Source organism: Coturnix japonica, unplaced genomic scaffold (assembly GCF_054131305.1).
Source record: "Coturnix japonica strain WE unplaced genomic scaffold, WE-NBRP24 Scf147, whole genome shotgun sequence".
Lineage (NCBI taxonomy): Eukaryota > Metazoa > Chordata > Aves > Galliformes > Phasianidae > Coturnix > Coturnix japonica.
This window is the reverse complement of record NW_028189050.1, coordinates 1-112,834: the sequence shown is the minus strand read 5'-3', so window position 1 is coordinate 112,834 and position 112,834 is coordinate 1. Positions and strand designations below refer to the sequence as shown.

The following is a 112,834-nucleotide window of genomic DNA, read 5'->3' as shown; positions in this document are numbered from 1 at the left end:
CCTAAAGGGATCAAGCTGACTTTGCATCTTCAGGGCAGAGCAGCAGAGCTTTGAATTCTGAGCCATAAGCTGCCCATGGGCCACATCCCCAGCTCTGTGGATGTCATTAATAGCTTCTCTGTAGAAATCAAGGGTAGCAGATGGACAGTCTGCAGTAGCGATCACAAACAATAGGATGCACCCAGGGCACACTCCAGGAGTAAACGTCTCTCACGCTGACTTACACCTCAACCCATTTCTTCTCCTTATGAGAGACAGCCTTCACCCCAGTGCAGCATTCCCCTGCCCTTCATTGCCATCACTCAGAGAACAGGCACAGTACCAAAAGTAGTTGCTTAGAACACTCAACTATGGCGAAGCCAGGGTTAACAGGACGAAACTTTGCAGAAGTTGAATATCAGTGAATTATATGGAAGAGTTTCCCCCGTGGAGAAGTAGAAGTTAACATTAAATATACATTGCCCTGAGCACTAGAAGCCATTCTGTACATAACAGCCTCACAGAGGCTGGAGACAGAGATAACCCGACAGGCATTTGTTTTCTTACTCATTCCTATGGATCTACCCCTGAAGCCCTTATTTTTTTCTGGAAAAGCACCTTGTGGGAATCTGGGCAGGTGAGGAACGGTGTGCAAATGATTCAATGTTTTGCCCAGTGTTTCTTTACTCCATGAAGCTAAGATCAGCGTGGGACATGAAATGATACCTGTTGGCCCTACGATGGGCGTGGAAAACAGAGCACCTGTCACTATTTCTTTCACCATTGGGACTACCAGCCAAATTTAACAGGGAAACAAGCTGTGTTGTGTAGTCCCTCGAGCTCTTCTGCTCTACGTGAGACACATTCTGTAGTAAAGAGAAGAATTTAAACCCACCTAATCCCACCAGCAGCATAAAGCAGTGCTCATTCTTAAACATGGGTTGTGTCTTTAAGAGGTACAGATCCATCTCTGCCTCTGACTTGAGGTCTTCCTCAGGGAATGGCTCATAAGAAATGAGATATATTAAAAGGAAGTGAAATCAGAGCCTCCCATTATCAAAGGGATAAAATATCAATTTTTTGTCAAGATAAAAAGCATCGTAGATTGGCTCAGATGGGAAAAATTAAATTCTTGGTCTTCAGTTGATTTGATATTTATCACTCCACCGCTCTAGAAATATTCTGACAGGGAATGTTTCTTAAAATATTATCCTGCATTTCTCCTCAGTTAGCAAGCTGGGAGAGTATGAACTTGTGTGTCTTGTTACACCTAAAAAACTCATAGGAAAAGAGAAAAAGGAAAGAAAACAAAGTCTAGAAAATACACCTTCTAACACTTCATTTCACCAAGAGCTTCTCAATAAAGGACCTCAATTGGGGAATCACTGCTGTCCAAGTCTACCTACCCCATATTGTAGAATATCCCAAAAGCAATTCTCTCTTCCCATATAAAGAGACTAATAAGCAAGAACTGTCTCCCAGTTCATAACAATTAATCTTATCTTGACAGCAAGAGCTCAGATGAACTCAGAGAATTGAGTAAGAAATTGAAAGTAGGGGAATAACGTAGAAGGTCTTTCAGGGAGTCCTGCTGCCCACCCTCCAATGGTGAGGACTGATGTATCCTTCAGCCTGGACAAGCTTACTTCTAGATATACAGTGTTGTCTTGATAAAGAATTAAGTGGAATGAGCCAGTGTTTGTGTCTAAAACATGATTAATGGAACTTGATCACGCACGTAAAAAAAAAAAAGTGTTTAGGAGAACTGTCAATTCAATGTTAGTGGCTGCTCCTAATCTGTATTCCCCTGGCTAAAGAGCGACTTGGAAACACTGCAGTGTTTTAACAGCTTGTGTTCAAACCCTCAAATCAAAGGCTCCTCAGTAGCTGTTTAGATCATGGACAGAACATCAGTTTTCCAAGAGAACACGGATGAACCTTGGAGCTCACAGGCAAGCTCAGAACTAAGCAATACTTACATATCATCAAGATGATCAGGCAACTGAGATCCTATGGCATAATCAGAATCTCAGCATACTTGGCAGAAAGATAGATAAAGCAAGATTCGCCATTGCAATTAAGTAGATAGCATGAGGAAATTCCAACCAGTGTGTGTATGCCAAGACACTGTGCAGCCACCATGAGATCAGGAAGATCTTCCATTCAGTGAAGAGATTTCTGATGAATCACACCTTTCTACATCAATCACTATTGGGAGTGGAACATCAAGCCAGGAAGACTACTGGGCAGAGGAAAACTGTCTCCTCTTAGGTCTACTAGTAGGAAGGTTGGACAAATGAAATATATATATATATATATATATATATATAATTTTTTGCCCCAGAAGTTGCTACAAAGCATGGAATAAAGGTATACCTGAATAAAGGAGTCAGGTTGTGAAACAGTCTTATCAGCTCCAGAAGGAAAACTAACAGAAGTGAACACAATGTCCAGCACCCAATTGCTTTTCCTTAATAACACGCTATGTATCATTAAAGTGGGAGTTTTCACACAAGAGATCAGTTTGTTCTTTAATTCCTATCTTCATAAGTGATATTCTGTTTTGAATACAATCTCCAGAAGGTTCTTTTTGGTCAAATAATTTAACAGCATGAATGATGGCTGCTGATCAGTTTGAATTTCTGATGCCTACTACAAACAATGCAGACTTACACTATATGTTTGTGAAGCTGATACTGCCTGATATGTTTCTCCAATTCTGGTGCCTCCTTGTATATTCAACCCAACATTTTCCTAGCAGAACTCTTCCAATTTATGTTGCCAAGGAATCCTTCCACTGCAGCTCAGCCATTCTTCACAGTCTGAACAAATCCTTACTTGAAATGAAGCACTTGCAATGAAACAGTTCTATTTCAGAGCATTCGCTGCCACTTCATCTTCCGCTCTGTAAACTATCGGAATGCTTTTAAAGGAAACACTTATTTAAATAAAAGAAAATCCCTGTAAATCACAGTCGTGACAAGCTAACAGCAAGCACTGCAAAGATGATTTATCTTCCTGCTACATCTAACAAAGCTTCGCACATCAACACATTGTTTGTAAAGACTTCTAACTCACGATTTCTAACTACAAGAATATACTAGTAACAAAAACCTTCTTATATCAGTAATCTCTCCCTGTCATCTAATATCCCATCAACCTCAAAATCTGAGAGTCTCCTTCAATTATTTCTGTTTACTGTCTTATCCAGCATGCCTTCTTCATGGATGAAGAAACCAACTATTTAGTCTCACTGCCTGCTTGTAATCCAAATTCATTTCAGAGCTTGCATGCATTAGCTGCATGCTTTAATTTGATTTATTTTATTTGACTTCTATTAAATTACATTTGAGACAGGTTAGCAGATGGCCTCATGGGGAGCATCTCGCCAGCATCACCCCCTGTGCAAACAGCAATTATTGTATCTTAGCTGAGCCCAATTTCAAGTTATATCTTGACAAGCTAACAAATAAGGTCACAGTATCTGCATTGCAAGTAATATCCCAACTGGTGGGAAAGACACTTGACAAGCTTGAAGGTGGGCCCAGAGAGCGTTCTGATTGCAAGGGGAAGATGTAAAGGAAATTAAGCAGCAAGTCACCACTTAAGAGCAGGGATGCTGTTTCAAGTCTATCCACATTCTGCATTGCTTGCAGGCCCGCCACCTATGTTAGTACAGAGACTCCACGTCACTACGTGGATTGCTCATTCACAGTCTGTTAGTGCTAAACACGGGAGATGATGGATAGTGAGGGCACCACAGCCACCGAGGCCCCCTCTTTCTTCATATTTCTCACTCTTCTTTTGCCCCTGGCCAGTCGCTCTTTGTGAAAAACAATTCCTGCACGTTGCATTACCCTCCACGGTGACCCTCGAGCTGTTGTTTTTTTTTTTGCCCTTTCAAAACACTTGACAAAGCTGTCACAGAAGGAGTTCGGCATCTGGAAGCTGTGACAGACACGATATGACCTGATTCATAAAACATAACTAAACAGCTTGGGCTGCCAGAGGCCAGGATTTACAGGACTGCGTTTCAAGAACGGCCTTCAACGCCTGCTCTACCAAACACACTCCTACTCTGCCGCAATACAAATTCCCCAGCTCCGATGGGGTGACCTGCAACACTACAAAATGACAGAGCAGCTGAGACACTAATCTTGTTACAGTCTACCCTGTCTCCTGCTGGTCAAGAAGGGGAAGGGATGACCTTGGTGTTGGCTGCACATTTTACACCAGGCTACAAGGGAAGGGAATGCTATAAAAATAAAAGACATCATTTTTTTTTTTTCAGAAATGACTCCAGCACAGCAAGTACAAAGGAAACAAATCAAGGCACTGATAGTTTCTGTTATATTATCCCTACAGCCTCACTTTTACAATAAAAGCCTCTCTGCATTTTTATTTCCTGAAGGTGCAACCTGACCGACAGTGTATTTAAGGACTTTCTGCCATCCTATCCATCAACCCTTTTTCCTTCATTTTCCCTTCAATCACTAGTTATAGTCTGTTAGGTGATTGCCATGGTACCAAAAGGCAAACATCATTAACAATTACACTTTCTTATACCATCAAAACAGTTTGTCAAACAGTACAGTTCTTCAGTTCACATAAACTCCCTTAATACAGTCTGTATTCTTCAGTTATAAACACTGTGCCACAGAACCAGCACTGATTGAACCACCTCCCTCACACACTTCCTCACAAGAAGTACATAGTATTACATAAATGGGTTGACATTCATTGGTCAGGTGGAATGTACACCTCTCCTCAGGACAATCTTACTAATCTACAGAGTACAAACTCCTGTCTTCTTACATACAAGCAGAAAGTACATATGAGTGGACAGACAACACAGTCTTTCACTTTGTCCGTGTCTGGCCATTTCCCTCACAGGAGGAAGGAAACATGGATCGGGACTCGGCACTCACCCTGCAGCTGTTCTGTGTCTCACTCACACCACACTCACTCTGACATATAGATCAAAAACCATGGTTTATTCATACTACACAATGCTGACAACGTTTTCTAGCTGGAATCTTAATAACACTCATACTCTGGTCGACCAGTTGCAAACGTTAATGTTTTTCCCAGAGTCGGCTTGATACACGGTACCAAACACTTAAAGCAGATGATAATATTGAACATACAACCTATAAGCCCCGTGATTACAACTTGGAGAACCCAGGCTACCATTTGACAGGCTATCCACTATATCCCATACCTGTAGGAGAGACCAACCTAGGCCCCTCCTATTGTCAACTACCTGGGAGAGAGTATTTGTTCTTGTTTCCATTCATATGACATACAGTTCCCTTTCATAGGAACTCACCCAAGGAGTCTTCCTACCCCAGCTGGCAACCAAAGCCATGAGCTCACCTCCCTGGGAGCAGCACGTATGGCTGTAAACTGTGTAGGATGTCTCCTCAAGACATATGGGCTCCACTTACCATACACATACCTGGTCCACCTATGGGTGGTCCTTGTCTGTCCCTGCAGTGATCAGGTGAGGAAGGGAGTCCTTCAGAGAAATCTCAGGGTGCGCCAAAAGTGTCTCCCTCTCAGCTGGTCCTGCAGCGAACAGAGCTGGTCCCACCTGGGCCGCCAAATTGACTGCAGGAATTGAACTCTATAACCTCTATAACTGATACAGTCTCCCATGACATACTTATACCAGAGTTGAGGAAGTATGGGATAGGTGAGTGGACAGTGAAGTGGGTCGAGAATTGGCTGACTGGCAGAGTGCAGAGGGTTGTCGTTGGCGGTGCAGTGTCTGGCTGCAGGGCTGTAACTAGCGGCGTCCCCCAGGGGTCTGTGCTGGGTCCGGTCTTGTTCAACATCTTCATCAATGACCACCCTCAGCAAGTTTGCTGATGACACGAAGTTGGGAGGATTGGCTGACACGCCTGAAGGCTGTGCTGCCATTCAGCGAGACCTGGACAGGCTGGAGAGCTGGGCAGTAAGAAACCGGATGAGGTTTAACAAAAGCAAGTGTAGAGTCTTGCACCTGGGTAGAAATAATTGCATGCACCAGTACAGGCTGGGGGAAGAGCTGCTGGAGAGGAGCTCTGCTGAGATGGACCTGGGCGTCCTGGTGGACGACAGATTGACCATGAGCCAGCAGTGTGCCCTTGTAGCCAAAAAAGCCAATGGCATACTGGGGTGCATTAAAAAGAGCGTGTCCAGCAGGTCGAAGGAGGTGATCCTCCCCCTCTACTCTGCCCTGGTGAGGCCTCATCTGGAATATTGTGTCCAGTTCTGGGCTCCCCAGTACAAAAAAGACAGGGATCTCTTGGAAAGAGTCCAGCGGAGGGCCACAAAGATGGTGAAGGGCCTGGAGCATCTCCCCAATGAGGAGAGACTGAGGGAACTGGGTCTGTTTAGCCTTGAGAAAAGAAGGCTGAGAGGGGACCTGATCCAGGTCTATAAATATTTGAGGTGTGAGGGGCAAAGTGGTGAGGCCAGACTCTTGTCAGCAGTGTGTGGAGGAGTGACAAGGGGAAACAGACAGAAACTGGACCATAGGAAGTTCTGCACTAATGTGTGCAATAACTTCTTTATGGTGAGAGTGACAGAGCACTGGAACAGGCTGCCCAGGGTGGTTGTGGAATCTCCTTCTCTGGAGATATTCAAGACCTGCCTGGATGCCGAGCTGTGCGACGTGGTGTAGGGAACCTGCTTTGGCAGGGGGGTTGGACTCAATGGTCTCTGGAGGTCCCTTCCAACCCCTACAATTCTGTGATTCTGTGAATATCATGGGGTGGTTTGGATGAGGAAAGACGACCCCTTTGAATGACCTTTTGTCAGGGCATGTCCTGGGATTCCTAGGATCCTCAAAATGCAGCACTGCTTCTGTCACTGAAAAATGGGGCCCTGTGTGGGACGGAGGGAGGGTGCATGAGTCCCTGGCCCACCTGACTGAGTATTTCCATGGTCTTAGCAAAGACATACGTACAACTTGAGAATGACAGTTAGCTGCGTTCATGGTGGCATGGCCACTGTTGATGGCCTTGAACTGTCTGAACATAACTGAAGAGGCTCAGGCTGATGCAAATCAGCTATTGAATGACAGTGTTGAAAAACTGGAAAGACAGGTGGCAGTTTTGATGGGGAAAAAACCTAATTCAATCATTCTCCTATGGAAGATCAGGAACATCTTTCTGGAAGACCATGGGGAACCTGTACAAGGGAATCTGTATAAAATGGACTCTGTAAATGAAGGCACTAAAAGGTCAGATTTTGAGGTTCCATTTGGACTAGATCTATTTGAGATCTGACTGACTGTAACCAAAAAATGAAAAAAAAAAAATGCAGGATAGGCTGGTGGGAGTGCCCTGACCAGTGTCCAACCCCCCAAACCCTGCTGCCCATAATACAGCAGCTGAACTGATGGATATAGTACAGTGATTTAGACAGAAACCAAGAGAGCATGCCAGCATAGCTGCTCTGGTTATGGGACATGGAGGCAGAAAGCGCTGTGGTGAATGGACTGGAAATTTCAAAACTGACATCCATTACTACTCACCCTGCCCTCAGGCAAAGACTGTATGTTCTGTCCAACATAATGAGGATAGCCATTTGATCAGTGAATGATTTATGGCTGTGTGTCATATAACATGGCCAAATAAGAATGACATACCATTAAATATCAGCCTGTGGTCCTCTATGGAGGACTAACAAAATTATATTAGAGAATTAGGCATGAAAGAGGCAATCTATGAAGATGATTTTGAGAGCCCAGTCAATAAATTTTTCATCAGGAACGAGGGATCTCATCCTACAGCCATCACCTTTACATCAGTATGGGTCTATGTTATCCATACTGAACCCCCAGTGGCCCTCAGGTGCTGTAATACAACAGGCTGCCCAATTGATGGGGAGACAAGAGTGCCTGCAGCCAGATGCAGTCTCTGAATGGTGGTGGAAAGGTCAGAGAACCATCTGCTGCCATGACTTAGGCGTCCAGCCCCTAAGGTAATCCAGTCTGGACCCATTAGGGTCTTGAGACAACCAATGTTTAAAGACCAGATTAGAGCAGGAGTTCAGTTTAAAAAGATCGATGAACAGCATAATCAGGAAAAAATATCTGTTAAACAGGCCCAAGCACTGAGTATTTATAGTCCAACCTTTTCAGCCAAACTAGATATGAATGTAACTCAAGAAGGGTCTGGATGGGGGCTCTGGCAGAGCCAGAGTTCTTTGTGAACCCCTATGAGGTTTTGGTCACAGGTTTGGCATGGAGCAGAATAAAGATACATCACAGTTGAAAAGCATTTATTGGCTACCTATTCTACACTACAGGTGGTAGAACCAGTAACTCAGATTTCAGAGGTTATCATTAAACAACAAGGCCAGTCCAGGGGTGGGTAAAAGATCTAACACACATCTCTATGATGGGGGTGGCCCAATCACAAGCAGTGGTGCGCTCAGTTGTTCTGCTTGCCTGCTCCTCACGGAGTTTGGAGAAATCTATGCCTGTTGCGTGTTCGAGTGCATGCGCAATGCCATGTGGAGGGCTTATCGCAATAAAGATTGGCGGATTTGCTGCGTAGACCGGTCAGAACTCAGATCTGCGTTGTGCTTCCTGTGGCACCAAACGCCCAACAGTGGCAGTTCCGTGTATTGGCCAGCAGGTGGCAGCAGAGACCACGGAAAGAACGTCTGCGGGACAGACCCTGGGGATCCGTTCTCTTTTGATTATAGGGGAAGAACACAAAGATGGAAGAGGAGGGAAGGGGGAAAAAAAAAAAGAAAAAAAGAAAAAACCAAACCACAGCAAACAAATAAAAACTTCTCCAAACGTAGCAAACGTGAATGTCTGTCAATAAATAAATGAGTAATTGAATTGATTTCTGTTTCCACTCTCCCCCGCCCCCCTCAACTTCCGAGATGAAGAAACACCTGGTATCAATTGGACAGATGCACACAGTGAAGCCAGGGATGGTCTGAAACGCAAAGCAGCTGAGCAGCTTTTAGAAGAAAACAGAGTAGTAACAACTTCTGTACCTACATTCACCACTCTGAGATCCTGTCTGGGTCACCCAAGGCTTGTAAATAACCACTGGGTCGGTTCTGATGTCGAGTGATTTGTTGTCAGTTCTCTCATGGTTCTCCGGTCAGTTCTCCGGTGCCAGGATCTGCCACAGGGCATTCTGACCACGGGCATCATGTTTCTATGCTGCCGCCTGCATTTAACAGGCAATGGGACTGCCCAGCATGTGCAAGGCAGCACCTCTTTCACACCACCAGAATGTTTAAGGCTGTTGGGATTGTTGTTAGCGTCCCATTAACACTGAGGCTAGAGATACCCTTAGGATTGACATTACTATTAGCATTACTTTAATGGTGCCCTATCTGGGTCATTTCCAGGGGATGTCAGGAGTAAGGCACAGTGTCAGGAGAAAAAGAACAGACTCTGTTACTTTATAAAAGTGATAATAGAGAGAGTTCATTGGAAAAAATACAACTCTTAAATAATACAAAGCATGCTTCTGATTGGATGCAGGCATCATCTGGGCTCTGATTAATATTACTTTTAAGGTAAAGATTATTGTTACCTTAATGATTGTTTTTTGGATTATGATCAGGGTTAAGGTTCCTTTTGCTACAAACTTCTAGCATCATTTTTGTTGTTACATTTGGAGTTAGGGACGATTTTAGAATCAGGGTAAGGGTTAGGATTAGAGTTACATTGCTGGTTAATGCTGTTATCTTTACAGCTCCTGTGAGGGTTGGGGTCTGGGTCAGGTGTTTAAAAAATGAAATGAGAAAAGAATAAAAAAAATATATTGAAAGCTTCAGATTTCCTTAATCTTTGTGGGAATCATATAATGTGCAACTCAGATCTACCTCTTTGTGCAGTGAGTGCCTGTAAATTTGCTAGAGCCTAATATAATATGGCCTTGTGCTTTCCGCTAACTCACCTTCATTTCATTTTCATTACATTTGCTTGGTAGTCAGATTTTGGTGTGTGGATATTTTAAAACAATCTAACTGACATTAGCAAAAAATTAAAAATAAATTAAAAAATGCACGACAGCATCGTATCAATTTTTATAGATAAGATACAGAAGAGCTGTTTCCCTTAGTTTTCTGTGCCTCTTTACTTTCTTACCCTCTCCCCTTGTGTGAGAAACTCTCAAAGTCAAAGATTTCTAGTTAGGCAAAGATGGCAGCGATAGCAGCAGTGCTTATTCATTATTGCAATACTGCGCGCACATCCCCTGTTGGCAAGGGAGAAATTGCACACCAGTCAGTGAAATCAATTCTGTTCTATGCCCTAAACCCAATGCAGGTGATGCTCTCATGGCTCTCATTGGTTGAGCATCTCAGGCTCACAGACTCCTCCAGACTGTTGCTAGGTTTCATTTCCATATAAGGTCAATTACCAACCTCTTGTTTTTAGGTCTGCCTTGTACTTTTCTGCAGAGAGAGAAGGGCAATGTTTCCAAAAGTCAGAACATTCATTCTGTCCTGTGCTGGGCTCTACCCACCCTGTGTATTTATCTTGTGCTTGTCTCAATTCTCCCCATGTCAGAATGCCCCCAGTCTGAACTTAACTCTGTTCAGCAACTTTCTTGGTGGAAAAACTACTTATACAGCTGTTTTACAAGAGGGTTATACATTCAGTTAGGGCCTACACTATGTACTGAAAATACTGGAAACTTCCACTGCAAAAACACAATCTACCTCTCCCATCTGTGCAGCCTTGCAGACCCAGAGCATGCCAGGTTATTTCTGCTTTCATAGCATTTGCATGCTGTAGGGTGAGCACAAGGTTCTGCTGCTTGATTCTTCTGCAAGAGCTGCCTACCGGCAAATGGTTGCAGGGATGGAGGATGTGACAGAAAGCATTTGTCTCCACAAGAGCAGAGTTACATTCAGTGCAGAGTGTGAGAGTCAGGTTGGTGTGGAAAAGCACTGACACGCTGGGGATGATGCAGTGCTCACATGTCTAACACTCACAGACATTACTGTCAGAAGGATGGTGCTGTGTTGTGCTTCTACCTTTGGCAGCCCCTGGAGAAATGCTGTGGCACACAGAACACCTTTGTATTGCACTGACTGCTGCCATGCAGCATGGATTTCACACCAAATCCAGAGGAGCACGACTGCATCTAACTGCCCTGAGAAAAACTACTGTAGCTGAAGAGATGAGGAGGCAGCTGCTCATCTGCAGAACAAGCAGCACTGCCAGACACTGGGCCAGGTGAGCACCTCCTGCTGCAGCGTGATGATGACAGGGCTGGAGATGATCTGCAAAGCCAGCTTAAAAGTGGGAGACATGAGTCAACATGGCAGGAGGACAGAGGTGTTAGGGAGCAGCCAAGGCATCAAAGAGTATCAAAAGGCTTTGAAAGGTATCACAAAGTGACAGCCAGGAAGACTGGGATTATCATGAGCAGCAACCTGGATGCTAGAGATTATTTGCTCCCATACAAAATGGTAGAGATCTTGCTGCAGACATCCCAAAGCCAGGCAAAATGGGAACCCAGAGCTCTGCCTGCACGAACCCCACAGCCAGAGTGTTGCAAGCTGAGCTGCCTTGCTGTTTGTTGCATTCATCGCAATCACTGTGAATGAATACTCAGAATGCAGTCAAGGCGATAACTGAGCATGAGTGACTTTATTCAATAAAAGACAGGAGGGCTTGAGAGGTCAGGGGTGAAGATGGGACCCCTCTTGTCAAGATGAGAGTGGCTCAGAGCTGGTGCTGCTGCCTGGTGCCTGGGACTGGCAGCCTGACTCTAAGTCCCCATCTAAGATGCTCAGCTTCACCTCACTGATGCTGACCTGCTCCTGCATGGTGGTGCTGCTGCTGGGACACTCGGGCTGTGCTTGGGATGGGCAGCACTGCAAAGGCGCTGGGTCACAATCCAGGCAGGTGACTGCTGTGTCTGGCAGGCTCAGGTCAGGAGCTTCAGCAGAGCCAGGAGATATGAGAGCATGAACGTGGATGAGCCCCTTGTGTCCATCACTGTTACCATGTGGAAGGCTGTCATCCGAATTGCAGCAATTCGTGCTTAATAAGAACTCTCCATTGATGGAAACACACTGCACATCACTACTTGGTTTGGATCTTTGGGGTTGACAAGGGCTCGAATCACCTAGGAAGGCATAGAAACACAAGGGTTAGTGTCAAACGTTTGCAAGTTGAATCATGAAAGATTGTTGATATTTGGTAATAGAGTGGCGGCAGGAAGAAGCAAATAGGCTTCAAGCAACAGAGCCACTGTCTTGAAAGTGATCCTCGTGCAGATCCAGCTCGTGTGTTGTTTCACTGTAATCTGCTTCTTTGGGTCTACCTAGTGGGCAGCAACACTCGAGTTGTTACTGATATCATTGAAAAGAACTGGAGACAATTGTTCTATTCCTAAGAGCTTCAAGGTGCCTAGAAGCACAAATAGAAACCAGCAGTATTTCATCACTTTACCAAAAGGAAGGTCAAACACCTGAGCTGTGAAGAGCAGTTACAGAACCTATGCATAAGATCACACCAGACATACTTTGTTCTAACAACAGTTATGGCACATAGTCCATTTCCTTCAATATTCCCAAAATGAAATGATGTGGAGCATTACAGGGAAAGAAACACTGCACACAGACACTATGACCCTGATTATACTCAAGCAGCAGACTTAAAACAAGTCAGAGTTTTAGATTCCAGGATATTTCAGGACCTATCGTGTGAAATTCAGTTACACAACAGTGCCTAGGTGCCTGCGTTTCAAGCAACTTTCAGATCACAGCCATGTAAAATAAAAACAAATTCAGTGCAGAAATAGCAATCCTGTACTATAATACTCATGAGATTATCCATTTTTTATAGCACTCTGACTAAGTTCTAAAACTTGCTCATCCCAGTTCACTTCAACAATTTCCACCAATTCAAGCAATGCAGTTCTGAGATCCTGTGTATGTCAGGCAGATAGAATTGAACAGTGCAGAAATAATCTCTGACAGCTTTAAGAGCTCCGTTCTGCTTACAAACTCTCAGTCCAAAACTATTCACAGTTTTAAGGCAATGAACACCTGAAGCAGTTGGATCATCTGCCATTTGCCGCATTCTGCTTCTTGGCATCATGATTAGCACAAAGGGTTTTCTGCTGTCCTGCAGAGATGGACAAAGTCCTGCTTACAAATGGACCAAGTTTCAGTGTACAGCAGAGTTTGTACCAGACTAAAAAGCCACGTCATTCAATTCATGTGCTCAGGTTGTTATGCACTCCGAAAGGAAACAGAACTGACTGTTGAATTCTGAAGTCAATCTGTGGGGTCCTACATTACCTCCTGATTCTGGAAGAGGAAATTCTAATAGCAAATGCAGAACTTTGACCTTTGTAGACATGAGAAGAGCTGGCATTTAGGAACATTCATTTCAGGGAAATCAAATGATGTGTCTATATTTTTACTACAGATAGTATAGGGAGCAGCCAGTTGAAGAACCAGATACAAAAAATCCAGCCCATTGGCAGGAAAATACTTCTCCTTAAATTCTGTATGCTATCATGGTACAGACTTAGGCTACAGTGCCACATAGGCCAACCAAGCGTAGAACCAATTCCACTAAATACTGGTAGACAAAGCAGCAAAAACAGGGACAATATTCAGCAGACTGTGCTGTGGCCTTTCTACCCACAGCTCAGCATGTTCTGCCATCCGAAAAGCAAGGCCTCTTGTCAAGCTCTGCTATTTCCCTTCTCAGTGTATTCTAGCACCACTGATACCCACTGGTATCCTCCTGTAGAGTGCCATCATATTGTCATCATCCAAAGGAAAAACCCACACAGCAGAGCATACAGCACTACACCCATGCTCCAAATATCCACCTGAGAAACAAAAAGACAAGCTTACAAACCTGAAGCACCTCAAATGGCTTCCTGACAGACTGGATTGTCTGCCCTTGCCAAAGCCCACATATAGCCCATGAAAAGCTGGCTCTTTCCCTCAGGAAAAAAAAACCTTATCGTCCCAGAGAAAGCATATAACCCTCATTCAATTGCCCTTCCACTCAGCTTAGAGCACTACTAAAACCAGCATCTTCACCTTAGCTCATCACACTGCTGCAGTTCCTTTTACAAGGATTTCACTGGCAAAAATGAAATCAAAGCCGTCACAAGGGATTTAGCACAGTTACGTGTTACTGGCTACGAGAGCTGTCAGCACAGTCACCTGTCAGGCTTTGCTGCTGTTCTCTTTATGCAGAGGCACAACAAGGTTCAGACACCTCACAGTGCAATTCTCACTTTGACTGTAAAGAAAAAGGAGGCTTGAAAAGCAGTGTGTGGAAAACAAAGAAATAAGAATTAGAACAACAGTGGGGCCATGGCACTTGTAGGAATTGCTCCGCCTTTAACAGCGATTCAAGAAGGATGAGGGCATCCCAAACCAGACCAGATTGGACAGATTAACCACTGCAAGTAGTGGGTTCCAAAATTCCAGACATGAAATCAAAGCTGGAAAAACTCTTCACATTTTCATCTCTCAATTTTTAGTACATTGTGCATTACAACGGAAACAATTCTTCACATACAACTTGGAAGCTAAAGACAAGTCTGACAAAACAGACTGCACAGAAATGATGGATAATTAACAGAGCAAATTGCTCTTTCAAAAACTTAGTAATAGAAAGAGATCTCTGAAGTTGCTGTTCTGTAGAGCACCAAAGCAGTCGCTTGAGGCAGTTCAGGATTAGCCTGAGACAAACCAGCCAGCTGTGTGAACTGAGACCAATTGCACTTCTTCTATTTTACTTTCATTCTATGTGACCTCACTAAGCAAATATTGTCTAAGACCATGAGTATCACATAAATGTGCAGATCTCAAGCTGCTCACTTATCTAGTACCCTTGGCATGATGCTTTATTTTCCTCAGCTATTCATCTAGATTGTGCCTGTTGATTGTGCAACAACAGCCTGTTGGTCTCGATTACCTGTAAGAGGCTTTAAATTTGGCCAGGAAAAATCATTTGAGGATAAGTAATTATCTGGGACTCAGTAAGGCAGTCTTCCCATGCTTTCATAACAGCCGAGATACACACACACACAAACTCATGGAACCCCACTGCTTTGCACAATCCTGTGCACACTCACATGTGTCATGCACTGATTTCCCAGCCAGTCCTCATGGGGTCTATTACTTAGGACAGGAGTGCAGGGGAGCAGCCAGAAGCTGTTTGCATTCCCTGCTGTCTGCTGGGCAGCTTTGCTGGAGATGCTTGGGTTACTTTGTTTTTCCTTGGGAGGTGGGAAGGAGCTTTGGGTTGGAGGCACATCCCGTGCCAGAGCATCCCAATGGCACGTGTGGGGCACTGATCTGCAGCAGATGAAGGGGAGGAGGTCCCAGCACAGCTCTGCACCATGCTCTGCCACACTGGGCAGCTTGTTCCTGGCTCAGCAGCGCCATCAGACAAGGAGCAGGGAAGGAAATCAAGGATGGGGGGTACCATCAAACGCAGTTAGTGCATGCCTGTGCAAGACAAACAGACCCAGAGCTTGCGGGTTGTTCCTGCTTTTGTAGCATTTGTGTGCTGTAGCTGAGCAAAAGGTTCTGCTGCTTGAATCTTCTGCAAGAGCCGCCTACCGGTAAATGTCTGCGGGGATGGAGGATGAGACAGAAAGCATTTGTCTCCATGACAGCGTAGTTACACTTGGTCTAGAGAGTGAGAGAGGCAGGCAGCACTGCCTGATGTTGGTCAGGGCGAGATCCTCCTGCCGCATCACGATGATGGCAGGGCTGGAGATGATCTGCAGGGACAGCTCACAGGTGAGAGCCAGGAATGGACACTGCGGGAGGACAGAGGTGTTAGGGAGCAGCCACGGCAACAAAGAGCATCAAAAGGCCCTGAAAAGCATCACAGAGCCACAGCCAGGAAGCTTGGGGTTTTCATGAGCAGCATCCAGGATGCTAGAGACTATTTGCTGCCATACACAACGGCAGCAGAGCTCTCGCTGCAGGCATCCCAAAGTCAGGCAAAATGGGAACACACCCAGAGCTCGGCCGCACAAACCCCACAGCCAGAGTGTTGTAAGCTGAGCTGCCTTGCAGTTTCTTGCACTCATCCCAATCTCTGCGAATGAAAACTCGGAATTCAGTCAAGGCGTTGATTGAGCACGAGCGTGCCTTTATTCAATAGGAGAAAGGAGGGGGTGTGAGGTCTGGAGGAAAGATGGGACTCATCCTCTCTTGTAATCATGAGAGCTGCTCAGAGCCTGTGCTGTTGCCCGGAGCCTGGGACTCGTGTCCTGGTTCTATGCCCCCCTGCGAGATGCTCAGCTTCTCCTCGGTGATGCTGACCTGAGCCTGCATGGTGGTGCTGCTGTGGGGGCACTCGGGCTGTGCTTGGGCTGGGCTGCACTGCAGAGACATTGAGTCCAGGCTGGTGCCTGAGGTGTCTGGTGGGCTCAGGTCAGCAGCTTCAGTAGGGATGGGATGAATGAAGGCTTCAACCTGGAATTTATCTCCAATCTACTTTTAATACCTTCATTCGATCAAAATCTACTGTCAATACCTTCAAAGGAAAATGATGCTTTGGGAAACAGAACTTGCAGGCTGAGAGATAAAGCCAAGGTCTTTAGATAAAAATGAGAAAAGATTTTGCTTGTCATTTCGTAACTGTGATGAAATTCGTAATTTTTGTTTGAGCTACATTTTGATAGAATAATGTGGTCGTAATGTGCTTGACTACAAGCATGATTTCCACATAAAGCTGACTCTTAGCAGGAACTCTGTTTCCTTTAGAAGCAGTGAACCCTGGTAGCGAACAGCTTTTCTTACTTCTAAAGACCCTGTCAACCCAGCACAGGACATGCAGTTTGCTAGCATTAAAGAACAAGTTTGTATTTTCCTTGTAAGCAATGTCGGAAGAGAAAGACAACACACATTTCAGAACCATTTTGGCCCCAGTAAAAGTGATGCCACGGAAGAGCTCCATCAAAACTTATGCAAAAACATAAGTTCAAGTGGGCAAGGCCTTATGAAAATCTTCCACACAACTCAATGGAGATTGGGGTGGGTGGGTTTATGAATAAGAATCCTTAAGAATTTTCTTCTAAGAGACTTAAGAACTGTCAATATATATATATAAAGAATATAAACACTAATTCTGTTACTACAAATAAATATATCCAAAGGGTTAGGAGACCAACCCGATCATATCACAAGCTCTTTGATGACTGTAAACGCAGTCATCAATACGCAGAAAAAGATTTAAATAGATTAATATGAATGAGTACAAATGTACAGAAAGAACAACTAGGAATAAAGGTGGAGAAATGAAGGCACAAAGTGAGACGAGTCTGGCAAAAATATCACACAGAAAAGGATGCAATTCTTTCAATTTATTAGTAGCAAAAAGCTGCATAATAAGTCCTAGTTTGCTCCTCATCAGAGAAGCAAATCCTATTGATAAGGTTGTGAGGAGAGATTTTGCATCAGTTTTCATAAAAAGGTCAACTGTGATGAATTAAGGTTGTTAAGAACTAACAAAGAAGTAAAAAAAAAAAAAAAGGCCTAGAATACAAAAGTAATAGGGTAGAGAAGATACATAGCTTAGATCTCTCCGAATGAGCTGAATCTGCTATATTCCTACTGCATTTCTAAGGGACTGACTCAATCAATCTCAAAGCTGTTAACGATTATGTTTTTAGAACTTAGGAAAGCCTGGTGATGAACCAGATAACTGATACAATGTACAGACTTCTTTTGAAGAGAGGAAAAAAAAAAGGGGGGGAGATGATGAAAAATGATAGACCTGTCAGCTTAACTCCAGGTCCTCAGAAGAAAGAAACAGTTTAGAACAACTTAGAAGAGATAGGTATCATTCAACACACCTTTGTCAGGAACAAATTACTATTAATGATTCTAATTTACCCCTGTGAGAAGGTGTCAGAGCAACACAGAGTGGACGAGATGCCAAGAGAGTTTCCAAAACTTTACTAAATTCTCAGGCCAGATAAGCAACATGGTTTAGATGAGCTATAGAAGGATGAACATCTGTAGGTTGCTCCAAAAATAATGCCTCCTATTTATTTCCACGGACATCACAGTAGATACAAAGAGCACAATAACACTGCTTGATAGAGTAAATTCTCAGCTACTAAACACTATTTCTCAACTCAGATGCTAGCATTAGCTATGCATTTTCACCAGCAGTGAACAAGAGCCTGCAGGTCGCACTTAAAAAATCTGCATGGCCATCTGGAACACAGCTTGTCTTTCACATCACTGTCACCAGTGCTGAAATGTACCATTCACTGCCTCACTGTACTCACATCCACTGATTGGTCACTGTACATGTCCAGCAAACGTCAATGGATGCCATTTTTTCTGCACAGAGAAATTCAGTTCCATTCCTTTGCTTCATGTGCACTTCCATGACAGACGCTATTTTGCCTCTGCTGCCACTTATCACACAGCAACAAAACAGAAGGGGATCCTGGTGGGAAGGTTCAAACTCTACTGCCATACCACCAACATCTGCCTCTGACATCCTCAACCAACATAATAAAATAGGAGGCTTTACTTTCAGAGCAGCTCTTATAAAAATTGCTTAGAAAAAGTACTCTGAAAGTAGCTCTCAGTCTCGCTGTCAAAATGCATAGCTGTTCTAAATGATCTTCTGCAGGACCTGGTCACAGAATTGGTACAATCCAATATTTTTATTAAAGATTTAGATGAAATAGAAAGTATGTTAATTTGATTTGTGGATGAAACCAATGTAAGACAAGTTTGCATTGGAATTCAAAATCATTTTGACAAACTGGAAAAGCAGCCTGAAGTAAACAACTGCAATTCAATAGGGTCAACTACAAGCTACTACAGTCAGGCAGGAATAATCAATGCTACAGACACATGAACGAGGAGCAATGACAAGGTAGCATTTCTACTGGAAAACGACAACATTCTGCACTGCTGAAGACTGCAAGCTGCATGTGAGCCAGCCACTCATGTACCAAAGTGCAGATACAATTCTGGCTGGGTATTAAAAAAAACCTGTACGCTGGCAGGACACACAAATTAATCTGTTCTCTCTGCACTGTTAATCTCTCTGTTAGAATTCTGTTTCCAGACTCAGGAAGCAATTCACAGGGAGACTTGGCACAACTGAAAAAGGTCCAGAGGACATCACTGAAAAGCAAATAAGCTTCTTCCTATGGCTAGTCTAGGTAAGACAAAGAATATATATGGCAAGGACTTCCTATGGCAAGATAGGACTTAAGACAGACAGACAGTTCTAAACATGAGAGTTGTATGAGCTGGAACAGATTACTTACAGAGTCTGGTAATCCCAATATTAGAGATCTCTACAGAAAACTTAGACTAACCTATCAGAAATGATGCAGCTAAGTTGAAGAAAAAAGATGGCTGGTGGAGGTCACCGCCAGCCATTAGCTTCATTAATTTTATGCAACCACAACTAATATGTAGGAACAATAATTCCAACATTAACTGGCAGAGAAAAGGCAAAGGAGTAACAGGACATTTAGAGGACACTTCTGCTAGAACAGCACAGGACAACTTTGATTGGGAATGAGATGTGTTGGTAAGATACCCAAGACTGGAAAATCAATCGCTATTGGACACAGCAGTATTTAAAACCAAATCACTGTAAGGTCAGAAAACAAAAAGATGAGAAAGTATAATCCTGTATCAATATGCACCAATGGAATCAGGCAGTATAAAATGAAAGCTTGAATAAAACTTGCCTATGGTACTGTTAAACCTAGGAGGATTACAGGTCACTCCTTGCAACCTCACTCCTCCTCACAGAAACTCCAGAGAAGATCAAAATGAACAGAATTAGAATGAGCTTTCATTGATGAGCCGTTAGGAACAAATAGATTACTGAAAGCTGTGTACATTTTATCAGCAGCAACCAGGTTTGGCAGGGCTGTTATCGCTGGGTCTTAGTTTATAGAGGTATAGATGAAGGGGAGAGGCCATCTGGGCAGAGCTGCCAAGTGAATCATAACAGATCAGGAGCACAGGGCTTCCCTTCAGAAGGCTGAGCTGGGAACATCGTATTGGGAATTCTTTCTCTTACCAATTTCATCTGATCTCTTCTCTCTAAATCCCTTTTCTATTCCAGGCTTTGTTTCTCTGGGGCCACTTATAACACTCCTTTGTTGTGACTGAAGGAAGGAAACAAAAGAAGCAGGAAAGTATTTTGCTGTATTAAAAGCACAAAGATGGAATGTTTTGTTGACTGAATGTGCACTCTGCATTCTTAACTGTTCTGATCCAAAGCACAGTAAAGTCTTCAGTTGCCTTGGGTCACATTCACAGTACAAGTCAATATTTCATCAGTCTGGTATGGATTACAGAGGACTGAATTATCTCAGCATAAATTCTGGATTGCATTTTATATAGTCCATGGACCTGATATCTCCTTTCACTTTCCTACCTGCATTTTAGCAAAGGCTGCAGGTAGGTGTCATTCAGTAGGGTTTCAATAGACACGTTTCCAGGTCTCATACTGATAGGAAGGTTAGACTCTACAATACAAAGAACAGATTACAGCCATAAACTATGCCTTCTCTTCCACCCTCATCTCCACTCCCCAGTATGATACCTTATTTAACTTATAATTGCAGTACGATTTTTCTTTTGGGGTTGGGATTCTTATCAACTCCACCATTAAGCAAGTGGAATAAACTATATCAGGGCAAACTACAGGCAGGTAAAAATAACGTCTGCAATCCCTTTTCTAGAAATGAATTAGCTCTGGTGCTATAAAATCTCTAACAAGTTGGATTAAAAGACAGACTCCTCTTACATCTTTATTCCCAACAGAAATAGCACTGCTACTGCTGGGAGATTTATTCATGTCACAACCAAAGCACTTCACATTCCCAAGAAGACCAAGTCCTTTGGCTTATACCTCTTGTGACATCCTCAATACATTACCCTTTCCATCCACAGACCAGGGTATATTAGAGATTAATACAGCTCAGCAACTCAAAACACACAGATTGTCAGTCTCAGTAATCAGCCTGAAGAATTTAGAGGACAGTTGTTATTTACTGAAAGTGATAAGAGACCCAGCAGAACACTTAACTCTAAATAAACAATGTGGAAACTTCACTACCCAGAAAGTCCTAAGTGGCAAATACACAGCTCAGATGTTCCTGAATATGGTTTGATTGCATCCATGCTGTGAGGCAGCAAAAGCAAAGGGAGGGAAAGCTTAAGTCAGAAGGCCCTTCTCACATGGATCTGCTCTCGGTGTTTAGCACTGGTTTGTTAGTTCATTAAGAGTGTGTTAGAAATCAGTCTCTCCATGCTTCTCACCAGCTCCATCGTGCAACAGCGTGGCATTTATTACAATGCACTACTCAGTAATGGGGCCTTCTGGCATGTGAGCAGCAAGGGGTCATACTGAGCCTGAAGGGAGCTGGCAGGGGCTTTGTGCAGCACAGAAGTAACTGCAGAGACAGTTCTTTGCTTCTCTCATAAGTTTCCCTGTAGAGAAGTGTCCCATTAGAACAGTAAGAAGACGGCAACCAAACCCCATCTCCTTAGAAACATGCAATGATTTACCTATTCTACCCTACCACAATGAAGTGCTTTAGCACTTTACCTATCTTAAGCTTGTATTGGTTTCTGCTCACCCTAACGCTGGAAATAAACCCATTCTCCAACAAGCTGTTGCTGCTCACACAAGGACTTGTGATGGAGCTCTAAAAATAGCCAAGTGGCACAACAGAGAGAGCTCCTGCATTCACGCCAACACCAGGATCCAGAGCCCAGGGAGCTGAAAGGGCTGATAATAGCCTCCATCGCTGGGCACTAAGTGGTTAGGCTTTGCCAGCTGCTGAATTCCTGCCAGCCATATGTCTGATATCCTATAATAACCAGCCAGATGTTGGGCTAAGGTAAAGCCTGACAGAGTTCAGAAGGAAAACGGTGTGCCTGCCTCTCATGATCAGCCCTTGCTGATCTTTGAACTCGGCTGTTATCTTGAAGGAAAGCCTCTTCTGAACTTCGGCATGAATCTAATTAATGAGTTAATTCCCTGCTAATCTATTCTCCTCTTTGTGTCCGTTTCATGATTAATTTAGTTCCAGTGAATTTCCTTTACTGACTGCAGAGTAGAAACACACTTCCTACCCTATTAATCTCCACTTCTGACCCATCAGTAGGGGACTAAACAAGGGTAAATGGCTCCATGCTTTTATTTTCTGAGCCAAGTGATTTCTAGCAACGTAAGGGGGAAGGAAGTAGGGAAATTCTGCAGGCACATCATGCCACTACTGTAAGAAAAGGTGGAATAAAGGCTGTCGATTAATTGAAAATTCTGCCCAGTTACATCAACCACACATCTAACAGAGAGGAAAGAACAGCAAGGCTACACACTGCATAGGAATGTCATTCGGATGTAAAGGATCAGATAAATAGCCAAGCCCAAACACCAAGAAGATAAAATCTGTTGAGGGAAACATAGCAGGGATCTGGGTTTTGTTATTCCTGAAGTTCCAAGGCTCCCTCATATATTTCCAAAGATATTTTACTGGTGTGGAAGAGAAGATCTTAACTGGAGAATGCACAGACTTCTCTGTCTACCTCTGCCTCCAGCACTCTTGGGAAATAGAAGGAAATTTGGCCTGTTTACCTGTCTGCTGAGGTAACAGTTACTCTTTCAGCATCTAAGTCTTAGAATGAAGTCCTCTTTGCTGAAAAACGAACATAATCTGCTGTTTAAACTAATAAAAGAACAACAAACCAAAATCAACCTGCATTACTGTTAGCAGTGTACAGACATGACAGAAAGCAGCAGTAAGGCTGACATTTTCTTAGTTAAGCTAAACGACTAATAACTACCTGGAATAACACGGGGAGTGAGCACAAGGCTGCAGCTTTATACCTCTGGATCCCATTCAGGGCCAGGCTGTTTATTTCCTTTAATGCTTTACATCTGTTAGCATTAAACCACACTATCAGCTCTGATGGATTTACATGTATCTTGCTGTTGCATGCCTCTCTTGAGAGGCTGAGGGATGGGAAAGGTTACCTTCCCGCCATTGCGTTCCTACCCCCATAGCTCTCATGCAGCCTTCAGGGAAGCATTAAAAAAAGAAAAAGAAAAGTAAAGAGAAGCAAAACCCAAAGAGCTTCCTTCTCCCATGAATTAAACAAAATGTTCTGAGGCTGTATAACATCCATAGGAGAAGAAACGCTGCCGGTGATCAGCATCGCAAACCTTCCTTCTGATGGCACAACGTGTCAAGGACATTTTTAATGAGGGATCAAGGACACTGCTTCTTGAGAGTCATCTTGTTTAAGCTGTGCTAACTGTGGCTTTCTTAGCATGCAAACCCAGCACCTCACAAGAGAGGCAGGAAAGCACCACAAGGCAAAGAAGTATCCTGCTTGCAAGGCTGTTCCTGTCATACCTGCAGGGGAAATAATCTCAGATGTTGCAGAGAGCATCTTTCTATTGATCCTTCCCCAACAGCCGTTAACTTAGAGCCACTCAGTAAGGAGATGGAAATGCCAGAAATGAGGAAAAATACACCAAAATAAGCAGAGACCTGTAGTGAGCCTATCCATTATCCACTTTCTGATAAACCCCAGTCCATATGACAGAAACTACACTTCTGAGAAGCCTAAGGAATCAGTGGATGCTGCATTACAGAAGAGTCTTTCAGATATCTGACACTGCTGGGAATAAACTCCTGATGGACCACGACCAAAAGAAGGACATGAGCTAGCAAAGAGAACAAAGATCAGAAGTTATGCAGGGATGCTGAGTACACTGCTCCCAGTTTCTCTCTATCTCCAGGTGCTGGGTCATGCATGACTAGATTTCCCAAGCAGTACCTGGTGTATGGCCAGCAGCAGCAGTATTAGAGGCTTAGCTTTCAGGCCTTGCTCTCCAGGGACTTTCTCCACTTGGAGCAGAGGCTTTGATCCTGAGTAGTACATTTGCACAAAAAGAACCTGGGTATGATTTTAAAGAGAGAGAGAGAGAAAAGTGAACACAAGCTTTGCTTCTGCATCTTATGTCTCCAATCTGCTCCTTGAAAATGGCAAAGACATCTCAGACATATTGTCAAAGGACCCAACTAATTTTTCAGCCTAATCCATTCTTTGTATCTCCATGAAAAAATAATATATATATATATGTATATACAGAAAATTCTTGAAATTAAGGCAGTTTTTCACTTCCATGAAAGCAGGGAGGGATCTTAGGTCCCAGCTTCTTATGGGGACCCTCTATCTTATTCACTGCTCCTGTGCTGCCCACAAGCTGCCAGCATGACATCCTCATCCACTCAACTCTCTCTTTTCCATTTCATCCTTTCTGGACTAATTAGGTGAGAACCGTCTTCAAGTCAGACATAATGCTGAAATCTAAAAGATCTAAATATAAAAAGTGACATCATTTCTTACGGGCATGCATTCCCACCTGAGAGACTCTGGTTTCCTTCACAACCCCTCTTTGTGGCCAGCAATCTTCCAAGATTATTACTTAAAGATAAAATGGTTTCTCCAACACATTCATCAAATCAGGTGATGATAAGGCTGATTAATCCAGGAACCTCCATCCTTCCTGAAAACAATAAACTGCAAGGCCTACAGACAACAGGATGGAAAATATTACAAAACTTATTTTAAGAAATGCTCTGCTTTCTCTATCGAAGCCATCCTGAATTCCTGTCTTCCTACATGTTAAAGGATAACACATAGAATCACAGAACAACCCAATTTGGAAGGGACCCATAGAGATTACTGAGTCCATACTGGACCACCCAAAAATCAGATTGTATGTCTGAGTAGATAAATAAGGACGGTTCCAGAGAAGGTGATTAAAGTCATTAGAGCAATAGGAAGGCTAAAAAATATGAGTGTCTTTCGTGACCAGATGCACAAGAGAGACAATCATTGTTTACAAAATAACTGGCAATTTGGGCACTCCCAATTATTCTCTCTTACAGCAGAGGACAAAAATGCATTTGCAAAGGTGAAAGCGCAGCTGAAGAGAGGAAACATTTTCTGAGCAACACACAGCTGATCTATGAAACTCAACTGATAGACTCAAAAAGCATTAACCACTCGTACAGAAAATAAGAACATTGGAACATTTCATTAGAAAGGATTATTGTTATTATAATTACTTGGAAAGGCTATAATTTCTCACATTTCCAAGTATAAATAAATAACTGTCTGAAGATAGAAAGGCATTCCCCCATATGGTGGGAATAGTTTGTAATTGTCCACGATGGCAATTTCTTGCATCTCTCTGAAATCTCTAATGCTGGGCACTGTCAGGAAGGACTCCTGACTGGCTGAACATCGTACAATGGATCCTGTCTCATGATTCACATCTTCACAGATGAAAATACAGGTTGTGTGTTACAATGAAAAATAAGTATTAATGGGATGGAAAGCCTGACAAGACAAATCCAGGTAGCAATACCCAAATTCTTGGCTGCCCCCTGCAGTTCAAAGGAGATCAAACACTGTTTTGTTGTTTGATACTGGGAGTTTGCTTGCTATTTGAATACCTTGGACTTTTATCTTTTAATGAGATGCTGATGCTTTATGGAAGATACTGTAGAATGGCATCTTCAGAAACAATTCTGAAGTACACAGTGTAATGTAAAAACTTGTTGAGCAGCCCAGACAGAACAAACAGATTACACAGGAATAGACAGAATAGACAGGAATAGATGCTTTCTATTCCTCCCTTTATTCCTTATTTCTAATGATACTGCCCTGATAGCTCTTCTTGAATTTAGTTTCTTCCATTGCTTACTCTCCCTCCAAGCTCCAATTCCTCTAACTCTTTTTTGAAAGAGGGATTTAAGGTAGTAACTAATTGTTAATGCTTAATAGGAAGCCATTATAGTTTAACAGGTAATAAGATACCATAAATAACACTGCTGGTAATGCACTTTTAAATGGTTAAGGATGTACTTGAAAGCGTAACCACACAAAGCCTGCTTCTGTTACTTTAAAAATGAAACTCATCCTTCCAGAAATTAGCTTCACATCCATCCGAAAAACACAAGTTTTACCAAGAAGAAATGGATGCAGGATTGAGAGACATATTCAGCAAGGGACTCCGACTGCATCAGGGGAGAAACATGGAAAGAACACGCTCTAATAGCTGGAAACAGCTGTTTTTTCTTCTATCCTCTTACAGTGTACAGACCCTGCTTCTCCTTCCTGCTCTGGTGGTGGCCAGTGCTTGGCATGTTGTCTTTGCTCAGCCTGAACTACTGTTATCTACAGACTGGCCGTGGCCAAAATGGCACAGGTCTTCATCTTGTGAGTGAACTCCCCCAGTATTCATGGGAATTGGATTTGAGATTTTAGGCTTTATTTTTGTGTGTGTGTGTTCTTCAGATGTTAAGTATTCACAGAACCATACTCAGGTTGAAAGGGACCTCAAGGATCATCAAGTTCCAACCCTCTGTGAAGATCCGTATGAAGTATTAACATCACATGATCTTATCATCACATCTTTGCAGGCCCAGCTCCAGCCAAATTCTCACAAATTCTTCCTGCTAATATCTCATTTAGCTTATACATCTTAATAAACCCCCACTGTTTCTGAGACGATATAATGAATCGCCACAGGCTACAGCAGCTGGCTTACATGTTTATGCCTCTATGCATATATGTCCATGTACATGTGTGTGCTGGGTCTAAAAACACCAACCTGCACGTATTTACCTCAGTCTCACACAATACTCCTGCCATGTCTGTCTCTCTAATATCTCATATGGCAGCAAGCAGCAGGGGCTGCGCATGAGTCACAGCCACAATACACTGCACAGCCAGAGCCTCTGACAGAATATACAATAGAGCTGAGATGTCAGTGGAGGTGGCTTTGGAGTACTTTAAAAATGCTGTTCAAGTGCCAACTTTCACCTCCAAATACGACACTTTGTTCGCCCACCCACTTTCGTTCCAAGTTAAATGTTCCTTTTACTGCAACTCGACAGCTTTAATTATGAATTTATGTCTTTTTCTATCCCTATAACTGTTCAGTCTCTCATTTGTCTTGCTAAGATTTTTGATATGCTCCTAGATAGCAGCTGTATACTGTCACCACAGTACAAGTGGCCTGGTCAGACTCTCATTTGCAGGCTGGGCATCAGACCAAAACCTGCAATAAGCTGTTTGCCTCGAAAGCACAAATCTCATGTGTTCCCTCTGCAGAGAAAGAACAGAGAGATGGGGACACAGTGTGCTGATGAGCATCACTGTATCAGAACCACAATGCTTTCCTTTGCTCTTATTGCCTGAGAAACTTAAATACATATAAAATTCTGACCTGAGGAAAACGTGGATCCCACTGATGGTTTCACTGAGGATGCAGCTCCTTCTATCATATTTTGCCCACGACAGAAGACATCCATTTTAAACACTAATGTTTTAAACAGTAGCAGCACACGTAACCCTGCCGCCATCAATGCTGTGCAGGACTGATGTGTGGTAAAGCCTTCACCACCTAGCTCTGCAATAATGTTATATGGAGTGTCCTAACACTGCCTCTTAAACACCTGATCCATGGTCAACCCAAAATTGTCGCATCTGGCTGCATTCAAAATGACTGTAAGTCTAAACATATCAATCCTCTCATTATCCTTTGTGACTTCTAGGAAAGACTCTATCCCGTTCCAGTGTCAGCACTATCCTGGTCTATAAAGATCACCTCAGACGGAAGTGCATATCCCTCATAATCCAGTCTTTTGGGAGATATTTCATAACTTCATAAATTAATGTTGATTGCTTTAGAAGTAAATTTTTATCCCAGCATGTGAAGGGACCCAATGACTTCCACATTTCAAGTACGATTTTAAGGGAAAAGGACTGTACCACAGAAATACAGATGCTCCTAATCAATACGAAAATGTCTAATACCAGGCAGTAGCAATGTGCCTCACAGAAAGGGCAATGCAGAGCCCATTTGTTCTGCTGGATATATACAAGTTCATTATCGGTGCTCCAGTCAGATCTGTACGTGTACAGTAATTTGAATAACCTTCGATATGATAGCATGCAGTCCTTCTGTGATTCCTTTTTCTGCCATTTGCTCTTTTCATCTCATCCCTTCCTACTGCTGTTTAAATTGCTATTATTAGCTATTAAATGATAAATGAATTACCTCTGAAGTAAGCATGAATAATTGTTCCCAGCCTGAGATAGGCTTGGACTGGTATTTGGTAACAGTCAACAAGATCTGTGTGGCTCCCAAGGTTATTTCATAATAATAATAAAAATCAATAGGAAGAAAACAGGGACAGCTCCAGAAAGTGTTAATGAAAAGTTGCTGAATTACAGTGGCTCACCTGTGCACAGCTACATAAAAGCCTTCTGAATACCAAATACATTAATTATAGACTGCATTGCTCGGCTGAACCTCCACAGAATTCATTGGGCTTGTATTCTCACACTAACAAAGGAGAGACGCTGAAGAGTGCTGGATGAGAAGGATGAAGGGAGGGAGGGATGGAAGAAAGTTCATGTTCTTATTTACAAAACACAATTATCAATATATATGTACTGAGAGTAAAATCTGAATCCAGTAATAGATCTAAATCCAAAGTTGGAGGTGTTTCCTCTCATGAGCAGGCACATCAAGGTTTTACGTCAGACCCTGGACAGAAAGAAGATACTCCCCTTTTGCAGCATCTGTATGAAAGAGCACTGTAGAGTATATATGTATTTAAGCAATACCTCCTGGTAGTCATAAAGTGATTCTGACTCCTTACAGTAATGTGAGTCTACCCCAGAACTCTGCAGCTGCTCTCATAGCTGACACACTCCTTTACTGTTAAAAGTTAGGCGGTGCCCTTGAAGAGTTATATGAAATACATTAGCAGCTCCTTTTGCTCCATGTTCTACACCACTAACATGACACAGTATGGCAAACACGAAACTTGGATTTACCTAATAAGCTATCACCATCACCATGCCCTTTTTGCTCAGGCATCCAAACACAGGAATATCACATTCATAGATGTTCACAAAGCAGTAGAAACTTCAAATTCCTCTAACAGCTACATAACCTGTGACCAAGCTAAAAAATGGAATCAATAAATAACCTCTCCTTCTGAAAGCTGCCCCAAGATATTTAATGTCTACAGATGATCAAGGTTAAAAATGTTCCAAATCTTTACTTAAAGAAAAATGAACGTTCAATCAAACAGAAATCTGAATCAAAACTACCAGATGATTCCTGCTGATGTTTTCCAGGGAATTAGATTCACAAAATGATGAAAGAGCCCTTTCATCTCCATGCATGTGTCAGAGGACTCCCCAGAGTCCAACCGTACAGACTGCCCCAGTGGATCAGGTACTCAGCCTGTTGGAACCATGAGGAGATGGGGCATTTGGGAGGGTGAAGCACTGTCTTGCACTCAAACACTTCAGCCAAAATTAGTTCCAGTTCATATAATTTAAACGAACAAACAAAAAACTGTAACAACAAATGAAACCCACATTCACCTGTAAGCAGAGGAAGACACAAACCAGGAAGCAAGGGAGCCATTTGCCATCACTGCACAGAACTATCATGTCGTAATTCTGCTGTTTAAATATGTGTTAAAGATGCATGAATTGAAACCAACATGCCTCGTTCCTTCTTTGTTCTTTTGCTCTTTGAACTTCCCACCTTTGGGTCTGCTTCACTCTATTTTGATCTGAATGGCATTTTGGCCACATAGCTTAAAAGATGAGCAGAATTGCTTGCACAGCCATAATCAGGCGAGGATGCATTACAGAGAAGAGATGGGAAATCCAACAGTTCAATACTATCTAGGATTGTGATGGTGCATCAATGAAGTATAGGAGAAGAGCAAGCACAGTTCCAAATGATCTACAAATCCTTCTTGTATATTATTGGATTTGCCATCCACTCACTGACCATTTTAACTGCTCACTGTATGGAAGATGAATAGATTGCACCTGGACAAAGGGCCATGGTAGTGATTAAACATTCTGCTTCTGATTAATATCACAGTAAGGTATATTTACCATCTGGGGAGGAGAGAAATTTATCTCTGTTCAAGAAACATAAGAAATGATAAAGAAACACAAGAGATGAATAATATCTGAGTCAGCAGAAAACACTTAATGACTTTGCAAGGGTCTGCCTCAGTATGTAAGAAACACCTCCCAAACAAAGGGCTACAACTGCTGCAGTGTTTGCAAAACACTCAAAGGCACAAATGCAAAAAGAGAATGAACAGAAGTGCCATCCGTTCAAAACATGAGGAAAAAGGGGAAAACACCCTTAACAAGGTAATGCTTTCTGAAACCTGCTCTTAGTGAGCAGTCACTTCTCATCCTCTTTGTGGTCATGAAAAATGTGAAGTTACCTGGGCAGCACTGACTTAAAACCCAATTGTTTCATAGCAAATGAGGCATGAAACTTATTATCAAAAAACATGATGTCTGAAGTACATGCTGTCATTTTGTTTTCCCAGAAGACAGCTTCCGAATGCCTGAACTGACTGCAAGACATGGCTGGAAATACAAGAATTAGTGGCTCTTCTTGAGCAAAAGCAGAGTTGTGAGGCCAACATCTACAGCACTGTATCTTTGTGAGATAAGAGAGTAAAATGCCTCTACAATCAACTGATACATTACCTTGTTTTTCAGAAGATGGCTGCAAAATGCAGTTAACCCTCCACATATTTGACATTTGACTTGGCAGAATGGTCCTTAAAACTGGCCTGCTGGTAGAGGAATAGCCTTTTGATGCAGAAAAACACCTATAAAAAGTTTCTGAAAAGAAAACCCCACAAACTACTAAGTTCTTTAGTAGGTCTTGTGCAATATGAGGGTGACGGCACCTAAACAAGTGTGAGAGTTAAGGAGAAATGCCCCAGGGGCACAGGATGCTAACTAAAAGCTGGCTGATACCTTGAACAATTTAACCACTAGACAGGCAGTTATGAGAATTGTATTAGGATGATCAAGAGTTTGTTCCATCCCCAGATGCATCTATGCTTCTGAAGTTTGCAGGATGTTCTCTGGATGATATTCTTTTTGGAAACATTTAAAGAATCACTTGTTTTTGTCTTCAACTAATAATCATGGGAAGCAATATATTAGGTACCAACAACCTTTGGAGTACTGGTTCCAGGACTCTGCTAGCACATCATTTACATACCATTTAAACAGAGCTAAAACAAAAGTCCCCTTACTAGACTTTCCCCAGTTTTAGAAAGGTACAGCATTGAGTAGAGCATTGAGTAGGAAGTAAATAGGAGGTTTTTGTGGAGAGAGAATATCTGAGTAAGGAACTTGCAGTGTACTGTAGAGATTTCAGAGTTAAACTATTTCCACACAGTCAAGCACTTTCAGGTAATCCAGAATCCTATGATCTCACTGCATCTCATGGCAATAATCTCAGTAGTTACCTGTTGGTCTTTAAGACAGCTGCCCTTAGAGAACCAGAGATGAAGAATTGTTATGTGAATTTCATGTTCTCCAAGGATTTCCAGGTTCTGGGGGAAATACTCTACTGTTCTATTAGTAATGTAGCCCCAGAGACAAAAATTCAACTCCCTTTTTGCTTATTTTCAGATATAGCTACTTTGTTACCCTGCCTCTGCTGGGAACTTACTACACAGTTAATGCTCCTGAATGACTTCATATACTGTATGTGCTAGACTGAGGTCAAGAAGGAATTCTTGCCTGTGTTCCAAAATACATTTTGTTAGGACCACTAAAGGTTTAGCACACCTTTCTTCGGCTCACTGGAGACTGTACACTGAACACTATGAAATCAGGTGGGAGAAATCCCCCATTCACACAAGATGCCTCCATTAGACCAGTCATTTCCCCAGTAGCTATTACCTTGCTTCGATCTACCGCTCACTGACTCTGACAGAGCAAATAGTTTATTCTAGAGAAGTAGCCAGTGTCCAGCCTGCTCCTTCATCCTCCTCACAGCAGTAGCGGAAAAGTAAGGCTGCAAAATGCCCTGAGCAGAGAGAGCTCTAAGAGGAAAATTAAAAGACACATCCAGTTATAAACGTTGACAGGTGAAAATGTTCGCTGTTGGAGGGAGATGCTGAGATGCCAAGTCAATGCCACGCACACCAGACACCATGACAAAAAAAAAGACACAAACGCAGAACATGAACCGTAGGAGTTTCGTAACATAAAAGACCTCTGGCTTGTGATCTATGTACCTTTGCCATGAGACATATCACCTGGAAGTCAGATCTGTCCAGTACTGGATTAACTTCTCTTTCCATGGCTTGACCTGTCACCCGGAGTACTATAGAGACGGGCACTCAGAAATGCACATTTAGAAAATTAGATAGATGTATTGAACATAAGCACTGTGCAATTAATCTCACTGATCACAGCTTGAGTGGTCAGAGCAATTTCAGCATGTTTTCTGCAAAATAGAACCTTATCAACTAAATAAAGATCGTATTTTCATCAAGGTCGAGTGACAGTCATCGTTTTCTTCTGACACTGTTAATCCTGCTCTGATAGGAAACATCCATATGTGTATCTTTCTCTAGGTGAGAAAGTCAGTCAAGACAGTCTTCTGCAACATGCTCTACCAAAAACAAACTTAAGCTGCAGTCAGACCCATTGGCTCCCACTTAAACACCCACTATTCATTACACAGTACAGAGGTCTGGAAAAGGGATTGCCTGCAAGGTGTTTAAACCACCTCTGCTCACAGTGTAAAGCACACAAGAAAGACATCCCACAGTGTAACCATTTAGGTCGCTCCTGTGTAGCACCTGCAGGCCCCGAGTTCAACTCTGCTTTGGCAAAGGTACAAAAATAATTTGGGTTATTTCCATCCTCACAAGAGGAAAGCATAGAAAGTGTTCAAGTGTTTTTTGTGGTAACTACAGAAGACAACAGCACTGGTTCTAAGCTATAAACACTTCCTGCTCCTTAAACCATGAAAGACAGCTCTAGTCTTGGCAAAAGTAGACTATAATTACCATTGATGTAGTGACACACCACCAGTAAGCAGAAAGACTCTGCTGACCTCCCTGTGCTACCTAAATGGAGAAAGACTGGATTTCATCTTTACAGAGTAAGATTAGACCGAGTGGAACCCCACACTGCAACCTCCAGTTCTGATGGATAATCAGTTTTTTATTTCATAGTCTATGCATTATTTTATTTCAAAGTCTGAGCTGGGGGAGAGGCCTGGATACAGCTGCTCTCCTGCCCATAGCAGTGTGCTCTCTTTATTCTGCATTCTTCCTTTGGTTGCTTTAGGCCTCTTATTCCCTCTAAAATCAAATTATGCAGTTCTCTTGGCGAGACTCAAAGAAACTCAGAAGCAAAATATTAATTTTCTGAATCAGAATCAATAAGCTGCACAATCCTTTTCAATGAATTATTTATCATAAAATAGAATACACTTACAAGCCAAGCCCCTTGGTCCCCACATCTCCCTTTTCCTGATCTTTTGCAAAAAGCTCCTGTAATATGGCAAATCTTTAGACAGGAGCAAACAATGTAATGTTTACTTGTACTACAAATGCCAACTAATTGCACCTAACCCATCAGAACTCCATAAATCTGCAATTCCACCCACTGGAGTGAAAATGAACAAGTAACCATCACACTGCCTTCAGCAGTGACATCCCATCCCCAGATGACACAGAACCTTGAAGGGACAGAGCGCTTTGCTTTTGACCACCACAAACAGATATGGAATGGCATGGGAGCTGTACAAGGTAAGGGATTTTTCTTTAATTCTTAACTTCTTTAAAAGTATTTGTCATTAGAGAGCTGCTATATTGGTAAAGGTTCATCGCCCACACAACATCAGGAAAAATGAAATGAATGCTCACTAACATGAAACCAACCAAAGAAAAAGGTAATGGAAAACCACACAAATGAGAGAAAGTGCTCATGGAGTTGGTATGACCAACTTATTTTCAGTGTCTGGGACAAGTCAGAGTTCAATATTTTCCTTCCCTGAAGTTACTTTCATGCAAAAACTCCTCCAGCTCTAATTCAGAATTGGAAAATCTGATTTATATCTCAAATTCATCCACCTGGCCAGGCTTCAGTAGCTCTCTCTAATGAGACACCAACGATTTCTCGGATGGCTGTCCCCAGTACTGAAACCATTTAGGATACATGTTAATTGCTTCATTTATGTGTTCATATGTACAAGTGAGCACAGCTATACAAAAGGAATGTCTCTATATTTTAGTTCTCTTTTTTTCATTGTTCCCCATAAACATTAAAAACCACGAACAAGCTTGTAAGAATGGTTTCAGGCATGAGGAACAGGTGGTGCGAATGTCAGTTAAGTATTCCTGCAGGGGGAAGACTGGAAGTTTGCTGTAAATTATGGGGGCATTTCTGCAACAGAAAAAATTGGCTTTTCATTGATGAAGCTGGAAGCACTCTTTGATAACAAACCCACTGGGAACTTCAAATCATATCACATCACTCAGTTATTTTTTCCTCCATTTGTCTTGGAAAAACAATATTGCAAGAGTAAGTGCTTGCATGTAGAACTAGGAATAGCATGGTTTAGAAAGAGCACATACATTTCTGCTTCATCACAGCTGAAGCATCCCATATTCTGACCTTTACCCAGGCCAAATTCCCCACATATGAGGCAACCTCACTTGCATACATCCCATTGAACACAGGAAGCTAAGAAATGAATTTTGCAATTAGGAAAAAACACCTCCCATATGGTTGTTTGGATAATGACTTCATCACACGCACCAAAAATCACAAACCTATGCTTCATATGTCTGTAGGATACAATGCTGTGAGGAAAAGAGGAATGACTGTGCGAATCCTTGCAGAATCAGGCATACTGTTTCTAAATCATACCATCAAAGTCCTTCACCTAGAGAACATCTTCCCTGTAGGAGATTGACTCCACAGAGGAGATCTGAGGTGGACAGAGTATCACCTGAAACTTCAGTTTCCTGTTGATGAATTCACTGAGACAGTGCCATCCATATGCTCAAGTAATATTTTGAGAGGAAAATGAAATTTGTAAGGAAACTGTCACTGACCTTTGTGCCCGGTCTGTTATTGTTATCTCTTCCTCCAGATCTAGGAGTAGCGCTGCCTGAGCCATCACCTTCTTGCTGCAGGGCTAGGATTTGAGGTGCAGAATGAGCAGAGCAAGGCAAAACTTGCTTCCCATCTCCTCCAGCTCTTGAGTTCCCAGCTGCAGGCCCTGGTGGAAAAAAGGAGGAAGTTTCATTGCTGAGTGTACAAAGCGCAGGTGTTGGGAGACTGTTTTTCAGAAGGACAGCTCTTAGTATTACAGTATCACCTCATTCAGGTTCCCATACAGTCAATCATGAATTCAATGATAGCATTTGTTCTACAGGATCTATTCTAAAATAGCTTCTATTTTACAGAGGCAACAGAGGCAAGTAGTGTAACTGCTCTGGTTACTTACACTGAAGTTGTCACTGTACAAATTAGACTCATACCCCAAGAGGATCTGACTAAATACACTCTTACAAATCATTAGGTCTCATCTTTTTTCTCTCTCTAGAAGCGTCATCTCCCTAAGCAATGGGAAACAAATAGGTTTTATGACTGTAAATACTGGACAGTGGCAGAGATTAGAGAAAAAACAGTGAAGAGGGGAAGGAGGGAACATCTTTAACAAGTTATGAATTGCTTTTTAAGAAAATCAATTACAAAGTAATTGCAAAATAACAAATAACTCTGAGGAATTTCTCAGTGTATTAAAAGCCTATGTCTCTAGTAGGGACGTGCAGGCAAAGAAATGCAAAAACAGGACTGGGATTATCAACATCACCTTTCCAAGAGGACTCCTTCAAGCTGTGGATCCTCACATGGAAGAGCCCTGACTTTGAATTGTCTGTGCATGCTTTTTCACTACTTAAAAAAATAAAGACCCAACAAAAAAGTAACACATCAAGGGCCTACATAGGAGTAATCCGGTGTAATTACTGGTAGTTTCTCACAAGCAGTGAGATGGCAAGAGACCAAAAAAAACCTCCAAAACCACAAAAGAGTCACCGAAAATAACCCAAAGAAACTGCAAAATCCCTCATCTTTGGCATTTAGTGATCACATCATGTGTTACTCCTTAATGCTATCACACCAGGGGTTGAATCAATTGCTGAACAATTGCAGCCTTTGTCAGTATCAGCCCCGTGTGCTTTTGAAGCACAAACCATTTCTGCAGCCAACCTTCTGACAAGAACTCCAATCCCATTTCCAAGACTGTTTCCTTAGCAACTGCCATAAGTCCGTGCTCACAGCCCTGGCACCAGCCACAAGCACAGTGTGTGCTCCACACCAGCATGGCCTGCTCTTGACCCTTCACTCGGTGTTTGTTACTGCACATCTTACAGGTAACAGAGCCCATATATTATATATATTATATATTATATATATATAATATACCAGTAACTGATAACAGGGGGCTGAGCTCCAGTCTCCTGTTTCTTAGTAGTTAGTTTTGTTTTGCCTTCTTTAATTTGTTTATGTTTCCTATGTAAGGTTGCACTTATAATTTCTCTAGGATCTTCTGCACAGCTGAGAGAAATTGGGAGCCAACAGCATGGAGGTGGATGGAAAAAAGAGGCTTCCCAAGTGACCATCTACAGCTCCCTTGTAATGCTTTTTTTTGGTTCATGTTTGTTAGAGGCCACAAAATGTCTTACAAGGCGAATGCCTTCACTTCAACTCCAGCAAGTCCAGCATGTACAAATAAAATCTAACATTAAAGCAGCCCTATCTGATAACAAACACATTTTCCTATAGTAACCACATTGAAATTCTGCTTGTTTTCTCAAGCTATATGAATAAATATGAATAGGTAATTATAATAATGAATAATGAACAAATAATGCATTATTTTGAGCTTGTACATATACTGAGTGGTTGGACAGCTAGATAAGCAGAGGACGTGCCTAGAAGAGCACACAAACAATATGAGAAAACAGAGCCTCCCTGCCAGGCGTAGACAAAGGACTCTGGAGATCTGACTTCTGCTCTCAGAAAGTCTCTTAAATATCTTTAAAGCAGTCAGCAAATCTCTAACACCATTTCTTCTCCCATCCTAATCACTGCAAGCTTTGCTAAGTAAGAGCCAGGTGCAATGAACTATAGTAATTATTAATAATGGGAAGAAAATAGATGAAGAGGCTTAGAGGAACCAATGGTCATTAATACAAAACAACGAGGGCCTAGCAGCTCTACATAGATTCCTCACTTCCATTATTTTACTTCAGAAGACATTTTAGTGTGGCAGTTACAATTGGCAGGTGGAAATGGTGACATTTCTGAGCAAAAATAAGTCACTTCCACAGCAAAGGAATTATTCTCTCAGGGGTAAAAAATACAAGGAACATCTTGGGGCTTTCCCTGGGGTGTATCTTAGGGTCCTGTTTCCAGGATCCAGGCAGCACACTAAATACCTATCAATCCAGGAGATGCGAATAGTGACAGTGCTAAAACTCAGCCTGTGGGCTTACAATTCCCCAGGGTTTTATTCAGGATATGAAGAGGCCTTAGGAAACTATGAACAGAGAAATAATAATAATAAAAGTATAATACACCTGAGAAGCCTCAGACAGTAAGTGCTCATGCTCTGAAGTTAGCTGCTTTATGATGGACCCATATTGCTTCGAGAACAGACAGCTCGGGAATAACAGCTGGAAACCTCAGCTAGAACATTACAAGTTAACACATTTAATTCACTTCAAACACAGGCAGTCTTTTATTTTCCAACTCAGACAATGCTCTCCCTCTTCTTCCTCAGCTCTCAGCAGAGGCAGGAGCTGGAGCTGCATTGGTGACTACCATTAAAGTGAAGATGCTGACAGAACTGATGCATCAAACTAACAGCATTAATGATATCTGCCAGCAGTGCCAAGAGCTGGTGCTCTGGGTAGAAACCAGCCCCTCCTGCCTTGCTTGAAATTCTTGAAATTCTACAAGAGATAAAGAAAGAGAAGTGGTGAACTTTTGATTTTGGTTAAGAAGCTCCACAGCAGTCAAGCTGGATTGTTTCTACTCACAGTGACAATATATAACCCGTTTGCCACTACCATGCAGGAGGAAGCTGTTCTACCTGCCATCAGGTCCTCTGCAATGTCCTGAACTCTCAGAGACCCTATCTTTCCCCATCACAATCCTACATGGCTCCATCCTCCTCTGGAGGCATCTGTATGAGAAGCGGAGTGCAGTGCAGTCTTCCAAGCCAGCAAAATCTAAGCAAAGTCTGAATCAGAAAACTGTACCAGAAAGCTGCAGACAAGATCATCAGTCTTAATTAGTTTAGCCTCATGGATATGCTAACAAAGGTATTCTTCTTTGATGATCAGCTCATATCTTTGCATAGTTTCTGCTCTTCATAACATGAAAGTGCCAGTCTGGATCAGCATTGGCTCAATACACACACACATTGCTGCGCAATACAAATATGCCCACTGGTCCCCTGGGCCCCCTCATGCATGTCTTTTGAAGACATAATGTTAAAGGATAACAGGTTTATAGTTTCCTGGCTGTTATAAAGAATAATGGAACTAGACATTATTTGCTAATCTCTTCTCATTTTTTCATACCACAGCAGACAGTATGGTAAGAGACATCACCATGCTCTAATATCTGGATGTATCTGTATATATGATTTGGTGGGAAGAAACATTCCAGAGGAACTCAACATGGCTAATCAGATGAATTAAATGAACACAACCTATTAGCTCTTGGTCTAGTTAAACCAGTACATTTGTTCTCTGCCCAAACTGTTTTTATCATAACAGGGCAGTGAGGTGTTCATCTGCATCTCCTAAATGACACTGTGTCACAGTAATAGGAAACACGGAAGGAGGGGGAAAAATAAGAAAGCTATTCCGTGATTTATCATTTGGCCAAGATAATGGCAATAAAAATTCTCCTAATGAAAGTTGATGAAATTATACCGGAAAAAGAGTTCATTCGCATTCAGCACTGATGCATCAACTATATATTCACAACTAAATGCTTCCAACGTCTCTCAATTTACCTAAAAACACATCACAGGCTAAGAGACAATGTAATGGGAAAACTTCGTTATTCATTACTCATATGCTTTAAACAACCCCACAAGCCAAAGGCAGCGATAGTTTCATAACACAGATATTGTTGAAGGTGGAAGGACTCCAGAAGTTAAATTAGAATTTTCTCTCTCCACCAGGGTAACAAGAGCTGCAGTTAAACTGGAGTTGAAAGATATTAATAAACACAAGTAGACAACAGATTTCAGAGCCATCATTTTTCTCTTGCGTTCAGAGAAAAGGGATCTTTGGCACACAGTACGGTCACTTTTGGGCACTGTTCAATCCTTGAGGCAATATTTTTCCCTGCAAACTTACTTCCAGTCAACACATACACACACACATGCAGAGTATACTCTGCATCTCAACAGCTTTACACATGCACAATGGTTATGCCCTAAGGCTGGGTATAAATAAATTGGCAGTCTGGTTTCCCACTAATTCCATCAGTGAGCTCTCCATTGGAATACTAATAGAAACTACTTCGAGGCTGCACAGGACAAACCACACAGCTGAATGAAACATTTGGTGCCTGCAGATGAAATTTTAGCCTGGGCCAGCCCCAAAAGATAGTGTCCTTTAAACCCCTGTGAAAGAAAACATGCTGATGCACAATGGGGAACCAGCTATTGAGATGAGGACAGTAGGGAACAAGCCAGTTTTTCTCATGGCCCAGAGATCCCTAAGCAGTAGGTATGACATTCTAAACAGACAAAGTTTAGGGGATAGAAATTTGGGCCAAAAGATTTCAAAGGGATTAAGCAAGCAGAAAAGGCTGAAGATGGAGAAAAAAAATTGGGTAGCTTGAATTTCTAGAAAGATGAGAGGGGTTGAGTTAAAGACAGAAGATAAAAGGACTGGAGAGATAAAAGGATGAGAAAGAGGGAGGGGTGGTTGAGGTCAGTGGATGCTGATGTGGAGGAATGATAACAAGAGGAAAACTAATGGAAACCTCAATCCCCATCTCACTGTTGGAGAGGTGTGCTTCGTTATGAATGCCCATCCTCGCTTTCCTCAGTACTTTGGCTACTAGGTGAGGAAACAAGGCCCAGCTTGCTGTCAACCCTCCCTGAAAATCTGCTGAATTTAGCTGATGCTCTGATTCAGCTGGGACTGAGCAAACTTCTTTGTTTCGTCACAAGATGGGTTATTGATTTGTCATTCAAACGGACTCTTTCCCTGGCTAAAGATGCTACAGGCTAGATTGTTCAAGGGATGGAGGAAAGCAGATCAGAGAGCAGAAAGAGGCCTGAAAGGCCTGTTTGTAAGAGAACTGAGGATTTAGCAAATGGTAAAACTGGTTGTCAAGTTCTACTTATTCAGATAGCATAGATAGCCAACCAAAGTAAGCATAAAGATGGGGATATATTCTCATCACCCTCCCCCAGAGACTGCACACTCACACAGAGCAGTAGTGGTTGGGTATGGAATGCTTCCATACTTGCTGGATGCTGGTGCACCTCTTTCGCATTGCTTCCTGAGATGGAAGGTAGTACATGGTACCAGAAGGTCCAGTTTTGCCAGATCACTTCTTGGGTATCACTGGGACCAATGCATACATTTATGTGGGGCATAACTGTGAAAAGTGGCTGAATCAGGAATAAAAGATGGACAAAAATAGAAAGCAAAACCAACGTAGATGAGCCATAAAGAAGGTCCAGAGGGCAAAGAACAAAAGTAGTGGGAATTGTCAGTATGTTTTTGTTGTTGTCATTGTTTGTTTGTCAGGAAAAACAACAACAACAACAAAACAGAAAATAAATAGAAAAAATAAGTGCTATTTCTTGAAAGAAAACAAATAGTGCTCCAGATAATTAACTCTCCTACTTGGCAGACAAGAAGAAGAAATGGGGAAACTGTTCAAGGTCATACAGTGATTCTGGGGCAGTGTAAGAAAAGAAAACTACTTTACACTGGTGACAACCAAGTGCTTTGTTCAAGAACATTTCTGTCTTTAATGCAGGTTCCAGTACTGGCAACAGGTTAACTGCTGTTACCCCATCTGACTGTGCCTTCAACATTCATCTGTAGTCTACCCACGGCTTTCTCTCACTCGTACACCTTCTGCTGTGTGAACTCTATGGAACCTGGAACAAGTCACAGCCAGGTTATAGCCTGAGGTGCCTGAAGATTAAATGTGAGGTGGAGCTCTAAGTACATCTGAGAGTCTGTGTCAAATGAATTAGCTCATAAAAGCAGTCTGGGAAAGCAAGAAGTTGAATTTTTGCAAGTCCTAAATTGGCAGTTTAATCCCTGGATCACTTTTCCTCCCTCTCTACTTCCACTTCTCTGCTTGTATGAATAACTTCAGCATACAGAAAAGTGAGCAGACTCCAGGCCCACCCAAGCATTTTCAGCTACGAGTTTAACTCATTTGGCCATATTTCACCGTGGGAGTTAAATAACTTCCTAATCCTGGCTGGTGATCACCACATGCTTGGCAACAAAAGGATTTATGATGTTTATTCTGGCTAACGTAAATACAGATGCTATTCAGAAAGCGTCTAACCTGTTTTGAACATTCTTAGTACAGTATTTGTCTCCATAATGTCATTCACTATCAGGTTCTCCTGGTTAATTATGTGTTATATAAAGAACCAATTGTATCTTTTCATGAAATGCCCTCCATATTGTTCTATGTTACACAACACCTTGTTATTTTTCTGTGTGGCTTTAAAGCAGAGCAAGTATTTATAGTTACTGGGAAATTACAAAGTAGATTTTATTTTGAAATTCACTATACTATAATCTGCAATATAGAAAGCTTTGAAGCCTTTCCCTCTTACTCTGATAAAACATATGCCATTCTGCCCATCCCAGAGGTGATGAAAATATGTATTGACCAAAATGACACAGCAACACTAGTACGCTTTTCTTCCCCATACAAAATAAGACCCCATGATGGATCATGGTATCACTTTTGCACCAACATAATGATTTAGGCACTAGAGTGCATTTAGAAAGAAGCCAGCACAGCATGACCCAGACATCACAGCATGCTCCAGCCTGATAGCTGTCTGCCCCACAGGATCTCTGGTGCTCTGTTCCCATGCTAGCACATTACAGACACAAGCAGACCGGCAAAGCTGCATGTTGGCCTGATAGCAACGTTACATGGAGTGGAATTTAATGGGGTGGCGAGTTTGCTTCCTGCTATGCTGCCACCAAATATCCACATCACTGTGAAGCCTCTCCCCAGCACAGTGCTGAGTGTTACTGCTGAGCTCTCTGCACTCTTTCCCTTTCTCTCTCAATAGCTCAAGTATCACTAATACTCTCCCATATCGAATCTGCCTTCCAGGCCACTGTGTGCTTCCTCTAGCCCCCCCTTTCATTATCTCTTTTGCCTTACAAAGAAAATAACTCATAACAGACAAAGCAGTCCAAAGGAGGTACTACCATTCACGTCTATAGGGATATTATAGCATCTTCCAAGCCTACATTTTCTCACATACACAAGCATCTTACTCACTTTCTTCTTTATTGTTGCTGCTGCACATGGCACAGATATCTTTATTGAGCTGTCTTTCTAATCGCTACTTATGTTTTCCTGAACAGTCAGAGCTAATTCAGAACCCAACCATGTGTTTGAATGCTTTAAACTATTCCTTCAAACATGCTTTACCCCGCCACCGTCTGTATTTTATCTTCCATTCCCGTAACCACAGTCTTGCTGTCCTCCTTCCTACTGTATAATTCATATCAACTGCAAACAGTAAATCTTAGCATTTTACTGTTCTCCTCATTTCTCAGTCATTAAAGAAATACAGACCAAAACAGAGTGGTAGCTGGAGTCACCTTACTATCCATTTCTTCCCACCCCAGTGATGATTAATACATCCCACCTATTTTTCCAGACTTTTAAGTAGATTTTCACTATACAAATGACCCTTTTGTGCCTCACCCCAAAACTCCAATCCCTTTGGGATTTCTTTTGGGTGAGGGAAACTCTCTTCTCCTTAGTTCTGACTTAACTAGGATGTCCACCAATGCTGCTCACTTAAATATGAGTCTTAACAAATGACAAACTTTGTATACTGCATCTCCCTTCACTCATGCCATCAAGGCAATTAACTCAGTCACTGTGCTTCCCTGCCCTTGTGTTTCTCGTAGGTTTTTTCTTTTTTTGGTGGTTCTCAACCTCTGGAGTAAATTTTAAAACATAAGGAATCAGAATGAGCACATTGTTTAGCATGTTTGAGATGTCTGCTATCTACCCCACTGGCCATTATTAATGATTTTACCAGTTTGAATCTTCAGTTCCTTTGTTCCCTTATAACTCTTACAGCAATAAAACCTGAGGTTTACCTGATTCTGTGTGTTGTAGCCTTGGTTGAATATAAAATAACACCGACAGATAACGTGCAGACATTGTCTTCCTGCATAAAACAGCCAGAGTGGTCCCACAGCATTCTGCTCTGTGCCTGTCCTGGCTGCCTACCAGCTCTGCCAACATGCCTGTGGCCCCAGGACAGCATAAATAGCTCCAGCATGCATCCAAATCTCAGCCTTCACAATTCCTTATTATTCCAGTCCTGAGGGTCCACTGTTTCCTTCCAGAGCCTTTTGATTATGCCTTGGAGCATGCTTCTTTTTTCCAGATCTAAGTCTGTTCTATACTAAATCCCTCATTTCCTCTGACTCCTGCTTCCATTGGCACCAGAGCAAAACTTCTACCCGATGGCAGTCCCCTTGCCTGGGCCACGCCACACGCCAGCTCCTGCAGTTAAATTGCCATGCACATATTCACAGTTCAGCCCAAGACCTTCTCTTTGTTGGTCTCCTTAAACATTTACTTTAAACACGTCTTCATAAAGAGACTCATGAGTGAGAGGTAAGGGCACAGAGCCATCTGCAGCTCTGAGCCTTCCTTTCTCGTTTCTCAAATTTCACATATATTGTATGGCTGTCCCCTTACACTGCGCCTTTTCCCCTATATTATGAAGGATTCCTCATGTCAATTTTCTATCTTTTTTCATTTCACAAGTTCTCTTTGGTTATCTTCAGCCAGCTGCCAAAGCTGGTTTCCCCACCTAACACACTTCCAAGTGATCAGTGACAGTAAGCAACTACAATTCCAGAATTCATTGTATTAGCACTTCTAAAGCAACAAAGGAACCATTGATTTCCCAAGCCAAGGATACACAGGAAAGCACAAAAGGCATACGTGCCCAGTTCAGATCAGAGAGGAAAGAGACACACTGTTTGGTGAGGAATCCAGCCTGGTAACTGCTCCCTTTGAAGGTGAAGGATGGGAGTACAAAGAAGGGGCTTGTTGGCTGTGTTCTAATGGGTGTTAGCATAATTATTCTGATACAGGATGCTTCTTGCAGCTTGAATATGTCAGAAAGTTACCTTAACAGACGTATTTTACCAAAAGGCCCAGGGAGAAAGAATGATCTTTTTACAAGAAGGTTGGGTTAGGAGGGACATCCTGTGAAGGGTCTTGGGAATACAGACCACACAACCAGATGCCAGACATCAAGATAAGTTCCTCCAGGTGAAACAGTTGCCACCAGCTGCTAACCAGGATTTATAGGTCTGCGGAGTCCAAAGGCTCACTTTATTGCCAACCCAGATGTCCGCTGGTACAAGTAGTCTGATGACTGATGGGGTTTTTTTAAACCACTCTTTTGGCTGAGAATACGATTAGTATCAAAAGAAAGGAACCAGCAAACAAAAACAACAGAGATCAAAACTGAATATTCTACATTATTACAGCAGATATGAGCCCCTGTTGCTTGCCCACAAGGAACCTACCAGCAGCATGAGCTCAGACGTTTGGACTTGTTTACCAAGGATGAGTGTCAATTAGACACAAACTTCTTCAAACCACCTATAAGCCTTTACTGCTCTTATAATCCCACCAGCAAAGGCTTACTTTAACTTCTCCACTTACTGTGCTTTTGGAAAGAAAGAGAAAAAGAAATCAGGTGTTTGAAGGCTGTAAGGAACAGACTGAAGAAAGGGAAACAAGATCAGAGAGACAGAAGTAGGGTGAGGGGGAGGCAACTATCTCTATCAAGTGGGATAACTGATGTGACTCACACAAAAGCAGCTTATATTTCCTCTTGTTCTGCAATGAATATTTCCACTTTGTCTTTTTCAGAGGAGACCAGCCAGAAGCAAATGCACAGCAGCTGAGTAATGCCTCAACCTCCAGAGCATCATGCAAAAAGAGAAAGACATGTAGGCCTCAGAAGAATAAACTAAGTTTCTCTGAGTCTTTGGAGACCTACTGACCGTTCACAGTGTGACGCAGGCAAACCTGTATTAACAGAGAAGATGCTGACTCCAGATTATAGGCTTTCAAGACTTCTTATCTTGCAGCTGTACTACCTGAGAAAATTTGCATAAGAACAAGCTGCCTCTTTCTTAGAAGTCTTTTTCAACCTGTTTTTATGATTTCCACTTAAAACGATAATCCTCTGTTTGTGACACTGCAATCATTTCTACTACAATCAAGTGTTCCATCCAGAAGGAGGATTACTGTCTCGGTTTGGGGAAGTAATATGGACCTCAGAAAGAACAAAGCAGCCAGTTTACAAGCAAATGACCTTGATAATAAAGAAAAAAAGAAAACAAGAGCGTGTATGATCAGATCTGCCTCTTCCAAGAGACATCTGATGCACTTCAGGCTCACAAGAACTGGTATTTCCTCAATATGTTCATACAATGGAGCTGGAAAAATTGGCAATGCCTACCTTCACTGTGCCAACCCAACATACACTCAGATTTTTCCTTAGACAACCTACCAACGTTTTAAATGTGAACACTGGAGACACGTATACAATAAACCTAGCACAGTACACAACGCCATGCATTTAGCACCATGTCTTTTGAGGAGGAGCATCGCCTCACATGGTGCCGAGTGTCAAACAACTGTTCTAAATCATTGCCACTGGCAGCTGCTCTGAAATCCAAAGAACAAACGGTTAAAATAAATGAAAGCAAAAGCCTTTTTCTTTCTCCCCCCAAGAAGATAATTTAGCATGACTTTCCACAGAACAATTTGCATGGGATTACCCACAATACACTGCATTATGGTAATACTCGACAATCTCTGATGCATATTAGACTGGCAGTGTTAAAAATCTGTCAAAGGAAAAATAAACGATACGGGAAAATGATGATGTAAGACAGGACAGTAAACACTCTGCACTTGTGTAATCTGCCAAAATTCACTCCAAAATTGGCCTGGGAAAGAGAATGAGAGAGTATTGCGCACTCGGAACAGCTTTAGGGAACATTCCCAACTCAAGCAGAAAACAATACCTGACTGAGACACGGACGTAATCACAGAGGAGTGGAAAATACAACAGATCCGAATGAGGAGCTGAATAGGAAACACGGAGTGATTTTCTTCATTTCTTTGATTTCCCACTGGGCAGTAACCTGGAGGGAATCTTCCCTCTTGTTCATCCAAAGCAGGTTCGGTTCACTACCCTTCACTACACACGTTCACTCAGTCTGCCTTCTGCTCCTCTCCAAGCCCCTCTGTATCTTCTTCTGATGCTGCTGGTGATCCTTAATGGACTCTGCACAGTCTCTGTGTTCAAAAGTGTTTGTCCCAAAACAATGAGCCCCAGAGCTGTATTAGTCGCAGAATCCAAACTACCAGCACCTCCTGCCCTCAGCCATGGTTGGCTGCTCAGCCCTTCAATACACTTCACCCAGAGAACAGGGACGCTAAGGATTTCTTGCACCGACCTCGTACTTTCCTACATAAAAAAAGCTGCAGGAAAATAGTATCAAATGAACTGATTTTGCCAGTTCCATGCATCATGTTCCTAGTAATTCAAGTAATTGTCTATCACTCCTCAAATCCCTAAGAATCGTGGAATTATAGATTCTTAGCTTAGGTTGGAAGGGTCCTTAAAGATCACAGAGTTCCAACTGTCTGCCATGGGCTGGTTGCCCCCACCAGCTAAGGCTGCCCAGGACACTAAGACACATTCCCCCAGGACACTAAGGGGGAATGAGGCATAGGTTTGGCCAAGAGGTGGGAAAGAGAGAAGTAGCATTTTCCATGTGGGTTTATTCAGTAATTCTCTCACCACTAAGTTGCAGAAAATGGAAGGAAAAAAAACCACAACAACCAACAAACAAGCAAGGGATGAGGCCAAATTATATTGCTGAAGAGGAGTTATAGAGATTAGTGTAGTAATTAATCAAGACAACCATGTCAGCAAGGGTCTGACCTTTATTCCTGCCCTAGTAACAGCTTTGTCCCCGATGACTTTTGGCTTGCATGCTAAAGCGATTTAGATACATCCCTCAATTAATCGCAGGATATCCTCTGGGAGATAGGAGAGCAGTACTGCAAGCTGCCAACAGGGATGCTGAATCAGAGGAGGAGTGACCTAGTGAAGGGCACCTAGTGAAGGACATCAGCAGAGATGGGGAGGTAACCCACAGTTCTCTTTACCTCCTACACTTCACCCCTCACTGCTGGAAGCAAAATTGTTTGAAGCATCTAATTCGAGATCCTGCCATATTTTAAAAGATTAAGATTTCCAAAAAATAAGAAAAATAATAAGAGTGTCTTAAAATAACTTGCGTCTTTTTCTGTAAAGAAGCAACAGCACCACATCAAACTCACTCAGGCAGGATGACAGGCAGCTGCAGAGATCACGGCAGCAGTTGCTTCCCTCTTCTCTCTTTTCTTGTGAGATAAAGACCTTCTATCAGGCAGATGTGCTGCCAATCCCACACTCGTAGAGAGTGTGGAGTCCCTTGCTCAGTGTTTTGGGTCACCTGCAGCTTCTAGAGTAACTAGCAAGCACTACTCTCTGACAAAGAACCTCAAAGCTCTGCAGATGCAGTTGTGCCCCTGAACATATGGGAGGGGAGTACCTTCTATCCTGCCCACTAGGGACAGACAAGTGGAATCTGAGCTCTCTCAGAAAGGCAGTGTACAACTACAGACCTTCAGTAAATAGAAGGACTAAAAAGCTACACATTCAGGAGAGTGGTGAAGCTCAAGATTGGCAAGAGATAGAAACAACACTAGGAGACGTCTGCTTCTATTAGAATAGCTATTATCACAGCAACTGAATACCTGAATCAGTTTTTGTCTCCTAAGAAAAATAACAAACGCATTTGCCCATCAAGTTTGTCCATTATGGCAGTTAGAAGCAGAGACTGTCAGAGCTTTATGCATGTGAATTAAAGTCCCTGTCAGGATCTTAGCTAGTCAGAGTGAACAGAAGCCTTAAATTAATAGCTTAAGTTACAAAACTCAGAACAGCTAACACACATGTTGAGTACACCCAGCTGGTTGTGAGGTTTTCAGATACTTGTCTGAATGAACCCCAGATCTCCTGCTCAACACAGACAGGGTCTCGTATAAAGTCTGGAATAGATTTTCTAAGGTTTATTTTTAGCAGCTGTTCCACAGTTCTGATACAGAACAGAGACAACCCAGACATGATACTCTGATGGTGAAATGAATCATTCTTTCAGAGCTCTGAAAGCACTAACAGGCCATAAAGGTCCTCAGCCAGACCCGCCTGGGGCCTTTACCCATACCCTCTACCTATTCTAAGAGCCCCACTTCAGCTTAGGGCTCTGCTGTAAAACTGCAGGTCTGTAGCTCCTGTAGCAACGCTTACATGCTTTTACCTGAGCACACCCTATGGTGTGTATATGGTGTACCCTATGGTGAGACTCTGACTCACAGAACTGACTTCCCAGCATCACCTTGTCACTGTGGACCTGCCAAGTGGTTTCTGAGCTGTTTGATCCCACAAACATCACCCTGAATTACTAACGTGTGTTTTCACTTTGGATCTGCTACACTACCATGGACTTGCCTAATAATGTGGACTCGTGGCTGAATCCAAGTACTCTTCAGAAGCCTGGTCTGCTTACCTTGCTTGGAGACAGTGAGACTTGGCCTTGGCTGCCAAACAGAGACTATCTGGTATTATCTCAATTTCTCCTACTGCTAGCACTGACCCTAATTCTTTTCTCAGAAGAGGCACACATACTATTTTTCTCCCATATACCTCAATACAGAGATTACAACATCCTAAACCACAATTAGATTAGGCCACCAGAACTATCTCACACTACAATCCAGATACAAAAATAGATTCCCTTTCCTTAGCTATTGTTGGCAAACACGGGTTCTAGTGAGAGAAGTTATTTCTGGACTTTTACTGGCAAGCCTTCTTTTCAGAGACTAAAAGGAAGAGCTGGTGCTGGTGGAAAAATTGTTAGACATGACTTTGAAGAAATGGCAGTTTCTGCCAAGCTCTTATGTGTGTTTCTCTGTGGGGGGAAAAAGGCTTTATTAGCTTTTCTTTCCAGAGGTCACATCTGTGAGGGTAAGTGAAAGAAAAAGGCACGTATGGAAAGTCCTCCGTCTCAGATTGACAATCAGCTGCACAGTCAGTGCCACAAAAGCCCTTTTGCACTTGTGCCTCTTCTTTCATGAAGGAAAATCCCCATTTTCTTAGAACAAAATGATGGCTGAATGTGAATGCACTGGAGTTTCCCGCTGATTTTGGTACACTGTGTTATCTCCTACTTGGAAACCCTGAGCACTTCTCATCAGGCATTTATATAGATCTGTGCATACACACACATTTACATGATCACAGATGTACAGGGACACATTTCTAAGACTCTAGCATTACAACAAACAACAACCATCCATAAAGACACAATTAAAGTTACACGTTCATCAGACACACTGGTGCACACTTGAACATGCATTGGACTGTCTTCCACACCCACGTGTATCCACATTCATGTTTATATTGTAGTCTTCCACAGTCTGTAGTTTGCACCCACGAATACTAACTGCACAAACCCAGCCCAGCGGAACAAACACTCATTTAATGTGTAATTCAAAAACCATAGGCATGTACTCTCCATGCACTCTGCTGCTGGCTTTCCCCTCTAAACAGGATGCAAATCCTACACAGTCCTATAGGCTGAGTTCTCTCTATACAACAAGTAGCTGAGCTGTGGCACACAAAAGTGCCAACGTGCCATTGCAAGAATTAAAGGTTTTATGAGTCTTTTCTCCACTTCCACAGTCTCCCCCTTCCAGTTAATGTCAAGCGTGTATATATAAATGAGATGTATTTGGGGCTTGTGCCAAGTCTCTGTAACACGGACACAGAAATAATATGGTTAAAACATGATTTGTATTGGGACTGCTCTGGTTGTCTTAAAAAGAAGGTCTTCAGTGACTGATTTGGCCTTTCTGGAAGCTTCTTACTGTTTAAATTGTAGAGTTATGAGACCTCACATTCAGTTCAGCTTATCACAGCTGTACATCCTCATGTGAAATCAGGGGAACTGACTGAGAAGAGTAGGGTACTTGATGAAGCACCTTGGGGATTGAAATGTGTGTTATTAAATGTACATGAAATAAACAAAATTTCACTCCCATTTATTCCAACCAGTCAGAATCTCAAGCAAAGGCAACCTGGCCTTAAGTGGACTGCATTTATATATCTGGAGTGAGCCCAGAAGTGTCAGGTGCTACTCATTCTTATGATGCATGTCAGCATGTAACACACCAGATCTTATCAGTATGAAACCAACACCTCTTTGGGCTGTCCCTCATCTCTGAATGTTTTCACACAGACTCAGAAATCTAAGGTTTTCTCTTCCAGAGAGCATCACTAAAGATTATTCCAAAAAGACACAGAAAATTCTGCTAATATTCCTCCTCCTCTCTACCAATGAATTCACAGAAGACATCATTCATGCTACACCAACTAAGGGCAGACACTAAAACGTTACCTGAATACCCTGAGATCAAATGTCTGTCCAGAAGCAGTGAGTATCAAAAACATGACAAACAATTCACCATTTACACACTGTATCTCTGAATCAAGAGGTTGAAGGTATTTAAATGGAAGCTGACTTGACTTCTGTCTGTTATCTTTTCTGCTTTCTGTCAGCAGCTTCTCTAACACCCACTGCTGTGGCAAACCTTGCTTATCCTGTCTTCCTATGCCACAAAACGTAACCAGATTGGTTTAATTTCTGCAACACCTACGCTGAGAAAGATATTACTAAAAAGCTGTAGAAGAGTCAAGGAACATGTGCTGCGTTCCTTCCAACACCTTGATGAACACTGGATGAACAGAAGTGAAAATACTTTACAAGGAATAAGGCACTTCCCCTCACTTTACAATGCAGTAGGTCACACCAGCTTAGACAGCCTGTACTGACAGCAATTGCCTGCTTTGTTTTGCTTTCCACCACCTTAGCACCCTTTGTGTCAATACATATAAGAACTGAGCTGCGCAGTGTGAGGAGCCCACCTTACCCTTCTGCTCCAATCTCAGCTAGAAGAGGAGATGCGAAACAGCCTTAGAAGACATCCATCTCCTCTGCACGTGGAAGCCCACAGGACAGCAAGGCACACATCCATAGACCCCAGCACTGCGAGTGTGCTGCCTGACATCAGGCTTCATTGCAATCCTATACACCACACTCCACACCTTTAATTAGTTACAAATGCAAAGGAACTGAAGGACAGATTTCCCACCTAGCTTTGCATTTATTAAAAGGTCACCAAGGAAACATGATTTTTTTCCTGTGAACAGACATCAAAAGCTAATGAAACCTGAACTTCATCATTGCTGTGTACCTTTTCTTTTCAGTTTTCATTTAGAAATGAACTTCCTTTCCCCTTCACGAGATAATCCAGGCTCCCACAAGTGCTTTGCAAGAATGGTTTGGCCAAAAGGGTGAGTTATGCATCCCTTCCTTTTTCTCTTTCCACTGACAGCCATGAAACAGTGTCATACGACAGAGGAATGACACACAGCACAACATAATTCTAGCTGTACGTAGAAAATATAGACCTTAAGGTAGCCACATGTGCTATGCATAGATGCACAAAATACAGACATGTATTTAAAGCAATAAATATGCATGTCAGTTGCACACCTTTTGTGTTCTGCCTAAAACCAGAAATAAATGCATGCATACAAACATCTTTGGGCACAACTTCTTCCAAGTGCAGCACACAAACACATCCTCTAGTGTGCATACAGATGTTCCCCTAGCTACTGCATTGAAAAGAACAATTATGCACATCCCATAACTCAGTGGCAGTAACATGCCATTGCCACTTGTGTGCTCGTGTCTGTATTCTAACACATACCCTACCTCTATGCATGCGAGAAGGCTGGGAATCAATAACCACTTACAGCCCTTCAATCCAACACTGTCAACTTTGTTCCCCTCTGTTTATAGTGACAGACAAGAAGAGTGAAGACAGGGGACACATCAGTATGCAGCGTAGGAGAAGTGGACACTATCAGCATAAGCAACAGACAGGAGCTACTGAATTCAGTAGTGGCTGCTCTTGCCTCCTGCAACAAGCAGAGCTGCCGCTGTCCCAGAAATCTGGTTTATTCCCAGGAAATTGATGCAACCAGATAGAAGAAACCAGAGCAATAACCGAGGGCCATTTTCCTAAAACAACATAATTGTACAAAAAAAAAGATTCGGAAAAAAAATTCAATTCTTATTTGTTTCCTAGGTCTGAGCAATGATCTTGTCAACATAACGATGCACAACATGCTCGGTATAACACCAGAACAACTCGATATCATATCCTGCAGAGAAGACAGCATGAAACTAAATATACTTCAGACACAGCAGGCTACCTTTAAAAATTGTCAAGTTGCTTCGTTGACCTTTTAAAGGGAATGAACATACAAATGCATTACATTTAAGAGCAAGTCAATACCTCAATGAATTTCAACCAATCCTGCAGCATGTGGAATAACCAAAAAGCTGTTGGTCTGACACGAGCTCTAATCATGTACCTCCATCAAAGCTCACAGCCTCACCCACCCAAAATGCTGTCCAAGCATCTCAGAGCTACTCGGTCTCAGCCTACAACATGGCCTTGGTTTTACAGTCCTGAGTTTCTCACTGTATCTATATTCAGAGATCTTCTGCATTATGAACACGTCCCATTACGCCAGGCCTGAATCTCTCCTGGGCAGAGATTGGCATTAATATAAATATAATTATGGTCATTTAATAAATGTATGATGCATGTCACTCTATCTCATTAAATTAACAACAGGAGTGAATTTCGTATTAGTCGTGACAAGGCCCATTTTCAAAGCTGACATTTAATATCACTCCCCAGCATAATCATACATCAGGCTTCACAAATTAAAGGATTTGATGTGAGCGAGGGATGATCAAATACATGAAACCACAGAACCAGTGCTGTAGCTTGCTGCAGATATTCAGCCTATGTAATACATTTACCTACAACTGATGAACCAGCAGAAATTCCAGCCATTTCAGTGCACACGGGGGCTCATGAAAGCATTCCTGATTTAGAAAAACTTCAGCACTTTGACCTCTGGAAGCCCTTCCAATCACCAAAGACAATGGCTTGATCAGAAAAGCGACCTTTCGGTCACTATTTCAGAGCCAGTCTGAGCTGTTTTCAGACTCCATTTACTTCATTCTCCCTCACTAGAAAAGACAAGAGGGCTGCTCGCAAAAGGTCACTGGGAAAATGGTGTCCAGCTGCCTGCTGCAAACTTCCTATGCGCCATCAGACTGCAGGGAACATAAAGCCCATCACATAGCTCATCCAGTGCTTTCATCTTTGGTGGAAAGCAGTAGTATTGGCCACGGTGTTGACTTTAGGTGCCTGTTCACCCAGGTGCAGGACATCTGAAGGTTGTGAGCAAGGTATTGTGTTGCTCAAGCGTGTTTATGCTGCGTTACAGAGCTGTCTCCCTTTTTCCCATCACTGCCAATTGGCGATGCATGCATGCATGCCCTGGGCCATCACAACATGGCTGTACAGCCCATTCTCCCCAACCCAGATGACAAGTCAGATCCAACTCTATTACTTCTCAATGCTGGGAAAAAGAACACAAGACAGACAATAATACAATGGAATTGAAGGCATAATATAACAGAAAAAGAAAGCGGCAGAGGAAATATCTTAACAAGTGCTGGTCCTCCATTGTTTTCACACAGAATTAGCATTTCAAATCAAATAAACTACTTAATTCAATTCTCAGCTCCCTCACAAGCTAACAGCATTTTATATTTATCTCCAAGTCAGAACAAGTCTTTCCACTTGTAGCCTGCTGGCCATCAGCTTTTAAAGGAATACTTCCCACTGAGATGCTAACCGTCCTTCTGATCATGTGGCAAAAACATACACATACTTAAAACCCTACTTAGTAAAAGAAGTCATCTCTACCAGGAATAAGCTACTGCAAAATGGACAGTGTTTCAGGGCTTTTTATTCCCATTGTATGTAGCTGTACTCCTCTCACAGACTCATTTGCAATATCGTTTTCAAACTCATTGAAAATCGCCTTTCTCATTTTGTTTCTGAGTGAATCTCTGATTCAATATTCTTGTGTAAGTTCACCTGCTACTTCCAGCACCACCAAAGGAAACTTTTCGCAATAGCCAAGAAGAGGTGGCACGCAGTAAGAGATTTGGTTAGGAATACTTTGGGAAAAACTTATTTAATCCAAGGCAGAACTTAATTGTGAAGTACACCAGGCTTCAGGCGGCTCTTCTCAGAAAGAACTCCTTGGGTTTTAGGTTACATTTCTGATCAGACGTCATAAGAAGAATAGCTTTTTCTTTTCCAGTCATTGCATTGAATTCTTTTTTACTGTCTTTAGTAGCAATTGCCATGAATTTTCAGTTACTTTCTTAGCTTCCCACATCTAATTCCTACATTACTTTGGCTGATACCCTTTTTCCCCTTTTTCTTTTGTTCACAGAGAATTAACCTATGCATTTTTCACCTCAGAATATCTTGATCATGATTAGGTAAATGGCCTCTACCACTGTTTACTCGTATCTGTCAGAATCTCTAGTAAACAATTAGTACTGGCAAAAAGGAAACAGACTAAAAGAAGTGAAATCCACCTCTTGACAATCCATCTATTACATAGATTCTTCATCAGTGTTATGATTCACTGTCCTCTATGCTCTAATTATCACCTTCTCTTTACTATTATACCAAGATGGGTTTTAACTAAATGTGTTCTCAATTCTTGATTAAGCTTTTTTTGGGATATGTAACAGAATCTATTTTAAAAACATTGGTTTTAAAATTTATAATACCTCCGTAATCTTTTTTTTCTTCCTCTTGTGGTCTGCTTTATTTATAATACATCCTCAGTCCTGGACTATTATCCCATATTAAGGGAAAAACATACATGAACACATGTTAATAGAAATGATGCGCTCTGCCCTTATTAAACGTAATTGGGTCATGATCACTGGTGTCTAGGTAACCACCAACTCTCACACCGAAGATTATTTCACCCTTTCCTATCATAGTGTGGTCCAGAATAGAGCTATATTGGATACAACATCTTTTGTACTAGAAAATAATCATCTGTAATGTTCGGAATCTGTAATAGAATTTACTGCTGCCTACACAAAATCTCAGGTACATAACACCTAGACAGAAGTCTCTATGACCACTCTCCTCTATGACCACTGGAAAGCAGTTCGGTTTATCCATCATTTACACAACCATTACCTTTCCATCTTTTCTTCCTTCTCTCAATTTCAGCTCTAAAAAGTTGTTAGATAATAACAATAATACATCTTTCCTTTTCACCAAGAACCGTACGTATCCCATGACACACAACTGCACTCATTTCCACATGCATCATCTAAGCTCCTCTTGGTATCATATTTGTTTGCTTTAAGAAGAAAGTGTGACGCCAAATCACACTTACACTTGTTTATTCCTTTGTCCATTTTTCTAAGTGGAACTCGCTTATGATAATTACTTGGTTGAAAATATTTTAACGATTCCTTGTCTCACTTCAGCAGCTATTCATCAAAGATTAATATTCTATACTCCAGAAGCTGCCTGTCTTGAGTGTCTGAGAGTAAAAGAAATACTGCAAAACATCAGCACTTGGATGTCTCCAAATTCTCCTTCTCTCACAACTATGAGTAGCCAACAACTTCTTTGATCTCTACTGTCTTCAGCTCGTTCACCTCTCATCTGTCCCCACTTATAGTATGTATGTGAATCACTTTTTAATTGTCCCTAATGTCTGCATTTCCATAGGCTGTGTGCTGTAATTTCTCTTTTCTGACCATGCATCTTCACTTGCAGATAGCCACCATCTGGCATCACATGCATCAAAAATTTCTTCCTTGGACAAAAATTAGAATATAGCAGGTTTCTCTTTGTCATCCATATGTGGTATACAACAGAGCCTCTCACCTAAAGATAAGCCATGAAGCTCCAGAAATATCATGTCTAAACATATTGCCTTCTCTGCCTCATAGATTACCCAGCACAAGCAACCTCTTTCATCTGTAAGTTTATCACATTCAGAAACACATATTTCTCCTCCGTTATTCAGAATTAAAGTGTTTGCAATTCAGTTTGGTTTAATTTACTTTGGAAATGAGTTAAGCCAAATTTAATTAAGGCCACCTTAATTCTGCTTCAGAGTGTTGACATGTGGCTTAATGTGGTTTAGCACAGGACTTTCCACTTGCTCCTTTAGCTAATTCAGAGGTACTTACCTGCACATTCTCATACAAACTATTATAGAATTCAGCCTGTTTTAATTAATTATCAAAACAGAAAGGTAACTTGGTTGCATTGTAAGTATTTTTAAGAGAAGAACCTGCAAGTTACTAAATCTCTCTTTAAACCAACAGAGAAAAAACTAGAGTACATCTGAAAATAGCAGGCAGACGAATTCAAATTCGTACAAGGAAATAATATTTAGCACTTTCTGATCCCTGGAACAAAATATCAGGGGACCAGATGGATTTCCAATCATGTGATGCTCTCAAATCCAGTCTGAATTCTTTCTTCTATGAAAAATCTTACACAAACACGAGGGTTTGGTACAAAGCTGCCTATGTAGTATAGGAGGTCAAAACCAGAAGAGCTGATGGTTCTTTCTGGGACCATAAGCTGAAATAAGTGTTGTGGAAGAAGGGAAAGAGGAAAGACAATGCTATCAGTACAGGAGCTTAGCACATATGAAAAAAAAATATAAATCTCAATTGGGAACATAAAAAAGGAAAGACCAAAGAGACAAGAACTGGATGAGAAAAAAAAAGAAGAAGAAAGGATGCACCTACAGATTTCAAAGTTGGCAAGAATGAATAGAGTTAGTTTGATTTCTTTTTGACAAGACCAAGGGACCTACGATTGGATCATCCATGAATAAAGACAACAGTGGATGTGGCAGAGAACAGCAGATTAAAGAACCTGGGAGCTACAGCAGCTGTGAGAAGTACAGTGCAGAAATCAGTGGAGGGACAGAATGGAGGAGGAAGTGAGATTAAATTTCAATATATAGTTTACATTCAATATTGGACAGCATATCCAATACCACTAATATCACTAGTATGAACTAGTGGAGTTCACTGCTGCAGGAAATCCCGTGTGGGAAAATATTACGAAAGGGGACAGAAAAGTGCCATAATTATCAACAGAGACAGTTGCTCATTATCATTACCACACCCTCGAAATAATCAGGCCTCATGCTGCAGCATATGAAGCAGAAAGGAGGCAGGTCAGGTGGGCCGGTAGGATTATTTCTTCTTTTCCATGTCTTAGTGTAATTGAATCAGTTGCACTACAGCCTGGTTTTGTTCTCTTAGGAGCCACGAGGAACCAAACACTGTATGAGACAGGATACCTGATCATATGGACCAATGGTCTGATCCAGCATGGCAAATGTTATGATGCTAAGAGGGGTAAAAATCAATCTTCGCAGAAAATCCTGTGTATAAAAGACTTTGAAATTTAGATGCTTCTAAAATCCATGCAGAGTAAAAGACAAACGTGGCTCCTCTAGCCTGTGCTTTTGCAACCTCCCATTCTTATTTGCCATGCCTGAGGAGTTCATGATTAGACTATGAGCTTCATCAAAGGGCAATTTTCAGCTGCCAAATAGATTTGTACAATAAATCCACATGGGACCAGATTAACAAGCAAGAGAGACATCAGAAATCAAAAACCTAGCCACTGTAATTCCACTGAAAACTTGAAAGGATGATGTGCAATGATATTTAGACTTTTAAAGAGACACTGCCAGAATACTACAGCTAGTTTTCATTAGGAATTTTGCTTTTCTGTCTCACATCCTTCCCAAGAGTTCTTTTCATTAGCAGACTTAAATCCCACTTATATTCAAGGCTGCACCGTTCAGAACTGTTCAGTGGGCTTCAGAAAGAGTAACATTTCATCCAAAGTGCAGCATCTTTTCCATGCAACCATAAATTAATTAATTGCAAATGAATTTTTTGATTCTAACATCTAAGTTGTCTGGGTTTGCAATGTCAGCACCTGGGAATCTTCGATCTAATCCCATCCACAACTCCCAGAAAATGGGTATGACTGAATACTTGCATTTCTGATTCCATGTAGTCTGGCTTTTTATTTCCTAGGGAAATAAAAAAAAAAGCTTCTAGGGAAGCAGCTCGATAACTCTTTCCAATCTGTACCTACTACCACCTTTCTTCCCAAGAGTATGGGAAGACTGGGCTGCAACCAAGCATCTAGAAAGGTTTAGAAGTAGTTGAGGGAGAAAACAAACAAACAAAACAGGTATCAGCTGTTTATGGTATATTGGAAGGGGAAAAAAGAGAAATATCAGCATTCAGAAATGTACAGAATCAAGGTAACATCTGTTTTCCTTTCCTGGGTCCCACAGAATCTGCTGTGTTCCTTGGTTTAACAAATAAACCAGCTGCTAACTAGGAGATGCTCACATCATTTGCAAGTAAAAGGAAAGAAACGCAGGGATTTGTTGGAACAAGCCCTTTAAGACTAAGCCCCAAACAGAAGTGGTAAACATCAGAGCTACAGCAACTGATCGATTATATACAGTAGTGGAAAAGAGTTGAGAGAAAGAGGGGAGCACATGATGGCTCTGCTTTGCTGTTCCAAATACATCCATGTCTAGTGTACCTCCACAGAACTAGATGCTTCCAACTCTGCAAAGTCAGATCTACGATGACCTCATCCCATCATTACTTTCTGTTGTGCTGAAGAAAAAAAAAAAAACAAAACCTAAAAAACACCACTAACAACAAAACACAAAGCAATTACAAACCACAACAAGGGAGGGAACCTGTTCTCCAGTTACACTGACAGACAGCCCTCGATAATCTATCAACAACAGAGACAAAGGAACTGATTTAAGATGCTATTACTTCCAAAGGGCTCAGATTGTGCTACTCTGTTTATTTAGGAGTTGGAGAAGTCGAGATCCTATTTGATCAGCTTTGAAATTGGTTCCAAAAGGCTGAGAAGTCAGCTGATTTTTCGTTTCTCTGTAGTTCAAGGCCATATACATTTCTCCTTTTGTTTATATCAACAAAATCCGAGTTAGGATATAACACTCATTTTTTCTGCCAAGTCCGTGGAGAGTTCTCATCCAAGACTTTGCTCATCTGACTCAATCCAGCCTAAGAGGACCAGAAAATACAGGTTTGTGGCTGCAAGCCACAAGCACTGGTGCTGTGCTTGCAGACTAATCATTATGTTGCTCTGGCCATCCAAGGAAGATGAATGCTCACCGTCTCCTGGTTGGTTTTCTCTTTCCCATGTGCCTTTGCTCATTTCCTAAATGCCATTAACCTTTATATCGTTGCATTAAGTGAAATCATCAAGACTAAAAGGTACCATTAGAATATCTTGAAAACTGAATCACAATTTACTGAAAAGGATTGGTGGGCACAAAAGGAGCATGAAAATACGGAAAACAGGATGCAAACGTTTGCAATGGGCAACAACTAAAGAAAACACAATGAGCAGAAAACCTTAATTTAATCCTTCACTCCTTAGATTACTACAAGATAACTATTTGTTTTTCTCTTATACTTCTCTTACAATTACAGCTGCTTCCAATTTGAATCACTTTGGACCAGAACTGGAAGCAGAACTATTTAGAAAAAAAAAAACAAAAAAACATTCTTCTATATTTCTTAGCATCTGCTTTTGAATGACGTGCCCAGGCCTCAGAGGGTTCACTAGATGCACGTTTTAGAGATGATTTTTTGGATAGAAACTTCTGGATGCTTGTGAAACTTACTCATACTTAGGAAAAGTGTAAAACGTGGGAGACAATGGAAACCAGAAATAGGAAAAGCCTCAGATTTCAAAGATGATGTAAACAATTTACTGGAATGCTCATCAGAAAGCCCAGAATAAACTCCATCTCTTTTCATTTCCCTTCTGCAAGTACTTATCAAATACGCTCTGTGGCAAGAACATTGCTGCAACCATTTCTGTTGGTGCCTGAATACTGGCATGAGTCAAAATTATTTGCAAGTTTGTGCACTAGGCATCCAATTACAAGAATGATATACAAGAATATCATTGCTTCTGTATGCCAGTAAGACAACGTTATGCGACTGCAAACTCCCTCAAAACAACCCAATTTCTGACTATCAACTGTAATAAACTGCTTATGAATAAGGCATACATAAAAATTCCACAGAAATATAATATGTGATACGCAATAATAAGGAAGATAAAGAAAATCTTTCATTGCCTATAGATAACTATAAAGAAACAGAACTGCAATTTCAGGGACAAATGATGTATTAGTAACAATTTGGTTATTTTGGACAGAAATGGGTCAAACCAGAGCAGTCCACCTCTGAAAGAGTAGCAAGAGGAAAGGCTTTCATCTTGGCATACTGCTTTATTTCTGCCACACTTTCACGGCAATTCACTGGTTCATTACTTGTATAAAATAATTCAGTAAATGCTAGCCAGGTTACAGGGGATGGATAATGGCAGCTCTTCCCATTTATTAGACTCTCATCTCTGCAGTTACTGTATAAGGGGCCAGGATGCAGAGCTTTTCATCCAGTTCTGCTACCCGTTTATCAGCAGCTCCGTCCTTTTATCCCTCAGCATTTAAGTACTTCCATCTCCGAAATACAAACTATTGGCTCTTATCTAACAAGAAAGTTATCTTGGTTTTATGCCAGTATAGCATAGGAAAAACAAAAAGATGCAATTTATTAACCTTCTAAACAGAACGAGACAGACTTCAGCAAGATGGCACATGATTTGTGGAACACACGTTACATGACTAATGTCACATCCTCGCTCACACGAAGATGGCTCACAGAACCTTCAGGGACATTCACTCTCACAATTTATCTGGGGTGAGTTTTGTAGAGATGGGGGCTTCTAATTGTTAGACAGGCCATGACTTTTGACAGTTACTCTGGCCAGGCTCCACCTGCCAATTGCTGCCGTTACATCAGGCACAATTTTACCTCTAATTTCTCCTACTGTAAATGACTGGAGAGAATGCAAGCAAAATCAAATCAAACCAACCAACCAACCAACAAAACAACATCAGTTTTTCCTCACCTCTAGCTTGCTTTACCAGTTCAGTGAATTGAGTAGTTGGACTCAAAAGAAGAAAAACTTTTCCAACATGAAGATGGGTTCTATGGAAGAGCGTTCCTGAAATTCCCCAAATCCTCCTTTCAAAGGTGTTTTGAACAACTATCAACAATTTCTTATGAACGTATGGCCACTCTGCTCGGTGCTGCTCTCCCTGATTCCATCATCTCTGCAAATGGATGGCTTTTCCCTCTCATCAAGTCGGATAATAAAAGTTGGGGCATTCAATTCCCCTCATTCAGAAGCATTAGACTGGACAGAATTAATTTTTTCTCTTGACTCTCCCAAAGACTTTCTTCAAAAAGGGATCCACGTCACCAGTAAAATCTCCTTCAAAGGGTACTGTCAAAATATCTGGAATAATTTAAAAACTCATTTGTTACTCCTTGTTGCGTGTATCCCTTTGAAGCAAGAAGCTGAAGTCTATTTACATCAGTACTTCATCTCCTCTACCAGGCACAACATGTCAAGGAAAATGCCTTTCCAACACCACATGTACTGAGAGAGCACGGAGCTGAGTTTTGAGATTTGCCATGTTTCTACTATATCTGTTTTGGAACGCAAATGTATACATGGCTCAAAATACATCAAACTCGTAGGATGGTGAATACAGTTAGTAATCTGAACATCCCAGTGCAGTACGTTACTACAGGCGTCTTAACTAGTCAGCCAAGAATCAAGAAGAATAAAGTGTAGTACAATAGGATATGGTAAAACAAAGAGCTATGCCAGTTTAAAAATGAATCACACTGAAGAAACTTAGGAGAATATCCATATGCGTCAGTGCAGATTTGATTCTTTTGGGCCAATATTTGCTCCCGATTGTACTGAATAGAGCTTTCTATGGCACAGCCTTATATTCAGTATTCTGCAAACCAAATAAGACAAGATGGCTCAACAAAATCCTGCAAAAGGAGGACAGTAATACAAACCTGGAGGGCAATAGGTCCAGTGAGGGAGTTAATACAGACTGCATTCACACTGGGAGAGAAATGATAGGCAGTTTCTGATTACTTTTTGATTGTGAGATTGTAAACTGGTAGAAGTAGGAAGGAGAATTCCTTGTTGAAATGGACTGCTTTGTTTTAGGCAGCTTTCAAATGGAGACACTGCTGTTCTAAGACTCAATTGGACAATCCAGACAAAATCAAAGAGAGTCTGGATTTTTTTTCTCCTTCTTTTCTTCTTCTTTATGTTGAATAAAACCTTAGATAAGATCAATAGTTTCTTTAGTTTTATGTTTCTCTTCCTTAAGGGTAGATGGCTTATTGCATTTCCATTGATCACACAGACAGGGAGATTCAACAGAGACAAGTCATCTTTTCTTTTGCTCTCATTTCTGCCCTCCCCCCATACCCATTTGAAATCAAATGACTTTTAATCGAGGCTGGGGTCACAACTGTTTCTCATTTACATATCACTAGTAACAAATTCATGCCTTATTTTTCACTCACTAAACTGCTTTAGAAATGAAAGTCACATTTCTATACATGATATGCCACACACCGTGCAATCGAAAAACTTTAGGAACTTCTTTTCTGGGCCTCTCTATCAGACAGGTTACCTCAGCCCTCCTACAACATTGCTCTGTGGTGAGAGGGGGCTTACCTGACAGCCCTGTGTATTTAATATTTAAGCTTCTTACAGTCTCTACAAAGCCTTCCTCTGTTTTTTCCTAAATCCTTTGCAAACTCCCTATCAGATATGTGCAACTTCAAGCACAAGAAGTTTGTATCTCAGTTTACAGTCAGCAAAGCAGCTACATTCACCATTATTTTCACCATTTTCAAGAAGGAAGAAAGTCAAAGATCAGGATCCAGAACTGCTACCAACACCATTAGAAGCCTGACCACCAGCTTACTGAGTGGTGGTGCACTTGGGAGAACGTTGCATAAAACATTTTAGATGTCTGCTGGCACAACTTATGCAAACTTGGGTTGAAAATACTGAAGGAAGTAGAGAACAAATCATTAGACACTGATATAACCTGATGTCCAACTGCTTTTAGATGTTACTCAGATTATCTAGGAAATGAGTTAAATTCTCCATGGAGATCACTAGGAGTTTTGCCACTGACATTAGTCAAGGTAGAATTTCTCCCCACTGTCTGAAGGAAATTTAAAACCCCACCACAACCTGTGGTACCTATTGCACCCCATCAGCACTTCTCAGAGTAGGGAGCACTAGGTGTAATGCTCAGGGCAGTTATATTCTCTTTCTTTAAACCATCTTCAGATATTTCTTCTGCCTTTTCTATCTAAGAAATGATGTGAGTATAGTAGAGCACTGTTAAAACAGTAGCTGAGTACTTGCTGGCCACATTCTATGGAATGTAAAAGGATTAACATAGAACTTGCAAAGAATAATTTGAACGTCTTATTAATTGTTATTTGTAACAATGGCTTTTTCCTTAAGGGTCTTTTCGGATCCTTAACCACATATTAATGCTGTATAGATAAGGATTGCTCCCTAGTGGGAGAAATAAGGTGGAGCACAGAATCCCTTCCATGGAAAGCAACAGGTTTGGGAAAGGAACAAAAAGAATTCACCAACTGAGCAAGTGGAGAATTATGTACAGCTAAATACAATTACCAGAGCTCAAACCATGTACTTAAAAAGTGCCAAGAGGCTCCTGTCTCTGATGCACTCAGCACAAGTACAGCCCTTCCCACAGTATCTGGAACATCATTTGGTAAGAAATTTAGCTCCATTTAGTTCACAGTTAAAGCTGTGGCTTCAGCTCATAGATGAGCTACCTTTGGCTGTCAGTAACAAACTCCAAGTGCAGAATTCTCAGTGCAGGCTCTTAAGTTTAGCCAAGCAAATGCCCAGATAGACTGCAACAGGAAGTGTACGACTCCTAATATTCATGTTAATTACCTCAGATCTACTGTGAATACCATTATAAAGACACAGTCTGTATCATCTCAAAAACACTCCTTCATTCAGCTCAATATTTTTGGCATTAGACTGGAATTTCTTTTTATTTCACTGTCAAATGAAACCTCGTAGCAAGGAACCTACTTCCCTGGCATGGAAGATTAAAAGTGAAGGATCGTGGAAGGATTTAACTGAGAAGAAACTCAGTAGAATGGCTACACTTATATTATAGAAGGAAGCTGGCAATACCAAACAGCATAAAAACAGCACTCTCTATTCTCCCAAGCTCATTAGACACACATTAGAAGGAGTGTGCCATGTAGTTCTTTGGAAGAGGTACTTACTTTGTAGAGACCATGGCTGCAGCCGCAGTACGTGCTCTCCATGGTGTAGCTCCTCAGCACACCCATTTCTTGCCATACCACCACCCGGGCTGTTGACTCGCGGGACTTTTCTACAAGGAAGCTGCAGCTGTTCATGACAAATGCAGGGGCCACTTTGTCCAGGATTTTAGGAAGAGTCTATAAGAAAGTATCAGCAATGAGAAAATGAATCAAACAGATGTACATGCATTTATATCACAAATACATCTACAAGAGGCCTATGCTGTTTAAAGCGCGTATCACCAAAGCTACCTGTAGAAACTGTCACTGTGATAGTTCCAGTTAGTGCCAAACTGGACTCATCTTCATCCCAAGTGAAATCTTCATATTCTAATGTTTTGTTGTGTTTGTTTGTTTTTTTGTCCCCAGTCACAGACAAAAATGCTGTAAGTACATTTGGTACATCCCATCCAAAATGATGTCTTTGCACATCCTATAGTTTTGGACTGCTGAAGTCACTTATGAAGCTTTATTTTTTAAGCTGCTTCAACATTAACTACATTTTCCTGTTCTGCCTAGAGGGCTGCAGTCATAGCTCAGCACACAATGTTTCCATTCTTTCCTTTCCAGCTCCTCCTCACAATTTGACAAGGGATTCAGCTATAGGAGGAATTTTGTTTGAACACAGCACACAGCAAAGAAGGGGAATGCATAATCCCACTGAAGGTCACAGATAATTATAGGAAAATAGAGCTTAGCATTTAACTATCTTGCATTGTGAAATAAACCAAACTATTCTCATCTGGGATCAAATGGTACATTGAATGCACTCTGTATAGAAAGCGGCAATAAAGAGTAAATATGAAAATTCAGTAAAATTACCTCTTAGCTCTGAGTGATTTTCTTATTCTAGAAATCATTTTTCTCAACAGCAGCCTATAAACACTGCTAATACACAGCGCTATCAAATATTTCTATCAGTGTGGATGCAACACTTCTTCATGCTAACTGTAAAAGTATATACTAGATACCTTAACACTAGGTGTACTCGGTGTAGAAATTGGGCATTTACATACAAAAGCACATATGTGCATATAAACCTTTGTGCTTGCATCCCAGTACATGCCCAAAGACCATCCAGTGAAGAGCTTGTAAAATAAGAACGTTCATTATTTCTTTGATGACAGCTTTCTTAAACTTCTGAATGGAATGGAATCATACAGAAGGAGTTTCTGCTCATTGCTAATGGCATTGACCCTCAAATTTCATTCAGTTTGGGCAGTGAAAGCCAACCAGCTAATTTCACTTTCCAATAACAATCAGTGAAACTGATTGATTCTAAGCAATTCTAGTTCCACTCTGTTGAGCTTTACATCACAGTTCTGTACAGGACTGCTTGGTTTCATCAAAATTGAGAAAATAACATTTAATAGCTGGTCTTCTCTTAAAGGATGACTGACGCAGAAGATAAAATCTTTGGCCTAAACTGTTCTGCAATATCCACTGCAAACATCATAATCATACATACCTCTGTAATAAGAAAGTAAATGTTATTTTCAGCATATCCAATCTATAGCTATGAATGGACCCTACCAGTTCTGTAAGGTACAGACATAAAGATCTATAAGGTCCATTCATCAGCAGAAAAAAACCTTGTGAACAGATAACTGGAACAAAGTGAGAGATTACATTTCAAACCTGAGACCAGCATGAGCCTAACTCTTAAGTCAAGATCTACAGTGTGCTATTAAGAACTACAGCATTCCTTTTCCTGGGAGAATACCGAACAGAGGAATCTTTAAAATTGATTACTTGCTCTGAACTAAACATCCACTGCTTCTGAATTGCCCTCAAAGTACAATTTGCTGCAAAATATTATGATTCCGAGCAACACATCCAGGTTTTCCTGGAGCTGGGTTAAAAATAAAGCACAGTCACCCAAACAATTATAATCCTGAACACAATCATGAGATCCAGCTAAACTGCGTGTGAAGGTTCAGATAGTTTTCATTCTGTCCTTATCTGAAACAGCACACAGATTTTTGTAAATATATGCTATGAAGTACCATAATCAGATCTCTAATCCAGTTTAGTTTTTAAAACAATTGAAATTATATGCATAATCAGTCTTCTATATTTGATTAAATAAAAACGCTGGCAGGTAACAGTAATGTCTCTGTAGTCAGGACTCATTTAGAAGCATTATCAAATCTGAATTTAATATTCCTTTCATTTTACCAGCTTTCACTGGATTTCACACTAATAGTTCTTTCCCCTCTGCTTTTCTCATTAATTACCTTTCAATTGTATTTCTGGGAGGGTGAAAACGCATCTTTTCAAAGGATTCTTTTATGACAACACATTACTTTAACCATGCTCCCTGTCTCTCATACAGCTGGATTTAGCATGCACAAAAACGGGGGTGCTGCCCATGTCCATAAACCTCCGTTCCCATTTGGTCAGAATGGAATTAGGATTCTTTACTGAGGTCCCTTCAGAGATTACTGTCAAAGGGGCCTGGAATGGTGATTAAAAGGAGAAATCCTGAAGTTGGGTTTTCCAGTGTCAATGCTACGCATGTCATCTGAGGCCAAGTATTAGGAAGTAACAATGCCTCTTTCTCCCACGAATCAAGGGCTACAGCAAAGGCTGTTCAAAAATCACAATTTTCTTGAGGTATTTTGCTCATGTTTTTGGGAAGTAAATACATGGAGAGCAGGATCGTCCCCAATTACTCATGGGAGGAAGGAGAGAAACTTCCCATATTTTGCAATCACAAAGCCTTTCATCTAGGCCACTGCAGATTCTTGGACACCCTTGGAGGCTTGCTCTTGGTTTCTTCATTGCAGATTCAAGACAGGCACCAGATGCTGAAAGCAGCATTTGAATTCTGTTTGTGTAACAGTGAACTATCCTCAGCCTTTTCAAGCCCACTGATTTCAAATACAACAAGCGATGTTCTGACTGTAAGCACCCTTCCTGCTTTTCCTTGTGAAACAAGTGTTTCCACGGGGACTTCTCGTGAGTTGAGGGTGAGAGAAGCACATGTATACTTGGAACTTATAAAACACAAAAATACAACATTTCTATTAGTCAGCGGCAGTGACAACAAAACAGCATCTTAATGAAATGAATTAGAGATCCACCTATTGACAATATTCTCGCAGATATCTGGTGCATGAAGATAGTAGGAATCATTTAAACTTTTCTGGATCTCTACTCCTCTGCTGCAAGACAAGTTTGCACCTACCAACAGAACTTGTGATCTGACCTCATCTTAAAGAGGGATGTAGGTGCACATATATGCCAACAACTGTAGAAAGGAACAAAGCAGACCTACCCTGTAGCCAACATCTTCTGTGATAACTGCTGTGTCGACCACGCAACCTGCTTGCCACAAGGTCTCTTTGATACTGCAACCATAGAGGAACACATTCTTTTTCTGGGAGTGTCCATGGTAGTCACAGAACACCTAGGGAGGAAAGAAAGGCAAAATCTGTAATACTGAAGTAAGCTTTGTGGTTCTTCACAACAGACACTATAAATACTAGAGGATTGTATGTGAGGAATTACACCTTTGTCAGTGCTCTTCAGACAAACTCAGAGCAGAGCTCTGGGCCAAGCCTATAATCAGTGTCAAACTTTGTTAGTCAGCCGTACCTCGTTTTACCTATTGGAACTGACATGATCTCATGAATCCAGTGTCAACACCGGTGCATTTCTGTCCACAGCAGAAATAAACATGACATCTGTGCAAGATTCCATGCCAACCGAGGAACCTGAGAGTTCATGGTAACTTATGATACAACGGAGCAATTTGTTGGGCTCCTCTGACTTCTCAACTCTAGCATTAGCCTCAGGAGATTTTAAAACTGCACCTTTTGCCAGCAATTAATCACCTTGGCTTCTTTAAACACAAAAACTGTGCTACACAATGTTTAGGAAAATGTAATTGTGCAGTTGTGTAAAAATGTATTGTATGTGGTCAGATACTTACATGAATTCCTGGACATAAAGCACGGGACATTATCTTTGTCAGACAAATAATCTGATTCCACACAACGTAATGTATCTATTTAATCCATCTCTCATGTCAGCTATCATATAAACTAGGTACAAGGTACATTCCAGGTTTTAATGGAAGTTTTGATTGCCTTCATAGGCACATATCAACTTTGATAAAAATGAAAATCACGATTTAATGACCCAAGAGGAAAATATTGACCCAAGTGTTAAATAATAATCAATCTCATTGCCCTCCGGAATATGAAGTCAATATAGACACTGCTGTTACATATATTCTCCATGTCTTTATCAGAAACATTCAGAAATCCAGCAGTGAAAAGACAAGGATTTCTAAAGAGAAGAAATTGGTTTGTTTTAAGGCAATATTCATTGCCGATTAGAAAGGAACATCGTGATATCATTTAAATAGTTTTCTGAGGCATCTATCAGAGACAAAGGGACAGGTGTCATAAGGTAGGGAAGCACTGTGGATCAATTAAAAAGATGAGGAAGAAAGATACATATTCTTATATAAACATAGACAGGAGGAGAGAAACAGATGGAATAGATCAACTTCTTCCACCAACTGTTAAGGCAAGTTTTACCCTAGTATGCTTGTTTAGTAGTTATACAGTAACTCAGTTTAGCTGCAGCCAGTCAGGAAGTTTAATTACCTAAGGAACTGAGCATTTAAATTCCTCCAGCTGCTCTGACAAGCTGCACGTTGATTGGAGATGCTAAGACACTCACACGCAGATTCATCCCACAAGTCCTAGTTAACAGGACTGCTATAGCCACAGAACATCCTGAGTTGGACAGGACCTGTAAAAGGATCACCCAGTCCAATACATGGGGCTTATGCAGTCCTACACTTCAAGCAACTGCCTGAAAAACAGGGAATTATCCCATAAAGCCCCCTTCTAAACAGCTGCATTTATTGGTTCTTTTAATGACAGGCATTTTTCCAGTTAGCGTTCCATCTATGCTTCCAGCAATACAGTCATAGATTAGTTTAACCACAGGTACCAACTAGAATTTACTCCTATGAATATCAAAGAAGGTTTTATAGCTGTGGTTCTATTTTGAGGCAGAGATCCCAGCTCAACCAGGTATCAATTACCTGCCAATTTACAGAATTACTAACATGCAAGATGCATATATTATTACCTAAAAGATTACTTATCAGAAACCACACAGGGATGATCAGCTGCTCAGATAGCTGTGCTGCCTGATAAGCAGGAGGTCCATAATTCTGCATCTCAAGAGTGAATCCTTAAGTGACAAGTCTGGAACAAGCCTTCCATATTAGTAAAGCATTGTAAAAGCCAGGCTCTGTAACACCACTATTTCATGCCATGGGATGAATCCATGACTGCCACCCACCTCCACAGCAGAGAAGTCAACACTACTGGAAATGTTTCCATTCCATTTGTGTATCATATATACCTACATTTTAATTAATTTTACTGAGCACTGCAGTTATTCTCAATGTTTATGACAAATCGTTTTGTTTTTGTTTTTACAATGCATTCTTCTGCTCTATTTTTATTCTACAGAGTAGCTCAAGCCTCACCACTCAGCCAAGACAAAACTGTATTTTATAGTTGCAGCACCCAATGAAGAACTTTCCTTGGGTTAAGCCTGGGCAACCACAAGGTAAACTTGAGACCTACCCACCCCTTTTTTCTCTCTATCCTTCTTGTACAGCTGTGACACCAACACACAGTCAAATTCCAAGTCTGGTGTTCACTGGGGTATGACTCAAGACACACATGCAAATTTTTATCTATTTAAAGTAATGTGCCAGCACTGAGCACCACAAAGGTAAGGACTGCTTTCAAACTCAAAAACAATCCCCCTCATGACTCACAGAATCAGGAAGCTTTTAAAACAAAGGAAAAGCAAGACAGAAAATGGATGCAAATACTCTTTTTTTTCCTTAGTAGCTTCGTGAGAGGACCCAATCTCAGACTGCTGAGGTAGACACGTTTAGGATGCTTTGCTCACAAAAAGCTATGTACTTGCAGTCAGATTCTGTTTCCAACCTTGATAGAATATCTCAAAAAGCAAACACCGCTTTGTGTCTCCTGGTCCCTAACAGCATCTTCCTGTCCCCTCCAAAAGTAACTTGCTCTTTGCTGCAACTTGATCCCTCTGTAAGAGCTACACTTTTCCTGTTGCATCCTGCAAGTGCACTGTCAACTGTAATTCACAAACTGCACATTTCCTCACCACGAATGCTCAAGGGGAAAAAGCAACATCTCTTTCCCCTTCAGTCCTAGCTGCTCCCAAGCTTAGCTCTCTGATACTCCCGCTGCTCTCAGTTGAAAAGAAACCACCCTCAGTGGAGAGTTGCAATACTACAGCGTATCCAGCCCCTTCTTTTACTAGGGTTTCCAAAACCAACAAGAGAAGCAAAAATAAATAAACAAATAAAGCACTTAGATGGCTGTTTTCTATGGCTGAAGTTACCAATTAAAATGGGTTTGGTTTGAAAGGCCGCTAACTTTAAAGTTATTTCCTTTTCACTTTCAAGAAGCTTTCCTTTCCTTTGAAGAAACTGCTTGCGCATCCCCAAGATAAATTAAACTAATTCACTCCACAGAAATCATTTGGCTATCAGTGAAATTGCCTTCATGGCATCTTGGCAGTGAGTGCAGGGCAGAAGAAATCCAGCTTCTTCTGGAGTTGGGAAAAGACATTTGCGAGCATGTATAAACCAAAATCAATGTACTCTTCAAAGGCAAAGAAAAAATCAGTTTACCACGTCTGACATACTGCCTGTGAGTGAGAGACATGATACGATCAATAGTCTTACTTCACTCAGCAAGATGAAAACTTCCACTGGGCGCATGTTCTACTTCATGCATCTGGATGTGACAGGGATGGTTATGATAAATTTAAATTAAAAAGGCCCAATACGATTAGCACAATAAAACAAAACTGATCAGATGTAGCTCAAAACCCAAAGAAAATGTAGGTGGAATAAACTCTCAGATACAAGCTGAACTTCCAGTAGATTCCTTGGAGTGCAGAGCTCGATGTCAGGGCTGTCATTTAGGCCAAAAATAGCATATTTCCACAAATATTCACTTAAAGAAACTCACAGACATTTTCACCTTGTCTGAGGATTTTCTCATCAAGACCAGAGTGAACAGTGCATCTTAGGACATTTCCTGCCTAACTGGGGCTATAAGAAGCCAACTTGCTGTTCCATCCACTTCCATTCTGTTCATCAACATTTGAAACCATCAGTGTTTTTTTTTTATCCTGAGGTCTCAGAACTATTCATTCTGTTGGGCATCAAGACCGAACAGATGGGGACAGATCCCAGACATATGCCAGTAGTATCACCCCTCATGAACTTCCGGTAGTTCCCCCAAAAAGTCATTTTCTTCTCACTGAAGCAGCAGAAAAGTTCAACCATTTTGAAAGCTAACTTGTGTTTCTCTGATTGCACAGATTGCTCCAGTTTGGGCTTTTGCATGATCCATTCAGACTATGTCTTCACAGAATTTCTCCTGTCATTGCCAGAAAGATAACAATAACTTACTAACAATATCTAGTTTAGCTGAAGTACTTTGAGGATACTAAGGAGCTGTAAGGAATTTGTATTCACTCTGCAGGTGCACGAAGACTCTGAAGTTTGGAGTTGGTTAGAAGATTCAGTAGATAACCCAAGACTTTCAAAAACACCCCACAATGATGAAAGTATAGCGGTATAGTATGCTTTCCACATCTCTAACCATAAAACAGGGCTGTTGACACAACTGCAATAATCCATCTGCGTGCAATAACCCATAGAAGATACAGGGAGTTACTCACCACAGGGGCCCGGTTGATGCTGCGCAGATAATACAGAAGACCTTTGGTGTGGTAAATTGTTGGATGGAGCTGAGAACTGGGAGTCAGCCACTGCCTGTTCAGATCATCTCCACTCAAGGAACAACGGTGGCTGAAATCACAAAGCAACACATCACAAACAAAAGTTGATTCCAAAGAGTTCCTGATTCTGGCAAGACCTGGCACAAAGATGGGGAATGCCAATTAAAACACAGATCAAAGACTTTTAACACTGGGTTGGAATGAATCAACAGTCGGTACATTTCAGAGGTGCGTACCACCATGCAGATTTTATCATCCCCTTTCCTTCCAGAATTCAGACAGTTACAGCCCTGAAAATAAATGCAGATTTTCCTTTACTTAAGTACATACACAATCAGGACCACTTACAAACAAAATTACCTTCGGAAACGCTCTAAATTCTGCGCTATCTACAAAACTCACCCAGCTTACGTGCACAGCAAAGGCTTCTCAAAACCTCCACAGCAAATAAGTACATCCAACTCCTACTCATTCTAATTGAAGACAGGTGCTTGAATCTCTTCGACCAGCCTGAAATATGTATGCACTTAAATGAGATGAGCTGGATATCTCATTTAAGCTCCTCCGCTCATGAGAAATGTAGCTATCTGAAGCACATCAAGAAGATCTTGATGCATGCTACATCATTATGTGGAACAATTACCTAGATTCACTGCAAAGACTGGATAAAAAGCTAAATAAGGATCCTAGATTTGCACTGAGAAAGTGTTTTCATTCGTTGGATTGAAAATATTCTGCTCCTGACTCAGTGATCAGTGAAAAAATCTGCAGGATATTTGATTGTAAGGAGCAGCACATCATTGTACAATTTTGCAGAATCTGACTAATTTCCCTCATTAGTGATTGTGTGCACTGCAGAGCCTAATTATTGTAAGTACTGGACAAATTTCTAGCTACAGAGTTACATCCAGCTTTGCTGTTCCAGCCTCCTAGTCACAGAATAAGTACAGATGTATTCCTGGGGACACAATCTGGCGGTCTGAAGATAGAATCTCGCATTGCAACTGGGGTGCATTGCATCCAGCGTTATCAGTGAGCCTTGCAAATAATGCTTGCAGAAAAAAGGTCTTAAGGCTGGAATACTTCAAAAAATACTAGATACAATGGAGAACTGGTTAAGAAAGGAAAACAAAGAAACAATAAAATCCACTAAAAATGTCATACGTTTCTAATGGAGAAAAACAAGGTCTCTGATGCCATCTTGGGGTTTCTGGCAACATCACAAGACTCATTCTGACTTTACTCTAGTTTCAGTGTTACCTGAATTCCCTTTTTTCCTCATAACCCACAGCTGCTACATTGCTCATTCTGAAAGCTGAAAAATATTGCCAGTAACAAAAGCATGAGAAGTCACTGAATGCTTCTACCAAATATTCTATGTAAAAACATGACCGTTTCTGTTATGTTTCTTAATAGCCCTTCAGGCAAAGTTACCTGCAGGCTCACCTTTCCTGACCTGCAAGAGAACAGATGCTCAGCTGAGATTTACAAGTGTATTTCTGCCAAGAACTTGTGTGCATACACAGTTTCCTTCCAGCAGGCGTAACTCCATTCTAAAAGTCACTAAACAAAAAGCCTGTTTGTAAATATATATATAAATTATTCTTCTTTCTGAACACAAGAAGAAATTAGATGTTCTCTTAGAAAAGGAGGCAAGAAAAACTAATCGATCCTGTTGCATTGCAGTGTTTCTCATTGCAGCATTAGATTCTGCTATGGACTGTGGTCTGGAATGTAGGGCTGGTTCACAAGCACATCTTGTACACAGCATGCTGACATGTTCATAGGTCACAGTACCCTCACTCTTCAGTCTTTACTCTGCCCATGTTGCAATTTACCAATTCCATCATTCTGATACAAAAGGAGGTTCTTCCTAGAGGAGACTCTATGACAGTTCAATTGCCCCATGACATTCACAGGCTAATTTATAATGGAAGGAAGGTAAAATCTCACCAAGAAGGCAAGAACTGGGAGGCAGAGTTCAGTTTTGTCCTCCAGTGATTAGTATCTTCGCTAATTCGAATGACCTTTAGATATTAGCCCTCTGCCTGGCAGCCTGTAGCCCTAGCTCTGAAGGAGATGCAGAACTTTAATTAAATTATGAGACACTGATTTTTCCAACCTCGCTCACTCCCTCTGACCATACTGTTATAGGCTGTTTATTTTTGGAGATCCCCACCAGCTCTGTTCCCTTGCTCCTTTCCTCCTTCTCTTCCTCTCCTAATAGCGATGACATTCGCAGATAATGGTTTTGTCCGTTATGCTCTGCATCCAAGGGTGAAGGTAAAATATTAAGCTGATCTCAAGTGCTGATAGCAAATAAAGAGACTGGAAAGCTGAGACTGGCTTTCTACATTTGGCAAGATTTAATGAAATTCACTTCTCAAACCAAAGGCATTTCTCACAACGTAGTTCCAAGCTACTGTATTTGCTTTAAGTGCTTTATGTCTTCTCTCCTTTGCAGCATTAGTGAGACTACGTGACAGCCTGGATGGGACTCCCAGCAGCTCAAACCAAGTGATGAAAATGTTTGCCACAAGGAATTCCAATAGAGTAAAGGAAACCCCACCTCTACCTCTAAACAGATTACCCGTAATTAAATTGTATTTCTCTTGCTCACAAGTCTGATGCTTTGGATTGAACTTCTGTTATAGCTCTACCTCCTTTTCTACCTTTAAACAGTTCTTTGACGGGGGTCAGCATGTGGGACAGCTGTTAGCTGCCTCCTGGGGTACTGCTTGACTACCAGAGCACAGAAAAAAGGAAACTATTTGCTCCTTTGTTCTACATAAGAACTGAAGTGGCTCCATTAAACGTTCGGCCACAACCTTTGAGATACACGATCCATTAGTGCTACTGTAGAAAGGATCAGTTCCACAATTTGAAGTAGTTTGTGCAAATATCACACATCTCTCCCACCAATCAAGACCAAACACTTTTGACCTTCTCCTCCAAGCAGACTCTGGGGCTGTAACGTTTCTGTAAGTAGTTCTAGAATAACTCAGGAAAAGCCACAGAGCTGGTAGAAGATGGGACCCTCAAAGCATAACTAAGGTGTTCTAAAAACGTACGTAGCCAGAAAACACTGCCACAGTGATCCACAGCAAAGCACCCAGCACTCACAACTGTCTGAGGAAAGAAACGCTTGGGTTGTCTGCCTTTCAGATATACTAGTGCCATGCAGCCCTGGAAAATGAACAGAAAGTAGTCAAGCCCACACCCTGAAGCAAAGATTTGATGGAACACGCTCAGCTCTCCTGTGACTGGCTGTGAGCAAAGAAAACTCAACCACAGGTGAATTTGTTGATGACTGTTGGTTTCAAATATCAGTACACATCATCAGTAATACTCCTGCACCTCTGCAAGCCGCACCTCTAAAGATGTATAAAGGCAGGTAGTCATTCTGAACTGCAAATGGGAGAACTACTCTAAAAAAGCCAGATCCTTAAAATCTCAAATTGATACACCACAGTCATAAAGATGAGGTTGAGTTTTCTCTTCTGAATACACAGGCAGTAAATGCACTTCTAAGAGAAGCATTAGACCTTGCTCTGAAGGCAGGGACACCTCACAGAGAGTTAATGAGAAAGAGGTTAAGTTGCTAAAGCACGGACCTATTCAGTTAAAAACAGAATGATATTTTAAGTCTGTTTGCAATTTTAAGACCTTGCTTTTAATCTTGTACCTCGAAGTCTGACATCAAGTTTTAATGAAGATTCATCCTCTTTTTTTCTCTCACCCTTAGGTCTGCTTGGTTTAAGAGCAAAGCAAAAGATCCCTGAGCGCCTCAGCTTCCAACTGTACTGAATTCTGAAATGTCTTTGGACTGGGAGACATGAACTAGTCCTAACCCAAGGCTGATATTGTCAACAGAACCCTTCAGTTGGCTGCTGTAAGACTGGTTCGATGCCCTGCATGGAAAGAAAAATGAGAGGGGAAAAAGAGAGAAGGGAACACATGGGGAGGAGAGGGGAAAAAAGAAAACAAACACCAAAAAACAAAACAAACCAAAACAAAAAAAAACCACTAAAACAAAAGGGAAAAGGAAATATGAAATAAAGACATGGGGGGGATAAATGTAATGCACAAGATATTAGACCAGGAAGAAAGCGAGAAGTGGAAAGAGAGGAAAGTCACTTTTTAAAGAAAAGATGTTGCTGTGCTTGGAAGATAAAATGATTCAAAATCTCCTGTCCATTACAGATAAATGGAAAGACAGGGCCCATCATATCAAATGAATGATGTCAGGACTGATAATAACAGCACCTGGGGCACAGTGAACTATGAAATCTAAAGGGATGCATTGTGTTTGATATGTAGAGAGCAACATCACCATTCACTGTGCATCTTAAAAGCAGACAGCAGTACCAGCACAGGATAAGAATATCTATAAAGGAAAGTAGGCACAAGTAAACATCAGGATGCCGTTGAACAGCGTGTGGCAGCCTCAGACAGACACAGCATGCTGGACTTATAAATAACTACTGCTTACCCAGGATGGAAGCAAGAGGAATATTTGCATTAAGGTGTTTTGGTCTTGCAATTAAGAAAGCTCAGATCAACCTGAGATGTGAGTACATGTGGAGAGGGCAGGTGGAATCGTGAATTTTCTTGATTGTTAACCTTTTCAGAGAACAAGGCAGTGATGTTGGAAAGCAGCAGAACCAGTAAAGCCCTCCCTCATAATTAAAAGGAAGATGTGACAGAAATAGAATTATTTTTTTACAGCCTGAAGTCCATGCGCTGGAACTGACTACATTCACCATACATTTATTCCATGGAGATGCTCATCCAATGCCATCTAGTCGTTGCATTACAGCATTGCCCTGCGATGTCTATGGTCATTCTAGAAACAGGAAGCCCCCACAACAACAGCAATATTGGAGGCTTTAAACTGTGTGCAATCCAATGAAACACCAGCTTATGGCAACTAACAGTCTTCCATTTTCTGAAATATCTGCCTTAATTGCATTAGAGAAATGTTGAAGTACTGAGTACTGCTTCGTAGAGCTCTTCATATAATCCATTTCATTTTATAGCAGATAAATATACAGATAAGCACTACAGGACTCTACAGCTGGAATCAAAGATGGGGAAAAAGAGGGCAAGGTGTTTTCCTACTGTGCTCTGGGCTGCATCATTAATTTCATAGTGAAACTTCTTTCCCATCATTTAAGTGAGCTGCTTAAAGTTCCCTCTGGGATACCTCACTTGGGCATCTTGGCAAGCCACGGGGTTTCACTGAAGAAATGTGATCCCTTCCCCATTTACTTCAAGAAACAAAGGGGGCAATGTTCTTTCTTTGTTCAGGGATTGAAGTTACCAGATTTTCATTTGTTCACAGTGAAATATAGGTGAATATCTGCAAGGCATATATACAGGCACCAATGACCAAAGCAGTTTCCATCCACATTACTGCAGCTAACAATTCACTACTGATCATAGCTTATCTCTTAGATGACACTCGTACTATCTGGCTGCCAACCAACTGAACAAGGCCACTGGAAAGATCCTGACCACTTTAGACCACTGCTGCTCAAAGACTTTTCCATTTCAGCACAGATTAATGAATCCATGATGCGTTGTACTTCCTCTTGAGCAAATGGTGTTCTAAAGCACCACTCCATCAGCTTCTTCTTGCCTACCCACATCAGAGCATTGATGCTAATTAGCATAACGAGCCTTCAGAGTTTCACCTTCTACATCTGACTGATTTTTTTTACAGTGGACAATTCTTCCTTCCCAAGATAAATGATTTAGTCTGTGCTTTCTCCTTTTGGTCCGTGTAACTGTGTCTCTGTCCTTGTTCTGATAGGAGAGTTCCTTTTCTCTCAGCGGACACATTTCATTAAGCCGCACTTTGTCACAAACCAGTTAGACACAGAATGAGATCTGCATCATTCCCAGCTAACACTGTCAATGTCATAATCAAATGAGACAAGAAGTTCACATGACCTACTGAAAAGGTGAGTTAACAGCCTTATCACAGCTAAACTACCTCCTCAGTTCCACATGAAAGGACGCTCATCAGATTTCTACTATTTTAGCTGCAACAACAGTAACTATCAAATATGAGAACAAATTCACCTGCAGTTGGTGACACTTTGCACTGTCATTTATGAGGAAAATGCAAGTTATGATGATCTGTACTGTTTTGTGGAGGAGTAAATAAGGATTCAGGAAGCACCTAAAAACTGAAAGTTTCTTGACACCTACCATGAGATTGAGTCATCTTTAGACCCTTTTTGCAACAACTTCAAATACTTTCTCACTGGTAAGAAAGCCCAAAACAGAATTTTTAGTCACTAGTTCTGACTGGAAAAAGTAATTTTCAACTCAAGATTTTTCTTTTAACAAGTACCTGCTTCCTGCTGGAAATCATAGCTTTTCCTCAGCTCATTCTCTTCAAAACTTGGAGTTTTCCATCAAAACTTCAAATTGGCCAGTTCAGAATGTTAAACTGTTTAAGAGATGCCCTCAGCATATGGCAGAATATGTGCACTTAAGGATTCTAAGGTACTCATTCTTCTCTGCCAAAGCGCCTCTTTGTCTGGGCCACGTGTCCTACAACACAACTTAAAGCGCTGACAACACTAATTCAGTAAGATGCACAAATTAAGATGCAGCAGGGGAGGCAGGTGAAGCCAGGACAACGGGACAGCCAAGCAACTCCCAAATGGCACTGCAATGACATTTCCAAATGGAAATGATGTTTTTAAATGGGAAGATTTGGCTCCAATTTTGACTATTACTCATTGAAAAGCTTAAGTTTACCATGGGGAGAAAACAGTTCTTTAAGACAGCCTCATCCTCCTACAAACTCTTTCAGCAGATCCTAATTTTGCAGGCACAAATATTGAAAAGTGAAGACACTCATGCAACAAGGTAGCAAATCAGTGAAAAATTAAGACCAGAACCAGAGGTTTCAAGACAAAAGACTGAATAACTAACATTTTACTTTTGAAGTAATGTCCTTCAGCCTGCTTCTAAGTCTTGCATTGTTCACTTTCTTAATTTAAATATGGTTTACATTCATATACCTGAAGAAAGGTTCTTAACTGACTTAAGCTAATTGCTCACATATGGATTGCATTAATTGAGTTGATTTAAATATCGGGTAGTTATATCAGTGCAATCTCCATATACAAATGAACACTAAGAAATACATTGTCCAGATGACTGTTCTAAAATTTAAACCCAACTAAGTGACACATAAGAGCAAAGTGTGGCATCATAGATCAATAATAAGAACTACAAGCAGAGCCTTGCGTAGAGGCCAAGAATAAAAAATAAATAGAATGTGCAGAGATACCTTCAGATCTGTTCAATTTTCCTAGGATCCTTATGCAGCCCCATAGTCCAGTAGGTAGCACTCATTCCTACAGGCAAGAGCGAACTGAAGATGTTAATTAGAATGGGAGGAAAAGACCTCAGAACAGATGCTACGAATCAGAAATATTCTGCTAATAAGTTATAGAATAATTGGAGTAATCCAAAAACATTGTCAGTGAGTGCTGAAGAACCGTTGCACTTTTGTTTTAGTAATGAGAGTAATGAAACAAACACTGCACAAGGACTGTGGTCCAAGATATTATGATACAGTTCCCTTCTGGACCATCACTAACATCATCCTGGTCTAATCATGTTCAGCATCATCTAAAAGGTTTTGTCCAGCTTGTAACATCCCGCTTCCTGCTAGTCATTGATCAGGACATTGTGCGCCTACCTCAGAAGACAAACCAATTTTGGAAACCTAGAGTCCCTTTTCAGTTTGGGGCCTGCAAAGATCTGTGTATCAGACTTGTTTCAGCAAACTGACAGCAGCACGAGCAGAGATCTCAGTACATGAGACAGTGATGTGATTTATGCTGGAACTGACTGCGGGTTGACATATATGAAGACATACTATACTTCCTCCGTCAGTAAGTTAGAGTACTGACAAAGCACCATTACCAGAAATATGCTGAGCGGTAGCTTATGAAATAACACAAACCCAAGAACACAGTTTGTCAACCACCCTCTCCATGGCAGGCACAGTTAAAGAAAGTAACACTAGACTTTGCTAATCACTCACATTGGAGGAGCTTTCCCTTCTTTCTTCCTACTTTTCTCCCTTTCTTTTTACAGTCACGCCTTAAAACCAATATGATTGTGATCATATTGCTACTGATGCCTACAGCTCCACTGGAAATGCCCGCTATAACAGGATATATACACTGTTGTGTGACGATGCCTACTAACTTCACAGGCTACTTGCATGACAAATACAATCTCCCCGCAATGAAGTAATAATTCCTCACAGGTTACTCAGCAATCATATACATGAATGCAAGCTTTTCCCCTTTCTGAACACAGAATTTCCAGCTCTGCCTGCCTAGTCCACTGAACAGTCACGAATTCCTATGAAACAATTTGATTTCTTTGCAATAAGTGTTCCTTTCTGTAGAGATAAGCAATAGTTACAGATCAGGTCTGTTTGCAATACAGTTTCCATGTCAAAATAGGAAAAAAAGCCAGAGCAAAACACTGAAAAAACAACAAAAGACTTATTTTCAAGTTATGCATTCCACCTGACTCTGAAGGGAAATGCATGTCTTCTATTGAACTAGACACGCATTCCATGCATCCTCAGAGATCAGGCAACCGCTGCTCTACCATCACTAGAAAAGCATCTGAGGGACTGATCTGTCACTGAGCAGAGTGAGCAGGCACAGATAAGTAAATCAGTTTGGGGTTATATCTGCAGATGCACTAAGTTGTTTTATTTACTTTCCCCCTATGCTTATGCACTACATGACTTCAAAGCTCAACTGAATGCTAATTCTGATACGAAAAGATGCACTAAAACAAATTGCACTTACGTAACTGCTCATCCAAGCACAGTGTCTCTGGGCACTGCACAATAGTAAAGTTAAACGAAGCATTCAATACCCACTTATTAAAATAAAGTATTCACTGGAGAAACCTGATGGGCTTGTAAATGTCTGCAAAACATTCAGGAAAAAAAAAAAAATTAAAATATCCATATAAAATGCAGTAACTGATAAAATCGCTATAAAACAAAACAAAACAGACCCAATTCTCCAGGGAAACTCACATAATGGTGAGATTGGGCCAAGTGTTTAAGAGATGCCACGCAAGTGGTAAGTAAAGCTGGCACAGAAAAGTGAGGGCGCATAGAGAAAAATGAAGACTCCTAAGAAAAAGGATTTGAATTTGAGGGGAGATCTGCCTTAGAAACCAGGGCAAACACATTAAGTGCAGCAGTTTTGCTGGAAGATTCTAGTGGAAAAAAACAAAAGTCAAAGAAAAACTAGGACAGTAGATAGGAACAAATGTAAGCGGTTCTTATATACTTATGTGAGCAGAAATCTAAGCTGTTTTTTTTTTTTCCATAGCAATTGGCAAATTTTAATTGGGGGCTCGTACGATCAAAAAAAAATCCCTCTTGAAACAGATTTGTAAAGTGAAGTTACTTGAATTCTGAAATAAATGACCTGATTTTTCAAAATATGGAGCTACTCATCACTGCCTATTGAAGTTCAATAGAATTGCAAGCACTCAGCATCTTCCAAAGTCAGGAAATTCTTAACTAGCTTCCTAAAACATATTGGATCAGGGCAACTAATTTATGGTCCTTACTATTCGTTTTTATCTCTGTTCTTCAATTGAATCAGGAAGCTTTACGTATCAGAATATATCAGCAATATTCTAGAATGGAGGACACAGAACTTTTCCAAGTATTTTGGTGAGTTTCTGCATAGCTCTTCCTTCCCTTCCCTTGTTTTTAATGTATTGAAGTAGAGGAAAAATCTCTTGAAGGGTAATGAATTAAGGATATTTGGGCATCAATGGGTTTGAAGACACTTATGAAGAAAATCAATGATCGGCATCCAATTCTGGTAATAAAGCACTTAAAAAACTTTCAGATTAGAAGCACTGTCCTGCGTCAGTGAGACAAAACCTCAGGTTCTGATCAAAAGCTGAAATAACTCACGACATAGCAAAGGGCAGCACAGTAAGCTCTCTCATTTAGACATGGAGAAAAGGGTACAAGATAAGAACACTAATAGGACCACTGGATCATTATAGCTCTTCTACTTCAAAGGTCCATGTTTAAAAGCTGATACAGTGCCACTAAACAGCATGTGTCTGCTGGCTGCTCTACATGCTCAGTCACTAAACAAGGAGTAGGACCATACTGTCTACCTTTACTTAAGTTAACGACCGAGCACTACAGTTTTCTTCTCTCTAATACGAGAAACAGTTTTCATCACCTCATGGGTAAAGCAGGGTTTGCCCATGATTCTATGTTTTAATTCTTGATGGACCTTCCAGACCTAACAGGTGAATAACAGTACTGATTTATTGCTAAGTGCATCATACAGGGCAATACTACTTATGCCACGAAGGAGAAATTGTGCTAAGCACCAACTTTAAACCAAAAGAGCTTCAAAACTGCCTTCTAAAGACCAATATTTCATCACTGCAAAGAAACAACCTTAGACGCAACTTCCAACCATATTTTTCAGTGGAGGGCATCCATAGCATTTCTATCCACAGAATGACATGGAAGGGAAGTACAGGGGAATAAAATTCTCTGTTTGAAGATGGATTTGAAACAGAAACACGCCATGTGCTTAGAATCATAAATAGAGGCAGGAAGGCTAACGAGGCTCTGGAATATTTCTGATGTTATCTGATAGTGTTTTTCTTTTCTGAATTTCTCCAGGACTCCTTGTACTTTGAGCTATCCCGCCCCTCTCAGACCCAGGAGAGATTAAAGACTCAGCTGCATAACATTTAATCAATACCGATAAGCTCATAGAAATATCCTCTACAAAAATCAATGTGCAAATTCAAGTAGGCCATTCTGATCAACTGGAATAAATGTTGCAAATTATTTTGACCGTGGCTGTAAAAACACTGAGGAATAAACACCAACAAAGGAAAGACCTTAAGATCTAAGTTATCTTTCTCCTATATATATAAACAACGTAGTTCAGCTGTTACTGTTTGAATTTAGGTAAATTAGTGCTTTCTCAGCTTCTTATCTTTATAGTGTATTTGTAAGCAAAGTCATTGATTGCCTGAAGCAGAAGACCTAGAAAAAAACTTCAGCCTTCCACCTTTCTTGAACAACTTAATTCCAAATATATATAATTAATAGTGCTATATAGTGCTGTGAAATGCTAAATATCTTTAATTCTTCTTAAGGTGTAACACTTTTTTAACCTCCTCACAGTCTGAGCAGCAGTTCCTTAGTGGTGGATAGCGTGATAGACGCTTATCTCTAGCCCTGAGTGCTGCAAAATACCAGGAACAGAAAGCTAACAGAGATAGCAACAAGGTAAAAAGAAAGAGGAAGAACTAGGCCTTATAGAGCTCGTTTCTCACACAGCAAATCTGTTGGCCCCAAAATTATGCTCATTGAATGGCAGCACTGAATGTATTTCTCATGGTATGACTCCACAGCTGCAAAATCCCAGCTGCAATTAAGGAACTGCGGGGCTGGATGTTCCATCATTTTTATATGTGCAGGCACTCCAGCGGTGGCTGTGGCAGGCTGCAGCTGCCTGCTCTCAGCCCCCAGCTGCTGCCTCGCAAAAAAGGCAGTAACTGCAATTGTGTGCAAACGTTAGGAAAACACAAATTTTGTGGGTGTTGGAATGGTTCAAAATTGCTGAGCATTATTTCATTCTAGCGCTTCCCAGCTCAGTCAGGTGAATAGGACTTGCTTGGAAGATATCACAAGAACGTGGTTTTACGCCACTGGAAGAGGTGATGAGGTGACCTCCTAAGCATAATGGTTTCAAACAGAAAGATAATAGCTGAATTTCAGAGTAGACACATCTCAGAGGAAATCCTCATGACTCCAACTTTGAGCAAGTTTCCAATGATTACAGAACAAGCAGGTGCCTTTTTCTCTTGTTTATCTGTTAGGGTTTTCCTGTCTATGTGGCACTGAGTACTGATTGCTGTCTAAAAGAGTAGCTGTGTTGGATGGTTCACAGATACTAGGGACAAATTAACAGCCTGACAGTTACATGCAAAAGTACAGACTTATGTCTTCTTCCTCAATATTATGTCATACTTGATGAGCAATACTTCTGAATATACCCTTTAGGGTGCATGCACCTCCTTCATCTAGCTTACGTCTAAGATAATTCCATCTGAAGATGCTGGCAAAGGTGGAAGAAGCTAAGATACTTTTGCATGATCACATATTCAATAGCTTTGCTTCACTGTGGCATCTGGCTGAGCCCTTCCCAACTCTCCCATACTTTCCCTTCACTAAGTCCATCGGTGGTTCAGATGCATTGCCATTTTGAGTTCAGGGAAATGATTTAGCAGAGGGTTGTTAGAAGAACTGAAGCACTGCCATTGCTTCAAATAACATTCCTGCTGAGGTCATAGATGTGACTGAAAGTTGGCAAAGGGAAGAGCAAGGAGAAGAACCCTTGAGGCACTCGAAGCAATGATACCACTGACAAGCTCTCTGAAGAGAGAGCTTTGCTGCAGCAGTAATATGGGAGATGCCATTTGAACAAAGGAATAATAGAAATCAGTACAGTCAAATCATGTGTCTTTTAAGTTGTAGTTTAGTCAACTACGTTTTCAAAGTATTATTTACACGCACATCCCAGGATTTCATCAAATGCAAAGTATATCCACTGATTGAATGGCCACAATCCCTTAATGGCAATCAAAGAAGAGAGATGTTTGAATTTTAGTTTCTTACTGATTTATTATTATTATCTAGCTCTCTGCTTGCAACTGCAAATATCCCTTTGCTGCTCCATTAACCTGATCACTTATCTATGTTTCAAACTACACTCAGAATGTCCACACAGAAAATATCCACACTACATTTGGAGAAGATGTGCCTTGCATTTATGCATGAGATCATGGGCTACATTTTAATGGATACTTAACCTGGGCTAAAAATCAGCTAGCACTGTAAGGAAGGACTCTGGTCACATCCCACCAAGTACTGAATACCAGTAGATGACTCATGCACAACCAAAACCATAGTGCCATAGAGTGGAAGGGTCAGTTCATCTGCCATTTACCCTGAGTCAAAAAAGCATCAGCACAAACAAAAAATGGAGCAGGGAAACTCACCCCAGGCTTGGGCTAAGCCAGATTATCAGAGAAGGTTTCCTGAACAGCAAATATATATCCTCTAATATCCTCTAACAGAGCACACTTGTGTACACATCAGGTCCTAGCAAAAGTTGGAATGGCAAGAAAGCATCGGTACATCCCTCATTTCTGTTGTTCCCAAAGGAAATGGTCCCTTATCATCACTATCCTCACATACACAACATTTGCTACTTGTTTTTAGCAGTGATGAAGTTTTTGTTTTATCTGCTAGCAGTTGTTTCAGCCAGATGTTTCACTGAGAGATTCTGACTGGTTGACAAATAAAGTTTACAGTTTCTTAAGGAAGATAAAAAAGGAAATGGGGGAATTTACACACCACAATTGGGTTACACTACCAGTAACGCTACCAGCCTGCAAACTAATTTCACTTACTACAGCAGAGCAATGGTAGATCTACAGCAGAATGCAGGGGAAGCAGAATGCAACCATAAGCCACTGCCCCTTTATTGACCAATTTCCCCATCATGCTGATGGCACTAGAGATGCTTCACAGAATGCGACTCAAAAGGCCATCAGTTGGTTTTCCTTAATCATTTCCTGTAACAACGCAAACAAGAAAGTTCACCAACTCAGTATCTTCCTATTTTGTCTGATTTTCCAGCAGAACACGCATTTCCAGTACATTTGTAGGCTCAGAATCTGCCAAAGATATCACTGTTGTCATTCAATGCATTATGGTGCATGTTAAAAGAAGTGATTTCTATTAATAAGAGGAGCAAATGAAAATAAATTACTTAGAGCCAAGTCGTAGAGATTCTTATTCCTTCAGTTTCTGGATATAAGATGATCTCAGTAAACAGATCAAAAATGTCATTCTCCCTTACCACTCATAGCCATTATAACGACTGCCCAGAGCTCCATATTGACACTCAGTGTCGCCTATTGAATATGACTGTAGCAAATGTCAACTTTTGTCCTGTTAGAGTACAACTGTCATGTGATAGATAGAGCTGCCTGTCAATTCCTCACTGTGCTTTTCTACCTTCCTTTCAACTTCCATTACATTGTACGTTTTTAAAGAAAAGATGCCTTCTTTCCAACAACAATAACCATCTTCAGTACACTTCAAAGCCACAGTGAAGAAACGCTTATGGACTGTGAAAAGTATTGCTCAAAGAGAAGCCTCACATTTAGGGGGTTGATCCATCAATGACCTTCAAACACCTGGATGTACCACAGATAGGACACACATCATTCTACATAAACACAATCATCTCTTTCTTAAATGTGCCCCATTAAGAAATATAACCGAAAAATATATGGAAACAATTCATCTTCCCTACCAGACGTTTATCTTTTTAACCACCAGATAGGACTGTATATGAAAAGCAACTTCCTTCTCAAATCCCTACTGGAAGCAATAGGAACACTGCGTTACAATCAGCTCCACACAGGCAAATGTTTTATTCATATCGCACGACTGGAAGAAAAAATAGAAAGAAAGAGGGGAAAAAAAAAAGGCATATACTGGTTAATTTTATCTAAATAAACCCCACAGTGTGGCTTTTAAATGATATCAAGATCTTTTCCTACCCCACTGAGGTACGTTTTACCTATTTGGGATGAGTGGCATCAAATGCAGTTGCCAAGAGTGAAACCCCACAGCTCTTTACAGTAAGTCATGGAATCCAGAGGCCTTTCCACACATCCCGCAGATAAATGGATTATTTAACGTGATTTTTCAAACAAGCGATCAAACCCAATCCCACTTCACTTAACCAAATGAGTTTCAAGGAGGAGAAACAAAGAAATCTACTGCCGTTTTCAAGACTGACAGTTTCTCTTCTCTTCTAGTTCTTCCTCCCACCACCACCTGTTTTGCACAACATGTTACTAATATCGTAATCACTGAATTATTAGACAGAGAATTTACAAGCACCACTTGTTTTTTCCTTGCTGATGAAGGGAAACTGCCACAGCAATGAAAACTACAGATTATATCTTCTAAACTCGGGTCTGAGGAGAGCATAAGCTACACTAACGATTTCTGAACACTAATAACAAAACCACTTAACGCTCTCTATTATTTAATATAAAACAGTCCTACATAAGTAATAGGGAAAATATTGTAACAGAATAGGCCAATGGGGAACAAAGCTACTCAAGAAATACGATACAGTCCATTGCATTGAATAGGAATGAAGATGAATTATTTTCCAAATATTAAAGAACTACTAGGACAGAGATTCTATAGTTGACAGCATGGATGGATTCCATAGAGATAAAACTGTGACCATAGGCCAATATCGAGCTATATTTGGCAACGAACAAAGTAAAGGGTTGGAAAGAGTTCTGGACAGTACCTACCAGTAACGACATGTGATGCTTCAATAATCTCAGTGGATTAGCAAAAAAAAAATGAGTAAAAAAGGAAGAGCAGGAAAGCAGCACACAAAGGGCAGAAGCTGAAGTGCAAACAGAAAGAAAGACTTCTGCTAAGAAATAAAAGACAAAAATAAAAGAGACTCTGAACTGCAAAGAAATTGCGATTTCACTCCCTTTGGGGGCACCTCAAGGAAAGAAAATGTATGCTGAGATAGTGAAGAAAACAATCAAAGATAGGGTAAATATTTACGTTTCTATTCACATAACTGAGAAGGTATAAATCATAAGAAAAACCAACAGCTTGGACCTTGGGGGATTTCTCAGTGCTGTTTTGTTTACACATAGAGAGCCAGCACTTTGCTTAGAGCTTCTTCCATCAGCTTCACTGCAGGGTTACAAACAAGGAATCGGGTCTTTCAGTGGAAAAGATATTCACACTGCACTCCTATGGCTGTGAAGTTTCTGCAGCATGGTGGTTCTGGCTTAAAGTTCATGCTGTAAATCCAAGTAGTGCCACATGCTTATCCGAGTACAATCCAAGAGAAAATGCCAGACAAACTCTCGTTCACCTCAAAGCCCCAGAAAGATAAGAAAAACAGCACACACTTGTCCTTTGACAATACTTCTTTCTCTGTCTTCTGCAAAGTGACACAAATATTGAAAAGAATCTCATTTTCAGTATGCTCCTTGCTACCAAGTATTCTAACACAATTTATGGACTATAATTATAACTCAGGCAGTGAAACATCCCACTACTGAAGACAACAGCTGGTCTCAAATTCATGGCTAACAATACAACCTTATCAGCCCAAAAAAAGCAATTACAGACTACAGGACCTTTAAACCAGAAAAAAAAAAATGAAAATCAAAGACCATGGCAGATAAAGGCAGTGTCAGTTTCCAACCTGGGCTGCCAGCCAATCATTTCTGATTGTAAACCATTGACAACCTGCTCTGCCAGGTTATAAGATACTGGGATCACTCGCCTATTACTGAAGTGCAGTTAAAACATTCAAACGTGACAACAGTAACAGCTCTACATCATGGTGAAAAGGAACTGAGTTTCAAATGATTGAACCAATGCTAATACTGCAAGGAAGGGAACAGCAGCAATGCCTGATACATTATCAAGCATCACTGCCCTTTCTAACAAGGTTTACCTGGTTACAGGTAATAACCGTAAACAGTGATTGCCAGTAGTAGCACGGACCGTAAGTTCTGAAACAGAAGATGCTAAGTGACAGTCCTGCCATCTCCTCTTCTGTGAACCCAATGCATTGGGGCTCAGAACTCTGTGCATCTGATATGTCAAAGAATTCAATGCCTGGGTCAGAAGAGCACAGTATGTGTTTCACCTGGACTAAACCCTCTCAGATCCGCTCTGGATTTCATTTTTTTAACCTGCTTTATCTTAAATATATAAACTGAAAATCTAATACAACGCTTGCGTGCTGCTGACACCTCAGTGAGTATGAAAGCTAAAGGAACATGGATGGACAGGTGCATGGAGGGTGATGCTCTGCCTCACTCCACGAACTGATTGCCATGGCTGTACATTCTATATGAAACTGAATTTAACATTTCTCCCTGCTTTGCTTGTTCATCTTTTCTCCCAGCTTGATTTTTCTTACTCTTAGGATTTCTTACCCCTTGCTCTACCGTTCCAAGCACTTCTTTTCTCTGTACTCAGCCAGGTCTTCCTCACTGTGACTTCAGCTGTATGCATTAGCAAAATCGGCTGCTTTGATTAGAAACACAGGAGTGGAAGGTAGATAATAGCCCGGTTCTCTACACCTGATCTCCCAGTGAGGGGTCACTGATAGGGGTCAACAGCTGAAATAAGCATCTCATCACATGAAGAGTTGGTGAAGAAAAAGCTGTACTGTCAAATAAAACAGAGCACAGCAGTGCTAGGAGTTGGAGGGGGTGAAGTTATCTATATATTTAGGCTGGTTTGTGTTTTGCAGATTTTGTTCTGAAGAAGCAGAGCTTTCAGCTCAACAGCAACAGAGCCTGAAGTCCTGTATTTAACTACAGGGCAGAGTCAACTGAGGAAGTTGCAACTCCATCCTCTCAGGAAACAGGCTTGTTAGAGGAGCTATGGAAGGAGCCACTCTGCTACCAAGCCTGCTCCCAAGGAAGCACCGCTCTCATCTTCTAAACAATACGGCTGTGACAATAATCCTGAAGGATTGTTTTTTAAGGCCAGTTCACTGATGGGCTCTGATTAAATTATCTCCAGAGTGATCCATCTGTTGATTGACACTTTTAAAATACCGACCGTCCCAGATCATTTGACAGTGGATACTGATGAATCATCAAGTTAAAGCCTTTACTTTAAATACTACTGTTACGAATGAAATGTCAAATAGTGACATTTGATATTCTGCACCAATTACTACTGCTCATGTGGGCACATAAACACCACTTAAGCGGAGTCAAAATCAGGCTATTAGGGTGCAGGGATCAAAAGAGACAGGCTACATGTCTTGTCTGGGTTTATAGACTACATAGCTATTGAGGGTCCATTAATCAAGCAGGGAAAAAAACAGCTATTATGGGTACTGCAAAAAGAGATGGTCTAAAGGAGGTTGAAAAGGATGAGTGCCTGTGCCGTGCCATACATTCCTCGCTTCTCTTGAACAGCCCCCAGTTCGTGCGTCATTCTGACATAGATTATACAAACAAGGAGGCACTGTTGGGTTAAGGGTGATGAGAGAGAGGAAAATGTTGACAGACTCTCCACCAGTGTGAGGCACAGAGCTGTGAAAGCCTGCTCTGATTCTTAACTTGTATGGTCAAGAAGGGTGGAAGGCGCCTTACAGAGGATATTTCTGTATCAGGTCACGAGAGACAAAGTCTTGTTCCGTCAGCAGTACTTTTTATCCCTTGTATTTATAAGGGCAACAGTACTTACATGTCTCCTGCATATAGGAAAGCGCAGATCACAACTTTTACTCCACTGCATTTCAGAGTCAAAGCAGTCAACAGAGGTTAAAAAAACGCAATAAGAGAACTCTGGGGATTTATTAGCAGCCAGAATCATGCCATCAGTCCAGAACTTGATAATAAATAGCTTTCTTTTTTTTTCCTAAGAAAGCTTAGCTTCTCAACACTGAAAACTTGGTGGGTTTTTGAAGCCTTCTGAATACGTGAGCGAGCTTTGAGAAAGCTTCTTTTGAAGGTAGGGCTCATCCTTGACACAAATGTACAGTGGGGATACCTCAGATATTTGAATTAAATTTGACTTGAAAATTCTGAACTCAAAGCTCCAGAGTCATCAATTCCCACGCAAACATGTACTTGCCAGCTTTCTTATTTTCTCTGGAGCATACCACTGACCCTATTACAGCATCCCCCAGTTGTACGTGCAGCTACTTCTCTTTTCAATGAGACCGTGTTCAGAGGAAGCCAGCATGATGGATAATAGAAGTCCTTTGACATACTGTGTCATTTATCACATAACAGCCTCAATCCTCCTAACAGGGCCTTCTCCATATGTCACTGTCAGCTCTTGTGCCACCCCAATGCATCAAAAAGAAAAGTTTGAATATGAAGCATTGTAATTCCTAAGTCACAGCTCATTGCAGCTTTCCAGACATGAAGAACCATTCTATCTATCTGCCAGCTTGTTTGTTTAATTTTCACTCTGTCTCACACATGTGAGAAATTAAGCCTTCAGTGTAGAAGAAAACCAGAAAAATGTCAGGTCTGGCAGAAAAGAGGAAGATAAAAATCTCCAGTTCCATCAGGAATCCAATGTGACATTTTAAAGTGTAAAAAGAGCAGCCTATGAGCATCAGGTATTAGAAAAATACTGGCAGATCTAAAGAATTCCTTCTCCTTTCCAACCCAGGAAAGAGGTTCTCTAATGGGCTGATGCGAAACTAGAAAGCTTAAAGCAATGCAGATAAGCTCCTGAACTCGGCTGCTTAATGGAGGCATATCTCAGCTCTTCAAGGGCAAGGAATGGAGTTAAAACACCCAGGAAAGCCTCTAGAGATTACCCAGTAGGCCCTGTTTTGGGCTACCTACAGTAATCAGAAATCACTCTATAATGAAAAATTTCACTGAGTCAGTTCCCAGGTGATTTGTGAAAACATAAGAGGAGACTGGAGCCACTGCTGGGGCCTCAGCTCTGCTCTCTGTAACACTCACATACATTCATCACTCTTTGCGCTCCCTCTCAAGTGTTAAGAGATGACAATCAGACCATGATCCATCCAGGCTCTTTTGCCATTAGTCTGTAGGAATGCAGCCCCATCTCGGTACTGGCTGCATTCACTGACAGTATCATGTTTGTGCTACCCAAGCACAGACTCTCCATAGCATTCATTCAAGAAGATGAGGGCTTCCTTTCAGATCTTCTCTATTTCATTTTCTTTCAGCAACACACAGAACTGGTCCAAGCTTGCATGAACCATTTCACAGACTCATTTTGTACTCGTTAGCATTTCCTGGGTTAGAAAAAGCTCCATCTTACTTTCAATGATTCAGAACCTCTCAGTGTGAATGGTCTTCAATTCCAAGAATTAAGATGCCATTTGGAATCACAAGTGATTTTAAAATATGATTTGCCACTTCATTAGGTTATTGTTGTGCAGTCTATGTAAATTTCCATTTCATTAAAAAATTTTCAAAAGAATCACAGGCAAATTACAGCTCGAAAATTAGTCAGTAAAACTTCATTAAGCCAACCCTTAATAGGATTATTAATGTGAAAGAACCAAAGATTAATTTCTTCCTCAATGAACATTAACTGACAAAATTCTTACCCTTTGTGGCACTCACAATGCTGCTCTCATGTCTTGATGCCTACTCTAACAGTAGAATCATGGAAGGTATATTAAACAACAGTGTATATTATTATGCTACAATGGATCATAAGTCAGCTGACTCAAAGGTTCCAAATTTCATTGCAAATTTCAGTATCCTCAAGGTTTTGGGGCAGCAACTTAGCATCAGCTCGAACTGTTCTTTTCATCAACTGATCTGATCTTTTCATCCCCCTTATTAAGTATTCACAGTAGATAACTTTATGTGGAGACATTAAAGTTGTGATACAGCAGAGTCTAGCAAGCCCCCAGGAAGCCCATAGGCCAAGTCACTAATAAGCCCTTCAAAGGCCTTCATCCCCCTGTAAGCAGTTTTTTCTCTGAAGCTTCCAGGATGGAGCTCTGAACCAACAATATCAATTCTGTATTCCCATGTATTTCACAGTTCGGTACACAGACAGACTTTTTTTGTGTGGGTATGAAGGGAAAGAAGATAAAAGAAGGATAAATCAGCTAGGGGCAAGTCTTGGTCACTACTCAACCACAAGGCAAAGCAGGGATGAATTCCAACTGACCATGAGAGTATCCTAAATAAGAGTTAGATGGAAATACGAGCTTATGCTACAGGAACAATTAAAGGAGTCAGTCACTAGGAAAAGGAAAACACTGCTGTACTGCTGCTTTGTAGCCACCAGCTCACATTCTTCAGATTACAGCAGAAATATCAAGAGAGGGAAAAAAAAACCTGATAAATCAATACGAGTTTATTACCAAATACAGCAAAATGCTGACAGTACAGCACACAAAACGTATGCTTATTTTCATGCCTAATTTGCACAAGCTCATTCCCAAAGGATGAGCATAATATTCAAAAGTGAGAGCACAAATGGCCATTTAAATGCCTAAACCCCAACTTAACTAATTGCATATAAAAACGTATACGTAACCTCCAAGCAAAACTGCAGCCTTTCAATCCTGATAGCCTGTGTCAAAATGGTCTCCATTACTCTATGGCTGCATACACATTTACACACAAAGAACGCTTCTTGGCAAACCTCAAAGCAAACTCCTTATTTAAGCTCACATCAGGCTTAAGCAAGAAACCATGCCCTGCAGGTAGTTTGTGGAGACATAGTGCTTGGTAGACACATGCTGTTTAGGGACCAGCCATTCCACTTGAGATCATGCAAGTACAATTGTGGTTTCAGAGCTGCCAGGTGTTTCTCAAAGATGGATAAAATGCTGGGGGAAAACAAAAACAGAATACGGACACTGTCTGATTGCATCTAAGGGATTTCTTTCAGTCACTCTGTAGCTCACAATAACTGCTGCACACCCAGTTGCTGTGACTTTTGCCCGATGGCTTAAATCCAGCAACGTCCTGTATTCATAGGCAACAGGTTCAGAGGTTATAAAGAACTACTCTGTAGCAGCCCAAAGGTAGCACACTAAGCAATGCCTGACATTAAAGTACATACAGTTTTGTTATGGCTCTTTGACACCCTTTGGGACAAAAGATATAAGAAATAAATTGCTGTCATAGCAGTACACACAGTCAGAATTGACACATGGCAACAAAAAAAAGGGAAAGGCACGAACACTGGCCAAACCAGTTCATTATAAGTAACAGCCCCGAGCTGGGCTTTTGTTTCTGTAAGAAACCACATAATGGAAAGATAGACTTGATTCTGATTATTTCTGCTTACAGCAACAGAGACTTTTTCTTAACATTCTCCTTTTTATTTAGATTCCCAGTTGTATTAGTATTATGAGTTGGGAGGCTCAAAGCCACTGCCTCTGAACAGACTACATGCTTGATGAGATCCTGTGCTGCTCGAATCAGTCTAAAGATAGACAGAGAACTAGAACAGTTCAAGGGTGCCCTCACCTGCACATCACAGAAAGAGACAAATTACAGCTAATTCAGTTAGTGCAGTTCTTTGGTGCTCTTCACTTGAAAACTAGCACACACACAAAAACATGCAATGCATCACCCAGGCATGGAGGTCTTCCAAAGCAAGCTTTCTTCCCTGACATGTTTTGGAGGGGGTGGGGAACAGTCACCCCTCTGCTGCCTTCAGCAGTGAGCTTTCTACACTGAATGTTAATATATGTTTATAGTGAGACACTAAACAGGTCAACTAGAAAGAGGTTTGGGTATTCCTTGCAAATGGTTTAACCCACAGAGTATGGCCTGTCTTTCCAGCCTTGACTCCCCAGATATCTCAGCCTAAATCCAAGGAGCTTACCTTGAATCACCTAAAAAAGTTCAAATAAAATGTAACAGCCATAATCTCCTATAACTCTTGACTTCACTTTCAGGCTCTGCTTTACAGCTCTGCTACCACAAATATAATCCAGAACTGCTTTGCTTAACATTACATCCACTGGAGCATAGAATTCACCGTGAGCTCAAATGTGGTACTAGAGATTTCTGTGACAGAATATCATCTATAAGGGACTTGGATGAAAGACCACCACGTTTTTTTCCACGTCACTGGAGCAAGGATTTAAAACCCCAATCATGCTCTGTAGAAGTGACAGACGAGTGCAATAAACTTCATTAATACCCAAACCTCTTTTCCTGCTTCTTCTCATTTTTAAGTGGTATTAAAATAGTTTATGATTGTTCAGCTGCTCTGCACTTTACATCCTCTTATGTGTCATAACCATTTGGGGGATGACAGAAAAATAGACACTTTTTTTTAAATCTTTTTTTTTTTTTTTAATATAATTTAAAATTTTAATGTATATTTTAAATTACATTAAAAAAAAATACAAAAGCCTTTAAACTACCAGACAATGAATATGCAAAATGTTCCTCAAAGTTTACATTACTGTTATCATTGTTATCTACTGGTAGAAACGTCACAGACCAGAGATAGACCTGGGAAGCAAGTTTTGCTTTAGATGGTGCTCAGTGGGACCAGGTGCCCCTTAAATGGAGGATAGATTTTTTTTAATCAAAAGCTGAGCTTCTGAACATGTAGGGGAGAAAAATTAGAGATATGGGAGATAAAGAAACATTACCATCTGAGATGCCATGTGATATACATAGAAAGAACCCCTGTACTCACCCAGAACGTTGTCACTGCATAATAACTTTACAGGAGTAGGAGTAATAGGACTTCTTCAACTATAATAACTATACCTTAAGTACTTATCATTTTTGGAGACAAATCAAAGCGACCCAAAAGGTGGTTTAGGATCTAGACTGTATTGTCCACTACCACTTCCTCACTGTGCTCTACTTCCTCAAGCAAACAACGCAGAAGAGGCTCTATCGAATGTAATGGAATATTTAAGCACCTCGTACAGGGACACATCCACCTGTGGAATTTACAAGCCAGTTCTAACAGTACAAGGAAGAGTGGCTGAGCTCTGAACACAGCAAGATCTCTACAGCAACTTAATGCCAAAATAATCACTATTCCCATGCAATGAAGTATCACCGTGCTAATCTGAAGGTTCCTAACAGGATCACAACATCACCGAGCTGGGGTGTGTTCAAATACCAACTTCGTAGTTCTACAGTGCATACAGACACAAGGTCATCATTACTGAAGCCCCCTTTGCTGCCCATCTCACCCTCTTCTTTTTGTTTCATATTGTTTCCTCCAGCTCAAATTCTGGGCCAGATGACTTCAAAAAGCTCTTCATTTTTCTATCCCTTTAAGACTCCAACGCTTTACAGCATTAGAAGTGTGGCTGACTTTTTTTTCCCTGACTCCCAGCAGTGCTGTCTTTCAGGTCACAGGAGAGGTTTTGATTTCCCACTCTTTGTCATTCCAGCATCAACTTAATTTTCTGTTTTTCATTCTCTTGCTGCTTCCCTGGGACATGCAGCTGGTTTCAGAAATTAAGGTGACAATTTGCTCAAACTACTGGGGTAAAATTTGCCCGTGTAATTACCCTAATTGCATGTGCAATCATATGAACCATGTACGCAGGTGAACTATTCAACCTCAGCTGGTCCTCTGTGGGTGCATTTTTGAACAAGCAATTTTGAAAATACAGGCTTCCAGATGAAGCTTATTTTTGTTGTTATGCCTCTTTGTCCCATTTTTTAAAACACCATTTTCCAATTGCCAGCCCATTTCTCCAACCCAAGGCAGTCACATATCTGCTCTCCTACCACTGTACTTTGCCAGCTGTTATTCAATTGAATCTGTTATTCAAATGAAACAGAGGGCAGGGAAGAGCGGAAAAGAAACACAGAAACAGAGATGTTAAAGAACAGTAGTAGCTAAAATACCGAGCTAACTAAACAGAGACATTTAAAAGCCAACACGCAGTAAGGCAGCTCTACCTTTGCATAACTAAGCTCCAAGTTTTTTTATTCATATGCTTTTAGAAAGAACTTCTGTGCATATATCACAAAAAATGATGTGTTTTAATACTTAAAAGGGACTGAATGGTCGTATAAAATTTGAAATGTCACTTGGAACTCCAGGGATGTCCAGTTTGCAGGGTGAAAGAAATACTGCTCGATTTATTACACAGTAATATATGAAGGTATATTATGAGAGACAATAACCTTCATTCCCAGGCAATTTCAGCTTTCCAGGTAGTGTGGATATTGCAGTAAAGTATTGGACATTCTTCATTGCATCTATAAAAGTGAAGTTTTTACAATTTCATTTTGTGGACTTTTTTCCCATCCCATGAATAACAACTCCAAGTCTGAATCTGTAGCTTCCAAAAGGCATTAACTTGGGTAAGATGAGTTGGTCTTGAGATAAGTGATCAAAACTAGCCCTTGCACTCATGACATGATCTTCTACCCAGTACATTCAGCATTTATGTCGGTACTCCATGCCTACAACAACCAGGAATCAGATGCAAAATCCAAGTTCGTTAGTATCTGTGTGACATCTCATTGTAGTGTTTAACTATGGGGTGAACTGGGTTCAGGGTTTGCAGGTGCATCGTGACAATTTCAAGAAAGCATAAAGAAATCCCTCATCTTACAGCGTTCTCCAGTCCCTTCACTGATGATACTGAACCTCACAAATCTTCCCTGGGTGGCTGAAGAAGTCACGGCAGTGAGATTCTCCCCCCCATCCTAAGAAGAAACAGTGAAGGAAAGCAGTAACTACAAAAGCTTCCACCTCCATAAAGTACATCATGAGAAAATGGATTAGCCTTCACAACAGATCCATTAGCCAGCACCCCAGTATCCTCTTTGTTCTTGCCAATTCTAAAGCACGCTGTGCCAGTATTGGATCAGCTCCTAACAAGAGACAAGCTGGTCCTTGCCTGTCTGCACAGAGCCTAGCACAGGCACAATTGCTATGGGAATAATATATTACCAAATGGACTTAAATGAGCGTAATAACAAACAAAAGATAATCATACACACTCAAACTAATGCAAATAAGAATATAATTCAATCAACTCATTAACTTTACTAAAAGCTAGCTTTGTACATCAGCCTCCTGGCTCTTAGAACTGTCAAAGGAGCGCAGACATCTGATTATGAACTCCCGTTGTCAGTCAGGAGACTAGACATGAATGCTGAACAAAAATAATTCCTTTCTGAGCCCACGGAACATCGTGTTCATATCTAATATTCATGCTACCTTGAAAATACAAGGTAGTAGCCATATAAAATGGAATAATTTCTGAGGCTTAAAGCTGAATCGTTTAGTAGTCCAAGACATTAATATCACTGAGCTCATATCAAGTAATCTTCAAGTGCAGTGAAATTCCCAAGTGACCTTGACTAATCTGAACAGATTGGGTATGAAAGCATCAAGGGAGCTGCAGGCACCTCATGGGGGGAACCTTTACTGTTTCAGAGCAAACACTGTGCGTGCTTTTGGGACTGGAAGACCAAAGAAACAAGAGACAATGCATTTGGTCCCCCCTGTTCTTAAAATGACCATTAACTAATTCGTTTTTGTGGATGTTTAGACATGATACTGTTTTCTCCAAAGGCAAACAATAGTACAGCACTTCCATAGGATATTGACAAGCAAGAGAACAAGATCATAGACATTACATATTAAGAAACCCTTGGCCCTATCTATGCCAGACCTCCTCTGTGAGGTCTTTTTTGGTCTCTACCAAGGCATACAGACAGTGGCACAGCCCTCTGGGCAATTTACCAGAATCTAGCATTGTGTTGGCCTGTTATAATAACAGGCCTCTGGACTCTGGGACAAGCTCTTATAATTCAAGAGACTGAGCGTATTCTCCTGCCCGACCTCCTGAAAGCGCATGGAAAGTGCTGGAAAATAAAAGGAAAGGCAGCAAAGCACCCAAAGTCTCAGCTACTCAGCTTTCAGAAAACAGAAGCACCAAGCAATAAAACCAGCTGCTGACATGAGACTGGTGCCGAGTCCCACAGACAACGATAGCAGACAGACTCCTATTTTAGAGACTTGACGAAACAATAAATTAGGTGAGGGTGTGTTAGAACAACAGCTGGTTGCTAATTAGTCGCAGCCCCCTCAGCAGGGTATCAATAAAGCAGCAAAGAACATCTCGAGTAAATTAAATTTTAAAAACCCCTACTGCAATCACTCCCCTGACAGACCCTTCCTTCATCTCCCTTCTCAGCTTTTTATTTATTGTAATTACTTTAGTAATAAGATTTGTTTCCTTGTTATTATATGTATTACTATGCAGGGCGGCAACAACAACAATAACAACAATAGCTAGGAAGAGTTATGTTGCTTATTTATCTCTGTGGCTGTTATTGGGCCACTGGGTGGATAGAGCAATGAGGAGGTGGGTGCCTGGGAAAAGCAGTAAATAGAAAAGAAAGCATATTCCTCAGGAGCAGAGACATATGGGGACATATTTACAAAGGAGGAAACACTGACAATGAGCGAATAGATCTAATAACTCAGGGGAGCCCAACAGCTCCAGCTGATAAAGGAAGGAATAAACAATACTGCATTAGAAGTGTTGTCAGGAGTCCTGGGGTGTAGCTGCGTGCCAACAGAGGTTTACCATAGGAGAGCCAAGGATGGACTGCCATGTTAGCACAGGGCAAAGGCTTTGTCTGAAATAGGGTCATCTCCCACAGCATACTGATGTACTGAGAAGAGTTTGGTGGAGGATCAGACTCTGGTTCTGGGTCCACCAAGGGAGAAGCTGCAAAGACTTAAAGAATCACATACCCATATTTTATCTTATGTTGTTCATGTACTAGCCAGATTTCATAGCATCATAGACTCATTAAGGTTGGAAAGACCATTTAGCCAAGCTATCAGCCCATCCCCACCATGCCCAGTGACATCCCTCAGCGCCACATCTCCACGGTTCCTGCACACCTCAAGGGACAGTGACTCCACCACCTCCCTGGGCAGCTGTTCCAACACACCACCATTCCTTCTAAAAAGAAATTTTGCCTAATATCCAACCTGAACCTACCCTGGTGCAAATTGAGGCCATTACCTCACATCCTATAGATCTAACCTTCCAAATCATGGGCTTCTGCTATAGGGAATCTGCTGAGACTATCAGGAACAATAAGGCTGCTTGCCTTGAAGAAGTATAAGTGGTCTTAGACCCTCTTCACTAGAACTAAAGAACAAGCACCCAAAATTCTCAGGACGGCCTGCTGAGAAGACCGTGATGGCCAACAAGAAGCACATTTTCACCAGTTATGCCTCACCACCAGTGCAAGATCACTGTCCTCTTTATGGGGACAGCTGAGGCAACACCAGAGGCAAGAGAGGAGCACTTAGATAAGAACCATCTACTGCACTCAAAGAAAGTTCACCCACAGTTCATAGCACTTCCCTGAGCCACATTCCAGATGCAGTACAAGCATTCCTCAGACATGGCATTTTCATCTGCTCTGAGGTCCCGAGTCAGCGCTTGCAAATAGACCACCTTATAACACAGAGCTCAGAGCACAGCCATTCTAAATGAGTAAGGACTGAATCTTATGCAAAAATGTTCTTCCACACGCATCTACCCAACTACCGTTGGCACTATCCTTAAAGAAATGCATGCATCACACATCAGCTAGTCTGGAGAGACCCCTTAAATTGTGCTTGCAAAGTGCATGGCATCCATTTAGATATGCAAGACTAGATTCTGAGAATTCAACTCCTCTTTAACCCTCTGATCAGAGAGAAGCAAACAAGAGAAGGGAAGGGAGAGTAGGAGGGATGTCTACAGCCACATGGCTTTGTGTGCCTCTACTTCAAGATTTAATCCTCAAGGATGCAGTTCTGGGTCATCAAGTGAGTCCTCAAGTGCGGCCCTTAGCTTGTTTGCTGTCTATGTCCAGCTCTGCCTCTGACTACGTGGAGAACAAAATGTCTCAGTGCAGGAGAGTGCACAATAATATAGGAGGAAATAGAAGTTATATACACAGATAATGCTTTTGGGTAGAAGAACTAGCTTGCTTCTGTTCTTCCTACAAGTATCCTTCAAAAAAACTTTTTTGTTTCAAAAAGTAAGTGGGAAACATTAATAGTTAATAGTTTCCCTTCTGAGAGCATGCAATAGAAATGTGTTCTGAAAGGGCTTTCAGAGGACTTTTCTATCTCTCCATTTCTGTAATTGTCAGAGTTAAAGCTTTTCTCTGCTGGATTCCAGGGCGCAATAAACAAAGCCCTGTAAGTAAAACAGGATGGAACAAACAGCCTGACTAAAGTGAGAGTGAATATCAATAAAGAGAAACAAACAAAAAGCCCAGCTCACCTGCCTTACCTATAAGCAGCAGCAAAGCTTACTCAGCCTGTGTTGTGGGAAGGCAGGTGCAGAAGGGAACAGGGTGTTTTTAAACCAGATAAAGAATAGTCCATGGCTATAATCCAAAATGCAAATCAGGATTTCCTCTTCCTAACAGCTACTATGGTTACCCCATGCCTTCGAAGAAGTCACACTGCTTCCAAAAAAATTAATCTTCCTTTACCAAAATAGACTCACCGGCTCCCACCTCCACTGATTGGTTCAATTCATTTACAAAAACACATCAAGTTCCTCTCATTGAAAAGCTTCTTTGATTCAACAGTAGGGAAAGGAAAGCGAGAAAAGGGCAGACAGAAGGGAAGAAAGAGGAAACATGAAAGGGAGTAAAGAAAAAGGAAGAAGGTGGCAATGGAGGAGAGAGACATGAACTTGGAAGAGAGAGATTGGGCAGTTCAAGACCTGTGGATGCTCATAATAGACAGTGCATGGGCAGTCTGAAGATGAAATATTCTTTAAAACAAAAGCACTTATCTAGGAGTTCCACCTCTTGTTTGATCAATCATATCGCAAGGCCGAATCATTTTTAATTTAATACTTCTGGGAAGTGGGGGGGAAGCACTCATTAAACACGGGCACGGTTGGCAAGCACTGCGCGTTAGCATTTGGCACTATTTATTATTGCTGTTTATGGTGATATAAATTAGGTTATACTGATATAATTAATAACCCTAAATTCAGGGGTAATAAATAGCAATATTTATATGAAACTGCAGACTCTGAAGAAGTCCAGCCAAAAAAATCCCCACAAAATGCTGACTACCACGTTGTGACTGCTAACATACACATGGGAGCACCAGGTACGTGGGTGCAGAAGATATGCAGGTGTGAGCAGACACTGAGGAATGGCTGCATACACAAGCTGTTGACAGAAGGGTACGTAGCATGTGCACAGAGAAGACAGCCTAAAAGCAGGTCACAAGATGGTACACAACTGCATGGAGAAGTGTTGGTGCACAGGCAACTTGTTGCTCCACTGTGTGGTAATGAGCTTATGTGGAACAGTGTGAACAGCCAACAGTGCTGGGTATTTCTTTGTAACAGAACTGTTTGTGCTGTCATAAGCTTTTACAAGTTCCTTTCCTGACCCTGGTTTTAGTGGATGAATCAGAAGAACTAGATTGAAGAGAAAATGCTCCTGGTACACATATTTCACTCATTTCAAGCTGTGTGAAGGTTGTGGTGTGTCATTATTTCATCCTCCCAGGAAGAAAACTCAGGGGAAAGAAAAAAAAAGGAGGGGGAAATGCTCAAGGTCACATACTTCATCAACAGCAGAGCCAGGAACAAAGCACGGGTCTCTCACTCACCCAGTATAACTCAGCAGTTTCCTAATCAAAGTGCTGTGCTCCTTCATGGATTCTCCACCGCTGTGTAGAATGGAATTCCTTCTCTAGCTTTCCTGTTAATCCGTGATTTAATTTAAAAAGACGATAAAGGGATGAGAGAAAACAGTCAGCTGAACACCAACCAATACCTTGGGTTTTCACAGAACAGCCTTCGCAAGATAATTAGCCTACAAGGACACTTTCCCTTTAGTAATTTAATGCCTGTCACTTTGGACCATCTTATAGCACCGTTCTTGGAGATTAAGACTACTTTTACTTGTAAAGAAGAAAAAAAACACACAAATAACTATATCAGGTCAGACCATACATCTATCAGAGGCAGCATCCCATTTCCAGCAGTGGTCAAACACTACTGTGTGACAACACACAGGATGCACTTAATAAAAAGTAGTGTCTAACATTAAAATATATAGCCACTACCAGATCAGCTGAAATTTATTTGACAAACCCTACATCTGACTGCTATTCAGGACAGAGCAAAGGCTGCCCAGGGAGGTGGAGTCACCATCCATTGGAGACCTTAAAGAAACATGGAGATGTGGTACTTCAGGACACGGTTTACTGGGCAATACTGGTTGTAGGCGGACGGTTGGACCAGATGACAGACTTCTTTTCCAACCTTAATGATTCCATGAGAACAGTCGCACAGAACACAACTGCTCATCAGTACTCTCTGGATTGAACAAACTCAAATTATATGTGATATTGGGTAGTGATTTTTATTTTTATGTGATGACAGCCTTACTCATACAGACATGCTTGCATCACCACTACCTTCATTTAGCATCAGCAACAGGACTCAACTCTCTCCATCACTGACAGACAGGAATAAATCCTCATAGTACTGACTGATGTGAAAGGGAGTGAAAGGGAAGGCTGTTTCCTAGCTCAGCCACACACAGTCAGAGCATAATCACATTACTGCCATCATATCTGTGACAGAGGAACATTCTCTGCATGCAACTTTCAGATCACATTAACCAAAGCAAATACCAAGGCCCTGATCGTCTTGTTGCTGCACAAGGCTCTCGAAGTGTGATTGCACGGTATCCTGCTGGGATGAGCACTCTTCCACTGAGCTGTGCCTGCAGCAGGGAGTCAGCTGGGGAAGGGGCACAGCTGGGCTGCTGGAAGAAATCCTTTGTAACCGTGCGATGGCATTCATCTTTGTGACGGGCAGGGAAGCATTATGCACACCCCAGCACACAGGACTGGGGAGGAGGGAGAGAGTGAGGAGCTTCAAAAGAACTGCCAACAGAAAAGAATTCAACCCTTTTTTAAATATAAAGATACCGAGGTAACGAGACTAGAGCAGGATTAATACCAGATAACAGAAGGATGGATGGGTAGTACAGAAGATGCACTTTCAAAGCATGAAGATTCGAAATGAGTGATGATTCAAAATAAACAGTGGATTTGACACATTCAGTCGTGATTGTAAATCTTAAGGCAAATAAGTGGCTTCCTGAAATGTGCTACAGAGACCTAAAAGTAAGTAGTATGGACCTGTTTACAGCTATTCAGTCAATAATGGCCTACAGACCCTTTTCCTGGAAAAAGAGCTTCCCTTTGTGGCAGTGATTTGAATGACAACAGAGTTTAATACAGCACTTAAACCTAGATGAAGTAGAACATTAATGGACAAAGAAACCTGCATGTGCTTCCACATGCAGCAAGGGACTAAAAGTCATCTCCAAAAAGCTGCCAATAAACTCTAGGCCAAGAAAAGAAGCTTTTCTTTCTGTGCAGGAACACCTCAGTCCACTGAAAAAGCACATGGGAAGAAGCAAGAGCAACAGAGCCATGGGAGGCCCCACAGCACAGCATTTAAATTGGAGCATGATGGAATGGTTCTCTCCCTTCCCCAGGCTTCATGCTTAGCTACAGAGCCATAGCCAAGTCCTTGGACCTCTGCTCCTATCCCACACCAAACTTTCCTACTCATCACCAGGTTGAACTACAGTGGAAGCTCCACACGTTCCTGTGTGATATGAGCTCAGACAGTACCCTTCATTCCAGGTGTCACCAAAAGCCACACTGTCCCTCCTGAGGACCCTTCCTCTGCTATGCTCACTCCTGACAGCTGGAGAAAAAAGGTCAGACATTCCCTCCAGCCCTCCATCTGCTGGAAACTTTAATTAAGCAGAGTGAAAGGAAAAACAGAAAGCCACAATCTTTCATTTTTGCTTCTGCTGTCTGGAAGAATCAAGGAAACATTTGGTGCCAGCAGAAGCTTCCAATACTCGGGGGCAGCATCCAGCTCCCCTGAACAGCCTAAACTACAACACACTCATGTCCTGGGGAGAACAGGAACACAAAAAACTATGCTCATAGTCGCAGACCAGAGGCTAAGAACACTCCAAGCTGCCCTCTGCTGAAGCCCAGACCACAACAGAAAGGAATTAGATTAGGACCAAATAAGCTCAAGATTTGCTTAAGGTCTTTACCCTGTTTCTTCAGCACTGGATCAGCACAACCTGACCTGAAACCAGATGAATGGTTGTAGTGATGATGTGGGTAGGAGCAATGTAAAGGCAGCTCTGAAGAATGCAAAAAGAAACTGGTATATTCATAAGCTCAGAAAGACTTGGAATCTCTTCAGAAGCATGTGGGAGGAAACAGAGTAAAGGAGATAGGAGAAGGAGGGAGTTTCATTATACGGAAACATTTCCATAAAGATACGAGCATTTAATAGATCCTTACATCTTTCCCCCATTCAGGTTATATAAAGCATTAATTAAAGCCAGTTATTCCCAGATATATCAGCTTGCAGATAAAGTTTGCCCTGCTGATTTGGCAGAATAGATAACTTTCCATTCAGCAAGTAAGATTCAGTTTGTCTGCTATCGCTAATACTTCACCCAGTCAGTTGGGACACCTTACGGCCCCACACAGTACAGAACCATGAATATCTGATGCACACGAGACAGCACACTGGGCTGTATCCAGGACTTACATTCTCCTTACAGGACTGATCACAGGATGAATAAAACACAAGGCAAAAGGCAACAGGAATTCTGGCCCAAAACACTGAAGACTAGGCCTGCTAAGTATACAGCAGTAAAGCCTGCAGGTAAACCCAGTGAAAATTCACAATAAGTATGTTACTACAACGCACTTGCCATTGATGACTCCATCAGGGTTGAGCATGGGGACAATCTTGAAAATGAAACATTTCCTCAGGAGATCAGCAATGGGATCACTGCTCACAAGGAACTCCAGGGTCCCCTTCATCACCCAGCTGGCGTTGCTTTCACCAGGATGAACACGGGCCATCAGAAAGACATAAGGACGACTGTCTGTAAAACAAAGCAAAGGCATGGAGATGTTATGCACAGAAGCTGCAGAGATACGATGCCAACTTTTTTTTTTAAGAGAGAATCTTACTAAACAGTTCATGGACAGAGCCTAATGAACCCCTGTTGCAAAGCAGACTAGCAATTTGGCAGAGAAAATTGTCTTGCTATCAGATACATTATTTGCCATTCCCATGAAAAAGCACCCTCATTTGGCCTAGTTACACGTCTCCAAAAGCTCTCTGTATACACATGCTCAGAAGAGACCAAATTTGACAGCAGATTGTTTGAAAATCCCATCTGTGTTGAGCAAAATCCACAGATGGGCCAAGGGAAGAAGACAGAGGTAGACACCTGCCAAGCATAGAGAATAAAAGAAAAGGACAAAGCAATGATGTGTCTTAAAATTATCCTTCTGTGAATGTTCACAATCTCAGGCTGCTGTCACAAATCAACCTGACACATTTGCTTTAGTGGAAGCCACTATCTGACAGGGAATCACAACGATGCCATGATGTTTTTTGCAGCTCTGTCAGAGCACAGGCTCTCTAGTAAAGGGACAGAAAACAATCAAAGGTATCATCTGAGCATCCTTGTAAGCAAACGCTGATTTAGCAAGTTATGCTTCTATGTCCTCAGCTCCCAAAGCTGTACTAAAGTCCTTCAGTTTTCTAACAGCTTTACAAATCATTACTCAATTAATGTGAAACACAGAGGTGGAATCACAGAACCTTTTGAGTTGGAAAGGATCCTTAAAGGTCACTTGGTCCAACTCCTCTGCAAGGATGTAGACAGGTCTGGAAACAATCCCACATTCACCCCTTCCCGTTCATAGGCATTTGATGGGTATGACCAGAGTCTCCACTCGAATTCATACAGAGCAATCATACTGTGGTCCAGTAAAGCAACCAGAACTCTGCTATTTAATAGCCGTGTACTAATCTTTATTTTTCCTTTATCATTCTTGCACCTTACCCTGAGATTAGTATATTTTCACTGCTGTGTATACATTAGTGCCCAAGGCGCTAATGGACTGTAAAAGATCCCTTCAGCCAATAGAGACATACTAGGAGTTCTGCTTACTTTTTATTACAAAAACATATATATATTAGAAAACAACCTCTATTCAGCTCCAGCTAGATGCTGTGCATTACAGTCTACCTTAGTAATGCTTTAAAACAGCAACAAGCAAAAACTACTTTTCACAAAGGCATCAGTTGCATTTTGCTATTTCCAAACATTTTCTTCTTTCTCCCATCATCATGATTTAGTGCTGTTTTGCAGGCTCATTGCTGAGCTAAACTTATGGGACTGTGTTGTTGTAGTTGAGAATGAGGCTCTTGAGGACTCCTAATGGACAACAGCTGTAAATAGCACAAAGCAAAATAAAACATGCTCCCTTGCAACTGATGAAAACGGCTTTAACTCCTGTCTCTTCTATACATTGGGAAAGCATGCAGCATGTTAATTGAGCGATTCTTTCTTCAGTTACTCTATGAGAAAACGAAACCACAAGAAAGGGTCTTCACATCTCAGAAATGGAAGGTTTGCCACAATTCAGCTAATTGAGGATACTGTGAGACTGGCAGAGATGTGAATTCTGCTCTCCTCAAGACTGATAAACCTCTGTCTAACATTCAACGTGACAAAAGCTTCTAGAGAGTCCTGATTTTAAACCCCAGGAAATAGTGGATCCATAGGATCCAGGTGGGGAAACATCTCTATTCCACTTAAAACTCCCTTTCTAAGCTTCACTCCCCTCCTGACAGGTATATTTGCAATGCCAAAATCACATCTCCGGGCACCAACTGGCCGGCAATAGTCAAGATTTCTGCACTTAGCTGAGCTGCTACACTTCATTCTTGATTCACTATGCCCCATAACAGCAGTGCTGATGAAGCCACCCCAGTGCTGCTGATCTGCTCTGGGACACACCTACTGTTCTGAAGTGTAATTTTGGTCCAGAGCCCCTTGATACCACCTTGTGCTACACTGCACCTCCTCAGGACACCGAGACACATGTTCTTCTATGTTTCCTTCAGGGCCCAGAACTGAGTTTGATGCTTCAAAATCCCCAAGTCAGTCCTTACACTGAATCCTCCCCAAGTCCTGGGGAAGCTGCCAGAAAGCTCAGGTTACCCATTTATCTCTGCAAAGCCCACATGACACGTAACCTTCACTGGGAATGTAAATAATAAAAAGAGTGAGCAGAGGAACCTTTTCGTGCTACATAAAGCCCCATCCAACAGATCTTGTCTCATTACTCTGTGCTACATTCTGACATGGCCAGGATATAACGTGCCACTAACAAAACCAGAGATGAGAGATTAAAGGCACTGATGCCTCTTGCAAAACATGGAGCAAAAACCCTTTGAGTAATAAATCTAACGTATCAACCACCTCCCACCTTCCCTTCTCTTTATTCATTTTAACTGTGGATATATGCATGAAAATAAGAGCTTTGTTCCTACAGTACTGCTAACTTGTTGCTTAATCTCCTGCCTATTGCAGGGATCTTCCTCTTGATTTTATCTGATTTGGAAGTTAGAAATCATGACATCAGTTGGGGAAAGATCAATCTGAAATAAAAGAATGAAACCCCGTTAACAAATCAATGTCTCGCCTCATAAAAAGAGGCACAGAAGGGAAATGAAGTGCACTTCCAGATGCCCTGACATGGGTTAAAATTCTATGCATTGTCAAGCTGCTATTTGGGCCACAGCGTTTGAAAGGGAACAAGGTTTTGAAATGACACAAGACTGGGATTTCATTAGGAGTCAAAGGGAATCATAAAGAGCGTGTGACAAATTCAACCTAGATCCAGGTCTTGACTGGAATGATTCTGGCTGTGCCTCTGCATACCTCTCATCCTATCAGCCCCAAGCCAGAGCCCACAAAACATAGGCCTTCCCTCCACTCCCCCTTATTCCTAAATACAACATGACTTTATCATGAGAGCTGCACAGATCAAAGGTTCAAGTTTACCCCCTGGACATAAGAGATAAACAAAGAAAGCCAACATTCCCACCCAACTTCATTATGTGTGACCTCTACAGCATATTCTGAGAGTCAAATGATGTGTAAAAAAGAGCATCAAACGCAGTTCTGCTGCGTGTATCACGGCTGCATCCTGCCTTGGATACATCTGAACTGCCCAAGGCTGCCTAGTTAAACAAAGTCTGACAAAGACAGGATATGGTGTGATGTACATCAAATATATTCAAGGAGAAGGAAAAAAAAAAACAACTTCAAATACTGAGATCACAGAAAACTTGAGACTGCTCTGAGGCAGAACCTGTGTTGGTCACTTTCCTCCGCTCCCCACCCAAAATCTTTCCCCAAGTTGTCACATTTTCAGTTACTCCACGATGTAATACTATGCTCCTCCATTTACCCCACCTCCTCCTTATTTCCTGACCCTGCATTTGGCAAAATCCTACTCAAAGAGACACATCTTAATGCAGAGGCAGCTTACCTAGTCTGACAGGGCCCACTGCTGTTTTCCAGAATTATCAGAGAGATAACCCTCCCTTAAATACACTTACACGATATGCGTTATCAATGGTCCTCATGGCAAAGAAGTGAATGTTACAAATCACCTTGGTTAACTGCTTTCTACCATCAAAGCTGGGTGAAGGTATTCCAGGCTCCAAGTTGCTTGGAAACATCCCTTAGTGGATGAGTTTAATGAATTCACTCACCAATGAATCAGAATGATTAGAAATGACTGCAGAGACCAATACATGTACAAAGCATCCAGACATAGTACAGTTTAACATCCTACTAAAGATGGATATTCTCGTTATTCTTTTTCTGGGTTATTCCCCCAGCCCCTTAACTCCAAGAAATTAGAATGTCAGGTTCTATAAATCATTTTGGGGCAGATCCCAAAATCCCAACTTCTGAAGGCAGATGGAAATTCTACACACATTTGACTAATATTCCATATGATGCAACTAAAAAACAACCAAGTGAACTAATACCTGATGAAACAAAAGCATACCTATAGCGAAGGATAGGGAAACAAGTCTGCAAAGAATCCTCAATGATGAGAAGCCTCAATGCTTTACTTAGAATCCTCAATGCTTAGAACACTCAATGTTTAGATCCCTCAATGGCTTAGAACAATCAATGCATAGAATCCTCAATGCTTAGAATTCCAATGCTTAACAGAGAATCCTCAATGCTTAGAAACCTCAATGCTTAGAAACTTCAATGCTTAGAAACATCAATGCTTAGCATCCTCAATGCACAGCTTAGAATCCTCAATGCTTAGAAAACTCTATGCATAGAGTCCTTAATGCTTAGACACCCCAATGCTTAGCTTACTCAATGTTAAGCAACCTCAATGCTTAGCTTAGAATTCTCATTGCTTAGAATTCTCATTGCTTAGAAACCTCAATGCTTAGTTTAGAATCTTCAATGCTTAGAATCCTCAGTGCTTAGAATCGTCAATGCTTAGAATCCTCAATGCTTAGAGAGCTCATTGCTTTGCATTCTCAAAGCATAAAATCCTCAATGCTTAGCATCATCAATGCTTAAAAATCTCAATGCATAGAGTCCTTAATGCTTAGAAACCTCAATGCTTATCACCCTCACTGCGTAGCTTCGTATCCCCAATGCTTAGAATCCTCAGTGCCTAGAATCCTCAATGCTTAGCATCCTCAATGCTTAGCTTAGCATCCTCAATGATTAGAATCCTCAATGCTTAGAAACCTAAATGCTTAGAAACCTCAAAGCATAGAGTCCTTAGTGCTTAGAAACCTCAGTGCATAGAGTCCTTAATGCTTAGAATCCTCAATGCTTAGAAACCTCGATGCTTAGAAACCTCAAAGCATAGAGTCCTCAGTGCTTAGAAACTTCAATGCTTAGAATCCTCAATGCTTTGCATCCTCAATGCTCAGCATCCTCAATGTTTAGCTTAGAAACCTCAATGCGCAGAATCCTCAATGCTTAGAATCCTCATTGCTTAGAATCCTCAATGCTGAGAAACCTTATTGCTTTGAAACCTCAATGCTTAGCACCCTTAAAGCTTAGAAACCTCAATGCATAGAGTCCTTAATGCTTAGAATGATCAATGCTTAGAATCCTCAATGCTTAAAGTTCTTAATGCTTAGAAACCTCAATGCTGAGAATCCTCAATGATGAGAATCCTCAGTGCTTAGCATCCTCAATGCTGAGAATCCTCATTGCTTAGCACCCTCAATGCTTAGCTTAGAATCCTCAACGCTCAGAATCTGAAATACTCAGAAACCTCAATGCATAGCATCCTCAATGCTAAGAATCCTCAAAGCATAGAATCCTCAATGCCTAGAAACATCAATGCTTACCAACCGCAATGCTTAGCTTAAAGTCCTCAAAGCTTAGAACACTCAATGCTTAGAAACCTCAATCCTTAGCATCCTCAATGCATAAAATACTCAATGCATGGAGTCCTTAATGCGTAGAAACCTCAATGCTTAGTATCCTCAATGATTAGAAACCTCATAGCTTAGAGACCTTAATTTTTAGTAACCTAAATGCTTAGAAACCTCAGTGCTTTGCACTCTCAATGCTCAACATCCTCAGTGCTTAGTTTAGAACCCTCAATGCATAAAATCCTCAATGCATAGAATCCTCATTGCTTAGAATCCTCAACACTGAGAAACCTCAATACTTAGAATCCTACATGCTTAGCTTAGAATCCTCAATGCTGGGAATCCTCAATGATTAGCATCCTCAATGCTTAGAATCCTCAATGCCTAGCTTAGAATCCTCAATGCTTAGAATCCTCAATGCTTAGAATCCTCAATGCTTAGCATCCTCAATGCTAAGAATCCTCAATGCCTAGAAACCTCAATGCTTACCAACCGCAATGCTTAGCTTGAAATCCTCAAACCTTAGAACACTCAATGCTTAGAAACCTCAATCCTTAGCATCCTCAATGCTTAGCTTAGATTCCTCGATGCTTAGAATCCACAATGTTTATAATACTCAAAGCTTAGAATCCTCAATGCTTAGCATCCACAATGCATAAAAAACTCAATGCATAGAGTCCTTAATTTTTAGTAACCTCAATGCTTAGTATCCTCAATGATTAGAAACTTTATAGCTTAGAGACCTTAATTTTTAGTAACCTCAATGCTTACAAACCTCAACGCTTTGCACCCTCAATGCTCAGAATCCTCAGTGCTTAGTTTAGAACCCTAAATGCATAAAATCCAAAATGCATACAATCCTCATTGCTTAGAATCCTCAACACTGAGAAACCTCAATACTTAGAATACTCAATGCCAAGCTTAGAAACCTCAATGCTTGGAATCCTCGATGCTTAGAAACCTCATTGCTTAGAAACCTAAATGCTCAACGTAGAATCTTCAATGCTTAGAATCCTCAATGATAAGAGCCCTAAATGCTTAGAAACCTCAACGTGTTGCATCCTCACATCAGAGCTTAGAATCGTCAATACTTAGAATCCTCATTGCTTAGAATCCTCAATGCATAGCTTAGAATCCTGAATGCTTAGCATCCTCAACGCTTAGCATCCTCAATGCTTAGCTTAGAATCCTCAAAGCTCAGGATCCTCAATGCTTAAAAACCTCAATGCACAGAGTCCTTAATGCTTAGAAACCTCAATACTAAGCATCCTCAGAGCTTAGCTTAGAATCCTCACTGCTTAGAAACCTCAACGCTTATAATCCTCAGTGCTTAGCATCCTCAATGCGTAGAATCCCCAATGC

At 41.3% G+C, this 112,834-nt stretch overlaps 1 protein-coding gene and 1 long non-coding RNA gene across 2 annotated transcripts; one reads left to right on the top strand and one right to left on the bottom strand.

Moving 5' to 3' along the window:
• Nucleotides 1–11,952: 11,952 nt before the first annotated feature.
• On the bottom strand, nucleotides 11,953–106,137 carry LOC146751077 (cytosolic carboxypeptidase 4-like). Its single transcript, XM_085535678.1, has 6 exons — nucleotides 105,938–106,137; nucleotides 72,429–72,558; nucleotides 67,939–68,070; nucleotides 64,620–64,796; nucleotides 34,974–35,140; nucleotides 11,953–12,083 (listed from the first exon to the last, which is right to left on the bottom strand). Exons 1-5 carry the CDS (start codon nucleotides 106,093–106,095, stop codon nucleotides 35,057–35,059), a joined length of 681 nt encoding a protein of 226 aa, XP_085391804.1. The 5' UTR covers nucleotides 106,096–106,137; the 3' UTR covers nucleotides 11,953–12,083; nucleotides 34,974–35,056.
• LOC146751078 (uncharacterized) lies at nucleotides 36,007–38,344 on the top strand. Its single transcript, XR_014941940.1, has 3 exons — nucleotides 36,007–36,299; nucleotides 36,470–36,561; nucleotides 37,712–38,344. It is a non-coding gene; the product is annotated as an uncharacterized LOC146751078 (long non-coding RNA).
• Nucleotides 106,138–112,834: the final 6,697 nt, after the last annotated feature.

Excerpts from the sequence above, each read along its gene's own strand:
- LOC146751077 (XM_085535678.1), bottom strand. The coding sequence starts at position 106,095 with ATGGCCCGTGTTCATCCTGGTGAAAGCAACGCCAGCTGGGTGATGAAG. Across the intron at positions 72,559-105,937 it reads GATGGAGTCATCAATGGCAA|CCACCGTTGTTCCTTGAGTG; the intron begins GTGCGTTGTAGT and ends TTGTGATTTCAG. Across the intron at positions 35,141-64,619 it reads GCAGCCATGGTCTCTACAAA|GGCCTGCAGCTGGGAACTCA; the intron begins GTAAGTACCTCT and ends TTTTTCCACCAG.